The sequence below is a fragment of the Ochotona curzoniae genome, unplaced genomic scaffold (assembly GCF_017591425.1).
Source record: "Ochotona curzoniae isolate NIBS_2020 unplaced genomic scaffold, NIBS_Ocur_1.0 patch175, whole genome shotgun sequence".
Lineage (NCBI taxonomy): Eukaryota > Metazoa > Chordata > Mammalia > Lagomorpha > Ochotonidae > Ochotona > Ochotona curzoniae.
The window spans coordinates 636,415-740,397 of NW_024466723.1; the positions used below are offsets into that span (position 1 = coordinate 636,415).

At 51.8% G+C, this 103,983-nt stretch overlaps 8 protein-coding genes and 1 pseudogene across 14 annotated transcripts; 5 read left to right on the forward strand and 4 right to left on the reverse strand.

Annotated features, from left to right (window-relative positions):
* The first annotated feature begins 14,791 nt into the window (after window positions 1–14,791).
* LOC121166547 (glucose-6-phosphatase catalytic subunit 1) lies at window positions 14,792–23,310 on the forward strand. The gene is made up of 5 exons (XM_040995737.1): window positions 14,792–15,082; window positions 18,519–18,628; window positions 19,863–19,968; window positions 20,510–20,625; window positions 21,681–23,310. Exons 1-5 carry the CDS (start codon window positions 14,853–14,855, stop codon window positions 22,190–22,192), a joined length of 1,074 nt encoding a protein of 357 aa, XP_040851671.1. The 5' UTR covers window positions 14,792–14,852; the 3' UTR covers window positions 22,193–23,310.
* An 18,727-nt stretch (window positions 23,311–42,037) lies between these two features.
* LOC121166544 (alanyl-tRNA editing protein Aarsd1) lies at window positions 42,038–52,072 on the reverse strand. Its single transcript, XM_040995732.1, has 12 exons — window positions 52,004–52,072; window positions 51,770–51,901; window positions 49,660–49,819; window positions 47,388–47,445; window positions 46,855–47,011; window positions 46,641–46,757; window positions 46,289–46,419; window positions 45,912–45,978; window positions 45,662–45,753; window positions 44,879–44,933; window positions 43,259–43,353; window positions 42,038–42,472 (listed from the first exon to the last, which is right to left on the reverse strand). Exons 1-12 carry the CDS (start codon window positions 52,040–52,042, stop codon window positions 42,337–42,339), a joined length of 1,239 nt encoding a protein of 412 aa, XP_040851666.1. The 5' UTR covers window positions 52,043–52,072; the 3' UTR covers window positions 42,038–42,336.
* A 3,045-nt stretch (window positions 52,073–55,117) lies between these two features.
* LOC121166545 (putative protein PTGES3L) lies at window positions 55,118–61,275 on the reverse strand. 2 transcript variants are annotated; one of them, XM_040995733.1, is made up of 7 exons: window positions 60,933–61,275; window positions 60,524–60,637; window positions 60,357–60,423; window positions 60,152–60,250; window positions 57,718–57,807; window positions 55,996–56,049; window positions 55,118–55,533 (listed from the first exon to the last, which is right to left on the reverse strand). In XM_040995733.1, the coding sequence occupies exons 1-7, from the start codon at window positions 60,938–60,940 to the stop codon at window positions 55,498–55,500; spliced, it is 468 nt and encodes a 155-aa protein (XP_040851667.1). In that variant the 5' UTR covers window positions 60,941–61,275; the 3' UTR covers window positions 55,118–55,497. The 2 variants fall into 2 exon arrangements, with proteins under 2 accessions (XP_040851667.1, XP_040851668.1); XM_040995734.1 differs by lacking the exon at window positions 60,152–60,250.
* A 162-nt stretch (window positions 61,276–61,437) lies between these two features.
* On the forward strand, window positions 61,438–72,274 carry LOC121166593 (RUN domain-containing protein 1-like). 3 transcript variants are annotated; one of them, XM_040995816.1, is made up of 6 exons: window positions 61,438–61,935; window positions 64,308–64,313; window positions 65,726–65,884; window positions 66,992–67,190; window positions 68,564–68,683; window positions 69,047–72,273. In XM_040995816.1, the coding sequence occupies exons 1-6, from the start codon at window positions 61,438–61,440 to the stop codon at window positions 69,910–69,912; spliced, it is 1,848 nt and encodes a 615-aa protein (XP_040851750.1). In that variant the 3' UTR covers window positions 69,913–72,273. The 3 variants fall into 3 exon arrangements, with proteins under 3 accessions (XP_040851750.1, XP_040851747.1, XP_040851748.1); XM_040995813.1 differs by lacking the exon at window positions 64,308–64,313 and having other exon boundaries at window positions 68,564–68,687; window positions 69,027–72,274; XM_040995814.1 differs by lacking the exon at window positions 64,308–64,313.
* A 1,234-nt stretch (window positions 72,275–73,508) lies between these two features.
* Window positions 73,509–75,706, forward strand: LOC121166596 (60S ribosomal protein L27). The gene is made up of 5 exons (XM_040995823.1): window positions 73,509–73,596; window positions 73,838–73,920; window positions 74,485–74,654; window positions 75,258–75,368; window positions 75,447–75,706. Exons 2-5 carry the CDS (start codon window positions 73,840–73,842, stop codon window positions 75,493–75,495), a joined length of 411 nt encoding a protein of 136 aa, XP_040851757.1. The 5' UTR covers window positions 73,509–73,596; window positions 73,838–73,839; the 3' UTR covers window positions 75,496–75,706.
* A 2,240-nt stretch (window positions 75,707–77,946) lies between these two features.
* On the forward strand, window positions 77,947–85,413 carry LOC121166595 (interferon-induced 35 kDa protein-like). Of its 4 annotated transcripts, none has more exons than XM_040995819.1 (7): window positions 77,947–78,116; window positions 82,510–82,604; window positions 84,126–84,273; window positions 84,351–84,442; window positions 84,546–84,732; window positions 84,817–84,923; window positions 85,094–85,413. In XM_040995819.1, exons 1-7 carry the CDS (start codon window positions 78,014–78,016, stop codon window positions 85,283–85,285), a joined length of 924 nt encoding a protein of 307 aa, XP_040851753.1. In that variant the 5' UTR covers window positions 77,947–78,013; the 3' UTR covers window positions 85,286–85,413. The 4 variants fall into 4 exon arrangements, with proteins under 4 accessions (XP_040851753.1, XP_040851752.1, XP_040851755.1 ...); XM_040995818.1 differs by having other exon boundaries at window positions 77,948–78,116; window positions 84,351–84,457; XM_040995821.1 differs by having other exon boundaries at window positions 78,001–78,116; window positions 82,510–82,599; window positions 84,351–84,457.
* On the reverse strand, window positions 82,966–83,710 carry LOC121166554 (annotated as a pseudogene).
* Window positions 85,414–85,528: 115 nt separating the features above from the next.
* Window positions 85,529–93,790, reverse strand: LOC121166594 (synaptic vesicle membrane protein VAT-1 homolog). Its single transcript, XM_040995817.1, has 6 exons — window positions 93,324–93,790; window positions 88,857–89,064; window positions 87,996–88,166; window positions 87,820–87,909; window positions 87,151–87,392; window positions 85,529–86,995 (listed from the first exon to the last, which is right to left on the reverse strand). The coding sequence occupies exons 1-6, from the start codon at window positions 93,723–93,725 to the stop codon at window positions 86,912–86,914; spliced, it is 1,197 nt and encodes a 398-aa protein (XP_040851751.1). The 5' UTR covers window positions 93,726–93,790; the 3' UTR covers window positions 85,529–86,911.
* Window positions 93,791–95,043: 1,253 nt separating this feature from the next.
* On the forward strand, window positions 95,044–97,666 carry LOC121166563 (rho-related GTP-binding protein RhoN). The gene is made up of 5 exons (XM_040995755.1): window positions 95,044–95,145; window positions 95,626–95,713; window positions 96,387–96,496; window positions 97,065–97,199; window positions 97,418–97,666. Exons 1-5 carry the CDS (start codon window positions 95,044–95,046, stop codon window positions 97,664–97,666), a joined length of 684 nt encoding a protein of 227 aa, XP_040851689.1.
* The last annotated feature ends 6,317 nt before the right edge of the window (window positions 97,667–103,983 follow it).

The window sequence follows — 103,983 nt, forward strand, 5'->3', positions numbered from 1 at the left end:
GTCCCTGCACCCATGTGGGAGACCTGGGTTAAGCTCCTGGCTCCAGGTTTCAGCCTGGTACAGGCCTAGCCATTGCAGCCATGTGGAGAATAAGCCAGCAGATGGAAGATCTCTCCATCTTTCCCTATCTCCCTGTAACTGCCTTTAGAATACATAAATAAATCATTTAAATATAATAAAAACAAAAAGTTAGGCCAGCGCTTGGTGCAGTAGCCTATCAGTTAAGGCTCCCCTTGCCTTGCACCCGCCAGGATCCCATTGGACGCTGGTTCATATCCTGGCAGCCCTGGCTCCCATCCAGCTCTCTGCTTGTGTCCTGGGAAGGCAATCAAGGACAGCCCAAAGCCTTGGGACCCTGCACTGACATGGGAGACCCAGAGGAACCTCTAGGCTTCTGGTTTCAGATGAGCATAGCTCCAGCTGTTACTGCTGCTTGGGGAGTGAATCATCGGATGGAAGATCTTCCTCTCTGTAAATCTGACTTTCCAATAACAGTCAGTGCCCCCAGTGGCCTCTGACATCAGCCAATATTGTCAGTTTCTGTGTTCACTTTATTGCTGGGCATGTGAAATTGACATGTGACATGAAGAATGCATTGAAGTGGATCAAGCAGTGAACAAAGTGGAAGAACTTTCCTGGCTGCGACCTGAGTGGGAAGGCTCATGGTCCCATGAGTGCTCGGGGGGCCTGACCTTGGTGGGTGGTTGGCAGACAGGCAGGTCACGAGGGGGACCAGGCTGACTTGGGCCTTGGATGTCATAGGAACATCTGACATGATCTGTTAACACCGATGAGTCAAATCACGAGAAATGCACAGAAAGTTCTGCTGACTTCAGGGAAAAATCACCAAGTGTCCTCCCAGCACCTCTGTTTCCCAGCACGGTGTCAGTCTGTATGCGAGGGATGCCTTAGCCAAGTGAGGCGAGCTCAGTCCAAAGGCATGTCTGTAATACCCCAAATGGTCATTTTTTACTAAAAATTGAAACCCATCCCTCTAGGAGAATGGGATAATGTTATTTTTTTTATTCTCAAACTTACAAAAAAAGATTTATTGTTATTAGTGAATCAAATTTACAGAGAGAGGAGAGACAGAAAGTTCTTCTGTCTGCTGATTCATTCCCCAAGTGGCCACAATGGCCAGAGCTGTGCCAATCTGAAGCCAGAAGCCAGGAGTTTCTTCTGGGTCTCCCACACAGGTGCAGGGCCATCCTCTTGCCTTCCCAGGCCACAAGCAGGGAGCTGGATGGGAAGTGGAACAGCTGGGATATGAACCAACACCCATATGGTATCCTGGCACATACAAGGCTACCATGCCGGACCCATTATTCCTTTATTAGCTATTTATTTATTTGTTTATTTATATTTGAAAGGTAGAGTTACAGAAAAAGAGGGAGAGAGAGAGAGAGAGAGAGACAGAAAGATCTTCCATGTATTGGTTCACTCCCCAGATGGCTGCAACCGCAGAAGTTGGGCCAATCGAAAGGCAGGTGCAAAGAGCCAGGAGCCAAGTCTCTCACATGGCCGCAGGGACCCAAAGATTCCTCTGCTGCCTTCCCAAGTCATTAGCAAGGAACTGGAGCAGAAGTGAAGGTGCCCAGGGCCTAAACCAGCACCCATATGGAAGGCTGGAGTTGCAGGCAGAGGGTTAGCCTGGTAACACCACAGGGCTGGCTCGCAAAAAGTAATTTTTAAGAAAAGATTTGTTGATGTATTTGAAATACAGAGCTACACAGATAGAGGAATTCCAAGCCTGGAGCTAAATCTGGGTCTCCCACATGAGTGTCAAGCATTTTGATAATTTTTTCTTTAAGACTGTTTATTTTTATTGAAAGGCAGATTTACAGAGAAAAATCTTCTGTCTGCTGGTTCGCTCCCCAGTGGCTGCAATGGCTGGAGCTGAGCTGACACAAAACCAGAAGCCAGGAGCTTCTTCCAGGTCTCCCACGTAGTACAGGGTCCCAAGGCTTTGGGCCGTCCTCTACATAGCTTTCCCAGGTTGTTAGCAGGGAACTAGATGGGAAGTGGAGCAGCTGGGGTATGAACCAGTGCCCATATGGAACCCCAGCACATACAAGGAGAGAATTTAGCTACTGAGTCATTGGCCTGGCCCTTGGATCATGTTCTATTACTTTCATTAGCAGGAAGCTGGACAGGAAGTTGAGCAACCAGGACTCACACCAGTGCTCATATGGGATGCTAGCATTGCAAGCAGTGGCTTAATCCCCTGCATCATGATGCCAGCCCCCAAAAGATGAATTTTCATGGATAATAGACTGCATCCCAGCAGGCATTGTGGCACAAGCAGGTTAGATTGCTGTTTGGGATATGTGCATCCCTATCAGAGTGCCTGGGATTGAGCTTCCCATCTGGCTTCCTGCTGATGTGCGTGGGAGGCAGAAGATGACAGCTCCTATTGGTCTCTGGCACCCACGTGGGAAACCCGGGTGGAGTTCTGGACTCCTGGCTTTGGATTGGCCCCATCCAAGCTGCTGCAGGCATCTGGCGAGTGAATGAATGCTCTCTTCCTCTCTCTCTTCTCCATTCGAATAAACAAATACACCTTCTTTATTTTATTTTTATTATTATTATTATTATCATCATTTTATGATATAGTTCCATAGGCCCTGGGATTTCTCTTATCCCCTCCCCAGTTCCCTCCCCACTCACTGAGTTCTCCTATATCATTACTATAGTATAGTTCTTCATACAGTCATATGTCCATCATTGTGGGCATGGACAATGGCAGAGAGTCCAGCATCCTATTGTCAAGACATAGTAAGCAGTTTCATTGGGAGTCTATCTTTAGCCTGGAAGTAGAGATGTGTACTACATTGTATCCTCAGATCTGGACATGATATAGTCTCCATTACACAGTTACTATTCATCCTCTTAAATGAAAAGCCACAAAACAAAATTAACAACAGGAAGAAAAAGAAATTAACAACATCATGAAGTTAAATAACATGTTACTGAATGACTAATGGAAATGAAAATCAAGAACCCTCTTGAAGAAAATGATGCTACAGTATTATGATCTATGACTCAGTTAATAATTTAATGAGAAGAGAGTGTTTTGAAGAGATGAGACTAACAAAAATGTTCCACTGATCTTTGTTGGTAAGATGTGTCTCCTGTAGGTGGGTTTCCTTTGCCTTTGAAAATGAAATAAAATTCTTCCACAGTAAAGAAAAGTTAAAAGAATTTGCCTCTTCCAAACCTGCCCTATAAATGATACTTAAAGATGTTCTCTTGACAGAGAAGAGGAATAGCACCCACCAAAATGAAAAGCAAATGTAGAGAACATCCCAGCAAAATAACAGAGGACTAAATCAATTAACCCACTGCTAAAATTACAAGACCAAATTACCACCCATTCATATTAACCCTGAATGTAAATGGCTTAAACTCATCAATCAAATGTCAGATTAGTAGAATGGATCAAAAACAAAACAAAACAAAACAAATACATCTTAAAATCCAAAGAAAGATACTCTATCAGGTTAATAGTACACTAATCATTTGTAACTTACTATCAAGTGATAAAATGACCCATTGGACCTTGAACTGGACAGTAACCACACACTGCAGAGTAACAAGAACAAAAAGGGACTTGGGGCCATCTTAGCCCAACCTGTGGAACTCCATGGCCTTGAGGAGGTGCCTGTCCCTTCTGAGCCACACTTCCTCATCTGGAAAAAGGATTACATGCTTGAATCACTCCAAACCCTTTAAGTTACGGAAGGCTTGGCTGACACTGTAAGGTCCCACAGCTTCACCTGCTGTGATCCAAAGGAACCATCTGAAGACACTGAGATCCATACGGGGTCCCCACATTGACTGGCTTCTGAAAGTGCCAGCAAAGTCCCCTCTCGTCATCACATCTGTCTTAGTCAGATGGCAAGACAGAGAGATTCAGGGCTGTCTATGCAACACTGAGATCTTTGTTGATTTGTCTGTGACATCAGTTCTGGCATTTGTGCCCTGAGCATCATTCCAGAAAAGGCTAGGCAGATGCTTGGAGCCCACTACCCAGCTTACCACTAAAGTAAGAAAATCTCTCTGATGGCTCCTGGCTGTGGGAACCAACCTGGCTCCCCACCTGCCTTATTTCCCTTTTTGAAGGCTTCTTCATCTTCCCCCAGACCCTCTAATCCTGCTTCCTGGGTTCATCCAAACATGCACAGTTCATCCAAGGGTGGCACATGGCTACACTTCTCATTGCATGTCTTCCACACTCCTTGACGTTGCTGCTGTGAGCCAGAACACAATGGGGACTTGCCCTTCTTCGAGGACCTCAAGGAATGCCAATGTGTCCAGTCAGTTTCCCATGAGTGTAATGAAAGCCCTGGTGCCAGATAACCTTCTAAAGAGGCTGATATTTCTTGTAGTTCTGAAGGTTCAAGGCCATGGCACAGGTATCAGGTCGGCTCTGGCAGGTGGCAGAGACCTGTGAGAGAGGGAAAGATTCTGTCACCAGACAGAAAGGCAAAGAGGGATTCAGGAGTCAGGCTCCAGCTTTTGTAAAAATCCTCTCTCGTGAGCGCAAACTCGGAATCACTAAAGCTCCAGCAGTCTCTGCCAAGGCAGAGCTGCCAATGACCTGGGGCCAACACACAAGCCTTTAGGTGATGCGCTCCATCTGGACCACAGAGGTGATGTTTGTTTCCGTTCTCCCACTAAAGGAAGAAGTCAGGAGACTTGCAGACAGCTCGGGCTGGGTGTCAGCCACCTGTCAGTTCATTTAATCCTCATGGCAACCTTAGAGATGGATATTATCAATTCTGTTTTTTCTTTTTTTTTTTTACTCTTTCCATTTTTATTATATTTTTGACAATCTTTGCATAGTTATTTTCAATTCTGTTTTATAAATGAGGAAGCTAAAAACTCAGATTAGGTAACTTGCCCAAAATCACCTGGCTGGATGGGATTGAATTCAGATCTTTCTAGTATGATAACTCACCACTTCCTCTTGCTTTTTCACTGCAGGTGAAGAAGCACTTAGCACCTGATCCCTGGCAAGTGACATCCTAAAAGCACACGATGAACCAGAGCAGGTACGCAAACACACAATGAATGCCCAATGGACAAGGGCAGGTAAACGGACACACACTAGACAAGAATGGACCCGTGCCCTCTCACAGCTGCTCAGCTACATGGAAGCAATTTGTGCTCTTGGGGGAAAAAAAAAAACAAAACTTTTCATCTATGACTGCCTCAGCAGGCGAGATCTAAAGAAGTCCAAAGATTCTGAGTGAGGACTCCCCCTGGCTGCCCAGGTCAAGTTGAGAAAGGAGGCCAAAGGGCAGGTCTGCCACGCGGAGGCCAAGCCTTTCCCTTCCAGAGCAGACCTGCACCACCTGCCCAGGTGATCCGGCCAAAGTTGGCGCTGGAGGGTTTCTGGCAGGTGGACGTTGGCCGGGCAGCAGATCGGTTCCAGGCACAGCCTTGGGGGCAGGGTACAGAGCTGGGAGGTGGACCCATGAGGACAGAGCATGGGAGGGTTGTGGCACAGGCTGGGAACAGCACCCCCTGACAGTGCAGATCTGGTGTATGGATGGGAGGAATGCTGGGGAGGCCGAACGTTTCTGCTGAGGCAGCATCCCAGCATCTGACAGGGCGGCTTCTGAGGGCAGGTGATGGGGACCGGGTCCCGCAGAGGTGACCTTGGGCAAGTTATCCAGCCTCTCTGTCTCTCACCTTCCTCATTGATAAACCAATGTCCATAAAGTCAGCCTCAGCATCTGGACTGAAGTAAATGAGCTACTCCACTTCATTTTCTCAAACTAGTCCCTGTTATGCAGTAAATGCTCATCAAATGCTTGTTAGTCTCTAGATGTTAACTAACCAGTGTCTACTGGGTTTCTATGGAAGAAACTGCCCTAGGGGTATGCATTGGGTTCAGAAGTTAAGATGTTTGCTTGGGGGATGCCTGTATATCATCTTGCAGTGCCTGACTCAAGCCCTAGCTCTTCCACTTGTGATCCAATTTCCTGCTAATGTGCATCCTGGGAGCAAGCTGGTGATGCTGATTCAGGTCCTGGTTCCAGGCTCCTGGCTTCAGCCTGGCCCGGATCTAGCTGATATGGGTACTTGGGGATTGAACCAGTAGATTAAGATTCTCTCTCTCTCTGTTGCTCAATCATTCAAGTAAAAGTAAAAATAAATTTTAAAAAATACTAAGGGCCCTGTGTGGTGGCCTAATGGCTAAAGTCCTTGCCGTGAACGCTCCGAGATCCCATATGGGCACCGGTTCTAATCCTGGCAGCCCCGTTTCCCATCCAGCTCCCTGCTTGTGGCTTGGGGAAGCAGTTGAGGACGGCCCAAAGCCTTGGTACCAGACACACATGTGGGAGACCCGGAAGAGCTCGTGGCTTTGGATTGGCTCAGCACCGGCCGTTACAGTCACTTGGGGAGTGAATCATCGGACAGGGGATCTTCTTCTGTCTCTCCTCCTCTACATATGTACCTGATTTTGCAATAAAAACAAACTAATCTTTTTAAAAAATGTTAAAAGAAGGCCCAATAGCCTAGTGGCTAAAGTCCTCACCTTGCATGCGCCAGAATCCCATGTGGGCTCTTGTTCGTATCCTGGCTGCTCCACTTCCCATCCAGCTCTCTGCCTGTGACCTGGAAAAGCAGTCGAGGACAGCCCAAAGCCTTGGGACCCTGCACCTGCATGGGAGACTTAGAAGAAGCTCCTGGCTCCTGGCTTTGGATTGGCTCAGCTCTGGATTGTGGCCACTTAGTGAGTGAATCAACAGACAAAAGATCTTTCTCTCTGTCTCTCCTTCTCTCGGTAAATCTGACTTTCCAAATAAATAAATAAATAAATAAGTAAATCATTTTTTAAAAATGTTAAAAGAAACAATCGTACTTCTTTTATTCACAGTTTTGTGAGTTGGCGTCTAGGCTGAGTTCTGTGAGTTGGGTCTTCAGGTGGGTCCCTCATGTGGCTACAGGTATGGACAGATGAGCTAAAGATGGTCTCCCTCCCAGGCCTGGGGCTGCTGTCAAAAAGAGCACCTGCCGCCGCCATGTGCTTCTTGGAGGGTTCTTGTCACAGTCCAGAGGTGGCAAACCGAAGATGTTCCAGCCATAGCCCAGAGATTGCATCACAGTATCTCATGTCCCATCAGGCCAGGTAAGATACAAGAGGACACTCAGACTCAAGCATTGATGGCCGGACTTGGTTGGGAAGAGAGCCAGAGTCAAAGGCAAAGTCAGGAAGCTTAGCCACCAGAATGATCTCCCACACGGGGCAACAGATATGCAAGCAGGTTCTGTTCTGGGGGCCTTGCTGGTGCCCAGAGCTTGGGATAAAAGCCAAAAGAAGGGGCAAGAGAACAGCACTGCAGGGTTTATAAGTGATCAGCTGGTGGCCCAAGTTCAGAACCATTAAGTGGCTTGGAACCATCAGATTCAAAGGAGCCCTCACATTGAATGAGGGGTGTGAGCCAGTGAGTTGGAAAGGTTTTATTAGCTTGACCTTGAAATATGGTCAGAATCTGGACAGATGGAGTTTGGAAAAAGGATTTTGGCTGGAGCAACAAAGAAAACTCAGGGCATGTTTGAGAGACCCAACCCCATTTTGAATATCTGGGATGTGGGGACTGACCAAGGCATAAGACTAAGGATATAAGCAGGGGTTTGATTGTGTATGAACTTGAGTTTGAACTTCATTCTGTAGGCAATGGAGGAACCACTGAATAGTCCCTAGAAGGCAAGTTAAAGGACTGTGTCCTGTGTCGGCTCCTTTGCAAGTTCCTACAGAAGGGCTTGGCCTGGGGAGTGAGGAGAAGAGAAGGAAACCATTGGATAATGAAGGGTCTCATGGAGATAGAGCGAGGGACTGGTCAGCAACAAGAGTCAAAAATGCAGGGAAGGGCACAGGTGTCTAGCCCTGTGGTTAAAAAGCCAAGGAGGACTCCATATCCACCATTAGAGCACCAGGCTTTGAGTTCCGGCTCACCCCACCCACCACTCCAGCTTCCAATTTAAATAGCTTCTGGAAGGCAGCGCAGCAGACTCGAGCAGTTGAGTTTCTGCCACCCTCACGGGAGACCAGGGCTATGTGATACTCAACTTCCTCTGGCCCAGACCTAGTGAATGCACTGCAAGGGTTTGAGATAGTAACTAGCAGATGGGAGCTCGCTCTCTCCCTCCCTCCCTGTATCTGTCTCTCTTTCAAACACATAAATGAAAATACATAGAGGTCCCAATGGGTCACTACATACAGAGCATGACGAAGCTTCTAAGAGGACTCCAAGTTGTCAGGCTCAGAGCCTGTAAGACAGCAGGGGATGTTGGAGATTCAGTTCCCCAACAGGCAAGTGTGGGGGCAGAACAGGTCTGGCTATCCACCTGATGCCCCACTGGGGGCCAGTATCATATGACCATGGAAGGAGGAAGAAGAGTAGAGCGGACCTGAGTAACATCGGAGCCAACAGTTCAAGGTAGTTACTGCCACCGTGTCAGGTAGAGCCTGGTGGTTAGGGAGGAGAAGGCAGGACCAAAGGCCAGGCTGCAGATCTGACCTGACGAGGCCTTGGGGACCTCCGAGTGAGCGAGGAGGCTGAAGTGGCACAGGGTTTAGGAGCCAGCCACAGGCATCCTGCTGTCCCAGATCCAGGGCCAGAGTCATCCCCGGACTCACACAACCCTGGCGCTGCCCTCGCTTTCCACTTTGGACCTGCTAAGGTAAAAGCAAGCTTTGTAGCCTCAAGAATAAGGCAAGCAAGGAGGGAGAGGGAGAGCAGGCTGGATTCCCTCTGACCTGCTCTCCCTCTGGCAACCGGAGACTTGCGTCTAGAGGGACAGGCATTGGCTTGATGAATGGCCCACTACGGGAGCCCTGCTGTTTCTACAGCTCAGAACTGTTCCAAGCCTGTACACACACACACTCTTTCTCTCTCTCTCTCTCTCTGGCAAGACGCAACCTCACTAACCTCACTGTTTTGCTGACACTTATGCCCCTCCTTGCCTGCAGCACGGCCTTTGTTGGGGAGCTCTCCGAGTGGGTGGGGTGTGAGTGAAGTGACTCCAGGACTATCCATGTCCTAATTATCTCCTCCAACCCTGCTCCGGAAGCAGGGAAAAAAAAAAACCAAAAACTGGGTGTACAACAGGAGCATTTAGGGTGGGATGAAATGTCTCCAGCAATTGAAGGAAGGGTTCATTAAGGGACAACAAGGACAGGGCAGGGGGAGGGACAGCCAGGGACTGGAAGTGGCGGGAAGGGGCTGTTGGGATCTGGCCAGGAGCCAGGTTCCAATGGGAAGCTGCCACCAGTGATGGGCGGACGGGGAAGGGTTCTCGGATACACCCACTGCCTGGGTCTGGGCTTACAAGGTATCCACAGGTAAGAGGAAGATGGACTTAGAAAATTCTTCCCGGATATTTGTTTTCAGTCATGTGAAAGGACCCGTTTTGAAAATATTCCTGTTTTAAAAATAGGCCCAATGGTTATCTTTTCCTTCCGGTAGTCCTGAATCATTGACTTCTGTGAGATAACCAGCAGCCAGGCAGCCCCCTCGCTGACCTCCAGCTCGGCCAATGTCAAGGCTACACAGAGGGCAAGGGTCTCTGGATTTTGTAATAAGTCCTGGAGAGAGGATGGGGGATGGGGACCAGTGTCCTGGGCCGGGAGTGCAGGGAGCGAGTGTTCGAATGTTTGAGGCAGTCTTCCCAGGAAATGCACCTTGTGCCCCCATACCTGCTCAGCTCAGCTCCCAGACTCTCCCTCGCTGTGGCCCAGCTACCTGCCCCTCCTGCTTCTGCCGGTTTGCTTCTTTCAAAGAGTCATTGCTTTGAAACCAGGAGGGACCTCAGCTGCCCCCGGGGTCCAGGTCAGGACAAGGAGGGAAATGAGACCTTTTCAAACCACCGGACCACATTTTATTTTTGGGAAATCTTCCTGGCTACTACAGGGCAGTGTCCCACTGCCAAAGTTGTTTAATTCCTGCCAGGAAGGAGGCAAGCCTGCAGGGCTTTGGCCCGGCCCAGGGCTGCCTGGCGCCCCTTCTCCTCTTCTCTTCCCCCCCACCCAACCCCGTGCAACTAGGGACTGGTGGCGGGCTGCAGGGTGTCTGCTGACAGGCAGGGCAGCAGCTCTCAGGGAGGTGGCATGAGGAAGAGGGCAGACAGGGAGGAGAAGGGCAGGCTGGAGTCCCCCTAACGGTCCTGGTGTCTGGTGCTACGGGACCAGGCAGCCCCTGCAGTGGCGGGAGGAAGAGCGGGAGGGGGAGCAGTGCTGGGAGCTGTTTGCCACGGAAGCAAACGTCTCCGGGTGTATTTTTCCGCAGACAAAATGTCCAGCCCATCCTGAGAGCCACGCTTCCCCCACCTGGTCAACAGATGCCCAGTTCAAGGTCCTAAAACTGAACTTTCTCACCGCGCCAGAGATAAGTCAGCCATTTGCATGCTTTAGCAATAATTAAACCACCTCTCCCCACACCCGTTTTCCCCAGCACGCTTCTTCTAACAGACTAACGGGGTCGCTTATTCAGGAGATGACAGCCATGGAATGGGCCAGTTCCTACTGTCCACCACTACCCATCTCCCCAGTTGGTCACTTGGTAAAGGGGAAACACCTCAAAGAGGTAAAGACATCATCAATCAACCCAGCAAGCAAACCACACATCCTACAGGCATGTGTCCCTAAAGAGACTTTTTTGTTGTTCAGATAGGAAGCTGTGACTGTAAGGCAGATCTGTGCCCCTGCTAAATGTACATACAAAACTCATTCGACAGGTGACCACTGAGGAAAGTAGAAGTGACCTCTCTCCTAAAAGGACCGAGGCCCAGCCAAAACACAGAACTCAGCTGTAGCGAAAATCAGATTTTCTATTGGTAAGATGTGCAGTTGGGGATGACCCACAGAGTGTAGGCAGCTTCTCTTGCTTGCTTTCCTATTGGCAAAGGAACCAGCTGGACACAATGCGTCAGTTTTGTTCTAGGCCAGGAAGGCGCCAAGACACTGAAAGCAGCTATAGTGACTTTTTGTAGTTGTTGCTGTAAGTTTTATTTATTTATGTGAAAGGCAGAGTGACCAAGAGAGAAGGGGTGAGAGAGATCTCCCATCTGCTGGTTTACTACCCAGATGCATCCACATGCTGGGGTGAGGAGGCCAGATCTAAGCCAGGAGCCAAGAATTCCATCTGGGTCTCTCAAGTGGGTGGCAGGGGGCCCAAGTCCTCAAGCTGTCAGGGTGCTGGATGGAAAGAACAGCGGGAGCTTGTTGGTGCTCTGACGTGTGATGCCAAGTTCTCATGGCACAAGTTAACCCGCAGAGCCACAGTGCCCACGCAGCTGCGGTTATGTAGCAGCAGGTGGACATGCACTTCCTGGGGCCTCCTTCATGTGAGTCTTAACACAAGAAACCTGCAGGGTCAACACCATGGTGTGGCAGGCTAAACCTCTGCTGATGGTGTCAGCATTCCTTATGAGCGGCGGTTTATATCCCTCCAATCTGGCTCCCTGCTTATGGCCTGGGAAAGCAGTGCAGAGATGGATCAAGCCCTTGGATCCCTGTACCCACAGGGAGCCCCAGAAGAAGTTCCTGGTTCCTGGCTTTCCACAGGGCTAGCTCAAGCTATTGTGGCCATTTGGGGAGTAAACCAATGGATGGAAGATCTTTCTCTCTGTAGCTGCCTTGCCAATAAAAATAAGTAAAATAAAATAAATTTTAAAAAGAAGCCCACAGCTTCTGGGTGTGAAGGAAATGACCAAGAAGAGATCAAAGGCTCTTCCATGGGCTTCACTTGCCAGACCCCACGGTTCATTTCCAGAGCGTGAGCCTGCATCTGTCCACCTGAGACCAGCTTTCAACACAAGGACACTCCCCACAACCCCAGCTCAACAGTGGTGCCATCTGACTTCCCAGTACCAGCAGAGAACAATGATCATATAACTTGGAGTTCCTTGGCAAGCCAGGTGCCAACCTGCCCAGGAGATCAGCTGAATTAAACTGGAAACCTTCCCAAAGAAGAAGATGACAAGAGTTAGAGGAGTTGGTTGGGCTTATTTACTTCAGAAAAAGAGAGCGAAATCCCCTCCAATGAATCTTCCCAAATGCCTGCAATAGCGAGGGTGGACCATGCGGAAGCCAGGAGCAAGAACCTCCATCTGGGTCAGTGTGGGCAGAGGCTAGCATCAAGACCCAGAGCAAGGAACAGAATCTCAACACTCCCATGTAAGACTTGGGCATGTTTTCCATGGGGCTAACCACCTGCTCCCTGGAGACAGTTCTATAAATTAGCAAGCCCTCCAGTGACGCAAATGCTTCACCTGCAACCACCACCCTAGGTGCCACAAGATCTTAGAGGGCACACGCCATCTCTCATCAGTTGGCTTTTGGGGAGACACAGATCCTTTAGGGTCTCTCCTCTTTCTGCACATGATGAGAAGTTGCAGGAGGAGGCAGGAAGCAACTGGGGTCTAACAATCAGTCCTATTCCATAACCCACAGTTTCTCTGCTTGATGAGGCAGCCTGCCAGAGACACTTCCACCGGCCCTGTGTGTCCAGCCTGGGATATCAGCTCCACCACACGTCTCTTTCCACTCTGTCTACACCAGAGTCCTCCATGAGGCTCTCGGGAAGGTAAGTAGAGCACACGACAACAGGACCCTGCCCCAGGCTGAGGCCAAGCTCAGATAACCTGGGGCAGAGCTGCACAGCCAGTGTTTTATCAGAGGGATCTCCCTTGTTTGTCCTTGTCTCACCTTAGATCATGGTGCCCCCCAGGGGGCACCACAGAAGTTACACAATGCTTTCTAGGAAGATCTCCCATGTAGAGGGAAGGGGCAGCCTTGGGCAGGTCTGGCATTGCAGAACACACATATCTTAGCCCTCCCATACCACCAATCATAGGCAACCTCAGCAACCCAGCAGCCACTTCCAACACCTGCTGTCCAGACTGGGTGTGGCAGGAGAAGGCTGCTGGGGCCAACAGGGACAACATGGCCAAGGACAACTGGGGTCTCCTGAGCTAGAGGAAGGCCTCGTCTCAGGGAGGAGGGCTGAGGCTCATGTCTCCTGGCTAATGCTTTAATCATTTCCAGCATGGAATGCTAATAATCTTAACAACAGATTCAAGGGCTCTGGGTTTTCCCTTGTCCCCAAACTAACCCTTACATGTCACTATGAACTGACTGGCAGGAAGTGCAAGCCAAGTCTTAAAAGTTTTATTCTCCTCTCTCTGGCTCTTGTCCTTGAAAAATGTGCCTTTAGAGCCTCGTGCAGTAGCTCAATTAGCTAATCTTCATCTTACAAGTGCCAGAATCCCATATGGGCACAAGTTCAATTTCTGACTGTTCCACTTCCCATCCAGCTCCCTGCTTGTGGCCTGGGAAAACAGTTAAGGACGGCCCAAAGCCTTGGGACCCTGCACCCGTGTGGGAAACCCAGAGGAAGTTCCTGGCTTCTGGCTTTGAACTGGCTCAGTTCCAGCCATTGTGGCCATTTTGAGGAGTGAACCAGCAAACCGAAGCTATTTCTCTCTGTATCCCCACCTCTCTGTAAATCTGCCTTTTAAATACAAATTAATTATTAATTAATTAAAAATAAAATGTGTGTAACTTTCCCCCTCCTCACTACTGAATCCTAGGTAACTCAGTGCAAACTAAGGACATCAAAATTAGAACCAGGGAGAAGGGGTCACATATATTTGAAAGCTCAGGTAACACTAGCTCGTCTTCAAAAATAACTGAAATTTTCCAACAGTTTCTCCAAAGTTCCAAGTTGTTGCTTTGCTGGCATTCTTGTTTAAAACCACATGCATTCTCTCTCTCTCCTTCCTTCCCTCCCTCCCTCTTTTACAAAATATATTTATTTCTATTGGGAAGGCAGATATACAGAGAGAAGGGGGATATAGAGGGAAAGATCTGTCAACTGGTTCACTCCCCCAGGTAGCCAAAACAGCCAAAGTTGAGCTGATCTGAAGCCAGGAACCAGGAGTTTCTTCCAGGTCTCCATGCAGGTGCAGGGTTCCAAGGCTTTGGGGTTGTCCTCTGTTGCTGTTCCAGGCCACAAACAGGGAGCTAGAAGGGAAGTGGAGCAGCCGGGACATGAACTGGCACCCATATGGGATCCCAGCATATGCAAGGTGAAGATTTAGCCACTAGGTTATTGCACCAGGCCCATATACATCTCCTTAATACTACATGGACACCTGTTCTATTACTTAAACATACTTGATAAAGCCCCCAAAGTGCTCAACTTTCAGGCTACTTGATCCATTCACAAATGATTCTTTCTGGCCCTAAGAGATTCTGAACTACTGTTGGGGAAAGGGCTGTTCTAAGGAGCAAACCCCAGGCCCTCCATGCAGCTAAGAAAGGGCCAGCCAGGTGGACAACAGTTCCCAGGACAATCAGATTGACCCCATTTTAAGATGGGTGACTTCAAAGCTTCAGTATCTGCAGCATCATAACTTCGTGGTCCTCAATGAAGTACAACGTGATCACACACACTTCACAGGATTTAGACTGGCTTGTGCCTCTGACCCGGTTTCAGGGTCTCGGACGGCAGCCCTTGCACTGCAGAGCGGCGTGCCAAAGTTAATCATTGGCCGTGCTGTGTGCATGGCTGATCAGGCTGTTTTTGTGTGCCTGTTTTTCTATTTTACGTAAATCAGCCTGAACATGTTCACATCGACCTACTGGTGATGCACCTTTGATCAATACATTTTAGACAAAAGTACTTTTTGAGTCCAAAGGTCAGGGCTGGGTTGACTTGCCGGAGGAATACAGGGTGCATAAAACAGGGGCAAGGCGCCGACTGATAGCAGAGCAATCACCACCAAGCCCGGAGCACCTGCAAGGGCTGTTTCCTGGGGGTGCCGAGGGACGGGGGATGGAAGAGGGAATGGATGCTCTCCATGACTTTGGAATCCAGTCCACGCGCTACCTGCAGGTGAATTACCAGAACTCCCAGGACTGGTTCATCTTGGTGTCCGTTATTGCTGACCTCAGGAACGCCTTCTATGTGCTCTTCCCCATCTGGTTCCATCTGCGAGAAGCTGTGGGCATCAAACTCCTATGGGTGGCTGTGATCGGAGACTGGCTCAACCTTGTCTTTAAGTGGTAAGAACTTTACAGAGAGGTGAGGGGCAGGAGTGGGGCTGGACCCGTCCTTGCACCTGTGGCAGCTGTCCCTGGGTTCTACAGGAAGAGCCTCGAGTTTGGATCCTCTACAGATGGGGGGAGGACAGAGAAAATCCTACGAGTTGAAACTGCAAGAAAGCTGATTTTAAACAAATTGAAGGAATGGAAAGACAGGAGAATCATTAAAAGTCTTGAGTAATGAGTTTAAGCAAAAAAAGTCTAGTTTTATTACTTTGAAGTAGAGTAAGCATATACAGGTAGATGCATGAAAGAAGAAAGATAACATGTGAAAAAGGAATCAGGCGGCTCCAGAAGCTATTGTTTGGCTGGTGGAAGGGCCTCCAGAGAACTGGGCTCCAGCCCTCATCCTGCCACCTGCCAAGCATGTCCTTGGAAAGTCACATCAGCTCTCAGAATTTCCAGGTTTAAAAAAAAAATGATTTCTTTTACAGACACACGCACACACAGCTCCCAGGCACGGATTCACTCTCCAGATGTCTGCAGTGATCAGGACTGGGCTGAAGCTGGGAGCCAGCAGCTCTGTGCAGGTTTCCTACATGGGTGGCAAAAACTCAACTGCATGGGCCATCATCACTGCCTCTCAAGGGCCTGCATGAGCAGAAAGCTCGAGTCATGAATTGGACCCCAGGAATCAAACCACGGCTTCCCATAAGGGACACGGGTTTCTTAATTGCTAGGTTAGATACCCATCCCTGATATTCAGTTCTATCATCTGAAATCTTAAGGCTATTTCTGGAACCTGAATGAAAACCATAGTGAACACAGATGAAAGATTCTGTATATGCCAGCCCAAGTGCTAAGTGCTCTTCTGGGAATAACTCCCAAGCAGTTCACCGATGAAGAGACAAAGCACTGGTCTAAAGGACTCCCCAGCCCAACCTGCTTAGGAAGTGAATGGCAGAGCCAGGACTGAAGCCCAGGAGGGCCAGCTTCAAAGAACTGGATTGTATCCAGGCCTGATTAATATATCGACTTTGGGAAAAAGAAGAGAAGCCCTGGTCTTAATATTTGGGAATTTCCATCCCATAGATACTCCCATTATAACCATTTTCAAGTGGCTTGCCAACATCCCAAGTATTTAACAATACTCTCTTAAAAAAAAACGAATCATTTTACTTTATTTGAGAGGCAAAGAGAAAGAATGAGATAGAGAGCTCCCAGCTGCTGTTTCACTCCCCAAACGGCCACAATGGCCATGGCTAACACCGGAAACCATGAACCCAGCTCAGGCCTCCCATGTGAACAGCAGGAATCCAGCTTCTTCAGTGACCCACCATTACCTCTCAGGGTCTACGTTAGCCGGAGGCTGGGGTGGGAGCTGGAACTAGAGGTGGGTATCGAACCATGTACCCTGTCGTGGAAAGCAGACATCTTCATACTCCTGATCGTCAGCTCTTATTGGCCAGGGCTGGCTGACTTTGGCTTATGTCCAGTTTGGCCTCTGTGGCCTCATCTGGAAAAATGAAGGCATCAGCCACCCTCCAATCCTTCACTGTTTCTAGAACCATCTGAGTCTACCACAAGGATCCTGGTGCTCTCTTTTAGCCAAAAGGTTCTGACTTCATAAACGATAAAACTCTTTTAGAATAGCAAAAAGATTTCTTCTCTTGCCAAGCTCAGGGTTGATCGATGGAATTACTAAAACCTGCCGGCTCAGCAGCAGGGCAGTAGAAAACAGTGCTGGCTTGTGCCAGGCACGTGATCGCAGTGGGGGCCCTGGGGCAGACGGCAGTGAGGCGGCTGTCACTGCTGCCAGGGTGGAATCCTTGTTCCACCTTTGTGGTGCTGGTGTTGGGGTGGGGAGGGGCACTCTGACCTTCGGCACCTGCTTCCACAGTGGGAGCTGTTGGTCCTTTTCAAGGGAGAGTGGCCTGTCTGGGAAAGAGAGGGTACAGAGAGCATTCCTGGAGTTCTGTCCCCACAGGGAGCGATCCTGGGAATTGAGGTCCCATCCCCCAGGGAGGTTGATCCCTGGTGCGAGGGGGCAGATGTCAGGGGAGCCCATTGTGTTTGCAAGTCCAAGATGTACACTGAATGCATCCTGCCAAGACACTTTTTTTTTTTTAAATTACATAGCTGCTGTCATTGCTGTTATTTAGGATCTTGGGTTTATATATTTATATCTGAATAGATAATAGTTTCAGACAGTTCAAAATTCAAACGTTATAGACAAGGCTGTGCCGTGTGATTTCTCTCTCCTGCCCCTCCACAGCCACCTGTTGCCCCTTTCTGCAAGGAAACATGTAGGCATACTTCAAAAAGGCAGAAAGGGGCAGGCGTTGGGCAGCAGCGAAAGCAGTCCGTGAGATGCTCACAGCCCATGTCGGAAGCGCTGGTCCAAGTCCTGGCTCTTCTACCTCCACTTTCGTTTCTTGCTAATACGCGCCTTTGGAGGCAGCAGCTGACAGCTGTTATTTGGGTCCCAGGCATTCCCTCCCCTCCACCTGAGCCCCATCTTAAGTTCCAGACTCCTGACTTTGACTGACCCAAAATGGGGTATAAACCAGTAAGTGGACAATCTTTCTCTTCCTGTGTCTCTCTGCCTTTTAATTGAAGTGAAGCATAAATAAATAAACAGATTTCTGTTAAGTTCATGGAAACTGAAATTAAAAGCCAACTTTATTTTAGCGTCCACTTGGAACCCCCACATCCTATATCAAAGCACGTGGGCTCAGGGTCTGCCTCCAGTTCTGATGCAGCTTCCTGCTGAAGTACTGAGGAAGCAGCAGGTGATGGTGGCTCAAGTATTTGGGTCCCTAATACTCTAGCAGAGTCCCTGGCTCTGGACCTCTGTTTGGCCTAAGCCCTAGTTGTTGTGAAAAATTGGAGAGTGAACCAGCAGACGCAAGATCAATGTCTATCTTCTCATTCATTCTGCCTTTCAGAAAAACAAAAATAAACTCTTGAAAAGTCAGAAATCAGGGTCTGACAACCAGCATTCCACAGGGGACTAGCCAGTTCATGTCCCGGTTGCTCCACTTGTCATCAGCTATCTGCTTATGATCTGGGAAAGCAGTAGAAGATGACCCAAGGCCTTGGGACCCTGTACCCACATAGGATACCCTGAAGAAACTCCTGGCTCCTGGCTTCTGATGGGCTCAACTCTGGCCATTGCAGCTACTTTGGGAGTAAACCAGTGGATGGGAGGTCTTTCTGTCTCTCCTTCTCTCTGTAGATCTGACTTTCCAATAAAACAAATAAATCTTAAAAAAAAAAAACAAACACAGCTACTTCAATGTGGTATGTGGATGTCTTAAGCACAAGACCGAATGTTCTGATCCATGAGATTTCTGAGACACCTTCAGAGGTATTCTCAAGATAACAACCTCTTAAAGACTCAGACCTCGCATTAAAACCTTCAATCAGTGACGCCAACCCCGGTTCTCCTCCGCAGGATTCTGTTTGGCCAGCGGCCATACTGGTGGGTCCTGGACACCGACTACTACAGCAACACCTCGGTGCCGCTGATAAAGCAGTTCCCTGTCACCTGCGAGACTGGCCCAGGTGAGACTGCAGCCCCGGAGAGCCAGAAGCTGGGTGGGGCCTGGCTGACCGCGGGCACCTCATAGCAGCATCCATTGTGGAGGAAGTCGATTTTGCAGGGACATGGGCTTCCTTCGGTGTAACTCGACCAAGCCTTCCTGCAAATCAGCCTCGTGTTCCTAGAACCCTAATTGCTGATCCAGGGAGGCCCCTGCACCTCCTGCTCCCTCCATCCTGGCAAAGGGCTTAGAGGACTGTCCCATGGCCCTCTGTCCAAAGCAAGAAAACAGAAGAATCAGGGTCCTTGGCTGCCCTTTCCAGCAGCCTGGCCCAGGACATAAGGGTTTCCAAGTTGACCGTCTGATTCCCAAGCCTGCATTTTCTTAGTCACAGCCAGAGATTGAACTAAGTCAAATGATGGGTTTGATTTTTCTATTACCAGCACCATTACCACACACACATACACACAGAGCAACAAGAGAGCAGCCCTGAGCTATTCCCCCTGCAGACCCTCGTTCCCCTCAGTGCCCACCTTAGTCAGTGAACAAGACAGACCCAAAGGTCCTTGTCCATTGTGCAGCTCAGATTGAAATGCAAGGACATCTCAGTACACCAAAGTCCTGAGTTAGGCCTAGGGCTGCTCAGAGCTGAAATTGCATATGCAAAGAGCTTCACCTATAGTGTCCCTAGCCCCTTTGGTAAGCAACGGTGATGGCTCAAATGAGTGGGTCTGTGCCATTGTGCTCTTTCTTTCTCTAAAAAAGAAGAAGAGGAAGAAGAAAATGAATGAATGATAGAATAGACATAGGGGTGGAAGACTGGATACATGGTGCCTCTTGGCATTCTTCCAAGTGGAAATCTTGTTATAGGAAAAAAATGTGGGTTTTTTTTTAATTTTGACATGCACTGTTTTTGTTGTTGTTTTCTTTTGTTTTCATTTATTTATCTGAGAGGCAGAGAGAGAGAGAGAAGGTCCCATTTGTTGGTTTATTCCCCCAAATGCCTGTAACAGTCAGGACTAGCAAAGAGCTCTGAAGCCAACCCAAGCCTTCCACATGGTGACAAGGGCCCAAATATTTAAGCCAGGATGGTTGCCGGGGTGTGCGTAAGCAGGAAGCTGGAATCATCTGGAGCCAAGCCTTGGACCCAGGCACTGTGACGTGAGATGTGGACATCTTAACCACCAGACCAAACACTGGTCCCCAAGCGGAGATCTTCCTGTCTTGAATACATTCATCTCTTTTCTACTCCGCAGGGAGTCCCTCTGGCCATGCCATGGGTGCAGCAGGTGTGTACTACGTAATGGTCACATCCACCCTCTCCATCTTTCGGGGGAAGAAAAAGCTGACCTACAAGTTTCGGTAAGAACTCGCTCTGGGGTGTGGGTGAGCCATGGGGAGCCGACGGAGGTTCTCTCTGCAGCTAGCACACCACTTTCTCTACCTTGCATTGCAACCCAGCCCCTACCATGAGCTGGCCCTAATAAAAGCTGCGACCCTTCTGCTGAGGTGCTCATGAGACCTGGAATAGTTGTGCAACCTGTTGTTTCACAGACAGGGAGCTGAGGGCCTTGACGGGGCTTCTAAGGAGCAGACAGCCAGGGGGCCACAGGGCTTCAGAAACAGGAACTTCTGGAGGTGGGTACCTGTGTAGGTCACAGTAAACAAACACCTGAGCCCTTCCCACTGCAGAGTGGGTATGCAGCTGTTGTACGCATTCTCAGTTATCATTGGGAGGACTTGCTACCAGTCCCAGGCATCTCAAAGCTCTGGAGCAGGGACCCCAGTATGGATGGCATCCAAAGTTGTAAGACTCCACCATCCCTGTCCTGATTGTTCTGTTTTGGAAGCCCCCTCCACACCCACCCCCCGGGCTCCATGACAACGGGCTCTTCCGTTGCAGGTTGCTGAGCATCGTGCTGTGGCTGGCCTTCTGGGCTGTGCAGCTGAATGTCTGTCTGTCGCGGATCTACCTCGCTGCTCACTTTCCCCACCAGGTTGTGGCCGGAGTCTTGTCAGGTATCAGCTGTTCCAACTCTCCCTCTCCTTCCCCTCCAATCTGATTAGTTCCTAATCCGGACAAAGCTCCGGAATTCCAGCCATGCTGTGTGTGTTGTCACAGATGCAGGCTGTGGCCATTTCAGTGAAAGATTTGGAGAGATTCATTTCTACATGTGTGCCCCAGATCTGCTGATTAAATGTGGTCCAGAAAAACTGCAAGGCATCTAATCAAGTCACCCAATTGAAATTCTTGAATTTTTTTCCCGGTCTGGAATATATAGGCAGTTCCTGATTTAGTTCTCAGAGTATCTACCACATTTAGCAAGTTAAAACAGTGCCCTAAAGAAGGTCTTGGTTTAAATACATTCCCATTTGCAAGTCCAGCAGTTGATCTTAGAGAGTTGTGTGTCTCTGTGTTTTCTTAGAGGAAAGATTAAGGTGAAGTATAAGAAAAACATGTTGATCTTGTGGGGAGGCACTGGGAAGCAGGAGCTTAAGAGAAATGGTGGGCTCCCCATCCCTCCCCCAGGAAATGAAGAACGGTCAAAGAATACTGTTGAGAGCAAGGCAACCAAGGGTCTCCTGGCGACCAGGAGTAACACAGCAGTTAGCACCTCCTGCCACATCAAGTGAAAAACCTGGGGATATCTAGGGTGGAGACCATTCTCAACTGTGTGACAGAGGAGCTAGATTCACAGCTTCCTACTGGCACAGAGAGAACAGAGCCCGAAAGGTGACATTAGGGAAGTCAGCATAAGGAAGGAAGAACTTTCTAGAAGTCAAATCCATCCAGAGCTGTAAAGCGGCTAGTGGGAATGAGCTGTCTGCTCCTAAGGGTCTTCAAGCAGAGACAGCGGGTCCCCTGGCAGGAAGCCTGCATACAGTGGGACTCTCCTGTTCGGAAGTTTATGCTGGAGACACACCTGGGAACAAGCCAGGCTTCCTGGCAGTATGTGGTGATTTAGTTGGCACAGTGGCAGGCCAGCCTGCCCAGTGGCCCGTTGTTCCAGATCCAGGACAGGTAAGGCACAAAACAACCGCCCCTTCTCATGGTCACGCTTCCTCCCGCTCAGGCATCGCCGTGGCAGAAACGTTCCGCCACATCCAGAGCATCTACAATGCCAGCCTCAAGAAATATTTTCTCATCACCTGCTTCCTGTTCAGCTTCGCCGTCGGTTTTTACCTGCTGCTAAAGGGGCTGGGCGTGGACCTGCTATGGACCCTGGAGAAGGCCAAGCGCTGGTGTGAACGGCCCGAGTGGGTGCATATCGATACCACACCCTTCGCCAGCCTGCTCAAGAACCTGGGCACCCTCTTTGGCCTGGGGCTGGCTCTCAACTCACGCATGTACAGGGAGAGCTGCAAGGGCAAACTCAGCAAGCGGCTGCCCTTCCGCCTCAGCTGCATCGTGACCTCTCTCGTCCTGCTGCACCTGTTCGACTCTCTGAAGCCCCCTTCCCAAGTGGAGCTGATCTTCTATGCTCTGTCCTTCTGCAAGAGTGCCGTCGTGCCCTTGGCCTCCGTCAGCCTCATCCCCTACTGCCTCGCCCGGGCCCTGGGCCAGACACACAAGAAGTCTTTGTGAGAGGTGCAGAGTACATAAAGCCTGTGACTGTCGCAGCCTGAGGGGGCATCGAGGTCTTCTGCCAGCCCACCTGGAGGCCAGAGGGGTTCAAAGTTAGCTCCAGTGCCCTCCCTTCTTTTGCCATGCTGCTCATCTGGGGGATGAGGCTTTTGGCAAAGCTCATGAGGTTATCTGAGAATGCCTTGACAACCAGAAGTTGGGTCAGTCTGGATTTCTCCCCGAGACCTACTTCCTTATGGTTCTTCCGACAGAGACGCAGGACAGTAAGACGCTTCCAGGCGGGGATGCTCACACATCTTGGCTGGACATCCCGGCAGAGATTTTTCTACCCTTGCTCATCCTGATCAAGTCAAAGAGAGAGCAAATTTGATAGGAAAAGATAGCAGGATAGAAGAAGAGTTGTCAGGATCTTATATATTATGCAAATTATATGACAAACAATGTGGCTCAAACTGCCTCTAGTTTTTAGGGGAGGAAGTGTCTGGAAGGGCAGACCGACCTGAAAGGGGAGGAGTCGCTGGGGAGTGGGCTAACTCTGTCTCTGGCAATTTACTGCTCTAGACAAAACGCCACCATGTTGTCTTTAGATCCTGAGTGTCTCTGGTGACCTCAGTAATTGCGCTGGACCAGGTCAGGGAGGCACAGTCAGCTTTTCTCTTCCTCCCATCTTCCTCTCTGTCAGCCCAGCTATGCTGTCTCCCAGCGTGTCCCAGGGACTGCCCCGCTGCTCTGCTGCGTCCCCACACGCCCAGAAAGTGACCATGGTGCTTCTGTAGGCTTCAGTTACAAGCTCGGAACTCGGGCAAGATGGCAAGGAGGAAGGCGGGCTCCCTCTCTCCAGAAGGTCACTCCAATGTTACTTATGATTCCTGGAGGGTAGAATGACTCCTTTCTCCATCCCAAGACAACCAAGAGCACATCTGTAGAGGAAACGCTGAACTCTCCCTGGTCTGCTTTCCAATCTGAGCTGAGGCTACTTATTTAAAACGCCTTGTTTTTGCTACCAATTATACAGAATACCATGTATTGTCATCCACGTCAACCATCCTGCTTTGAACATCTTAGAAAAATATGTGTATGCAGTATTTTATTAAACAATGTTTTATTTAAACAATGAAGTCTGGCTGATGACTGTGTCCTAGGCGCATTGTGATCCACAGGGTCTAATTCTGGCCCAGCTCAATTTTCCAGCTCTTTCTTGGTTTCCCTAAACAAATAATTTGGTTTCTCTGTGCCTACGTCTTCCCTCTGGAAAAGGAAAATGGTCCATCCTGAGTCCAGCAGGAGTCCTAGAAGCAAGGTTTACGATCCACCCATAGGACACAGGTAGAGTCCATTAGCATAGCCAGTACTGCCCAGGACTGGCCATTACCTACCAGGCCACAGGTCAGCCGGAGGCGTTCTCTAGAATGATTGCCACTGGAGGACAGACAAGCAGCAAGGTCAGTGTGAAAGCAAGCTGTCGGGGCATGCAAGTGGTAGCGGCAGAATGAAGGTGGGCAGACGCTGGGACCACGAGCCTGGTGTCAGCAAGGTTCCTAGTTATAGTCTCCACAGGCCAGGTCACAGCGCCGAGGAAGGCTCGGGGAAATGGTACAGGTTGCAATGTGGGTCACAGCATCCTAAATCCAGGCTTCTCGCACTGAGGGCCTCGTGTGCGCACCATAACCCTGGATCACCCGAGGCTGAGCTCTGCTAATTCACTCCAGAACTCAGGAATGGATATATTTAGGGAAGGTTGAGGTCTCCTGCTGGGTCTGGGTGTTTTAGCAGTGGAGACTAAATCTCCCAGAAACTGCATGGGTCCCAGCCAGGGAGAAAGGAAATGATCTGATCTGTTTGAATTGGGCCCCACAGCTTAGACACAGCTCCATTCGTGATGATTCATTTATTCTCAAGGACCAAGTCCAAGTTCTCAGTAAGAGTCTGGCAGAAGGTAAACAGTGCTCCCATCATATTCAACCTGTGAAGTTGATAAGGACACATACTAACAGAGCTACTGCATGTTCGCCAAATGCCAGGCTCTGTCCCATGTGCTTTATTTCTACAATTCGCTCACTTGATTTGCCCAACGTCTCTGGGAGGTGCATACTATAACTCATCCTCATTAATATACATGAACAAGCACAGAGGGGCTAGGAGCTTGCCCAAAGTCACAGAGCCAGCTTCAGGATCCCGAGTTCATACCTGACCTTCCACCCCTCTTCTCAGTGCACTTCATTGATGCTACCCTTCAAACACCAGATACAGGAGTTTGAATTCAGACAAGGGAAGCTGTGATTCATTCTAGCTGAAGGCCGTTATAAGAGAGGGGGCCAGTTTTGTGGTGCAGCAAGTTAAAGCTACAGCTTATGTCCCCAGCATCCCTTCTCAGGGTGCTGGTTCAAGTTCCAGTTATTCTGCTTTCCAACTAGCTCCCCACTCACACTTCTGGGAAGGCAGTGGAAGATGGCCCAAGTGCTTGGGCCCTGCCATCCTGGGTGGAGTTCCTGCCTGGCATCCGGCTTCCCCAGCCCTGGCTATCATGCTTATTTGGGGAGTAAACTGGGAGATGGAAGATTTTTCTCTTTTCTCCCACTCTAACACTCTGCCTTTTCAAATAAGTAAATATTTTTTTTTAAAAAAAAAGTCCTCCCATGGAGTAGGGTTTGCTTCTAAATATGGAGACACCACAGTAAAATATATATATATATATATTTAGGAAAATATCACTGTGTTAGTTTAACAGTGTTTATAGCAACTTTGGCTTTAAAAAAAAAAAAATCCATGCAGGTGCAAGCCCAGTAAGACATTAGTCAAAATGCCCACTACTCACATCCAAGGCCTGGGTTCAAACTCCAGGCCCAGCGTGTGCTCCACCTTCCCTCTACCACAGACATGGGGGGCAGCAACGCTAGCGGGAGGAACTGGGTTGCTGCTTCTCCCCTGGGAAATCTGCATCGAGTTCCTGACCCTGTGGCTTAGAGATGGAAATTTGGGGAATGAACCAACAGATGGGTTTTCTAGGGTATCTCTCAAAATAAAAATGAATGAATAAATAAAAACACACAACGGTTTTGAATATCCTCAGAAAATTGCACAACGAGTACCATGAATCATGTTAAATAACATTTTGTGTCACCTCAGAAAGAAAACCACTACAAGTCACTCCCACTTCACTGCCCACTCATCCCGCCCTAGGCCACCGTTAGTCGGCCTGCTCTCACACAAGCTTACCTGTCCTGGACGTTTCATGTGGCTGGAAGTGCAGAACGCCTGGCCTTTCATGACTGGCTTTTTTGATTTCCCATAACGTTTGCAAAGCCTATGACATTGCAATATATACTGGGTCTTCACTTCTTTCTTTGGATCTGCCATATTTTGTTTATTCACTCATCAACTGATGGCTATTTGGGTTGCTTCCCCTTAGGGGTTATTATGAATAATTCTGTTGGGAACATTTGCTTACTAGTTTTTCCATGGATGTCTGCTTCCATGTCTCTTGGTATATCCCCAGGAGTAGAACTGCTGGAGCAAACAGCGACTATTTCACCCCTTCAGGAACTGCTGGACTGTTTTCCCAAAGGGTTGGCAAGGAAAGCTGCCACAGCACGTTGGTTTTGCCATGCCTTTTGTGTCACTGTGTATTCATATCCTGTATCATAACATTGCCTCCTCTTCGCTTTGCAAGTTTCAAAGCATGATTGATCAACGCGTTTTTACACCATGCAATGCCAGTGAGCTCCTCTCACTTGGGCTGATAATGATTTTTTTGTTCCCACCTGCGTTCTGAGAAGATGGGAAGACCCGAGTGGACAGTGGAAGTTCCAGCCCTCATGGCTGACTGGCTGCTTTTCAAACAACCCTGACAAAATGTGTTGACTTGCTTTCTGATCGCCACGGCTTCAGCTGCTGAATTATTAGTAGGCGTTGATTTTTCTCTGTAGTAACTGCTAAACCAGGACAGGTGCCTTGAGGGCCTGCATCTGCCAGCTGAAAGGGACACTGGTTCATATCCAGGAGCTCTTCAAGAGCCTCTGGGGAACAGAAAACCCTCCGGCCAAACTGTCTTATGGTGATTTTGTTGAGGAAAAAAAAAATTGACTGGAAATCATAGCTAACAAAAGTCCCTTCCAGTAGATAGCCAAGAACATAATTCCATTTACATGGGGAAGGGGGACCAGTAACAGAAAACCCAAAGTTCCAAATACATCTGGGGGGAAAGACAGAAGACCGTGTCTGGGGTGGGGCATTGACACAGAGGTTCGGAGGCTCGTTGGGATAGCCACAGCCCTTCCCACAGTGAATTATTCTTCCTAAAAATACATATATACTTCTAGGGCCTGGCACTGTAGCCTAGCAGCTAAAGTCCTTACCTTGTACATGCCAGCCTCCCATGTGGGCACCAGTTCTAATCCTGGTAGCTCCACTGCCCATCCAGTTCCCTGCTTGTGGCCTAGGAAAGCAGTCAAGGATGGCCCAAAACCTTGGGACCCTGCACCTACATGGGAGAGCCAGAAGACGTTCCTGGCTCCTGGCTTTGAACTAGTGCAGCATTGGCCATTGTGGCCGCTTGGGAAGTGAATCATCAGATGAAAGATCTTCCTCTTTGTCTTTCCTCCTCTCTGTATATCTGACTTTTCAATAAAAATAAATAAATCATATATGTGTATATATATATATATATGAAATGTAAACCTTTACTCCTTATGGTTCATTCTCTTCAAGAACGCTTTTAATTTCGTAGAGTCAGAAGCAAAGGCCAGAAGAGGTAGAACGGCTGATATAGGACAAAAGAACAGCTGTCCTCAGGTCCCCTGGCTCTTCACACAGCTCGGCCATTTCCCTGCCAGTCTCCTGGTTCTGTCTGGGACACTGTGTCAACACACGGCTGTTGCAACAGAGGGGAGAGACATCTGTAAACCTTCCAGCCAGCTTCTAGGAGCCAGGACTGGGGCCGGTTAGTGAAGTGAAAGTCATGGCTAGAATCTGTCGGGGAGGGCCTTCTAATTATATCACAAGCTGCTCCCTCCCTCGGCTTTCCAAAGTTTCCCCGGCACAGAAGTGTAACCAATGACAACAGGGAGCAGTCTGGTAATTGGATGGGATTTTTCAGCCTGCCTGTTTGTTCAGCATGAGCCAAGGTTTCCAGCCAGCACATTTTCAATACTTTCCTTTGTTCAGTCTTCCACTTTCTACTTTGGCTGTTTCTGGCCAGGCAGCAGTGATAACACAGCAGCTCAGCTCAGCGCCGACCTTGGCAAATGCGAGTATGCGTCCCATTCCTTCACTATCTGCTCTCTTTTCTCTCCAGAGACAAAAAAGACAGGGACACAGGGCAGAAAGGGTCTATCCTGATCTCCTCCTCCAATCCCAAGCCGCTGGCATTGATCCTGACTCAATCCACTCCTGTCAATCAGGGACTCGGTGAGCAGAATTTGCCCCAGTTGATGCAATCACCCACACGCCATACCCTGGTTGTCTTTGTCTTTTTTTTTTTTTTAAGATTTATGTATTTTTTTATTGCAAAGTCAGCTATGCAGAGAGGATGAGAGACAGGGAGGAAGATCTTGCATCCGATGATTCACTCCCCAAGCGACCTGCAACAGCTGGTGCTACGCTGATCCAGAGCCAGGAGCCAGGAGCCAGGAGCCAGGAACTTCCTCCAGGTCTCCCATGCAGGTGCAGGATCCCAAGGCTTTGGGCCGTTCTCAACTGCTTTCCCAGGCCACAAGCAGGGAGCTGGATGGAAAGTGGAGCTGCCAGGATTAGAACCAGCGCCCATATGGAATGCTGGCATGTGCAAGGTGAGGACTTTAGCTGCTAGGCCACCTCACCGAGCCCTACCCTGGTTGTCTAATCAGGATCACTGTCTTCCTTGGCCAAGATCTCCCTTGGGAGTCACATTGTCCCCATCAGTGACTGTGCAGGAACCCCAGCGGCATGCTCTGCACCTCCAAATTTAGGGAAAACTCCAACAACGTCTCCGAGTGTACCTTGGCTCAGAAAAAGTGTCAGGTGGGGTCCAGCTCCCCACAGGCACCAAGTGGAGTCAGGAAAAACTGACGTGGCAGCTGTCTGTGTCCCTCGGGCTTTGTCAGCAGGCTCGCTAGTTACACTGGTCTCCTGGCTTATCTACAGAACTATGCCCTTCTGCATTTCCAGCCAGAGCTCTCTACACAGCTACAAGATATACTTCTAGAAATTTCCAAAGAGCCAATAACCCCAAACACAACTGCATCAGACTGATGAGTTAATTTCTCCTCTAGTTGGTAGCTAAACTCAATCTATTTGAACATAAACACAAAATCTGAAGGCTTTATTTGTTTGTTTTTTCCACTCTGGGTTTTCCTCGGAAAATTCCACATTGTTGTTTGAGGGCTGGGAAACCTGGCAGCTGGATCACATTTATCCCATATCACAGCACCTGGGTTTGATTCCAGCTCCCTCTTAATGGTGACCCCAAGAGATGGCAGTGGCTCAAGTAAGTGGATTCTTGACATCCTCACAGGGGAATCTGAATTGAATTTCTGGCTCCTGGTTTCAGTTCTGGGCCTTGACACCAACCTGGTCATTGCAGGTAATTGGGTAACCAACCACCAATGGAAAGCAATCTCTCTCCCTCTGTCATCTATATCATCTAGCTAGCTATCGTCTCTAACTCTACCTCTCTTTCTCTTGGACTCTGCCTCAAATAAATTAAGAAAGAAACAGATTTCCTTTGAGTTCCAGATTTCTGTTGGGGATGCCTGCATTCAGTTCTCGGGGAGATGTGAGTGTGAGTAAGGGTAGAAAACACTGGGGACGTGTGGGGCGGGGCCTGGGAAGAGCCCGCAGGGAGGCCTGCCTGCCTTCTCTCTGGGACTGGGCCTGGTGGGGAGCTTTTAGAGCCCCGGTGAAGCAGTTCAGTGCTTCCTTCTCACACAATATCCAAGCACCACCATTTCCATGCCAAGTGGCTGAGAAACCAGTGGCTCCCCTGTGACATTTGCCTCCCAAGCCACATCAGGCCATGTCTGGAAGTACTTGGGTTTGTCGCACTGGAGGAGCTGCTTCTGGCCTCACGCTGCTGCTTACCACCAACCATGCCCAGTCCCCAGCCACAAAGAGGCATCCAGCCCCAAAAGTGCAGTGCTTCCACAGGAAGTCATGGAGAGGAGGAGCCTCCATCACAGATGACCCAAGATACTTTTCCTTTAGAGACTGTCTTTCAACTCAGTTTCAAACCCCCACGCAGTTCTGTCTGGGGTGGGAAACTTGTACCTCTAAATTCAAACCCAATGGCCAGCACTGTGGCTCAACAGGCCAATCCTCCACTCTGTGGTACCAACATATGAGCTCTGGTTCATATCCCAGCTGCTCCACTTCTGATCCAGTTCCCTGCTTAATGGCTTAGGGAAGCAGCAGAGGATGGCCCAAATCCTTGCGACTCTGAACCCACATAGGAGACTTGGAAGAGGAAAAGCTCCTGCTCCTGGCTAATGCAACCATGTGGAAAGTGAACCAGCAGACGAAAGATCTCTCTCTCTCTCTTTTCTCTGGGTAAATCTTCCTTTCCAATAAAAAATAAGTAAATCTTGGGAAAAAAAATTCAAACCCAAGGCTACATGGTAAACCAAGGTATGGGGGTGTTGTGGCCTGCAGGCTCCCACACACTGACTCACTCTTGGCTAGGTGAAGCTGAGCACAGATGTAGACTTCATTAAGCCCAGGATGAGATGTGTAGAGGGATGGGAGAGAGGGCCAACAACTGGGGTCAGAAGGGCTGGGGCTGGCAGGCAGCCGGCTATTGTAATTGAGTAGATAAACGACTTTCCCCGCAAGGCTCTGGATAGGCTTAACATTGTAACAAAGTCGCCAAGGAGAGGAATAAGTGAAACAAAACACATTCTTACATGAACAAACAAAGCAGTAGTTAAAACAAACCGTGCCTGGCTCAGGCGCTGACCCACGGCTGCTGAGCCAGGACCTGACTTCCTTGGAGAGGGCAGGGAAGGCCAAGTAGCTCCTTCTCTGCTGTGTCATTGTTACAAAATGGGATTTGATCCTACAGGTACTAACTTCTGCTTGAAATTTCCCTTGTTTCTGATGAAGAAGCTCCTAACTTGGTTGGCTTTTGTCATCCTAGTTAAAGTTGTGCACAAAAAAGAAAAATCCAGAACCATGTAGCCTTCCAATGATGTTGTCAAGGAAAAAAAAAAAAATTCAGGGGCCAGCGGCATCGTGGCATGGTTGGTTAAGCCACTGTCTGCAACACTAGCATCTCATTTGGATGTCAGTTCATTTCCCAGTTATTCCATTTCGGATGCATTTCTGATCCAGCTCCCTGATATTGTGCCTGGGAAAGCAGTGAAAGTTGGCCCAAATATGGGGGCCCATGCCACCCAGGCATGACCCAGATAAAGCTCCGTATCTGGAGACCCCGATAAAGCTCCTTGCTTTGGCCTGGCCCAACCCCCACCACTGCAGCCATTTGGGGAGCAAAACAGCAAATGGAAGAAATCCCTCTCTTTGTTAACTCTGCTTTTCAAATAAATATATCAATCTTACCATAAAATAGGTAAATAAAAATTCATTGGGGGAAGCGGTGAGGGGTGCCCAGCATTGTGACTTAAGGGGTTAAGCTGCCTGCTACAGTGGCAGTATCCCATGTGGACACTGGCTTCTCTGCTCTGCTTCTGATCCAGCTGCCTGTCACTGTGATTGGAAAAGCAGCAGAAGATGGTTCAAGTGCCTAAGCCCCTCCACACACATGGGAGACCCAGGTGGATCTCTGGTCTCAGCCAATGCAACAGTGGCAAAAATGGTGGAGGGAACCAGCTCCAGCAAGCACACTCCCTCTCCCGCCCCGCCCTCCTTTTTGACTCTCTGTCACCCTGCCTTTTAAATAAGCAAATACATCTTTAACCATACAACCACACCCATTCGCAGAGTCCTCCTGCCACAGGCGTTTATTTTACACATTCAGATAAACAGTTTAGACTCTAAGGACTCAGGCCTGGAGCAGACTGCGTGGGTCCCCCAGCTCACGAGCAGTGCTGCAGAGGAGGCTGCTGAGCCCAGTTCTGCCTGCTGTTCCTGGCTGCGAGATGCCCTTTCGGCCTTTTTCGCACATGGTGCTAACCCTGGTGACAGTGTTGTTGTTTTTGCTTGGGGTCATCTGAAATAATCGAATCTACATATTTCCTAAAGCCAGGAGAGGTTATGTTCTTGTCGCTGAAACCCATTTCCTGGCATTTCCTTATGTAATTATACCATCAGCTGCTGAGTCACTGCCCTTTTTCGGCATTTGGCTCCATTCCAGTTCCCCACGATTATAAATAGCAACACATGAACATCTTTTGCGCAAATTTCTTCTTCTTCTTCTTTTTTTTTTGTAGTTATTTCCTTAGGGTATATACCCAAAACTGGTACCACTGGGTCAAAGGCCCCAACTGTTCCTTGGGGCTTCTTACCACTGCCAGAACATTCTTGGGCAGATGGTAGCAGACTGGGAGATTTCAAATGTTTAACTAGATTTCCCACGCTGTAACGGAACCTTCCCCTTTAGGATTCCATAGCCTTCCATAGGTGGAGGGGACGGGGGAAGAGTCACAAAATGTCTAAAAATAAAACAAAAATGAAGAAGGAAAGCACAGCCAGATGTGAGCTCTTTCAGGCGAAGCTGACCCTGACGTAAGCTGCTGAGCCTGACCCGGTGTAAGGAGGGTGGGTGGGCAGGGAGGAGGGGTCTCAGAGGTACCAGCTGTCACCACGCCCTTGGAGTTCACGCCAACTGTCGTTGTTCTAAGAACTGTGCAAATGAACTCAGGCATCCAGGAGTTAAGTGTTCAGAAGTGCTGGCTGGCTTAGTTCCAACCATGCCTGAGGTCTGTCTAGCAGACGTTCTGTGGTAAGGGAGTGAATCTTCCCTGTTGAAAATGACTAAGTTAACAGAATTTAAGGTAGAGGTGGGAGTTGTGACTTGGAGTGTCAATTTCCCCAATCCTGGCACCTCTGCCCTGGATTTCCATCGGGCTCAACCATCTGGAGAACGAACAAGTTGATGCAAGATCTCTCCACTTTCTCTCTCTCTGGTTCTGTCAATAATGAGAGCACGCAAAGTATTGATGCGTCAAACATGAACAGTGAGTCTTAAAAACACGATGCTGAGTGAAAGATGCCAGCACGAGAGATCACGGGCAGTGTAAGTCCTCGTGTATGGAACGTCCAGACTTGGAAAATATGTCAGAACAGGTAGTAGTGGTTGTCTGGGGCTGGGGGCTTGGAGGAGCAGGGAATATGGGCTAAAGGGTTGCAGGGTTTCTTTCTGGTGACCAATGTATTAAGAAAATAAAATCGGTTGTGGTTAACTGTACAATTTGGTCAAGATGCAAAAAGAAATCAATTCTACATTTAAATCACATGATTATTTTCCCCCTTTAATGTCATTACATTTTAAATGAAAACAGACAGATATCTTTCCTCTGCTGGTTCACCTCCCAAACGCCCACACCAAGCAGGGGCTGAAGCCAAGAGCCCGGAACTCCACCTCTCTTGGGGATGGGCAGACAGCTAAGCGCCTCTGCTGCCTCGTGGGTGCGCCTTAGCAGGAAGCTGGATCAAAAACAGATAAACAGGATGGGGAACCAGGCACTCCCATGTGGGAAGCGAGCAGCCCAAGCAACACTCTTACCTCTGTGCCAGACATCAGATATGTGGCTTCTTTCCGAACCAACTTCTCACTCTCCCTCCTCATTACCACAAAAACAAACACCACCTTTTTGTGTGTTCCAGAAGTCTGCTTAACCTGGGCCTGGGCCATCTCAGCACTCTCCCTTCACTCCCTGGGCCACAGCCCAGGTCCTTGGGCTGTTCCACTTCAGCACAGAGCAGCTCTCCTCTGCGCCCTTGCACAGCCCCCCTTTCAAAGCACTCATCCTCTGCCCCTCAACCACCACTTAGTACACTCCATGTTTGATGTCACTTCCTCAAGGATGCCTCCTTACCTACCCACCCTCAGCCTCCGTCAAGTTCCCCTCCTGAGCTCACCACAGCTCCCCTTTTCGCCTCCTCTCCAGCCAGTCGTTGGAGCCACATCTGTCCCCTACCAGACTTTGAAGCACCGGAGAGCAGCCCATGCAGGCTTCACTCACCCTCGCACATGAGCCCAGTGACTCGCTTGGGTCTAAAACCCAACAATGGCTTGGCTAAGTTGTTGCTGAATTATAAATGCACAGTATACTGTTCACCCTGACTTGGAAAACCAGCTGACCAATTACAGATTCAAGGAGCTCAGAATTCTGCAAATGACTGAACAAAAAGATATTCTCGGGCTGCTACAACTCGAGATTCAGAAACTGGGGGGCGGCAGCAGTGAAGGAGCCCATGAGAACTCAGTCCTGACTCAGCCCTGACACTCTCCAGAGCAAGCCTTATGTTCCTCGAGTGGGGCCCCTCACCCTCCCGGTTGCTTAGCTAACAGTCCGTACATCGCCTGAGACACCCCAGTTTCCTACAAGCTGTGCGATGCAGCCACATGACCCCCTGGTGATGGTGCCACTCAGCATCATGCAATTCTACCCAGGCGATTATGAGCATCCTGAGTTACGGAGCGGTCTGTTCTCATCTTCATCCTTGCCACGTCATCGTACTTTGCACTCTCCCCTATTTACAGCAGTTTTATTTCTATGCCTTCAGAGGGTTACAGTAAGCTTAGCCATCTATAATTTCTCTGTTGAAATCTGACTAGATAACACCTGTAAGGGTTTGAGAGCCGGTGTCTCACACTAGAACCAAGTAACTCTACTTTTCAAGCAAATAAAAGAAATACTTAACACTAGAGATAATGAAAATAAAATGGCAAATATGTCAGGATATATTATTTTAGTAAAAAAGGAAGTGATAAATATAGGTTTTCCAAGAATGGCGGAGCCATATCCCACAGTCTTATGGCTGAGATGTACCCCACTGACCGTGGCTGCTCTGATGACTCAAAACCTGTGTGGGGGCTGCGCTGTGGCATGGCAGGTAAAGCCTCCCCACTACCATGCTGCTGGCACTCATACAGATGGCAGTTTGTGTCTCAACAGCTCCACTTCCAATCCAGCTCCCTGCTAATGTGTCTGGGAAAGCAGCAGAGGATCGCCCACTGTACCAAGTGGGAAACCTGGAAGAGGCTCCTGGCTTCAGCCTAGCCCAGTTCCAGCTGTTGCATCCTTTAGGGAAGTGAAGCAGCAGACAGATCTCTCTCACACACATACATACACACACACAATTTTCTAAATGAATGAATACTTAAAAATAAAAGCGTGTGTGTGTGCTGTATTGTTTCTCAATGTGACCTATACTGATTTCTGAGGTTTCCTCTCCCCTTTAAAATATTTGAAGATTCTTCATCTTTTAAGGATTTATTTATTTTTATTGGAAAGTCAGATATACAGAGGAGAGACAGAGAGGAAGTTCTTCCATCCAATGGTTCACTCCCCAAGCAACCCGCAACGGCTGGAGCTGTGCCAATCCAAAACCAGGAGCCAAGAACCTCCTCCAGGTCTCCCACACAGTTGCAGGGTCCCAAGGCTCTGGCCGTCCTCAACTGCTTTCCCAGGCTACAAGCAGGGAGCTGGATTGGAAGCGGAGCTGCCAGGATTAGAACAGGCGCCCATATGGGATCCCAGTGCATTCAAAGCGAGGACTTTAGCTGCTAGGCTATCATGCTGGGCCCCGCAGATTCTTCATCTTAAAAACCTTGGGGCTTAGACCTCCCTGCCCCGGCAGAATCAGACCCCAATGCTACCCAACATCAGCTCTGGTTCAGGGGCCCACACGACCCCTCCTTCCCTACACAGTCAGGCTGGAAGCCTGTCTCCCCTCTCCATAGGACATGTCAGGAGCTGCAGGTGCTGCAGGTGCTGCAGACCAGCTGGCCAGGTCAGGGTGGGCAGGTGTCTATGGGAGGAGGGGGCCACCAGGAAGTCCCCACCCGCGTGTCACGTTACAGCAGCTTTCTGCCAGTGCATGCTGAATGCATTGCATGTCAGCTTTCACACGCTCAACTCATTTTAATCACAGCGCTCATTTCCTTCTGGATGTTCGATTATCACTGTGGGTCAGTGGCTTCCTCCCCGCTCCCCACTCCCGTTCCTTGCCTGGAATCCTCGTCTCCCACGCCCATTCAGGACGTTCTTTGTTCCAAGACACAGAATCAGCTGGCCCTCCTCCCACCACCAAGAAGCCTTGGTTTCCTGCAGCAAACACAGGAGTGTGACAGCCAAACCCACTGTTAGGGCCGGCGTCAAGGAATCCATGGCCTGTGCAAGTCAGGAGTTTCCCAATGGAACTGCACTTAGGTTCATTTTTCCAGCACGAAATCATTTAATTCACCTTCTCTGCAATGCTTCTGCATGGAGAGTTGAGTTTCCTTCTCTGTTTCGGCCCTTATCTGCCATCCAACCTCCACGATGCCACCCCTCTGTGGACAGTGATGCCTGCTGGTCTGGGATGGCTGTCCTCCTGCTGTTCACAGCGGGAAACAATCTCCAACACACACACACTCACACATGCAACACCCAGGCATGCGCACACAGCACATACGAGTTCATACATGTACACAGTGACTCGTCATGCGTGCATACACACATACACTCACGCACACGCAGGCACACCCACACCAGAAGCCAGCGTGTCTTTCACGTGCACTGTTCCTGACAGCCTCCCAAGAGGCAAACATCCTTGAAAACAATGCCTCCCTCTGGAATCACACGGTAAATGACAGCCCCAAGAAATCTGTTTTTCGTTGTTGCTGAGTTTTTGTTGTTGTTGTTATTGCTATTTTTTGTTTTGAGTTGCCATTTGGGATCTTGAAAGCTCTTTATTGTTCTGGCAGTGTTTTTTATTTTATTGTTTTTTTTTAAAGTAGTTCGACTAGAAAATTATAACAGAAAGGACTTACCAAGAGGAATATTTCCCTCAGAATATGTCAACTGGGCCCGGCACTATAGCTTAGTGGTTGAAGTCCTCACCTTGCACACGCCAGGATCCCGTATGGGCGCTGGTTCTAATCCCAGCAGCCCCGCTTCCCATCCAGCTCCCTGCTTGTGACCTGGGAGGCAGTGGAGGATGGCCCAAGGCCTTGGGACCCTGCACCCGTGAGGGAGACCTGGAAGAGCTCCTGGCTCCTGGCTTCAGATCAGCTTAGCTCCAGCCGCTGTGGCCACTTGGGGAGTGAACCATTGGATGGAAGATCTTCCTCTCTGTCTCTCCTCTCTGTATCCGCCTTTCCAATAAAAAAAATGAATAAACCTTTTTTTTAAAAAAAAGAATACGTCAACTTCAGAAATGTATAAAGAGGAAAATAAAAATTCCTCCAATCTCATCATCTGAAAATTGCTACTGTTAATACTTCAAAATGTTTATTTGCTTATTTTCATTTTTATTTGGAAGGCAGACATACACAGAAAGACAGAGAGAAGTCTTCCATCTGCTGGTTCATTCCCCAAATGGCCACAATAGCCAGGGCTGGGACAGATTAAAGTTAAGGGGCCCAGAATTCAGCCCAGATCTCCCACCTTTTCTCCTGGGTGGCAGCAGCCCTAGGACTTGAACCAGCTTTCGCTGCTTTCCCAGGCTCACTAGCAAGGAGCATCTGAAATGGAATGCCAGCATTGTAGGCAGCACCACAATCATGGGTCCTCTGCTTTTCAATCTTCCATCAGGCCTGATGTGGTAGCATAGTGGCTAAAATCCTCACCTTCCACACCAAGGATCCCATATGGGCACCAGTTCTAATCCTAGCAGCCCCATTTTCCATCCACTTCCCGGCTTGCAGCCTGGGAAAGCAGTCGAGGACGGCCAAAAGCCTTGGGACCCTGTGCCTGCATGGAGGACCCGGAAGAAGCTTCAGACTTATATAAAAATATATATAAATATATATATATATTTTTTTTTTTTTTTTAATTTAAAACTTAAGAAAGAGTGAAGGGAGTGGGTGTCCATCCCAGCAGCTGCGATGCCTGCATCCCATGTGGGTGTGTCTGGGTTCATTTCCTGGCTCCCACTTCTGACTCAAGCCTTCTGCTGGTAAAAGCCTCAGGAGGCAGTTGAGAGGGCTCCAGGGGCTGATGTTCCTGCAACCCACGTGGGAGATCTGGAGTGAGTGCCCGGCGCTTGGCTTCAGATCTGACTGTCACAGACATGTGGGGGGAGGAGGGAGCTGATGGAAGGGCGTGCGCTCTCTCTCTCTCTCTCTGCCTCCCCAATGAAAACAAACAAGAACATAAGAAAAAAGAAACAGTGAGTAAGTTCAATGTTGTGTTCATCCCGGTCTGTAATGCACCTGTGAGCCCACCTGCCCACAAGTGACACCGAGTTTCACAGAACAAAAGCAAAGTGAACCAGCCACAAACATGCCAAGTGCCCTGCCGTTTTCTGTCCACAATGGAGACGGGAAGGAGACATGAAGAAGCTGAAAAACAACAACAACAAAAAGATCCAGAACTTCAGGAAAGGAAGCAAACTTAGAGGCAACAGTCAAACCTCAGCTTCCAAAACAGATACATGGCCAGCTGTTTCATAGCTGCTGGTCGAGTGAATGCAAAGGCGTTTCAGGGTGGGCAATAGAGGCAGCACCTTGCAGAACCTCTGTGAGAATGGGGTGGAGGGGGAGTCAGGGGAGGATAGCTAAACTACCCAGCACCAATCTCGTTGAGAAAGGATGGAAATGCCTGGAAGATAAAGGAGAAAGGCTTTCCTGCACACCACAGCATCCCTGGCTAACGTACGACCAAGCGCAGGTTTCAACAGGATCTGGAGGTCCCTGTGGCAGGCTGGCCCAGGGAGCCAGGGCTCTGCGGGCCGCAGCTCTGGGCAGGGACAGGGTCACAGCGCCCTCTGCTGCGGAGTTGCCAAGGATGGGGCTGGCGCCGACCTGGCTGCTCCCTGCTCTGCTTCCACATGCACAGCTCCAGCCTGCGGTGGGCTGGTGTTAGGTTGGCTTTGGGCTGCCATGCTAAAGCAAACAAAACCGGGCGGCTGGCTTTCTTCACCCAGTCAGTGGCTCCATCTTTCCCAAGCCGAGAGACTGGAAATACCCTGCTCATCCACACTGAGGTTTCCAGAATGGAAGAATGTTCTTTTTCTAGCATTTGTGAGACTCATTTCACACTGTCTCCATAGGGATCATGTCAAGAATAACAGGGCACCGCAGCACCCACGGGCATGGCAATGAGCGTGGGACACTGGACGGATGCCTCGGATTCCATAAGGACTACTAGCTCTTGCCTTGTCAGTTCTGGTGTTATAAACTGCATCTCCGCCCCAACACAGGTCAAGTTAGGAGCTGTGTTGCAAGCGTTATCTTGGAAGGTTTTTCCCCTCTCTGTATAGTTTCCTTGTTTATTTTTCCTTGCCCAAAGCACCTTCTAGCCTCAAGATCCTTAAATACCCAATCCTGTAGTCTCCCATTTAGTCCTGGGAGAGAAAAGCTAGTTTATAAAACAAAAACTATACTCCTGAGAGGTCACGCAGTGTGGTGATTAGGCCACTGGTTCAAACACACATCGTGGGCCTGGGGCTGGTGTCATGATACAGTAGGATAAGCCACTGCCTGTGACCACAACAGCCCATAGAGGCGCCCCTTTGCTTTCCTGCTGCTCCACGTCGATCCGGATCCCTGCTAATGAGCCTGGGAAAGCAACGGAAGATGGCTCAAGCGCTTGGGCCCCTCATCCATGTCGGACACCTAGAAGATGCTCCTGGCCCCTGGCTTCAGCCTGGCCCTGCCCTAGTTGCTGTAGCCATCTGGGGAGTGAGCCAGTGGATGGAAGATATCTCTCTCTCTTTTTCTCTGTCTCTGGAGCTCTGCCTTTCAAATACATAATAATTCAAATACATAATAAACCAATCTTGGAAAAAGATGTGCTGCTCATTATTTAATTAATACCAAGACACAGGTAAAAGAACAAACAGTAACAAAGTCAAACGTGCCCGCTGGCACGGTGTGCTCTCGGGATGGCCTCTCCCAGGGGGTTTGAGCCATCATGTGGATGGGCTGCCTCGCTGCTAATGTGTCTGGGAAAGCAGTGGAGGATGGTACAGGTGCTTGGGCTCCCACAGCCACAGGTGGAGTTCCCAAATGCTTGGCTTTAGCCTGGCCTACTGGCTGTTATAAGCATGTGGCAAACCAGAAGAATGAAGATTGTGTGTGCGTGTGAATGTGTGTGTGTGTGTGTGTGTGTGTGTGTGTGTGTGTGCAGGTGAGTGTGTGTATGCATCTCCAACCTTCAAATAGAAAAAAAAAATTTTTTTTTAATCAATTCTTTTAGTATTTGCCAATGCAATGAGTTGTTACTACCCATAGTCCCCAGGTTAGACTTCTGAAAACTTATTTCTTAAACAGAAATTCTGTGGCCTTTGACCAGCATCTACTCAGTGCCCTCCCTTGACCCTACCCAGCCTGAGTACTTGGCATCGAGGCTGATGTCTTACTAGGGAAATTTACCAGCAGGCTTTAGTCCCAGCCGCTTCTAGCAGTTTATGAAAAGTCCACGGGAGGTTGCCCCGGGAGCACCCTGGACGTGGCCCCAGGGCTTCTCACTGAGTCTTGTTTTTCCTCCCATCCGGAGCCTGGCTTGTGCCAGCACCGTCTGCCCTGGGCGTACACTTTTCCGGAACAAGCAGGGGGCTCTGCCATTTCTCCTTCCCCATGGCCCGCGGCCTGCGTTTCCTCTGTGGAGGGCGCTTTGCTCACAGTTGGGATCAATTCAGGAAGGCCTGAGGAGGCGCCAGGCTCGGGCTGGGTGAGACAGCTTTGCCCTGGGGTGCGCCAAGCTAGCAGCTCCCAGCAGCAGCAGGCGGAGGCCCCCGGAGCCTAACGAAACACCAGTGAAGGAGGAGAGCGGGCGTTCCAGCACTGCTTGGCAGAGGCCCAGCCTTCCTCGGGGGGACACGGGGCAGGTGGGGCTCTGGGACCTGCTGGCCCAAGGTCCCTCTGGAAATTCATTCTGCCTTCCTCCCCAGCTGCCTCCACCTTCACCTCTTTAAGCCACACACACCACCACCTCCAACCTTCTTCCTGTGTCTTTCATCCAAAGGCCTGACCCCGTGTCTCTGGGCCCACACCCCCGCCCCCAGTGACCCAGGTCAGCTCAGTGGGAGCCACAGTTTCTGTCTCCAGCAGTGTCAGGACACTTACACTTAGCTAACAGGCCTTTTCTTTTCTTTTTTTCAAGATGTATTTATTTTTATTGCAAAGTCGGATATACAGAGAGGAGAGACAGAGAGGAAGATCTTCTGTCTGATGATTCACTCCCCAAGTGAGCACAACGGTCAGTGCTGTGCCGATCCGGAGCCAGGAGCCAGAAACTTCCTCCAAGTCTCCCATGCGGGTAGAGTCCCAAGGCTTTGGGCCGTCTTAGGCTGCTTTCCCAGGCCACAAGCAGGCATCTGGATGGGAAGCAGGGCTGCCAGGATTAGAACCTGTACCCATATGGGATCCTGGCACACTCAAGGTGAGGATTTTAGCTGCTAGGCCACCGCACCGGGCCCTAACAGGACTTTTCTTGCAGGCCAAGTAGTGGCCTCTCATTATTTCCACGCTGTAAAGTGAGAGCTATGTCCCAGAACGTGCCCCCCATGTGAATGTGTGTGTATGTCCGTGCCCTTCTATTCCTCCGAAGAGTAACTCATTCTTTCTGATTTCTTGCAAGCTCATCAAATATAATCACCCTTCCCTGACCGTGTAAAACTTTCCCCTCCTCTCCCCTAGGACAGGCACAAATGACATCAAAGCTTCACTTTCCTTCGCTGCATCCAACCTCAAACCACTTCCCTGTAAGGTGCTTAAGTGATTCTCTAGTTTGCTAATTGCATTAATTCAAAAAGTTCCTTCTATCTCGGGATGCCATGTTCGTGTCCTTGCTTCTGGGTCAAGAGGCATATCTTGGGCCCGGCATGACGGCTCAATGGCTAAATCCTCACCTTACAAGTGCCGAGATCCCATACAGGCATTGGGTCATGTCTTGGATGCTCCACTTCCCATCCAGCTCCCTGCCTGTGGCCTGGGAAAGCAGTCGAGGACGGCCCAAAGCCTTGGGACCCTGCACCCGCGTGGGAGACCCAGAAGAAGTTCCTGGATCCTGGCTTCAGATCAGCATAGATCACTTGCGGAGTGAATCATCAGATGGAAGATCTTCCTCTCTGTCTCTCCTCCTCTCTGTATATCTGACTTTCCAATAAATAAATAAATCTTTGCAAGCAGAAGCCCAGAAAGGCAGACGTTCACGTGGATCCTGGATCCTTTCTTAGGATCTGAGAAGCATAGACAAGTCATTCTTGCTAGAGCTGCTCACTGAGCCCACAAAAGGAAGGGCCAAAGTGTACACTTCGTTGCCATGATGGCCCATCTAGATGGCAGCAGCTTCCTCGCCTTGAATGCACTGTATGAATCCTTCCCATCCAGCTCCCTGCTAAAGCAGTCGAGGACAGCCTAAAGCCTCCCTGCACTGAGACCATGAAGAAGATCAGCTCAGCTCCAACTCATCAAGACAGAAGATCTGTCTCTCCTCCTCTCTGTATATATCTGACTTTGCAATAAAAATAAATCTTTACAAAAACAAAAAACACTGCCAGAAGGACCAGAAAACCCACCCACAACAGTCAGTTTCTGGAGAGCAGGGGGGCAGTGCTAATCTTCTGCTGCCCCTACAGGTGCAGGAGCAAGGGGCTGGATCGGAGGCAGAGCACTCGGGTCTGAACTGGCCCTCCATAAGCAGAGCGCCCAGCCCACGTGGTGACTCACAATATGGGTGCACTGGACCACAACACCAGCCCCTCGACTGTGCATTCTCAAACTCCGTGATCCTCTGCGGCTCTGAAACATGGGTCTGGCCAAGTCCTGCTCGGTGGCTAGGGCCTGGTCTGAGCTCTCGCTCTCACAAAGCTCTCAGCCAGGCTTGGGTACGCCAGCCTGTTTCATCAGCACAATGGCCGCTCGTGGGTGTTCGGCAGAACGGGGTCACATTAGCAAACTGTTTATTCACCAGCGAATACTAATCACCTAGGTACACTGGACACTGCACAAACGGGCCGTGTTGTCACGAGCCTCAGCACAGCCATCTGGAGTGAAGCTGCTTCACTGTCCTGCAGACTGCCGCTGAGTCGGGGAGTGGGCACCCCGGCTCTCTGCGCGTTCACTCCTCCGCACTCTGCGCACTCACATAGTCCTGCAGGAGCGCCTGCGCCTCCGCCCGCCGGCTCATCTTCGTGGCCTTGCCCTGGAAGCGGCCCCGCTTCCCTGCTCCTTTGCCTTCCAGCACCTCGGCCACCCTGAAGAACAGAGTGAGGCAGCAGTTAGAGAAGGTGATCTTGGAGGGCGAAGCCCTACACACAAGACCCCCAGGCAGCGCTGGGTCTACCCCCTCCTTGGGACCCTTCGCACACCTCACACACAGGCACAGGGGCCATGCCTGCTAGAAGAGGAAACAATTGTCCACACACAGGGACCAGAGGACAGAGGGCCCCTGTGAAGCGGGCTGGGTGGAGAGGCCTGCCCTGAGGTGACCACTGCTAGTGCCGTGTGGGGGTTGCAGATGGGAGCATGGTCTGGGCCCCAGAACTTGCTTAATTTTTTTTTTTTTAAACTGGGTGTTCTTTTTGTTTTATGTAAAAACTGCCTAATTTTAAAACGGCAATTAGGTTTGCACATTTTTAAAACAGTGCACACAGACCAAGCCAGTCTACAGGAAACATGCAGCCACCTATGGGGAAGCTCTGCTGTGAATCCCCAGGATTTCCTTCCATGTTTTCCAAAGAGCTTGCATTCATTAGACTCAGGACTCTGCAAACACTCAATGTCAGGAACAGAGCCACATATCTCACTATCTAACTTAAGTAAGAAAATATACACAAGGATTGGCACTGTGATGCAACAGGTTAAGTCTCAATGTAGGCATCCCATATGGGCAACGGTTCGAGTCCCAGCCGCTCCTGCGCCTGGGATGTGAACATTGCGAATGACAGACATGATGCCCCGTCCACGGGTAAAGGGCTGCTTTAGCAGGTTAGTCCATCACATACTCACCCACCCATGTCAGGGAGTCCACCGAGGCTTACCTGGGCCCCAGGGTCTCCACGGCCTCAGCTGGCCCTGCCAGTAGGAAGAGCCCAGCACCTTTCTCATCACCAACAGTTAAGAACAGGAGCGTCCCCTGTGAGGTGAGACAAGGAGATGAGCCCGAGAGTTAAGGAAGTGGAGTCAGCCTTGTGAAACCCACTCAGGCTCAAGATACTTTGTCCAAGATGGTGTTGTGGTGAACTGAATTGAGCTGCTGCCAGGAGTACCAGCATCCCAGATGGCTGCCAATTCAAGTCCTGGATGCTCCACTTCTGATCCAGTTTCCCAACAACATGCCTAGGAGCTGTGTCAGCCTGCAGCGGCCCTTTACCCCACAACTGTTCTCTCCTCCTTCTAGCTCCTGAATAAGGTCAGCACCGACAGAGCGCCCCCTGCCGTGGATGACCTGGACATATGTCTTCTTGAATCTTGAGTTTCTTTTTTCTTTTTTTAATATATATTTATTTTTATTTCAAAGTCAGATATACATAGAGGAGGAGAAATAGAGAGGAAGATTTTTTTTTTAATTATTTTTTAGTTTTACAGCAAGATTTATTTAAAAAGCTGAGAAAGGAGACTCCCATCCTAGAGACAGGAGGGGGCTCTGAGATAGAAAGGACCTTTACCCTTTGCCAGAGTGGCAGGAGGAAAGTGGAAAAAGACCCTAGACTTCTCCCATAATGGCAGGAGTCAAAGTAAAAGTAGTCCTCTGCCATAGTGGAGAAAAGAGACCCCTATTAATGGAGAGGAAGATCTTCCATCTGATCACTCATTCCCCAAGTGACCACAACATCCGGAGCTGCGCCAATCCAAAGCCAGGAGCAGGGAGCTTCCTTCAGGTCTCCCACACTGATGCAGGGTCCCAAGGCCTAGGGCTGTCCTTGACTGCTTTCTCAGGGCTCAAGCAGGGAGCTGGATGGGAAGCAGGGCCGTCGGGACTAAAAACAGTGCCCATATGGGATCCCGGCATGCTCCAGGCGAGGACTTTAGCCGCTACGCCACAGCGCTGGGCCCTTGAGTTTCTTTTTAACTCTTAAAAATAACACACGAGAAGGCACCTATCCTGGTCCTGTAGAATAATGGGTAAAGCTAGCAGCTCATGTGGGCAGCAATTTGAATCCCAGATACCTCACTTCCAATCCAGCTCCCTGCTAAATGTGCCCGGAAAAGCAGCAGAAGATGCTCCAGGTGTCTGAGCCCCAGTACCCATGTGGGAGACCAGAAGTTCCTGACTCATGGTTTCAGTCCAGTCCAGCCCCAGCCATTGTGGCTATTTGAGGAGTGAACCAGCAGAAGGAAGATCTGTCTTTCTGTTTCTCCTTTCTGTAAATCTGACCTTCCAATAAAAATAAATAAATCCTTAAAAAAATGTTAAGTGAACATTTTCTTTCACATGTCACATGTCCAGGAAGATTAATAGCACAAACCTAGCTTAATACCGAAGACAGAACTTGGTTCACAGCTAACATCAAGAGAACACTATAGACTGGATTTCTTTGTCCCATTCTTTTCACTTGTTCATGTGGAAGGATTTCAGTTACACCAAGTCCCTAACTTCCACCTCCCCACATCTCTAACCCAGGCCAGGGGGCCGGGGTGGGGAACCAGGCGCCTCTTACCTCGGACCCAATCTCATTGGCAATGATGTTCATGAACTCAGAGTCAGCCTCCTTCCTACGACAAACGACATAGATGTGAGACCCGGGTAGGGGCAGGGCCATGAGCTGCTGGAAGCCTGGCTCCTCTGTGCCCTGCTGGCCTCTCCACATCCACCAAGTTCCAGACCCTTTGCAAAGAGAAGCAGAGGGCCCAGCTGGGGTCACCGAGACACCCTTGCAGCTGCAGCGGTTGGCCAACCGTCCCTGTGTTGGCTTTTATTCCCTTAAACAGAACACAGCAGCGCAAGTGGCAATCTAAGGGACAACACACAGACGGGAGGGAAGGGCTGATCAGACACAGGAATGGGGCAGAGCGGCCTGGCCAGCCTGAGTCCCACACTCCAGTGCTTGAGTTAGACTCCCAGCTCTGGCCACTGGTTCCAGTTTCCTGTCAATGTGGTCCCCGGGGAAGCGGCAGGAATTGTTCAAGGATCCAGCTTCCTGCCACCCACATGGGAGACCTGGATTGGGTTCACAGCTCCAGGCCCAGTAGCAGCCTTGGCAGGTATGTGAGGAGTGAACCAGCAGGTGGGAATTCTTACTCACTTGAATAGATCAAAAGAACACACAAAAATACTACCAGGGGTTCCAGTGGGGATGTTCACAGCAAACCGGGGAACACAGTCAGCTAACACAGGCTTTAGGTGTATGGCGAGCAACCCACCTCCCACTGTGCACGGCACCCAGGGGAGTCGCTGAGCCCAGGACAGCTCACCCACCTGGTCCCTGCTCGTCCTCTCTCACCTGTGTAGCACTACCACACCTCCCCAGTCGGGGCTGCTCCTGAGGCTGTGGGCAACATGCACAGCCAGGTCTCTGAGCAGGCTCAGGTTGTTCTGCAAGGGATGGAATACTTGGTAGACAGGTGGGAGGGTCATGAGAGGACCCCCCCCCCCCCGCCACTCTGCCTCCTCCTCCCCTAGCCTCCCCTCTGAGGAAGCTCGTGTCTGCTCGGGCGGTGAACGGAGCCTCGAGGGCCTGAGCCTCTCCTCACCTTCTGCAACAGCTTGGTGTTGTTCTGGAGCTTCTTCACCGCCTCCACGTGATCCTCGGCCCCGCACCTGTGACACAAAGGCTGCTGGAGACCTCTGCCACGCTACCCACTTCCTTCTGGTACTGGGGGCCCGAATCAGGATTGCTCTTGTGCCCAGGGCACTCTCCTCCAGATGGGGTGCTTAGGGCGCCTCTGGAGGAGACCCCTTGGTCAACTGGAGGAGAGGACACAAAGGGAAAAACCGACCACTTGTGTGGCCCCGAGGTGTCACCCAAAGTGCTTTGCCACTCCAGCCTGCGCCTCACCCCCAGAGGCAGACAAGAGGGCAAAGTCCCAGGAGCCCGGGCGTGAGGACCCAGGGGGCGACAGGGACATACTTGAGCAGAGCAGTCAGCGCTCGCTCAGTTCCGTGACTTCTCTCCATCCACTTCAGCACCCGGTTCCCAGCAAGGAACAGCAGGTTGGTTTTGTTCTTTTTCCCTTTCTCAGTGCCCAGAATCTTAATGACCTACAAAGGGGGAAACACAAACACACATACATACAAGCACGAGTACAGACTGGAGCGGTCCTGGAGCCCGAGGCAGGTGCAGGCTAGACCCCCACCCCGGATCCTGAAGCAGTGAGAAGAGACTTCAGAGAGGCCAGCTTGACGTCCCCTCTCTACTTCCAGCCCCTCTGCGTCCCCCTCCTCCCTCCCTAAGGGGCAGCCACCTGACGACCCTCACTAACCTGAAGGTCACTCAGATTGCTCACGTGGGTGCCACAGCACATGTTGGAATCCACGCCCTCGATGGTAACAACCCGAATGGGCCCGGCGTGATCATCTGGCAGGCCCCGGCCCCGCACCTGGAACCCAGGGGAGGCAGAAGGGCTGTGTGAGACCTGCTGAGACCTGGACACAGCCACCCCACGTGGGGGGACGGCTCCCGGGCTCAGCCCTCACCTGCTCCACCTCCGGATCATCCGGGCTCAGTTCGCGCACGCTCACAGGCAGCCGCCCTCTGATTTTTTCATTGACGCTGTGCTCGATGGCAGCTGCTTGCTCTGCACTCACAGAGGGGCTGTCCAGCTCAATCACACTCCGGAGTCGCCCTAGTTCCCTGCCGGAAGCGGAGCGGCCACAGGAAGCTGATTAGAACACCAGTACCAAAGCTCACAAGGAACGCATGTGTAAACGATCTTACCCAATCCTCACCAAAAAAAAAAAAAAAAAAACCCTGCGTAAGGTTAAAACCATCATTCCCATTTGAGAGATGGGTATTAAGGAACATGATCAAGGTCATGGAGTTAATGAGTAGGGTTCACCATCCCCCAGGAATCTGGGCTTCCAATTCTTCATTGAACAAAAGCAGGTATGTTTTCTCTTACACCCGTATCCCCCTTTTCCTCTCAGTTCCCTTGATGCAGTACTGGGCAGAGATCTGACAGCCAGGGATCCAGGCCCTACCATCAGCCTTAGTTAGGTCTCCCACTCACCATGAGGTTGTCTTTAGCCCAAACAGATGGTCAGCAACTGCCGTGATAAGATGCTGCCCTGAGCAGAGAAAGAGACAAGAGAGAAAGTAAGCAGGCCAGCTGCACACTCCCACAAGAACACGGTCCAAGAATCCCACCCGTGAACCATAATGGACAAACACCACAAGACCGCCGCCAGTGCCATGTCACGCATAAAGAAGCCGAGGGCTAGAGAGAGCAAAGAACTCGTCAAGGCAATATGACCTCTCGGGGTACAGCACTGGAATTTGAATTCTAATGTGCAGCATTCATTCACTCAACAAACTCAAAGGCGAAGACTTTAGCTGCTAGGCCACCGCGCCGGGGACCAAGTTTTTTGCTTCTTACAAGATTATGGTCCAGGGCCCGGCAGCGTGGCCTAGCAGCTAAAGTCCTTGTCTTGAATGCGCCTGGATCCCATATGGTCGCCAGTTCTAATCACGGCGGCCCTGCTTCCCATCCAGCTCCCTGCTCGTGGCCTGGGAAAGCAGTCGAGGACGGCCCAAAGCCCTGGGACCCTGCACCCGCGTGGGAGACTTCAGAGGAGGCTCCTGGCTTCAGATCAGCACAGCTCTGGCTGTTGCAGCCACTTGAGGAGTGAATCATCAGACAGAAGATCTTCCTCTCTATTTCTCCTCCTCTACATATATCTGACTTTACAATAAAAATAAATAAATCTTAAAAAAAAAAAAAAAGATTGTGGTCCTAGCACCCAGCCTGGCTAGGACCCAGAGAGCAAGGAAAGGGGCAATACGAGGCGGGAATGGTAGATGGACACTGGCCAGGCAGACCTGAAGCTCTTGACACAAGAGGACTCTGTGTGTGTGTGTGTGTGTGTCTGTCTGTCTGTCTGCCTGTCTGACTGTTTGTCTTGAGGGGTAGGAGACAGAGTTTGCAACTGCTGATTCACTCTCCAAATGCTGTTCTGGCTGCAGCCCCTTGTTGAATACTGCCAGGAATTCAATCCACGTCTCCCGCCTGGGTGGCAAGAACCTACTTACTTGAGCCATAACTGCTGCCTCTCAAGTCTTTGTTAACAGGAAGCTGGAGTCAGCAGCCAGAGCCAAGAACCGAACCCACAGACTCTGATGTGGGACACAGGTGTCTTAACTGGCAGCTGACCCCACCAGGCCCACCCCAGATTTTTATTATTACTGAAGACTGCTCTGGGGACACCCCTATATCAGAGTGCCTGGGTCCAGCTTCTGCTTCCAATTCCAGCTTCCCGTGGCCACAGCCCAGGAGACAGCGGGTAATGGCTCAGGTCCTTGGCTCCCCTAGACTAGGATCTAGGCTCCTGGCTTCTATCCAGTCAAGCCTGAGCTACTACACACATCTGAGTAAACCAGCGGCTAGAAGTTGCTTCTCTCTCGTTTTTGCCTTTGGGGAAAAAAAAACCAGAATTGTTCTAGCTGCTGCATGTCAGAAAAGTCTACAGAGGAGCCAGGCTTGCTGCAGGGTCACCAGCAAGGGGGCCATTTCAGAGGTCCTGGGGAAGAGCGAGAGTTGGGACCAGCAATGACGACAGTGATGGTGGAACACAATGTGGAGAAACCAATGTGTAAACCAACAGGACTGAGCGCCATCCCCAAAGGCCTTTGGAATGACATCTGAGACTTAAGCAACTGGACAGGCCTGACTGCTCTGTAGGCAACGTAGAGAATGCCAGCAGAAGGCCAGCTTGGAGGGGAAAACTTCTTCACTTTCTCTTTGAATTACTGATTTATTCATTTCCATGTTATCCAGAAGGCAGAGAGAGAAACAGATTTTCCACCTGCTGGTTCACTTCCCAAATGTAGCAAAGCAAGGGTTGGGTCAGGCCAAAGTCGGGAACCTGGAGCGCATAACAGGTTTCCCAGGTGGGTGACAAGGTCCCAGATCCTGGAGCCATCCTGTGCTGCCTCCCAGGACACGCATTAGCAGGAGCCATCTGAATTGGAAGCAGAAGAGCCATGAGCAAAGCAGGTGCTCTGTTAAGGGATGCAGGCATGTCAAGTGTCATCATAAACAGCATGTACATATTGTGTTTAAAAGCCTGGGAGAGATCCCGAACAGAGACATCAAATGGGAAACAGGGAATAGCTAAATCCAGCAGATATTCTTAACATTTGGTTAATTTGCCATACCCTGCCTAAATCTGGCCTGGTACTAGGCACATCTGTCTCTTCTAAAAGGAGACCCTAACCCATGTGTCTGCAGCATTGCCACACATGGCCACCACCCTTCCAGACAGCCGCCACGTCGCCCCCATTACCTGAATGCTGCTGCATGTGGTCAAACCTCCGCTCCCAGTCCACACAGACCTGGACCTGGCTCCCAGGAGTCAAGGCTGTCTGTGTGAAGTGGTCAGCCTGGGCCCCGCGGCGGGTCACTCTGAGCACAGGGATGCCATCGATGGTGCCACGGTCATCAGGCTGGAAGCGAGAAGACAATGTAACCCACCTAGCTGAGACAGGGCTCCTGCTGGGGAAGGCATGGGGTGACCCAGCATCTGACCCAACTATGAGAGAAGGAGGCATGAAAACAAGTGGCTTCACTTTGTCCACAAGTGGATTTTCTGTCCTCTCTACTCTGAACACCTACATGCTTTGTGCTCTAGAAGAAAAAGCAGAATTCAGAGACTGTAACCAAAGCAATGAGTTCAAGGAAACCCAAAGAGCCTTCATTCTTTATTCTTTTTTAAAGATTTTATTTTTGTTGGAAAGTCAGATATACAGAGAGGAGAAGAGAAACAGAGAGGATGATCTTCCAACTGCTGACCCATTCCCCAAGCAGCTGCAATGGCCAAAGCTACACCATTCCGGAGCCAGGAGCCAGGAGTCTCCTCTGAGTCTCCTACATGGATACAGGGTTCCAAGGTCCCAGGCCATCCTCGACTGCTTTCCAAGGCCACAAGCAGGGAGCTGGATGGGAAGTGGGGCTGCCAGGATTAGAACCGGCGCCCACATGGGATCCCAGCGCATGCAAGGTGAGGACCCCAGCCGCTAGGCTACCATGCTGGGCCCAGAGTCTTCATTCTTATGTTTAAGTCTTTATACAACTTTCCTCTCCATCCTCTGCATTGCTACTACCATTAGATTCACAACTACAGGACCCAGCGTGATGGCTCTATTAGTTAACCTCCCCATCAATTGTCGGGATCCCATACGGAGGCCGGTTTGTGTCCCGGTTGCTCCACTTCCCATCCAACTCCTTGCTTGTGGCCTGAGAAGACAGTTGAGGACGGCCCAAAGCCTTGAGATCCTGCAACCACATGGGAGACCTGAAAGAAGCTCCTGGCTCCCAGATTCTGACTGGCACAGCTCCAGCCCTTGTGGTCACTTGGGGAATGAATTAATGAACAGAAAATCTTCCTCTTTGTCTCTCCTCCTCTCTGTATAACTGATTTCGCAACAAAAATAAAATAAAATAGATCTTAAAAAAATAAACAAATAACACCAGCTGCTTACAAGAAACAGCGTTGGACCACAAAGACAGTATCAACCGGTCCCTCCTGAGACTAGAGCGTGTGCGGAAGAACAGAGCTGGACATGGGCATGGCAACACAGCCACGCCACGAAGGAATACACACTGAAGAAGCTCATGAGAGAGCTCACAGACTGGCGCAGTCAGGGAGGACTTCCCAGAAGCAGAGATGTTGAAGGAGACATCCTGCGGATCCCTGTGCTCACAGGTCCCATGTTGGGAAACAACAGCAGTGCTGAGAGGTAAGCTACTAGAACCTTCCCGCCATCAGGTAGGCGGGGCAGACTGTCTCGCGCTGCTTCAAGGCTCACCACAGTCCACACACCTCAACACGCCCCTCGAGGCCTTCGGCAGTGGCCCTACCGCTCTCCTGCGTGGTCTTTAGTCTTCCCTCGACCTGCGTGGTGGGCTCCATTCACACAGTGATGTTCACCTATCACAGCGCCCCTACCCCGGGGCTCCTGGACACCCTGGCCTCGCCTGTACCAGACAAGACTCACCAGGAATACCCGCCCTCCCCTTCCTCACTCCCGCCACCTGGCCGTGTGGGAGGGAACACCCTATACACTTCCAACAGCATCACCTCACAACTGGGAGGAGACACCCTCCTGAAATCACTGTACAAGGCCGCCAGGAGACAGAAGGAGCAGCGTGTCCCTCCCCTTCCCTGCACCTAGCTTTATTTCTATTTAACCACGACATGTGCGCACTGCCACTGTCTCCATCATCCTCTGTTCCTTACAGCCTAGGCTACCTGCAGCATCTAACTACGTGCTAATCAGCCATCCCGGTGAATGAATAACCAAGAGTCCAACGATCTTCCAGCTGGACAATGACTGCAAAGACAGCAGGGCCCGGAGCAGAAAGAACTTCCCGCCGGGAGAGGGTGACGCTGGTACCTGTCCGCCGCCCTCGGGGAAAAGCAGCGTGTCCTCCAGCACCACCTGGAAACCGCTCAGCACGTCCTTCTTGCCGGCGCCTCCTTCCACCTGCAGCTCCGCGGGGCTGCAGGAGACCACGGTGGTGGTGAACTGCACAGGGGACAGAGAGGACAGAGCGCGCTGGGACCCCAGCCCAGCCCCGACACGGCGCCCCAAACCGCCCGGTCAGGACCCTGCCCCAACAGCCCGCACCTCCCGGGCATAGCTGTCCCGCTGACACCGGAACGCCATCGCCGCCGTCTCCCGGGACCCAGGGATGGACACGTGCCGGAAAGCGGCCAGGGCTGGACGGAAAGCAAGATGAGACAAACTTCATGGAGGCTGCGCCTCTGCGCCAAGCAAACAACGGGGCGTGACTTGGCCAAATTTAGCTCAAAACGCCAAGTGCAGCCGTTCTGAGCTGTATAGCCAGGGCTTCAAGGCTGGAAAGAACGACGAAACAAACAAAATCCCTATCTGCGGCCAGAATTTGGCAAAACAGATAGTTCAGCTCCCACCCCCGCCCTTGGGTACTTGAAGAACACATTAAAAAAAAAAGACATGTTATTTCAGTGTGGCCATAAGAATACTTCATCAGGTAATGAGCATTTTTAAATTCTTGAGATGTTCTACATTTTTTTTCTGTACAGATTTCTAAAAGCTGGAGTATAATTTTACTTAGTCCATCTGAATTCCAATTAACCAAGCTTCAAACCTTGCAGTAGAGCAGCGCTGCCCACCATGGATGGTCCAGATAAAGCGGCTAACGGCAGTGCGCTCGGGGAAATGTCTCAAAAGACTAAATGGATGGAAATGGAAAATGAACTCACTGCTGTTTCAGGTCAACTGAGAAGCCGCCTTGAAGCCTCCAGATATTTCAGGATTTTATAACTTTTTGAATGTTAGGCAGGTGTGTGCCCCACATGTAGCCCATGTGTTATGTAACATGCGCTATGGGACCCCTGTTTGAATGTTTTATGCAATCACATTCCTATTCCTGCTGCAAAACAAATAAACCAAAACTACAGAGACTCACATTACAAGTCATTTTTCTGCCACATGAATTTTATTGTCTCTCTATATATTTTATTGTCTATATATACACATATAGATATGATTTTTTAAAATTTTTCAGGGCCCAGCACAGTAGCCTAGCCTTGCACATACTGGGATCCCATTTGGGTGCCAGTTTGTATCCTGGATGCTCCACTTTCCATCCAGCTCCTTGATTGTGGCTTGGGAAAGCAGTTGAGAACGGCCCAAAGCCTTGGGACCCTGCATCTGCAACTGCACCCAGAAGCTCCTGGCTCTGTATATCTTAACTGCTTGGGTCTCTGCCACCCACATGAGAGATCTGGCTGAGGTTTGTGGCTCCTGGCTTCAGCCTGACCCGGCCCCGACTGGTTACAACCATTTGGGGAGTGAATCAGCAGATATGAGCTCTCTCTCTCTCTATGTTACTCTGCCTTAAAAAAAAAAAAAATCAGTTTAATAATAAAATGTCAAACAGTGTATTAAAAACTAAATCCATGATGTGTGTTGAGTTGGAAAGATCTCCAGTATGTACGTATCACTTAGCAAAGGCGCGTTGGCATGGGAGTTCATCACGCAAACATCACAGAGCAAACTTACACAAAGTAAGGCAGTTGTGACGCCACCAGGCAGTATAACTTTACAAGATCACTGTGTTCAATGAAATCCATTGTTGACTGTTCATTATGAAACTCATGGCCATATCAAGTGAAGTAAAGCACAGAATGTAGAATTCCAACTACATGCACATTACATTTGCTTGTATATATTAATCTTGTATTATCTAGTATGTAAATTATTATTATCTAGTATGTAATTAATACTACATATTAATTTCCCTGTGTTTTATGCACATCTTATAACGATGTAAGTCATAGATACTATGGAATTTGTGTATATCATAGACAGGGTATTGTAATAATATACTACATATGTATCAGATAAAACTGTTAACAATTTTGCTTTAAATTTTATACTTTTCTGTAACTTTGTATCTCCTGTCTCTGGAACTCTGCCTTTCAAAGAAATCTTTAAAGAAAAAATTTATATTTCTATCACATTTTTCTTTTTTTTTTTAAAGATTTATTTTTTGTTTTTATTGCAAAGGCGGATATACAGAGAGGAGAGACAGAGAGGAAGATCTTCCGTCCGATGATTCACTCCCCAAGTGAGCACAACGGCCGATGCTATGCCGATCCAAAGCCAGGAGCCTCTTCCAGGTGTTCCACACGGGTGCAGGGTCCCAAGACTTTGGGCTGACCGGCACCCATATGGGATCCCGGTGAGTTCAAGGCGAGGACTTTAGCCACTAGGCCATGCCGCCGGGCCCGGGTTTTTTTTTTCAATTTTTTTAAAATAAGATTTATTTATTTATTTATTTGTTTATTTATTTTTATTACAAAGTCAGATATACAGAGAGGAGGAGAGATAGAGAGGAAGTGGAGCTGCTGGGATTAGAACCAGCAACCATATGGGATCCTGGTACATTCAAGGCGAGGCCCTTAGCCACTAGGCCACACTGCCAGGCCCCACATTTTTAAACTATGTCTATATACTGCTCACATGTTTCAAAATTCACTTTTTCTTTTTTTTTTTTTAAGGTTTTTTTAAACTGGAAATGCAAATTTTTGGAAAGGAGAAACAGACACAGCTGCTGGTTCCCTACCCAGGTAGCCGCAACAGCCAGAGCTGAACTGATCCAAAGTCAGGAACCAGGAGCTTCTTCTGGGTCCCCCACACGGGTGCAGAATCCCAAGGCTGTGAGCCGTTCTTTACTGCTTTCCCAGGCCACAAGCAGGGAGCAGAGAGCTGGGTGGGAAGTGGAGCAGCTGAGATACAAACCTGCACCTATATGGGATCCCAGTACATCAAGGCAAGTACTTTAACCACTAGGCTACGGTGCTAGGCCCCAAAACTTCACTTTTTCAACTTGCTGTGAGTTCCAGAGCAAAGCCTGCATTTTGTTTAAGTCACAGTCTTGTGTATTTATTAGGTGCTCAAGAAATGTAGACAAAGTAGCTATTATAGGAAGAATAGATACACATAGATATTAAAAAAAAAAAAAACCTAGAGATTTATGTGCCATGCAGGAAGCAGAGGTGACAGGTTTTAGGGATGACGGCATAGGCTCTGAGAAATCCAAGCACAGATGTGAGCAAGAGGAAGTCCTTTGGTCCGGCTCCAAGTCTGCCTCCACCATCATTCCTCCACAAACCCCGCGAGAGCAGAAGCTTTCAAAGGGCAAGAGTCTCGCTCCTGGGAAATAGAAATGTAAAACAGAGACACAGGACAGTTCCCAGGAGTTTATTATCATCCATTAGTTCCTCTGTCACTTACACACACATTCTACAGCCTTCTCATCTCCTTTTGTTCTTTGGCTTTCGCTCTGTCACACATCAAATAGCCAGATGATGGGGTGGCATCACCCCAGAGATTAAAAGTGGATCAGGAGAAAGCCAGATATCTCACCAGCCCACCCTTCCTCATTCTTCCATCCTACGTGGTGCTCAAGTCAAGTGTCATGGAAAACAGAAAAACTGGGGCAGGAACCCCTTAGTCGCAAGCTGCTAGGAAAGCTCTGAGATCCCAGGCAGCCTTGGGGCCAAGAGTTCACGACGTTGGCTTTCAGAGCAGCTGGGGAACAGCCAGGTCTCCTTCTGGCTCCAGTCAGGCAGCTAAGCACTCGGTGCATCGGCGCTGTCGGAATCATCCTGGGGGAACAGAAAGTCCAAATGAGCATCTGTGGGGAGGAAAGGCTCGTGCTCCAAGACGCGGCTCACGCCTACCTGCTCTCCAAGTTTCCTTTCATGATCTTCTAAATCGCACAACTTCGCAGGACACTAATGGGCTAGTGTTTTCATTTCAGATCATGGGTAAGTAGTTCTCAGAAAGCATATGTACTCCATCCCGTTTCATTTTGTTAGTTTTGATCAACGCTACTGTTGTCACCAGCCTGGAGACACTCAGCTGGGTCAGCCTCCTCCAGAGCAGACAGGCAGCAGGGGTGACAGAAGGAGTCAGGGGTCCCACAGGAGTTTTAGAACCTCCTGTGTCAAATTCACATGTAGTTGACACACACTGAGAACTACTGTGCCCTAAGGACCGGGATAGGTGCCTTCTAGTGTGTTATTTTTAAGAGTTAAAAAGAGTCAAGATTCAAGCAGAAAACTTACATCCAGGTCATCCATGGCAGGGGGCGCCCTCTTGGTGCTGACCTTATTCAGGAGCTGGAAGGAAGAGAACAGTCACAGGGGATAAGGGCCGGAGGGAAGGCCCGCTGCACACTGACAAAGCTCCCAGCTGTCTGTGCAAGCCACCCGAAGCAAGTGCAGGGGAGCAAATAAACCCCCACTCCTCCAAAGGAAATAGAAATACACACCCACAAGGACACCCTCGTCCCTTATAACACACCCACACAGGGCACCCTCGTCCCTTATACAGACTGGGGTCTACTGGTATTTTAGCAAGTTGATTTAACACTAGCTGAAATTCTAAAATCAAATAACACATGGCATGGTGCAATTCATTGGGAATTAATTATATGGATTTGGGGGGTTTTTTTTAGTTTTTAATTTGCATTTATTTAAAGTTCATTCATTTTATTTGATTTGGAAAGCAGAGCATTAAAGGAAGAGAAAGAAGTTTCGCCTACTGATTCACTCCCCAAATGTGCACAGCAGCTTGCAACAACCCAGGCTGAAGCCAGCAACCACGGACTCCATCTTAGTCCTCCATTTTAGGTGGCACTGACTCAAGCACTTGAACTTCTGAGTATCTGGGTCATTTGAGGACTCTGTCCCAGGGCACACATTTTCAGAAAACTGGATAAGAAACACAGTTATCTAACCCAGATACTCTGACATGGGATGGGGGTGGCTCAACAGTTGGCTTAGCCCACTACGCAATGCCCATTCTTGTTTTTATTTGAAAGGCAAAGAAACAAAGAGAGATTGAGAGAGAGGACTCTTATCTGCTGGTTCACTCCCTAAATACCCACAAGGGAGTGAGGTAGAGCAGGCCAAAGCTGGGACTCAGGAACCCACTCCAGGTTGCCCCTGTGTCAGGGACCCAGTCTTGGGAGCCATCACCCTGCCTCAAGGTGCACACTAGCAGAAAGCTGGAATCTGGCAGCAGACCCAGGATTCACACCCAGGCACTCCAACAGAGGATGCTGCGCCTCCACTGCCATACCAGATGCCACTGGAATGTGGATTTTTATATTGCCTGCTCTTAACTTCTCACCATGTTGCCTGACTCAGGCAAACAGAGAAATATAAAGAAAGAACAAGAATTGGGGGTGGATCAGTGGTGTAGTAGGCTATTCCTATACCCTGTGGCACCAGCGCTGATCCTGCTCCCTGATGGTGACCTAGGAGGCAGGGACCTGGATGGCCTAAGAACTTGGGACACTGGACCAGTGCAGAAGACACAGAAGAAGTTCCTGGCCCATGGCTTTGGATCGGCTCAGCTCTGGTTGTTGTGATCACTTGGGGAGTAAATCAGCAGATAGAAGACCTCTCTCTCTCTCTCCCTCAAATCTGCCTTTCAAATAAAAATTAGGAAATCCTTTAAAAAAAAAAAGAAGAAGAAGAAGAAAGGACAAGAACGACACAAAAGTGGGAAAGCTTTTGTCACACTTTTTCAGAACACAGGCTCTAGTCCATGAAGAGCAGGTCAATCTAGACACGTGGATTTCACTCGCAGTCCTTCCTCTCCTCCCTGTGAGGCACATACTACGCAAGATAGGGAGAGGGTCGCAGCAGAGACGAGTGGCCTGTCTGGGCGCCATGGGCTCCTCAGCCTGGCCCTGCTGAGAACTCGCTGGAGAAGCCAGTGCGCACAAACACAAGGACCCACCTGAGCAGCAAACAGCGTGAGCTCCCTCCCTCCCTCACCTCTGCGTAGTGCTCCACCTGAGCCAGCTCCACCTCCTCGTCCCCTTCCCAGTCTCTCCAGTTATCAAAGTCCACGGAAAGCCACACAGGCTGCAGGAAGAAACAGAGAGAGAGGGCCCGAGGCCAGGAGCAAGAGTGTGGGCAAGCGCACAGTGGTGGGCTCTGGGGGAACCTAGGGCCAAGGAGGACGTACCCTTTTCATCAACCCCTTTCATTATGATCCACCAAACTCACCCAGGAATTCACTAAGTGCCATGCACAGGGCCAGGCATGACAGGCTCTGGAAAAGCATGGACGTTCTGTCCTCCACGAGCTGACATCACACCATGTCTAAAGCTCTATGGGTGTCAAGTAAGCAAGACAAACATGCACCCTCCTTGGAAGCAGAGAGACAAGCCCTCTTGGGCCCATGTTCTGAAGTTTCCACATTTTTACAGATAAGAAGCTTTTTACCCACTCATTTAACATACACTAACAGACCAGACTCTGATTTTGGCAATTAGAATATAAAACTGTTTAACGCACTTTCCTAGCCACCAGGAAGCAAGCGGGGGAGGGAGGTGCAGATAAACCATATACTATAGTGTGCAAAGTGGGGTACCGAGGTCAACGAGAGGCTATCACGGGAACTCCATGAGGAGTTGGGGGAATCTCAGCTTTCCTACAGCATGAGGATACATGAGGATTCAGGGATGGTGGCCTTCTAGAAGGAAGCTTCAGTTTCAGCCAAGTTGGGCTGGACTGTGCAAGAAGCTGGCATCGGTTTATCGGTTTGCTGTGGCTGCAATGTGAAGTTTGAGGCAAACGACATGGAGCGAGCTTGTGTGTCAGGCACTAGTGCTTGGGCTTGACCTAAGGGATGAGGAGCCAAAAGCTCACATGCCTACGAGAGTCAGGGAAGTAACAAAAAGGATGAAAGAGGGGTGGAAGACATGCCCCCACTTAGGCATTCAGGAAACTTAGACCGTATGGCCAGATGCTCCCAAAAAATCCTGAACTCAAAATTCCAGATTCCTAGGCGAAATGTCAGTGACTAGTCAAAAATTATACATGTCAGCAAGCAATCAAAATGACTCTCAACACTGGGAAGATTGTTAAAACAAGTTTAAATTCAGTCAGCAGATGGCCATTTTTCAACCTTTAGGGAGAAACCCCTAAGGGCCTTTTTTTCTTAAAGAAACTTAAAAATTGTGACTAAAATCCTTGCCTTACACATGCGGGGATCCCAAATGGGCACTGGTTCTAATTCTAGCAATCCCACTTCCCATCTAGCTCCCTGCCTGTGGCCTGGGAAAACAGTCAAGACGGCCCAAAGCCTTGGGACCCTGCACCCGTGTGGGAGACCTGGAAGAAGCTCCTGGCTCCTAGCTTTGGATCAGCTCAGCTCTGGCCATTGCGGTCACTTGGGGAGTGAACCATCAGATAGAAGATCTTCCTCTCTGTATCTCCTTCTCTCTGTGCATCTGCCTTTCAAATACAAATAAATAAATCTTTCTTGTTGTTGTTGTTAAGATTTATTTTATTTCTATTGGAAAGTCAGATATACATAAAGTCAAAGAAAGGAGTCTGAAAACTCCATCTCCCACACAGGTGGCAAGGACCCAAGGATTTGGGTCATCATCTGCTGCCTTCCTAAGTGCATTAGGAAGAAGCTGGATTCGAAGCAGATTCCCTGGAACTCAAACCAACACTCCAATATGGTACAGGGACACCCTAAGCAGCAGCTTGATCCACTGTGCCACAATGCCAACCCTCACAGAAGGTCTTCAGTGGGAAAGTGTCAAAGTCAAATCTGTTTTAGACAAATCCCTGTTGGGGACAATGCAGAGGATGAAATGGGTAGGACCAACGATGGGAACAAACCTTTCAACAAAACCCCAGTAGGTGAGGTTTTAACTAAGAATTGAGTAATGACACTATTTAGGATGTCCTAGCAGATTAAGCCACTGCCTAGGATGCCTGCATCCCACGTGTGAGTGCTAATTCAAGTCCCAGCAACTCTGTGCTTCTGATCCAAATGCAAATAAATACATGGGTTCCTATTAAAGTAAAAAAAAAAAAAGATTAAAAAAAATCTCATTATCAGTTTTACAGAGACGAGAAACAGAAAGACCTTCCATCCATTGGTTTACTCCTCAATGGATGGAGTTGAGCTGATCCAAAGCCCTGGGAAGTAAGGCTTTGAGCCATCTTCTATTACTTTCCCAGGCTGGACGGGAAGTGGAGCAGCTAGGGCATGAACTGGCGGCCATATGGGATCCCGGTGCATGCAGGCAGAGGATTAGCTAATGAGACACTGTGCCGGGCCCCAAATTCATCTTTAAAATACATATCTAAAAGATCGGATGGGCCAAACCTGGGAAGTAACTGTTGGCTGGAGAAAAGGCAAGGGCAGTGCCAGACCTAACTGGGTACCTGAGAACACAGCACCCACCTTGATGTCCTCCTTGGTGAGCCGGGGCCAGGCCACCTTCTCCTTCCACTTCCTCACAAAGCAGGTAATGGAGCGGCTAGAGCGCTTGTCTTGGGAGTCCTGCGGGCAGACGGCCTCATTCCCAGCACTTGGAGCTGGAGAATGGATCTCCAGTCCTCCTGGGAAGCCTCCCGTCGCGCAGCCTGCAGGGTGTTTGCATCCTTACCTTGCAGTTCACCTTGGCATAGAACTCAATCTCGTTGTGCAGCTCCACCCCGTCGGCATTCTTACAGCTGAGGAGACAAGGGAGCTGAGGAGACGGGAGACAGAACACGGGCGCAGGACAAGCAGAGGCTTGGGGGAGGCTGGACCCTCCGCAGGGAAGGCCCTTACCTGAACACCAGGCGGTGGTCCTCGATCACCACCTGCACATCAGTGCTGTCCTCCACACAGAACTCCATGAACACATACTTGGGCCTGTCGTACCACAGGGTCCGGGCATGCTGCCTGAAGGAGTCAGGCGGGGCTTCATACAGGTGGGAAAGGGAAGACTGAGGGGAAGGGGAGTGGGTTGGGGACAGCACAGGGACACTTGATGTCTAGGTTTGGCCACGCTGCAGCTGAGGCAGAAAAGTGTGGAAGGAAGTAAGAGGATTTGGACCTGGTGAGGGTGAACCTGGTGGCAAAACGCGAGGTTAGAGGCTAGTTGAACATTCTGGTCTGCAAGCAGATCCGGGGCCTCAGGGAAGCTGGAGTATGCAGGCAACCCCCAGCGGGAAAAGGGCCATGTGGCCGTACTCACCGTGCCATGGCGGCTCCAGAGCCCGGGTGGCCTTTGGAGCCCCAGGCAGGGACTGCTATCTTTAGATCCCAGGGAGGCCCCTAGCAGCTGCATCTCCTTATATGGTCGGGGGGTGGGGGAGAAGCTTGAGAAAGGGGCACGTGGCTCCACAGATAGGGCATCTGCACTCCGAGGAGGCTCAGGTGAAGTTCATAATCCTTGCACCCCTGCCCCACCCCGGGGTCTCCAGGACTGCACAGAACAAAGCACCAAGGCAACGACTAGCATAGATTTTTCATACGGAGAATGCCTTGTGCCAGCCTCCCTTGATCCAGAGATTAGCACTCAGGGTTTCAGAGGCGCTCAATTAAAAAAAAAAACAGTGAGAGTCCTAATCAAATCTCGGCCGCGACCCGCCCTCAGGGGCGGCCGGACGCCGAGCCCCGCCCACCGCTGCTCCCGGCCCGCGCGCCGTTGCCATGGCAGCGAGGGGGCGCGGCTGACGTGCCGCGGAGTTTCCGGGAAGATGGCGGCGGCCGAAGCGGCTGCAGAACCGGCACCTGTGGTGGCGGTCATCGAGCCAAAGGCAAAGGACCAAGAGGAGGAGGAAGAGGAGTCGCTGCCGCCGTGCGAGGCGGTGCGCTGGGCCCCCGTGGGGGCGGTGGCAGAGACTGGGCCTGGAGCGGCTGCCTTCTCGGAAGAGGCGGCGGCCGAGGATCCTGGCGGAGCCCCGGGGTCCCCTCCGGACTCGCCGGGCCGGACGCTGAGGCGGCTGCGGGCGGAGCGGCGGCGGCTGGACTCGGCCCTGCTGGCGCTGTCCTCGCACTTCGCGCAGGTGCAGTTCCGCTTGCGCCAGGTGGTGCGCGGAGCCCCGGCGGAGCAGCAGCGCCTTCTGCGCGAGCTCGAAGACTTCGCCTTCCGCGGCTGCCCCCACGTCCTGGGTTACGAGGGGCTGGGAGACCCTGTCCTCGACGAGGGAGACGGGCCGCCGGGGGGCCGGCCACGACTGCGGGGCGAGGACCCGGTGAGCGGCTGGGGTTGGGATGCTGACGCGCACGGAGGTAGAAATAGTGAGAAGGTGAGGGACGGGGAGGCCCGGGGGGGACCTGAGCGTGTGGTGAGGGGCGTAGGGCTGAAAGCCAAGTGAGACTGAGGGATCGCTGCCTGTCCGCCGCACCCCTTTGTCCTCGCCACCTGAGGTCCTTCGCCCTGAACACTGATGGGGTACCCCCGCCCCGAGGACTGGGAGGATCACAGGTGCGCTCCTGGAGGGGAGAGTTTCGAGGCGGCTGGAGGGGCTGTTAGAGAACCCCAGTTCCCGATGGCACGATTTTCCTAGTGTTGATCGTCTTGTACCCCTCGCCCATCCTGGCGAATAACTGGGTGCTGCTGTATTCTAAGTGGAGGCCTCCAGATCCCCCACACTGAGAAGGGGTGAAGCCAGGTGCACCCCCACACCACGGGAAAGTTTTCTTCTAGGCTTGGGCGCGCTCTCCGCAAGTGCCCAAACGTGATTAGCAGCTCTTGGGAGGTGGTCAGACGGGCCGCCTCTCTCCCACATGTGGCTTTCTTCCCACCGAAGTGGGGTGTGTAGCCAAGATTGAGCACAGCAGATCCCGACTGGCTTACTTACCCATCCACCCTTCTCTGTGCGCCTACGGCTCCTGCAGAACAGCAGGCATTGCCGGGCTTGAGGACGGAAAGAAAAAGATCCCCGTAGCCGACCACAGCAGCGCTTCTCTGTGCGTGTGCACCCTTGGCCTTGTTCATTTGCACTTTGATAAAGAGTGTACCACATAGGGCTCACCTAAGGGCCTGGCAAGGCTACTGCTGCGGGAGCCAGGTGTCAAAATCCAATAAATACATCTGTAGAAGGCTAATTTTTTTTTTTAAGATGAAAATTTTGTGCAGTCCATGAATGTTATACTTTTCTAAATGTCCCTTGACAGAAAAAAGGTGTTTTCCCTGGAAAATAAAAGCAGTGCTTGTGTGTCTATGTTGATGTGTACACAGGTGGTACCAAAGCAGGAGACGTCTCTGAACTGAACGGTTTACTTATAAGTTCCAGAACTGTTAAACGTGTATTTTCTTTTATCTCGCTCAATACCGGAGATAATTCTCTTTATTTCCTGCCTTGCACCAGAGTTTGTTATTCTGAGCTCCTAAACTCTTACACTGTCTGCGGCAAGCGATGGAGTTCAGCAGACACAACCATGAACACAGAGCAGGGTTAAAGCTGGTTTCTTTCTTCCTTGGGAAGAAAGTTGGGATACAGTTTTAAAAAAAAAAAGGGAGGGGAGAGCGGATGTGCTGGGGGAGAGGGTAAGTTGTTGCAGAGTTAAGCCATCCATTGGGTGGGACCCCACATCCCACCCAGGGGGCACTGGTTAGGTGCCTGCTGCTGTTTCCAGCCCAGCTTCCTGGTAATGCAGACTAGGAGGAAAGACAGCACCAGTGCAGTGTCCCTGCCGCTCACATGGGAGGCCTGCGTGGCATTCCACACTCCTGCCGTCCGCACGTCACAGCCCCAGCTGCTGTGAGCATCTGGGTAGTGAACCTGTTCAATGAAAGATGTCTCTCTCGGTTTCTCCCCCTCTCTCTGTCACTCTGCCATTCCAAATTAAATAAATAAATAAATAGTTTTAAAAATGTTTAACCCTTAGGCTAACAATGTAGAAAAGACTATTTCTCCCACTGCTTTCTATAACTTTTTTTTTAGCTTTATTTTCTATTGGAAAGTCAGATTTACACATAGAGGAGACACAGAAAGATCTTTCATCTGCTGTTTCACTCTCCAAGTAGCCACAATGGCCAGAGCTGAGCTGATCTGAAGCCAGGAGCCAGGAGCTTCTTCCTGGTCTCTCACATGGGTGCAGGATCCCAAGGCTTTGGGCTGTCCTCTACTGCAGGGAGCTGGATGGGAAGTAGAGCAGCCAAGATAGGAGCCAGCAGCCTGTGGATGCCAGTACTTGCAGGCAGAGGATTAGCCAGTTGAGCCTTTGTGCTGGCCCCTAGTTCAGGGACCTCAGGCCCTAGAGTCCCTCTTTTGGATTGGTTGTTCTGTACCTCATTCAGGTCATTAACATGTAAAACAAGTGTCCTGAGAGCTGCCTCTCTATCAGGCACTTAGGGATCAAAGTCAAAAGCCAGACCCAATCCTACACAAACAGCGTAAAGAGGAGCAAGCGATCTATTCTGCCGGGAAAATTGGCTGGGGAGGGTTGGGGAGGGTCCCGGAGGGGGAAGGCCGGGCAGGGAGCATGAACATGCCTAGGAGGAAAGCCTTGCTTTTACATTGAGCAAAGCTGATATGAGGATTGCTTTTTCATAACTGCTTGGCCAAAAAGTTAATTTGTTGTTTTTTATTTGTTTTTCTCTCCCACCTTACTTCTGGAGGGGTTGGTAAGTACCGTTTTAAGATGAACTGTAATACCACGCAGCCTTCTAGTTTAAAATGCAGCTTTCCATCTGCCCAGGATTTGCTGCTGTTGACACTCAGGGAACACCAGCCTTCACAGCCTGGAAGGCCCAAACAATCTCCAGGCCTAAGCGCCCTGTGGCCAAGGAGAGAGAGAGTCTGGGAAACTTCCAGAATCACTGTCCCCTTGCCTCATGCACTGTTTGGCTTGGGGTTTATTTGTTTTGTTTTTATCACCACCCCAGGTTGCTGCATTTGATTCTCATTTTGGAAAAGCTTATGTTATTGGAGGATCTTTGAACCTTAAGAAAACTATGAGAACTGGGCCCGGCACGGTGGTGCAGTGGTTAAGGTCCTCGCCTTGCACGCCCGGGATCCCATATGGATGCCGGTTCTAATCCCAGCGGCCCTGCTTCCCATCCAGCTCCCTGCTTGTGGCCCAGGAAAGCAGTCGAGGACGGCCCAAAGCTTTGGGACCCTGCACCCGCGTGGGAGACCCGGAAGAGGCTCCTGGCTTCGGATCGGCATAGCATCAACCATTGCGCTCACTTGGGGAGTGAATCATCGGACGGAAGATCTTCCTCTCTGTCTCTCCTCCTCTCTGTATATCCGACTTTCCAATAAAAATAAAATAAATCTTAAAAAAAAAGAAAACAATGAGATAAAAAGCCTTTCTCTACACTCTTATCCGATTATTTGGCCAATTTGGGCTGCACAAAATATTCAGAAGTTTCGCTGTGGTAACTGGCTTCTATGCAGAGAGGCTTGTTTAATTCCTAGCAGACAGTGTTGGCCAAGCTGCCGCTACCTTTAGCTGACCTCTACAACAACAACAAAATGAGTAGTTTTAACACAAGTCTCGATTGTTTTTATATCCTTTTCTTTTTTGAGATTTATTTATTTTTATTGGAAAATCAGATATACAGAGAGGAGGAGAGACAGAAAGATCTTCCATCCGATGATTCACTCCCCAAGTGACCGCAACAGCTGGTGCTGTGCCGATCCGAAGCTAGGAGCCAGGAACCTCCTCCAGGTCTCCCATGCGGGTGCAGGGTCCCAAGGCTTTGGGCCATCCTCGACTGCTTTCCCAAGCCACAAGCAGGAAGTTAGATTAGAACCAGTGCCCATATGGGATCTGGGCGTGTGCAAGGCGAGGCCTTTACCACTACCCTATCGTGGCAGGCCCTATATCCTTTTTGTTAAAGACAACACATTTAATTGCCCTGGAAGAAGCCTCAATGCTTACTTTTGAACCTGTCTTAGAAATTGTGTGTTTCCTTTGACTTATTGGAAGTATTTGGTTTTACTGGTCATAACTGGTTTGAGAGAATTCCCGCCATGGGCACTGGGGTTTACTTTATCCTCTGAAATGGACTCTAGCATTTTCTCTTCCTAGAGTGAGCAGGAAAAGCAGGAGCGCCTGGAAACGCAGCGGGAGAAGCAGAGGGAGCTAATATTGCAGCTCAAGACCCAGCTGGATGACCTGGAAACCTTTGCCTACCAGGAGGGCAGTTACGACTCCCTGCCACAGTCCATGGTCCTGGAAAGACAGCGGGTGAGCTGACCTCAGAGGCTGTGCCACCGCCCGGCCCCAGCCTGGTCCTGCTGCTCTCCCTTCTCTCTTGGCCTTACTAAAAATCCCTGTGCCAGCCCGAAAGGAAATTTTCCCATTAGGTCTTTATTTGCACATGGAAAACACAACTTCCAGGGTTTTATTAAACAATGATTGAACTCTTTTTTGCTGGATATTATTAATAGAAGCAATAATACAACAACATTAATAATAACCAACATTTGTTCAATTTATTGAAGTAAGACTTAGGTGGACAGCATAACTTGGCCAGTGGAGATGCAGCCAGGCCTGCTCTAAGCGTGTGTCCATCCCTGGAATGTGGCCGTGCTTCTGACTGGGCTGTTTCAGATTGTTCCCAGGGTAGCCAGGCTGTCCTGTGCCTTTTCTGCAGTTGGCTAGAGTCAGGCAGTGAAGGATAAGAAGCAGCTGGTGTTGTGGCACCATAGGGTAAGCCACCATGGAATCCCATGTTGTGGTGCCTTGAGTTCTGGATGCTCCACTTCCTATCCAGCTTCCTGGGAAAACAACCACGCATGGCCCAGATACGTGAGTCTGTGCCCCGTGGGGGAGGTAAGGATTGAGTGCCTGGCCCCACCCCAGCTGTCCCAGCCATTTGAAGCATGAACCCGTGGTGGAGGACCTTCCTATGTCTCTGCCGTTTTGCCTTTCAATTAAATCACATTTAGAAAGGAAAAAAGAAAAAAAGGTATAGAAATGAAGAAAACTCAGTACATAACATGGGGTCTTCAAGGAGTTCAGGGAAAACTCTCATTTAACTTTTCATTTGATTTTCACAAACTTTCTGAAATATCCCTCTGCTCTCTTGGAGCCCCTTGGAGAAGGTAGACAGAGCTGCCTGTGTCATCAGCCTCTTTGAATTAGTCACACTGTTGTCCTGACTCAAAGGGCTCCTGGTCCTACAGCTCACAAGAGGCGCTCTCTCCATCACTGAACGCTCCCCTCGCTCAGCAGTGGCCTGCTTTCCTCGCCAGCTCGGGGAGGTCAGGACACAAGATGAAGAAGCATCTCCCGCCCGCCCCTCTCCCTGAACACTGCGAAACCTGTGCTCACTGCAGCTGATCCTGACAGGTGATCATCGATGAGCTGATAAAGAAACTCGACATGAACCTGAGCGAGGACCTCAGCTCACTGTCCACTGAAGAGCTCCGACAGCGTGTGGATGCGGCGGTGGCTCAGATCGTCAACCCGGCCCGCGTGAAGGAGCAGCTGGTGGAGCAGCTGAAGACACAGATCCGAGACCTGGAGATGTTCATCAGCTTCATCCAAGGTCAGAGCGGGAGCTGGACACGGGTGGGCGGCGTGCAGGGGACGCTGGTGATTCTGAGTACGGGTACCTAACGGTGGCAGTTTTGATGCCCTCTTGAGAGGTCTGATTCACACGGCAGAGTGCAAGGAGCTTGGGTTTTAGAACCAGAGAGGTAAAGTCCCAGCTCTGACACTTAACTGGCTTCATGTCCTTGATGGGGTTACTACCCTCTCTTTATCTTTAAAATGATTCATGCGTCATTGACTTAGCAAATATTTATCAAGCCAACTGCTATATGCCAGTCCCCATTTTACGTAATTAAGTAAGATAAGAATTTGTAAAATGCAGGCACCATTGAGTCTTGTTTGCTAGGCCTGCTGTTGTAGTACAGCACATTAGGCCTCCGTATGTCACACTGGCATTCCCTATCAGAGTGGCAGGTTTTGTTTTTTTTGTTTGTTTGTTTTTTAAGCACCAGGCCCTGGCTGTTCCACTTCTGATCTACTTCCCTGCTAACAGCCTAGAAAAGCAGGACAGCATGGTCCAGGTACACCCCACGGGAGATCTGAGTGGAGTTCCAGGGTCATGGCTTCCACTCAGTGCAACTTCAGCCATTGCGGCCATCTGGGGAGTGAGCCAGGGAATGGAAGCTTGCTCTCTGTCTCTCCCTCTCTCTGTCTCTCCCTCTCTCTGTCTCTCTCCCTCTGACTTGCAAATAAATCACATATATGCATAAGTGTATATCCTATAAAAAGTTGTTATCGTGCAGGCCCGGCGCGATGGCCTAGCAACTAAAGTCCTCTCCTTGGCATGCTGGGATCCCATATGGATGCCAGTTTATGTCCTGGTAGCCCCGCTTCCCATCTAGCTCTCAGCTTGTGGCCTGGTAAGGCAGTTGAGGACGGCCCAAAGCCTTGGGATCCTGCACCCACTTGGAAGACCTGGAGGAGGTTCCTGGCTCCTGGCTTTGGATTGGCACAGCTCCAGCTGTTGCGGTCACTTGGGGAGTGAATTATTGAATGGAGGATCTTCCTTTCTGTATATCTGATTTGCAATGAAAAATAGGTAAATCTTAAAAAAAAAAAAGTTGCCATTGGGCAAAACACGTAGCCTAGCAACTAAAGTCCTCACCTTGCACACACCAGCATTCCATATGGGTACCTGTTCAAACCCAGACAGCCCCGCTTCCCATCCAGCTCCCTGCTTGTGGTCTGGGAAAGCAGTCGAGGATGGCCCAAAGCCTTGTGGTCACTTGGGGAGTGAATCATTGGACGGGAGATTTTCCTCTCTGTCCTCCTGTCTGTGTATCTGACTTTCCAATAGAAATAAAATCTTTTTTTAAAAAGTTGCCATTATGGGGCTAAGCCAGTGTTCTTTGTAATTTCTGAATACAGATGAAGTGGGAAGCCCCTTGCAAACAGGCGGTGGACAGTGTGAGTGCAAGACCAGCGGGAAGCCAGGGAGTGGCTCCACTAGAGCAGGCAGCAGCAGACCACCTCTTGGAAACAGCAAGAGTAAGTACAGCTTCTAAGGCCATGTCAGGGCGAGAAGCAGCTTCGCAACTGCTTAGGGCTTCAGGGGAAGGAGGAATGGGAAGTGCTGAATGGGAATTCTTTGGGAAATAAGAAAAACAGTTTAAAGTTGATTGCCATAATGGTTGCACAGCTCTGAGTACGCTAAAAATCAATGAAATTGTAGGCCTTACATATGCAAACCATTTGGTATGTGGAGTGTATCTCAATGTAGTGATGAACCAAAACTGTCAGTGCAGCCACACTGTGGGTAGTTGCAGTCTTCATATGGCTGAGCCCAGACTGGGAAGGTGAGCAAATGCGATCCCAGCCTCTCCCTGACAAGCCGTTGTCTTTCCCAAACAGTGAAGGCAGAAGACATGAGGAGAGTTCGGGAGACCGGGCTGCACTTGATGCGGCGAGCACTGGCTGTGCTACAGATCTTCGCTGTTAGCCAGTTTGGTTGTGCCACCAGCCAGATCCCTCAACCCTTGTGGCAGAGGGGCCAGGCTGACCGAGACTACGCCCCCTTGCTGAAGAAGCTGGAAGTGTCCGTGGACAGAGTGAAGCAGCTGGCCTTGAGACATCAGCCCCACGACCACGTTATCACCTCTGCCAACCTCCAGGACCTCTCTCTGGGAGGCAGAGACGAGCTGACCACGGCCGTGCGGAAGGAGCTGACGGTAGCCGTGAGGGACCTGCTGGCCCACGGACTGTACGCCTCCTCCCCTGGGATGAGCCTCGTCATGGCCCCCATTGCGTGTTTGCTGCCATCCTTCTCCTCCGCGCCCGAGACCATGCACCCCTGGGAGCTCTTTGTGAAGTACTACCATGCTAAGAACGGCCGCGCCTATGTGGAGTCCCCAGCCCGGAAACTCTCGCAGTCCTTCGCCCTGCCGGTCTCGGGAAGCGCTGTCTTGACGCCCAAGCAGAGCCTCTTGACGGCCATCCATGTGGTGCTGACGGAGCACGACCCCTTCAAACGCAGCGCAGACTCGGAGTTGAAGGCTCTGGTGTGCATGGCCCTGAACGAGCAGCGCCTGGTGTCCTGGATGAATCTCATCTGCAAGTCAGGCTCGCTCATCGAGCCCCACTACCAGCCCTGGAGCTACATGGCCCACACGGGCTTCGAGAGCGCCCTCAACCTCCTCAGCCGCCTCAGCAGCCTCAAGTTCAGCCTCCCTGTAGATCTGGCCGTGCGCCAGCTCAAGAACATCAAAGATGCCTTTTAGGGAGGACGCCCTGGCTCTGGGCCTGCCCTTTGCTCAGTAAGGGTGGACGAGTCAGTCTTCCAGGGAGGGGCAGGGAGTCAGAGCAGGGGTTAAAGACATGCGTCCCTGCACCCCACTGCGGTGGCCCACTGAGTAAGTGCAAAGTCTTTTCCCACCAACTTAGCATCTGACAGAGATGTGCTGGAGCCCACGCCCCAGTGTGTGACCATGGTGTGCATGTGGGTGTCCGTGGCACTCACATGTTTTGAAGCCATTAAAGAAATGAGTCGTGGCCTACACCTGATGCCCCAGCTCGCCATGCCACATCTGATTTTTAGAAAACAACGTAGGTTCCTCTATTATCTTTATGATGATGAGTGACAACATAACTGAGTTTCTTATTGGAAGACATTCAGCTTGAGGCTCCTGCTAGTCAAGTTGGGAGCCATCTTCTTTCCATTGAAGCAGGCTTAAGAGTCCTGAGGCCTGAATTCATGCCCTTCGTGCACACTCATCCCCTTCTTTCTGGCCCCAAGCTCGGGGGGAGACGTGGATGTTCCTGGCTGCCTCTAAAATTAGGAATAAGAATATCTGAGGGCATTTCTAAGGGATTTTAATAGAAACCTCTTCCCTGGTAGAAATGGGAACTGAAGTCTTCCTGACAGGGTCGTTCTTCCCTCACAGCACAGGTGCCAGCCTTCGTACCAGCAGTGAGAGCTCTACATCGGCACCAAGCCTGGGGCACGCATACACTCCTCTGCGGTCCCAGTGAGTAAGTGTCCTTGGGATTCCTCCCTCAGCCCTCTGGGAGGACTCGTGTACACTAGGCCGTGCAGGAACACCTGCCCGCAGCAGCCAGATGCCCCTCAGTCCTAGAGGCTGGAGGGTCCAATCTCACACTTGGGAGTGGGTACCAGATCAGACCCCTGTGCAGATTGCTGGGCTGAGTATTTTGTTGACAAACTGGGTCTTTTTGAAGCCTCCATGTTTCAACCCTTCAGCTAATGGAGGTTCCTGCCCCAGGGCTGACAGGCATCCTCCCACGAACATTGCCAACTCAGCGAAGCTTACCTGGGTCCCCTTGCCAGCTGCACTTTGTTTCTGCCCTGTTGAGTGGCGCATTTTAACTTAAATTCTCTTCAGGAACGTTTAATTTATTTAAGCTGCATTATTGATACTTCATTAGAATTAATCTGCCTTCCCTGAGAGACATAACAGGTGTAAAATGTTATGTACCTGTGGTTGTTAATAAAATTCTGGTATTTTGCGTAGCTTCTTTGGGGAGCCCTGCACTGCTCTACATGTCTGCTGGCCTTCTTGGCCAGTCCGATCCAGATCCATTTGTCTTCAAGAACCAGCTGCTTCCTCTTTTCCCATGGAACAAGTCAGATCTGGTGGTGGAAGTGTTGGGTTTTTATTTTTTAATGTCAACAAGTTCACCAAAAATGCCCCTGTGGCGTCATCTTTACCCTTTCCTCAGCGTAAGTCTCATCCCTGTGCCACATGTTGCTTTTGAAATTGGCCATTGTTAAATCCCTTTGGGGCCAGTGTGTGGCATAGCGAATTAAGCCACCCCATGCAACACCAATGGGTTGCAATCAGTATCACAGTGCCAGTTTGAGTTCTAGCTGTTCCACTATGAATCCAGCTTGCTGCTAACTCACCTGGGAATGCAGCAAAAGATGCCCCAAGACCATGGTCCTGGATTTGAGCTAGCCCAGCCCTGGCTGTTGTCACCATTTAGGGAGTGAACCAGCATGTGGAGGACACCTCTGTGTAGTAATGGTATAGCCATATAGCATAGTCTTGACAGCACCTCAGTATTTTTCTAGTCCTCCCAAAATTGTTATACCTTTATGCTTGCATCATAGGAAACATTTTTTTTTTAATTTAGTTGAAATGTAGAGTGACAGATTTTCCATCTGCTAGTTCAGTCCTCAGAGTTCCACAACAGTAGCAGTGGGCCGCGTTGAAGCTACGAGCCAAGAGCTCCATTCAAGGCTGCCTCCCAGGCACATCAGTAGGAAAGTGGATGGGAAACCAGGGTAAGACCTGATCCAGTGCTGCACCACAACACCTGCCGCACAGGAGGCATTGCTCTCCATCTCATGAGCTGTAAGGTGGGACTGTCCTGCCGCCACATTTGTTTCAAAGACTGATCCACACGAGACATCTTGCATCCAGTCATGCACAACCCAAATGGCTGCAATAGCCAAGGCTGGTGCCTGGAGCCAGGAACCCCGTCCAGGTCTCCCACATGAGTGGCAGGTACTTCAACTATCATTATCTTAGATCAGCAGCAGAGCAACCAGGACTTGAAATGTCACCCCGCTATACAATGCTAGCATTGCAAAGTAGCAGCTTTAACTAGCAATGCCTTCCGCAAAAGATTTGCCTGGCAGGTGACCTTTCAAATCAAGAAAAAAACCTCCAGTTGGAGGTGCTTTTCAAAATAAGCATCCCAAACTAATTACCCTCACAAAAGCTCAAAGAGGAACTGGAGAGGAAGCTAAAGCCCAATCAGATGGGAAAGGAGAGAAAAGGGAGAGTTCAAGACCACAAGGCAAAACGCGTAGTATGTAGTTGATAATTTGAGAACAATCTTGATTATATGAATCTAGGATTTCATTCCCATTTAAAGTTGGAGCTGGCATGATGACATATCCGTCTAATCCTCTACCTGCAAGTGCCGGGATCCCATATGGGCGCCACTTCTAATTCGGTGGCCCTGCTTCCCATCCAGCTCCCTGGGGAGTGAATCAGCGGATGGAAGGTCTTCCTCTCTGTCTCTCCTCTCTGTATATCTGACTTTGCAATAAAAATAAATAAATCTTAAAAAAGAACAGGGAAATAGATAAAGTTGACACAGGGCCAACCTGATCATCACTCACCTCTGTCACACTTGTTTCTGTTGGTTACAATCAGTGACACCAGGAGCTGGGTTGTGGGGGTAAAACTGCCACCTGCAGTGCCAGCATTCCGTCTGGGTGCCAGTTCAAGTCCTGGCTGCTCCACTTCTTATCTAGCTCCTTGCTAATGACCTGCGGAAAGCCACAGAACAAGACCCAAGTCCTTTGGTTCCTGGAGGACACTCCTGGCTTCTGGCTTTGGTCTGGTCCAGTTCCGGCTGCTGTGGCCAGTTGCGGAGTAAATTATGGATGGAAGATTTTTCTCTCTCGCTCGCTCTGTCTCCATTACTTTGCCTTTTAAATAATTAAATTTTTTAAACAATAGTACCATTTTTTGGTCTTCCCCACTTACCTCATTTTTATCCTAGTTTGTTCCCTGCATCTTCCAAGACTAAAAAGGAATTTTCAGGAATTTTTAATTTGCTTCCTCTGTCTCCCTTTCAAATAAATAAAAGTAATTAAAAAAAAAAGAGGTAATTTCAGACCGCATCCTCCATCTAGCGCCCGAGAGCCGAAAATGCATATCCATCTACCTCCCGCCTCTTCCCCCTGGCCGCGTTGGCTTTTGTCTATTCCTGGAGCTGCTAATAAAGTTTGATTCAAATACGTGCGCCGCCAGGTCCTACTTTCCCCTCAGGAACTACTTCCGCCCGTAACGTAAACGCTCAGCGCCCACAGGCTGCGTGTCGCGAGCTGAGAGGCGGGACAGGAAGTGAGATCACCCGCCCCATGGGTGAAAGGTTGGCGGAAGTGCACTCCCTTCCTTCTTTGCTGTAGGCCCTAGTGGCTGCCGTCGGTAAGTTGAGGTTTGGCCTTGGTCTTGCAATCTGTCGCCATCCAGGATCCGGGGACGCTCCTTGCGGGGCTGCCGCGGTTCGTTGCGTCGGTGGGTCTCTGACGTCTTCGTATCGGATGTTGACTTTGCCGGGACGGCAATGCTGGGCCCTCGACGTGGGCTGGCCTGGGCAGGCGGGACTCGGCGCGGAGCTCCGGTGTTGCCCGATACCTGAGCGGCTCTTTCTCCCTCCTCTCTGCAGAAATGGGCAAGTTCATGAAACCCGGGAAGGTGGTGCTGGTCCTGGCCGGACGCTACTCGGGACGCAAAGCCGTGATCGTGAAGGTGGGAGCGGGGACGGAGGTGGTCCCGGGGGGCCGAGATGCCGGGGGTCGGCCCTGAGCTGTGGCCGGAGGTCCTCGGGGGACAGGGGTGGCCGAGGTGCCGGGGATCGGCGCTGAGCTGTGGCCGGGGTGGCCCCGGGGGTCGGCGCTGCAGCCGCTGAGCTGTGGCCGGGGGTCCTCGGGGTACAGGGGTGGCCGAAGTGCCGGGGATCGGCGCTGAGCTGTGGCCGGGGTCCTCGGGGGACAGGGGTGGCCCCGGGGGTCGGCGCTGCAGCCGCTGAGCTGTGGCCTGGGGTCCTCGGGGAACATGGGAGGCCGAGATGCCGGGGGTCGGCGCTGCAGCCCCCGACTGTCTGGGAGAGGGGAAGGTGCAGGGGACACCCGGTAGGTGTGTGGCCCGTGGTGTGTTCCGGCCTTTCCCCCGGAGGTTTTCCTGGGAATGTCGCCCAGGGGGAGCCGGCGCTGTGTGCTGCCCATCTGAGGTGTGGAGTGGGGGCCGGGAGTGTTGTGTCTCCCCGGCTGCCCTCACGTTCCTAACAAACCCCGTGCCGTGTGGCTTGTTCAGAACATCGACGATGGCACCTCGGACCGCCCCTACAGCCACGCGCTGGTGGCCGGCATCGACCGCTATCCCCGCAAAGTCACAGCCGCCATGGGCAAGAAGAAGATCGCCAAACGCTCCAAGATCAAGTCGTTCGTGAAGGTTTATAACTACAACCACCTCATGCCCACCAGGTGCGCAGGGCTGCCCAGCCAGGTCTTTGATTTCTCAATCCAGGGCCTAGAAGGGGACATGGGTTTGTAAAGTGGCTGTGGTCCCCAGTCCCCCCATCTTGTCCTTCCTTCCCTGACTTTACTGAGCAGCGCTGAGAATTCCTTGTGCTGGGAAGGGGTGGATGCTGTGGTACAGCGGGTGGAGTTCTTGCTCCTGCTTTTGTCCTGGGTGCTCCAGGAATGGGGTGGGTAGATTCTCCCAGTGCTGGGGTGTGGTGCCATAGAGAGAGGCAGCAGCAGGCTGCCTGGCTTTTGTGTTGGCAGATGAGTATAGAAAATGAGAATTTCCACAATTTGAGCCTAGCATGCTCAGGTTCACTCAGTGCTTTACAGCCGCAAGTCCAGGTGTCAGTGATGGTCAGAACTGGGCTGGGCCCAAACAGGGAGCCAGAAACTCCGTCCAGGTGCCCCACATGGTGGTAGCCCCCCACATGCAGCTTCAGCATGGTGTTAATGGCTGTGTCTGGGAGCTCTGTCCCAGTGGGCCAGGGCCTGAAGAGGCTGCTCCGGAGGGTCAGGGGAGTCCTGCCGCATGCAGACGGCCTGAGCCTGCCTCGTCTCCAGGTACTCCGTGGATATCCCCTTGGACAAAACTGTGGTGAACAAGGATGTCTTCAGAGACCCTGCTCTGAAACGCAAGGCCCGGCGGGAGGCCAAGATCAAGTTTGAGGAGAGGTGAGGAGCTTTGAGGGTGGGGCTGGGCAGTTTTGTCCTTCTGTTCCCTTCTTCACAGATATCCTCCTTCCCTTCCAGGTACAAGACTGGCAAAAACAAGTGGTTCTTCCAAAAGCTGCGGTTTTAGATATTGTTTCTTGTTCCGCTCATTAAAGACTTTAAAAAAAGAAGTTGTTTACCTGCTGCATGTTTTAGCCCATTGGGCATTCACAGGTGGTGGCTGAGAGTCAAGAGGGGAGTTAAAGACAAGCTTGTGAGGCTGTCTTTGGCCTGGTTATCTTTTCTTTTTATTTTTTTAAGATTATTCATTTTTATTGGAAACAAATTATATGCATACAAGAAGAGGAAGATCTTCCATCCAATGATTTACCAAGTGACTGTAACGACTGGAGCTGAGCTGCTTTGAGGCCAGGAGCCAGGAACCTCTCCCAGGTCTCCCACACAGGTGCACGGTCCCAAGGCTTTGGGCCGTCCTCGAATACTTTCCCAGGCCACAAGCAGGGAGCTGGATAGGAAGCAGGGCTGCCTGGATTAGAAGTGGCACCCACATGAGATTCCAGTGTGTTCAAGGCGAGGACTTCAGTTGCTAGGCCATTAGACTACCGTGCCACATCCCCTTTTAAAGATTTACTTATTTTTATTCAAAAGACATGGACTGGACACCGGTTCTAATCCTGGCAGCCCTGCTTCCCATCCAGCTCCCTCCCTGTGGCTCGGGAAGGACCGCCCAGGGCTTTGGGACCCTGCACCCATGTGGGATACCCGGAAGAGGTTCCTGGCTCCTGGCTTTGGATCAGCACAGCACTGGCCATTGCAGTCACTTGGGGAGTGAATCATCGGGTGGAAGATCTTCCTCTCTGTATATCCACCTTTCCAATAAAAATTAAAAATAAAATCTTCAAAAAAAAAAAAAAGAAATGGGCAGGAAGATTTTCTGTCTACTGTTTCATTCGCCAAATGGCTGCAGTGTCCAAAACTGATCTGGTTAGGAGTCAGGAGCTTCTAGCTCTCCCATGAGGGTACAGCATCCCCAAGCTTTGGGCCATTCTCTACTGCTTTCCCAAGCCACAGCGGAGAGCTGGATGCAAAGTGGAGCAACCAGGACATGAGCTGGTGCCCATGTGGGATCCTGAGTCATGCAAGTCAAAGAGTTAGCCACCAAGTTACCATGTCTAGCCTAAAGTTTTGTTTTTAAGAGGGAGAGGCAGAGCTTCACCTGCCGTTTTAATTCCTCAGAGCTGAGCTGGTCTGGAGCCAGGAGCTCCTTCTGGATCTCCCTAATGGTTGCAGAGACCCAAGGACTTTCGAGGCCAGAGGCAGCCAGTTAGCAAGTGGTGTAGCTGGGTCTAAACCTGAGCTCATGTGCGATGCCAGTGTCACAGGCAGGACAGGGGCTTAGTCTAGTACATCATGGTGCTGGCTGTGGCCTAGTTGCTTTTCAGGAGGCTGGCTGCCCTTTGTCATCTAAACTGTCAACTGACTTGTACTTGGTACATGTCGGAGGAACCAAAACTATTGCCCTTCCTCACCAGCAGTTACAGGGGTCTCAACCCAGCACACGTATGGGCACCAGTTTAGTCCCAGCTGCTTGCTCAAGTCCTTGGGACCATGCAGCAGATGAGAGATTCAGAAGAATCACATCAGGATCAGCTCGACTCTAGTTGGTGCAGCCATTTGGGGAGTAAAGCAACACATGGCAAATTTCTGGGTAATATTATGCTCTTAAATATTTTTTTAAAGGTTTATTTTTATTACAAAGTCAGATATATAGAGAGGAAGATCTTCGGTCCAATGATTCACTCCCCAAGTGACCGCTATGGCCAGTGCTGCGCCGATCCAAAGCCGGGAGGAAGCAACCTCTTCCGAGTCTCCCACACGGGTGCAGGATCCCAAAGCTTTGGGCCATCTTCAGCTGCTTTCCCAGGCCACAAGCAGGGAGCTGGATGGGAAGCGGGGCTGCCAGGATTAGAACCGGCACCCATATGGGATCCTGGTGCATTCAAGGCGAGGACTTTAGCTGCTAGGCCACAAAACTGGGTCATCGTCATTAGAACTGGGATGGAAAAGCAGGCTTGGTAAGCGAGCGAGTTCCTGGAACAAAAGTGTTAAGGAACAAATCCTGCTTTGTGTGCATTTCCCAGGCCAGGGTCACCAAAATGGGAACAGGTATTTTATCTCAAGTCCTAAGTTAAAATACTGTCCCAGAGATGGATGTCTGCTTTTCTGTTCTCTGGTGATGTGACCTTGAACAAAAGATTTTTTGAGGACTGGATATATGTAAAGTACCATGACAGGCTTTAAACTCCCAAATGATGGATATCCTTAGAGCTTCAAGAATTTGTGGTAGGCTGTGTCGGCCCTGGTGGTATGACCCAGCTGAATTGTCTCATGGACGTTTGTAAGTCCTCAGCCTCTGCAGGTCTCCAGGAAGATGGTGCAGATTGCACCCGGCAGCTTATACTGGTCCCCCCTTGCTGGGATCAGCCTTGCTGCCAGGAGCCATGTGGCCATTGCCTTTGAAGTCTGCTGGCAGGGCGGAGCCAGCATCAAGAGAGACTCCGCCTGGGGGCGGGCCATTGTGCTGAGGCTTTCCAGAAGCGAAAGTGGAAGTGGGGAGCCAGCCAGCACCTTCCAAAGTGTAATTAATGCCGCTTGGCTGGGGAGGACCCTTCACAGATCCTGTCTCTTCGTGGTCACCTCTGAAGCCTCAGACACATGGACCCCAGACCAGCATCTATGAACCTGACTGTGAGTGAGGGGCAAGGTGCTAGGGTAGCGAGAAGCCACAGGGGCTGTAGGCTGGGAAGATGCAGGAGTCTGGGGAGTCCTGCCTGTCCCTTCCCTATTGGACTGAGCTCCGGGAAGAGAGTGGTGTTAGGGTGCCCGGTGGGCCATAAGCACTCAGGAAACACGGGTAAGTGAATGGACCATGTCCTTTAGTTTCTCTGCCTTTTCCTCCCTCATAAGTAGGAAGGGACTTCAGATTTTTTCAAGATGTATTTAGGTTTTTTTAAAAAGATTTATTTTTTTTTTATTGCAAAGTCAGATATACAGAGAGAAAGATCTTTCATCCGATGATTCACTCCCCAAAGTGGCCGCAACGGCCAGAGCTGAGCCATTCTGAGGCCAGTTGGTCTCGAGACTCTTCTGGGTCTCCTACACGAGTGTAGGGTCCCAAGGCTTTGGGCCGTCCGCCTCTGCTTTCCCAGGCCACAAGCAGGGAGCTGGATGGGAAATGGAGCTAGCGGGATTATAACCATCACCCATATGACATCCCAGTGTTTTCAAGGTGAGGACTTTAGCCAATAGGCCACCGCGCCAGGCCCTGTATATATTTTTATTGAAAAAGAAATCTCCCGAAATTCCCGGCGCAATAGCATAGCAGTTAAGGTCCTCACCTTGAATGCGCTGGAATCCCATATGGGAACTGGTTCTAGTCCTGGCGGTCCTGCTTCCCATCCAGCTCTTTCCAAGGTGAAAGAGAAAAGAGAAAGATCTTCCATCTACTGCTTCACTCCCCCGATGATTGCAATGGCCAGAGCTGAGCTGATCTGAAGCCAGAGCTGCTTTTGGGTCTCCTATGAGTCTTCCCTGCGACTGGCCTTCCAGGGGCTCACCCAGTGCAGTGGCCTAGAGACAAGTCCTCAACCTTGTAACTGCCAGGATCCCATATGGGCACCAGTTCCCATCCAGCTCCCTACTTGTGGCTTGGGAAAGCAGTGGAGGACAGCTCAAAGCTTTGGGACCCTGCACCTGTATGGGAGACCTAGAGGAACTTCCTGGCTCCCGGCTTTGGATCGGCTCAGTTTCGGCTGTTGTGGTCACTTGGGGAGTGAATCAGCGGATGGAAGATCTTCCTCTCTATCTCTCCTCCTCTCTATATATCTGACTTTGCAATCAAAATTAAATCTTAAAAAAAAAAAAAACCCCAAAACTTGTCACATCATCAGGGACACCTCTCTTTGTCCTCCGTGTTTCTTTCACTCCTTCAGTGTCAGTCTGTCTGGTCTGATGACTTCTCTCTGCTGTCACAGGGTCCAGGCCACCTGGTGCCCATTCACTGATGCTGGGCTCCTGCCCTCTCTGCTCACCTGTGTATTCACACAACAGCCCACTGTTCTTGTTTAAGCATCAGGCTGGCCTTGGCATCCCCTCTGTTGTGTTTTCCAAGTTCATCCCCATCCCCTAACCCCTTGCTTATTCTGCTCTAGCCCGCGTGCTGCTCCTCAGAGCCACCCGACACTCCCCCTGCTCTGAGCTCTTGCACCAGCTGTTCCCTTGGCATAGAACTTTCCCCAGATGTCGGCCCAGCTGGCTCCTTCACCTCCATCTTCATCATCCTCACCTCCCTCGCCCTCCCGGCTTCCCTGTTCTGTTTCTGTAGCACTTAGCACTGGTGTATGGTGGGCTCACCTGCGCATTGCCTTAACCACCCAGCTTGTCTCAGGACAAGCCCCCTCGGGAGGGTTTGTCTTGGAATCCCCAGGGCCTAGAACAGGATAAATGCACTTGCTCAGTGCTCACTATCCAATTTTAAAGTTTTTGAGGATGTTTACTTAGTTGATCAGGGAGGGAAGGATCGAGGGTTAGGGAGAAGTGGGTGTGATCATTATTTTCAAATTTTCTATTTCTTCTTTATCTGGGTGAGGATAAGGGAGGAAACCATACTCGGCCTTCTACCTGCTCCGGTGCCCAGGGATGGGAACGCCCTCATGATAATGGCCCAGGTCCCCAGTGTGGCACATGGCGCTGAGGGTTCTGCCCAAGTGGTTTCACTAGTTCTGAAATGCTGTCAATCTTGCCCATCCAGGGATGAGGAATACCTTCCAATGTCCAGTGGTTCACATAGTCACCCTTAGAGTCCCCATTTGCCCAGATATTTGCTGTCACCGTTTGGATGGGGTAGTTGTCCAACAGTTCTCTTCTGCAGGCCCCCACTGGGCTACCTTACCCTCCACATGCATCTGGGCCAGCTCCACTGCTTCGTCTTTTCCACTGTGAAGGCCCAGCTCTGACACATGAACTCTACAGTCAGACCACTGATCCTGGATGTGACTCCAGACCCCTGTATGCCCCCACCTGTGCCATCGCCAGACCCCTGCGTGCCCACGCACCAAGCCCACATAAGCATGTTCCTAGGTGGTCAGTGAACTTGCCCTGGTGCCACTGGCACACTGGGCCACCCAATCAGGGCCCCCTAAAGCTGGGGCTTGTGGACTGGCACCCACTGCACAGGGAGGCATAAGGATCCAGGCAGGTGTCTCAGGCCCTACTGGAAGTCCCCACCCCCAGGGCTCACAGACCAGGCTCTCATTGCCCCATGGGCCCAAGGCCTGGGCCAGCTGACCTGGGTCTCACTGGACTGCCTGCTCCTGGGGCTCACGGACCAGACACTCACCACACAGCAAGCCCAAAGACCCAGGCCAGACAACCCAGGTCCTGCTGCACTTTCTATCTCCAGGGTTCACAGACCAGGCACCCACCCACTGGTGGGCCCAAGGACCCATAGCCAATTGTTTTGAGTTCTTGAATTTTTAATTTATGGGCTGGCATTGTGGTATAATAGGTTAAACTTCTACCTGCTGTGACACTAGCATCCCATTTGGGCACACGTTTGAATCCTGGCTGTTCTACTTCTTTTTTGTTGTTGTTGTTACTATTTTTTATTTTTGGAAAGAAGAAGGAAGGAGGAAGGAGAGAAGGAAGGAAAAAGGGAAAGAAGGAAGGAAGCACTGTTCCACTTCTGGTCCAGCTCCCTGGCACTGTGCCTGAGAAAGCACAGGAAAATGGCCCAACTCCTTGGGCCACCCACATGGGAGACCCAGAAGAGGCTCCAGACCCCAGCGTTGGGCTGGCCTGGTGCTGGCTGTTGTGGTCATTCGGGGAGTGGACTAGCTGAAGAAGAGAAGAGCTCTCATTTCCTCTCTGTTACTCTTTTAAATAAATACATAAATCTCTATGAAAGTTTTTTTTAAAGAGTTATTTTATTTTTTATTAGAAAGCCAGATATACAGGCAGGAGGAGAGACAGAGAAGAAGATCTTCCATCCGATGATTCACTCCCCAAGTGAGCACAACGGCTGGTGCTGCGCCGATCCAAAGCCAGGAGCCAGGAACTTCTTCCAGGTCTCCCACGTGGGTGCAGGGTCCCAAGGCTTTGGGCCATCATCGACTTCTTTCCCAGGCCACAAGCAGGGAGCTAGATGGGAAGTGGAGCTGGCAGGATTAGAACAGGCGCCTGTATGGGATCCCAACACGTTCAAGGCGAGGACTTTAGCTGCTAGCCACCATGCCAGGCCCTAAATCTGACTTTCTAATAAAAGAAAATAAATATTTAAAAATAAAAATATAAATTAATTAATTAATAAGGAAAGCTGAGATGTTGCCATGAGAATGAAGCTGTGATCCTGGCATGGTGACCTACTCTAAAGTCCTCGCCTTGCAAGTGCTGTCCTCCCATACAGGCGCCAGTTCTGGTCCCGGCGACCCTGTTTCCCATCTAGCTCCCTGCTTGTGGCCTGGAAAAGCAGTCGAGGACAACCTGAAGCTTTGGGACCCTGCACCCTCATGGGAGTCCCAGAAGAAGCTCCTGGCTTTGGCTTTGGATCAGCTCAGCTCCGACCTTTGTAGTTACTTGGAGAGTGAATCATTGGACACAAGATCTTTCTGACTTTTCTCCTCTCTGTATATCTGATTTTGCAATATAAATAAATAAATCTTAAAAAAGAAAAAAAGAATGGAGCTGTGTAATATGCATGAAGGACTCAGCGTGGTGTCTGGCCCAGTATGGCTAGCAGTGTGACAGCTGGCCTTCCTCAAGGTGGTGTCTTCCTCCAAACACCTGGCCCCCTGTAGAACCAAATCCTTTCCTTCTACCGCCCCCTGTCAGCACCAGCACCCTGTCACTGTTTCACTCCAGATTTGTCACAAGGAAGCAGCTGTGGCTCTGCCCTTTGGCTGAGCTGTGGCTAGCCATGCCCTGGGTACAGTGGGCCAAGATCCATCCAGACCTGAACAGAGGGGTGCAGCCACTTTGGGTTGAACGACAACTCCCGTTCTTGGGTCCAGAGTGCCCACTGCTCGCCTGGGCAGGTTCATTCCCCAGAGGCAGGTACATGAATGGCTGTTCCCTTCTTCTGTAGGTCCTCCACGCCCTGCAGGAGGAGCAGGCCAGGCTGAACATGAGACTGGAGGAGCTGAAAAGGAAGTGCAAGGACTTCCCCAAAGACAAGGTAAGGTGAGAAATGGAGTACGGTTTTGTAGGAATGAGCTGGAGATGAGGCCGGCACAATGGCATAGCAAGCCAAGCCTCTGCCTATGTCTCCAGTTTCTCAAATGGCCACTAAGTCAAGTCCCAACTGCACCTGGAGAACAGTGGAGGACAGCTCAAGGCCTTGCATATATGTGAGAGACCGAGAAAAAGTTCTTGGCTCCTGGCTTTGGATCGGCTCAGCTCCAATTGTTGTGGCCATGTGGAGAGTGAACTTTTTTGCTTAATTTATTTGCTTTTATTGGAAAGGCAGATTTACAGAGAGAAGGAGAGACATCTTTCTTTTTTGCGATAATTTTATTTTGTGTGGGGGAGGGGCGGTGGCGGCTCAGAACTTCTGCACCTGTTTCTTGGTGCCGGTGACCTTGTTGACTTTGAGCACGTTGAAGTCCTGGTCTTGCTGAGGGGCCAGCACTCGCCCACCATGACACGATGATGTCCCCAATCTGGACGTCCCTGAAGCAGGGCGACAGGTGCACCAACATGTTCTTAGGCACTTCTCAAAGCGGTTGTACTTCCGGATGTAGTGCAGATAGTCCTGGTGGATGACAGTGGTCCTTTGCATCTTCATCTTGGTCACCATGTCCGACAGGATCCTCCCCCAGATGGACATGTTTCCGGTGAAGGGGCATTTCTTATCAATGTAGGTGCCCTCAATAGCCTCCTTGAGTCTCTTGAAACCCAGTCCGATGTTCTTGTAGTAGTGTGGGAGCTTCTCCTGGAGAGACAGATGTTTTATCTGCTGGTTCACTCCCCAAGTGGCCACAATGGCTGGAGCTGAGCCGATCTGAAGCCAGGAGGCAGGAGTTTCTTCCCGTGTAGGTGCAGGGTCCCAAGGCTTTGGGATATCCTCTACTGCTTTCCCAGGCCACAAGCAGGGAGTTGGACTGGAAGTGGGCAACTGGGACACAAACCAGCACCTTTATGGGGTACCAGCACTTGCAAGGTTAGTATTTAGCCACTAGGCCATTGTACTGGGACAGGATGGAAGATCTGTCTCTTCTTTGCAAACCTGCCTTTCCAATTAAAATAAAGAAATCTTAAAAGAAAGAAACAACTTTGGGGACCTGCATTGCGGTACAATGGGTTAGAGTTGCTGCCTCCAGTGTCAGCATGCTGGATCCCAGTGTTGGTTTGAGTCCTGAGTACTCCATTTCTAATCCAGCTTCCTAATGAAGGCCTGGAAAGGCCTCAATCATGGGGACCATTTTAGGAAGTACACCAAAAGAGGAATTTCTCTCCATGCTCTCAAATGGATCAACTGATCCACCCCCACCCCAACAACAACAACAAAATTTTAAAGTTCCCAGTGTGCACCTGAGCTATATCCTACATCTGTGCGCAGCGTTGGCTCAGCTTTGCTTGCAGTACATCCATTCAACCCTGGCAGGTGGCGTCATTGAATAGGATTAGGGTGCCCTCCACCTGGGAGTGACCAGGAAATGTGCTTGCCCTTGGGGGTTCTCAGCTTTCCATCCTCCACTCCAGGGTCCGTTCCCAATGCCTGAAATCCCCCTGGTATTCCGAGGACACACTCAGCAGGACAAGAAGGTCTCCAAGCCTTTGATTTCCAACCTGCAGATCTGCTGTCCTCTGCCTGGAGGCTCTGCCCTGGTCACTTTCGATGATCCCAAAGGTGAGCTGGAGTGAAGGGGCCTCCGGTGGGGGAGCTGGGCAGCTTCCAGGCACTGACCTGTTCTCCTTGCTGCCCAGTGGCTGAGCAGGTGCTGCGACAGAAGAAGCATCAGATTGACATGGAGGAGTGTCAGCTGAAGGTGCAGGTCCAGCCTGTGGAGCTTCCCATGGTAACCTCCATCCAGGTGACGCAGCACAGGGGCCTGGGGCATGCAAGGGCTGTGAGGCTAGGACTGGGATCAAGGCCCTCTCTCCTCCCTTCTGCTGCTACAGGTGTGCAACCAGAAGAGCAGCTGCATGGTGCTGGTCAGCGGGTTTCCAACCGGGCTTAGGCTGAAGGAGGAGGAGCTGCTGGACAAGCTGGAGATCTTCTTTGGCAAGGCCAGGAACGGGGGTGGGGACGTGGAAACTCGCGAGCTGCTGCAAGGGAGCGCCATACTAGGATTCATGAAAGAGGAAGGTAAGGCAGCCCTGAGACTTCTGCCTGGAAAAGGAGGGCGCAAGGTGCATGAGGCTAAAGTCCACCCCTTCTCTCATTCCCCAGTGGCCCAGCGCCTCTGCCAGATCGGCCAGTTCAGAGTGCCCCTGGGCGGGAAGGAGGTCCCGCTAACAGTCTCTCCCTACATGAGCGGGAAGATCCAGGACATTAAGGTAAGCAGGAGAAGGGGAACTGGTCCAGGGAACCTGTTTCTCATTCCCAAATCATACCGACCCACCTACTGCCAGCTTTTCTGTGTTCTTCTGCATCCCCACCTGTTGCTGCCCGTTCCAGCCTCTGCTCCCATGAGCCTTTGCTATCTCCCCCACACCACCTCTTCCAGGTCACCTCCCAGCAAGTTCCTCGCTCGGTGCTGGTGCTCAACATTCCTGACGTCCTGGACGGCCCAGAGCTGCATGACCTCCTGGAAATCCACTTTCAGAAGCCCACTCGTGGGGGTGGGGAGGTGGAGGCCCTGGCCGTGGTGCCCACGGGACAGCGGGGCCTAGCGGTCTTCACCCTGGAGTCCAGCTAGGGGAGCTCTTCTCAGGACTCCCAACTCCAGCCCCTGGCTGAGGTTCCCAGGCTGCAAGCTTCACGTTGGCCAGCAGGGGGCAGCCATTGCAACAGACTGAATGCAGAACAGTAAAATGTGCCTGCACAGCTGGGCGGTGTTATTCCTCATTTCATTCAAAAAAAGGAAACTCGAATCAGGCAGACACCCCGACTTTGCAGGCTTCCCTTCCTCTCCACCCCAGGAAGCAGCATCCAGGAGCCTGGGTTTAGCTTTTTATTGACACAAACACAAAGGCAGCTGTGGTAATGGGGTGGGGTACACAAAAGCAGAAATGGCGCTTTCTGCGTTTGGGCCTCATGGAGACTATGCGGAGCCTGAGCCCTCCCTTCCTGCTCCCCAGCAATGGCTGGAACCATGACCCTCCCACATCCCAGCTCCCTCAATCTTGGCAGGTCCCCACTTGGATTCCTGCAGCCCAGGTCCTCTCCCAGTGCACCCACCCTCCCTTGCTGCATCTCAGCACCCACTGGAGCCAGGCTCGAGCTTCCCCGGGGAATGTGCTTGTAACTCCACTGTGGTCCCAGGACTGGCAGGGGCACACTGGACACTGGCTTTCGGGGCTTTGGCTGGGAAATGCTGCACTCATGTGCAAGACCGGGGAATCTCTGCCCACTCGTGATTGGAACAGCCAGCAGCCACAGTGAGGGCCACTGCTTCCACCCCGGCCCTCCCACCCACTGGCACATACACAGATTTTTGGCAGTGCTGTCGGACTGGAGTGGCAGAAAACCCCAGTTCCACCAGAACAAGGAAGGCACTGGGGGGGTTGGAGGGAGACTGTGTGGAGGAGGAGGAGGTCAGAGTCAGGGTCCCTCCCCACCACACACACATACACACACACACACCAACGCACAGGTTTCCTGCGGCTAAGGCACTGAGAACAAACACAGAGGCCTCAGTGAAAGGTGGGAGCGCTGGGAGTCCCCCCCAGGGCTGGGACCCGAGAGGGCGTCCGATGCCTGCCTGTGGTGTTGGAAGAGGCTGCCTTGGTGAGGAGTGACAGAAAACCGGCAGGTGGAAGGAGCCCAATTGTGCTTAAGAAGTTGCGGACAGAAGACAGGGCTGGGACTGGTGGGCGCTGGCTAGCCCCAGCTGCCGGGAGAGACAGGGACACGCTGGACTTGACAGAGATCGGCCCCATAACCTGAGCTGGCATTTCAATTCTTTGGGGGGAGGCAGTGGGGCGGGGGCGGGCAGGAAGATGAGGCAGGGGTGGAAACACACAGAACAGGATGGGGCGGGATTGGCTAACCTTGGCACCAAAGCAGCACAACAGACCCCGAGGGAGCAGGGAAAGGCAGGGAGCAGGAAGCCACCAGCTCCCCCTCTGGCCCTCCCTGTCCCTCTGAAGGGGCCCAGACATCCAAATGGTCACTTCCCAATCTCTGCCGAGAGCAGGAAGGGAAAGGGGGCAGCCTTGACCAATGAGAACGAACAGAGCGGAGGGGCAGTGGCCAGAGACCCTGGGGGAGCGGGTGGGGGGGGAGCGTGATGATGGACGAGGACTTGTGACAGTGTGGTGGTCAGCGGAAGGGGGCTGCACAGCCTCTCCTCTCTCGCTCTCGGGTCCCACGGGCCCTTGCCCTAGTTCTCCTTCTCCGGCCCTGGCACCAGGAGCACCTTGCCCACGTTCTTCTTCTCCTGCATCTGCTTCATGGCATCTACCACCTGCGGGGGGAGGGGCGAGTACTGTTATTAGTATCCACACCCTGCAAGAGGCCCTCCTCTCCACAGCCCTGGGGACCCCAGCCTGCAGCGGTCCTACCCAACACCTTCCCACCCCGACCCCGCTCCGCCCCCTCCAGCAAGGGCAGTGCACCCACCTTCTCGAAGGGCCATACTGAATCGATGCGGGGCTTGATGTGGCCCTGGTTGTAAAGAGCCAGGAGGCGGGCCACCACGCTGCTGACCAGCTCCACCTCGCCATCCAGGTAGCCCAGGTGGAAGCCGCACACAGCGCGGTTGGCCTGTAGCAGCTGCAGGGCCGTCACACTGAACTGGTTCCACCATGTGCGGGCCAGCGCCATCAGGTTCCGCTTGGGGCCCGTCAGCAGGTTGGCCATTCCTGAGGGACAGGATGACACAGCCTGTGAGTCCAAAGCACAGGCGCCTCCCTGCAGTTACTGAGGCCAGCACCGGCTTTCCTCTTACACTGGATATGTTTGGTGTGAAATGGGTTTGTTTTTTCAAAAATTAAAATGCAGTTTGCCTGGGAGGCCTAGGGAGGTAGGGCAGAAGGCAGGCAAATGGGCTGGTTTTATGTTCGAATATCCCCTAACCGGATGTACTGACCCATGTGACAAACAGAATCACAGTGGCTGGTGCCTGCGACCACACTTCCTGCCACTCTTTCCAACCCTGCCCCTACAGAGCACAGGTGGTACATGGAGCCCCAACATGCGAGGGCACTCCTCATCCTGGTGTTCTCCTCAGGGTGTTGCCCCCCACCCCGCCTCCCATCCCTCAGCCCTGTCTTCCTGCTCCCAACTCACCATAGGTGACCACCTTCCCCATGGGCTTCAGGAGGTTGTAGCCCTTGGCGGTATCTGACCCGCCCAGAGGGTCCATGACGATGTCCACTCCTGTCACACAGTGGGGGACCCAGGATCAGGATTAGGGCCCAGGGCTCTGAGTCCCCTCCTTCACCACACCTCAGCCCCTCACTCACCTTTGGGGGAGATCTTCTTGATCTCTTCCACGTAGTCGGTTGTGTGGTAGTCAATGGCATGCGTGACCCCATTCTCTTTCAGCACCTCGTGCTTGCTGGCCGAGGCTGTCCCAAACACTGTCACGTTCTCCACCGTGCGACACAGCTGCAGGGCTGCCATGCCCACGCCCCCTACCGCGAGACCGCTGCCGTGAGCAGGGGACGGACACACAGTCTCCTAGCAACCTCTCTCCACTCTGGCCTCCCAAGGACTCGGCTGGTCCAGCCCCTTTCCAGCACCCATACTCATGTGTCATGGCTGAGAAGGGACTGGCTGCAGAGGAAGAGGGGAGGGCAGAGGACACGCTGCCAAGGACAGAGCACCAGGCTGGACATGGCGCCCGTGTATCACCTCGGCAACCACTCTGCAGAGGCCTCCGCATAGACCAGGCAGCCTGGTGTTGCCATGACAACAGTCCACACAGGCTTCAGAGAAGGAGTCCAGAAAGAAATCTAGGTGGGGTGAGGAGGCAGGGTTGGGGGAGGGGACGCTGGCGGGGACTGAGGCATAACAAGTTGAGCCACCACTGGGTGACCCACATCCCATATCAGAATGCTCTCGTGCTTCCCATCCAGCTCCCTGCTATAACCCTGGGAAGCAGCCAATGGACCCAGCCTATGGTGGGCCCACCACCCAAGGAGACACAGAAATTCCTAGTTCCTGGCTTTGGTCTGGCCAAGCCCTGGCTGTTAACACCCACTCAGAGAGCGAACCAACAGTTTGGACATCTGTCTCTTTCTTTCTCTCCTTCTGCCTTCCAAACAATTAAACTAAAAAAAAGAGAGAGAGATGGCGGGAGGGGCTGGGAAGGGACGTGTCACCTGCTGCCATGTGTATCAAGACGCTGTGGCCAGGCCGCAGGTTGCCGAAGTCAAACAGGATCATGTAGGCTGTGATGTAATTGACCAGCAAGGCAGCAGCTTCCTCAAAGGTCATGGCCTCAGGCATCAGGAAGGTCTGGGCCGCGGGCACAGTTACCTCCTCTTGCCACATGCCTGACCGGTTTAGCACCATCACCCGGTCCCCTGTCTTGAAGCATGGAAGAAGGTTCAGTTATTCATTGGTCGGCCTGCAGCATACTACTCCCGTTAGTAGGAGAGCCTCTGGGAGAGCAGACAGGCAGCCATGGTGGGGCATGGTCGTCACGCCTTCCTTTACCCAGCAGCACACACGCCCAGGTCCATTCCCGGGACCTCCAGCAACAAAGCTCCAGGCTCCCCCTGTTCTACCCTTACCTCCCAGAGCTGACATTTTCCTATTATGTAAGACCCCTAACTGCAAGAAGCCTGTGGTTGGGGCATGTAGATTGTGAAAGAGACCCAACTGCTTGGGTTACAGAAATGGCACTGCTCTTCAAAAGGCCAGTGTGACTTTAGCAAATAAAAAAATGACTGAATCAGGCCAGGTGCAGTAACCTAGTAGCTGAAGTCCTCACATTGCAAGTGCACTGGGATCCCATATGGATGCAGGTTCTAATCCTGGCGGCCCTGCTTCCCATCCAGCTCCCTGTTTGTGGCCTGGGAAAGCAGTTGAGGACAGCCCAAAGCCATGGGACCCTGCACCCACATGAGAGATCTGGAAGAAGCTCTGGGCTCCTGGCTTTGGATCAGTGTAGCTCCGGCCATTGTGGTCACTTGGGGAGTGAATCATTGGACAGAAGATCTTCCTCTGTCTCTCCTCCTCTCTGTATATCTGACTTTCCAATAAAAATAAATCTTTAAAAATGACTGAATCTTCCTTTATCAAGATGGGTGATGTGCGGTGGTCAGTGGCTAAAGTCCTTGCCTTGAACATGCCAGGATCCTATATGGGCGCTGATTCTAATCCCAGTGGCCCTGCTTCCCATCCAGCTCCCTGATTGTGGCCTGGGAAAGCAGTCAAGGACGGGCCAAAACTTTGGGACCCTGCACCCGCGTGGGAGACCTGGAGGGAGTTCCTGGCTTCGGACTGGCAAAGCACCGGCCATTGCGGCTGCTTAGAGAGTGAATCATTGGACAGAAGATCTTCCTGTCTCTCCTCTTCTCTCCATATATCTGACTTTGCAATAAAAATAAATAAATATATCTTTAAAAAAAAAAAGATGGGTGTTGTGCCCTAGCAAGCTAAGCTGCCCCTTGGGACATGTATATCCCACAGAGGAGTGCTTGGTTCCAGTCCTGGCGACTCCACCCTTCCGATCCAGCTTCCTGCTAGTGTACCTGGGGAGCAGTGATGCCGGCCCAAGTTCTTACACAGAGAAGTTCTTGGCTCCTACATTGGCCTGGCCAAGTCCCAGCTATTGCAAGCATTTGGGCAGTGAACCAGCAGATGAAAGGTCTGTCTCTTCCTGTCTGCTTTTTAAATAAATAAACAAACCTTAAAAAAAAAACTTGTAAGGAGCTGACATGGTGGTGCGTTGATTAGGCTGCAGCTGGCTGCACTCTTAGGCCCATCAGAGTATCGGGTTCAGTACTAGCTGCTCTGTCTGATCCAGCCTTCTGCTAAGACATCCTGGGAACCAGCACGTGATGGAGCTCTAGGCTCCTGGCTTCACACTAGCCCAGCCCCAACTATTGCAAGCATTTGGGGGAATGAACCAATGAATGTGTAATATCTATGTCTGCGGATGTTGTCTTGTCTTTCAAGTAGATAAAAACATAAAATAACGAATGACATTAAGGTTTTGTTTGAGTGGTAGAGAAAGAGAGTAAATCCGCACTCCCCTGCGCTGGTTCATCTGGAAAGGCCGTGGGGGCTGGAGAGGGATCTGGGCCTCGATTCAGGCTTCCCATGTGGGTGGCAGGAACGCTGACTTGAGCCATCACTGTTGCCTCCCAGGGGCACGAACAGAAAGCTGCAGTCAGAAAGGAGAGGCAGGACCAGGCCTGGTGGCCTAGCGGCTGAAGTCCTCGCCTTGCACGCGCCAGGATCCCATATGGGCACCAGTTCTTGTCCTGCCTGTTCCACTTCCCATCCAGCTTTCTGCTTGTGGCCTGGGAAAGCAGTTGAGGATGGCCCAAAGCCTTGGGACCCTGCACCCACGTGGGAGACCCGGAAGAGGTTCCTGGTTCCTGGCTTTGGATCAGCTCAGCTCTGGCCATTGCAGCCAGATGGAAGATCTTTCTGTTTCTCCTTCTTACTGTAAATATGAACTTCCAATTAAAAAAATAATCTTAAGAAAATAAAGGGGGGGAGGCTCTCTGATGCGGACACAGGCACCTTAATAGGTGTACTACACACCTACCCTGTTTAATCTGAGTTTCAGTTTTCCTATCTGTAAATTGGGGCAATTAAGAGGATTACATGGGGGGCAGGAGGAACCCTCACTCACTGATTTTTCTCAATGTCTGCCGCCTACTGAACACTGGGCACTGGGGAACGTTAGCTAGCAACAACAGCAGCAAGAGCAAACATTAGGAAGGTGTCTGGTCCTGAGCTGAGGACCCAGAGCCCAAGGGGCTGGGTATGATCACTTCGGGAGAAGCAGCGTTTGGGCAAGCACCAAGTGGGGTTCAGAAGGCACTTTCACCCAGCGGCAGTACAGAAGAGGCCCAGGACGACAGCACCCCCACACCAGCAAAAGGCTTTGCCTCACTCCCAGGCACCTGCAGGAGGGAACAAGGGCAAAGGTGACCTTTCCCTCCAGGGAAGGCAGAGCAGGGAAAGAAAAGGTGCGAGCTGAGCTGCTCTGGGATAGTTGGGGTGGGTCTTGGTCCCAGCAAGGATGATGGGAATGTGTGGATTAACCAGACAGGATCCCTGGGGGAGAAGGGGAGCACCCCCACATCCCTCCTCCCTGAGGAGGACAGGGGAGGGCTGTGATCTTCCCCTGTGACTTCTGGCCTGGGATGAGCCCTGGGGCGCCGGGAATCCCCCACTGCAGGACTCTGGGTGCAGAGACAAACCTGGGGGCCTGGGAAGGGTTGTCAGTTGGGGTCCCAGGAAATCCCAGGGCTGGCCCAGACCAAGTCTCGCTTACCTTGCTTTACAATGAACCCCCTTGGCCCCTCAGAGGTCAGCACCAGGCCCCTACCCCCACCCCAGCCACCACCACCCCAGCGTCCAGATTCTGACATCAGATTCTGGCGCAGGACAGGATATCCTGTATTTATCAGGAGCTTAGGTGGGAGGCTTCCAATAGTAACAGACTACAAATACTTGCCCCTTCCCACTCCAGTTCCTGCAGCCCCTCCTCAGGAGGGCAACCTGGGGACTTGGGAGTCAGTGCAGGGGGCTATGAGGGCAGGGGGTGCGGCCAGAGTCAGGCAGAAGCGCTCGGAGGAGCAGCTGTTTGCAGACAGGGTAACTGCAACAGATCCAGGCAAAGTCCTACAACTGGCCAAATCCGAAAGGAAATCCTCTAAGGATACACAGTCATGAGTCGCCCTAGGTTGCTCCAAAAGTTGGTCACCCGGAACTCTCCCTGTCTGAGGTGAGATGAACCCAGATACAGCAGGGAAGAGAAGCGGACCTGCCGAGCTGGGCTAACCAGCTCACATTGCCACACCTTCCCAGCCCAGCCAGCCAGGGCACTGCGCGGGTTTCTGAGGCCAGGGGTCCGAGGCCAGAGGAAGGCAGAGGCGATGCCATTTGAAGGTCCAGGGGAAGCCCAGGGTCGTGGTCCAAGGGTTCAGTGACGGGCGGAGCAGACACTCAGTCACGGGACCCCAAGACAAAGATCCAGAACCCTGGGGCGTCTCCGCAGCCCCAAGCCCAGCCTGGCAGCGGGGCGGCCAGCTCGGCTCCATGATGGGCGTGGCTCGACTCCGGGGCTCCGCCAGGGGAGCGGCCGCCTCACACCCCCACACACCACGGGGCTGCATGTGACTGGGGCTCTGGCACTGCCACTGCGTCCCCGCCCATCCCGACCTCAGCGCGCCCCGGCTCCCTCGGGAAGTGTGTGCATGGGGGACGGGGAGACTTGGCTTCTCAGTAGGGTCACAGACACAGGGCTGTAGGGTGGGCAGGGGTGCAGGTGTATTATTTCATTACTGGGGGAGTGGTGGCAGGTTGCGGATGTAGCGGGGAGTTGGTGGAGAAGGTCAGCACGCATGCGCAGAGCGCCTTATTGTTCCCCCCACCACCGCTCCTGGGCGGCGGCCACGACCCAAGATGCTTGAGGAAGGGGCGCCACCTGCGCCCACCCTCCGCTCCCCCCAAGCACCCTGGCTCTCCAGCAGCCTGAAACGCCAAGGGTGGCCTTTTTTCCTGGGCCCATCCTCCAGGCTCGCGCTGCGCTCCTTCGGTGCTGCCACACCCCCGGCTCCCGCCCCGCCGCGCCCCCCACCCACGCACCCCGGTCGGCTCACCTTGCGGTCGGTGACTCCCTCGCCCACCGCCACCACGACGCCCGCGCCCTCCATGCCAGGCGTGAGGGGCGGCGGCGGCAGCCGGTCGTACAGCCCCTGCCGAGCCATGAGGTCGGCGAAGTTGAGCCCGCAGGCCCGGACGCGCAGAGTCAGCTGGCCGGGCCCGGGAGCCGGGGGCGCGGCCGGCCGGCTCTGCAGCTTCACCTTGTCGTAGCCGCCGAAGCCCGTGAGCACCAGGCAGCGCAGGGGCGGCGGAGCCGGTGCGGCGGCCGCTTCGGGGGCTCCGGACGGCGCGGGCTCGCTCGCCGCCTCGGCCTTCGGGGGCTGCGAGGACGCGGCGTCCCCGGCGCCGGCTTCGGCCACCTCGGCAGCCGCCTCGGCCACCTCTCTCTCGGCGGACATGGCTGGGAGTCCCGACGTGCGCGCACAGCTGGACCGACGGTGGCCAGCTGCGGAGGGCGGCGCCGCGGCTGCGGGCTGCGGGCGGGCGGGGCCTGGCGCGCCCGGTTAAAGGGCCACGCTCCGGGTCCTGCAGCACCGCCGCGCGTGGACGTCTTGCAGGTGGGACCTCACGTGATTTGAAGGGGGCAGTGTGATGTAGCTGCTCGGCAAGGAGCGGCTCCCTCCCCTCTCTGCGCAAACCGGAGGGAAAAAAAAAGAAACATTCGTCCCACCCACTTTCCTGCATACGTCGACCCTACCCATCCCAATCGGAGGCCCACAGGAGTGAGCATCCCTCTTAAGTATATAAACAATATTTAAAATTTAAAAATTAGTTTTAAAAGAAATTCCAGGTCTCCCACGCGGGTGTAGGTTCCCAAGGCTTTTGACCGTCCTCTGCTTTCCCTAGGCTACAAGCAGAGAGCTAGATGGGAAGTGGAGCAGCTGGGACACGAACTGGCGTTCACATGGGATGCTGGCGCCTGCAGGTGAAAGATTAGCTTGTTGAGGCATTGCGCCGACCCCAGGATGCGTTTTTAATGGGTCCGTGAGAGGTATGGCCCCAGTACTTGACCCCTGCAGCACGTGGGAAGCCCCGAGGAAGTTCTGGATTCCTTAGTCTCTGAATCAAGCCTGGAACCAGTGGCTCTGCGCCTGGGCTGCAACAGAACTGTCCCTCATTTCTGCCCCTTCTCGCCGTCTCCCCTACACATCCACCAGAGGACGCAGCTCTCCCAAAACTTTCCTCCCATACCAGGGCCGGGGCGGGCGGGGAGACTCGGTCCGTGCTACCGGCCAGCCGAGGACGGGACCCCGCCGCACGTTGTCATGGAGACCCCAAACCGCCCCCCGAGTGGAGGTCTTGGGGTCCCCGGACTCGCCTGTCACCAGGACCCCTGTTACGACGCCCCCCTGCGCCCAGGAATTGAATGGCTGCCTGGGCGCGCGTCCGCACCGGCACACCGTCCGCGCGGGGCCACACCGGAGGCCTGCGCCGGGCGCGGGTGCTCCTCGCCCCGCACCCCCGAGGAAGCCCTGCGCTGCCGGCCGTCACCCCGCGGCTCGCCCGCACCCCGGCCCCCCGAGCTCCGCCCCCGGTTGCGCGGGCGGGAGGCGGGGCCGGGGGCGCGGCCGCCGGGCTGGGGGCGGGGCTGGGGGCCGCGGCCCCGGGCGGGGGCTCGGCGCGGGCCCGCGAGATGCCGGTGTCGGCGGCCCGAGCGGCTGCAGCTGCAGCGGCGGCAGAAGCGGCGCGGGGGGCCGCCGGCGCGTAGCCGGGACCATGGAGGGGCAGAGCGGCCGCTGCAAGATCGTGGTGGTGGGGGACGCGGAGTGCGGCAAGACGGCGCTGCTGCAGGTGTTCGCCAAGGACGCGTACCCCGGGGTGAGGGACCGGCGTCTCGGGAGGAGAAGGGGGGGCATCGAGACTGCGGGAAGAGAGGAATGACAGGGCCCCGAGGACGAATGGAAACCGATGCTGTGGTAACCGGGGGCGGGAGAGAGGGACCCTGGTGAATGAGGGGGACAGGAGAGAGGGAGGCCCTGGGGGCTCTGGAAGGACTGCAGAGGATTGGGGTGGGTGGAATTGGAGAGCAGGGTGAGCTCCACGGGGGTTTGTGAGACCCGGGGGACCCGGGTGGGAGCGCCAGGGCTTGGAAGAGTGGGAGAACTAGGGGCCGAGGGGCCGGGAGGAGTCTGGGAACCTAGCACTGATGCGGTGGAGGCAGCTGCTCCCAGGGTCTCCCCTTTGCCCAAGCGCAGACCAACTTGTGTCCGGGGACTGAGCAGGCGTGGGAGTGGGGAGGGCATCGGTGTGGGCTGAGGACTGGAGTGCGATCTCATTTTGACCCATTCCTGCCTGCAGAGTTACGTCCCCACCGTGTTCGAGAACTACACGGCAAGCTTTGAGATCGACAAGCGCCGCATTGAGCTCAACATGTGGGATACTTCAGGTAGCCCAGCCCCTCGGGATCATCCGGGCTTCCAAGCCCACTCCGCCTTGACCCAGGCTTTGGCTAGCCCCACCCACCCACCCAATTCAAGGAGGAAAGAAAATTGAGTTTGAATTTGGGGAAGCTGAGGCAGAAATCCTGCCCCAGGGAGACATCCCTGGACTGGGTGCTGCCTCCCTGGGAAAGTTGGGAAGGAATAGCTTTTCCTTTGAAACTTATTTTATAGACGATATGGCTGCGTGTAGGGAGACATTTGAGTTTCTTGGTGGGATGCTGGGGGTGGGGGAGAGGTCTAGGCTGACCAGTGGGGTCCCTCCCTTTCCCCCTCCCCGCCCCTGCTCCTCTTCCTCCTCTCCACCCCTCCCCCTCTCTCCCAGCCAGGAAGTGCATTCCCTGGAGGGCTTTGGGAGATGCCAGTTAGAACATGCAAAGTACAAGTCCAAATTTTAGGAGACTATTTTTAAGACTTTGTGAGCTTCTTAAAAGGACTCCAACTCAGAACAGATTAGGAGCGATCACTTGTAGAGAACTTCTGTGGACCCTCCCTCCACTCTTGTCCTATTTTCCATCCTCTGTCCCCAGCACCGTTGGTTAGAACTTCTTGGGTCCCCCACCCCCTTCCCTGCTCCCTGTTCACCCAGGCCCTGTTCCTTCACTCCCTGTCTTCTCTCAGGCTCTTCTTACTATGACAATGTCCGGCCTCTGGCCTATCCCGACTCCGATGCTGTGCTCATCTGCTTTGACATCAGCCGACCGGAAACACTGGACAGTGTCCTCAAGAAGGTGGGAGAGTGGGGAAGCAGGCCGGCTAGACAGGGGCTCTGGCCACTTGGGCCTGCCTGATGGGAGTCAGGGAGATGGCTGAGGCGTAGCCATGAGCTGGACAGAGTGTGCATCCCTCCTGAGCCCCCTCCCCAGAACGTGGCTTGGAAGTCAGAGCTAGGGCAGCAGCCAGGGGAGATGGATATGTACCCCCATGTCCTTGGGTGTGGGAGCCCCACGTGGAGCTCAGTCAAGCCCTTGGTGGCCTCCTGTCTAGACCCCTATTTCCATGAGAAAAAGCTTATGGTGATTGAGCTCCAGTCAGCTAGGGCAGCCCCAGTTCCCAGGAGGGGCCAGGCGGGGTTACTCGTTCCATGGGAAAGGGCAGGTCCCAGGCTGGCAGGCCCTTGGTGGTCACTGAGGAAGGAGGCTTCCCAGGCTCCCACCGAGGCCTCTCCTCTCCCCTTCCTTCTCACTCCAAGCCACTCTCCACTCAAGCTTACATTTGTACCTCCTGCCTCAGGTGGGAGGGCCCGAGACCTGGGCCTTCCTGTGCCCCTCTGTAATTGTGTTTTCTTCCCCCAAATAGTGGCAGGGAGAGACTCAAGAATTTTGCCCCAACGCCAAGGTTGTGCTGGTTGGCTGTAAACTGGACATGCGGACCGACCTGGCTACGCTGAGGGAGCTGTCCAAGCAGAGGCTTATCCCCGTTACACATGAGCAGGTGGGACCCTTGACCTTGGCCCCAAGCCCAGCACAGACCGGCTCCACTCTGTCCCTGTCTTTGTCGGATTGGACAGAACCCTGGATGGCTCAACCCTCTACCTGGCCTCTAACACACTTTCTCCACCCTCCCTCAGCCTTGCCCTTCAGCCCGAACCCCTGAACTTCAGTACCCCTTGTTGAGTTGCACGTTGAATCTCTCATGTGCTTCTTTTCCAGGGCACGGTGCTGGCCAAGCAGGTGGGGGCCGTGTCCTATGTGGAGTGCTCCTCCCGGTCCTCGGAGCGCAGTGTCAGGGATGTCTTCCACGTGGCCACAGTGGCCTCCCTTGGCCGTGGCCACAGGCAGCTGCGCCGCACCGACTCACGCAGGGGACTGCAGCGATCCACACAGCTGTCAGGACGGCCAGACCGAGGGAATGAGGGCGAGATACACAAGGATCGAGCCAAGAGCTGCAACCTCATGTGAGGGGCTGCGAGGTTGGGGTCGGGGGAGTGCAGAGTGAGGAGAGGCTTGGGGCAAGGTATCCAAGGCTTCCCCGACTTTCTTGCCCGCCTCCTGAGCGCTGCTGACCCTGGCTGGGACGTAGTGAACTGCTGGGGTGATTTTCCTGAACTAGGGAACAATGGGCAAGGTGGGTAGAAAAATGCCCATGTTCACTCCATCTCCACTGAAGGGGCCAGAAGGGCAGACCTCTGGGACAGGAGCTGGGAGGGGGCAGACCAGGGTCAGGGCAACTAGCATGCAGCAGGGACCCGGACTAAGTGTTGTATTGGAAGGGAACCTTTCCTCCCCAGATCCCGGTCTGGCTTCGTTCCCTCAGGAATGTGTCTGTTCTGTGATGTTCTGTTCCTCTCCTCTGTCACCTCTGCAGCCCCTCTCATGCATCCTAACATCCTGGCCACATGCACTAAATTAAAAGCAAGGAGAAGCTCTTCCCATCCCACCAGTCCAAGCTCCCCCGCTGCCTTCCATCCATAGTTCCCAAATAAAGCCCTGTCCATGGAAAACGACTGTGGCTTTAGTTTTATTGCGTTTAAAAAAGAAAAACAAAAAACAAGAAGTCTACCAGTCTGTAGCAGCAGGAGGTAAAGCTATCTGTGCCCACAGCTGGAGCCAAGGAGCCGGGAGTTGGGATGGGAGAGCCCTTTGGGGAACCAGACGTGAGAGACCTGCAAGTGTCTCACCCCCGTTTACCCCCGTAAATGAGGGGGACAATCCTAAGGCTACTTGGGGGGTAGGTCTTAGAGTAGACAGGGACACTCAGCCCTGGGTTGGGGGGTGTCCCTGCCAGCTAGGAGGGTCCAGTTGGAGGGTCCAGGCTGCCCTGTTTCACCGTCGCTGCCCCTGGCTTGGAAGTTGCAGGTGCCTCCGGGCACAGAGGGCATCTAAGCCTTCATATCACAGAAGCCGGAGTTCCCCTATGGGCAGTGTCTCTCTGTGCTGAGCTCCTGGAGGCTTTGGGGGTGGCCTGAGCCATGTGTGCGGGGGGGATCACCCCCACCTCTGCTGCAGAGGGGCCGGCCGGAGTGCTGCTGGCCAGCAAGACAGTATAGGTCTGTTTTCTCGGGAGTCTGGTTTCAGACTGTCCTGTATTCCCTCCCTGGCTCTGGGCCCACTGGCCTCCTTTCGGTGACATTCTCCCCCAGGAACCGGCCCCAGTCCTATTGAGACAATACTACCCTGGCCCTCCCATGGATGGCCGTCTCACCCTCATCCACAGCCCAGCTTTCCCTCATTCATTCAGAGCAAACATGAGCCAAGCACCTACTGTATGCCACACACTGGCTGGACAGACCCAAGGCACCCACCGCTTGCTGTAGGACAAGGATGCAACAAAAGCTTCCCAGGACTGAGACCCTCTTAGATGCTTATACAGGTGGGGGCTGCAGGGTGGGAGTCATTGCCGGTAGCTGGGATGTTTCCTGTGAACTAGGCCCTGAGGACTGAGGCCAGACAGGGAAGGTAGGAAAGGCCCTGGGCAGAGGGCAGAGAATGTGTAGGCCTGTGGGGGTGAGGCTGAGCTGGTGTGATGGGGGCTTCCATGGCAAGGAGAGCAGTGAGCAAGGCTGGAAGGTGTGGAGGCTATGGCAGGGCCACTGGGAGGGGAGCCAGGACTTCAATTTGAGGATCCATGGGGTCAGCAGCAATGGAGTGCCATAAGGTCGATGTGGGCTAGCTGGTCATGTGGAGATGTGTATGGGGGAAGCGCTGGAGGATCTGGCTCCCAGGTATGTCATTTGAAATGATGCTCCTTTCCTAGCCCTAGGAAAGGAAATCTCCGCCCATCCCCTGGCTTGTCAGGTAAGGACTCTAGAGTAACATCCAGGGCACTAAGCATCTCGCCTCTGGACAGCTGACTTTAGGGGCAGGCTCTGTGGCTTCCTCCTCTGCCCCACTGTGAGGACCCATCCTGTATGCACTGGGGAGTGAAAAAGGCCAGGTTCCTAGGCCTTGCCAGGGACAGGGACCTACCTTAAAAATTGACTTGGGCTTTGGGACTGGTGTGGTTCTTTTTCACTGGGTTCCTTCTGGCACAAAGCAGGTTCAAGGCCACAGCCACTGGGAGTGCAGGGTGTTTGTACCCCACTCCTACCCCAACTTCCCTCTCCTGCCATTTGCGCTGAGGGAATGGAATACATGCTTCCATATCTGCCTAAAGCAAACATAATTAAGAAGATAAGTCAACTGGAGGATCTCCCCGCCAAAGTTGAATTCATTCCCAGTAGTGCCAGGAGCAGAGGGCCAAGTGACCAGGGAGGAGTCTGTGCCCCTCTGGACCCAGGAGCCCAGGGCTGGAGGATGGACCGGAGCTGTTTCTTGGTCCTTAGTGATGGAGAGGGGAAGACCCTACAGGCTGCAGGGAGGGGGACCTTGCTCCCACCTCCAGCCTAGATGCAGGAGTCAGACTCTGCTTCCTCCTCTGCAGCTGTTTCTCCCACAAATTAGATGCTCATTTGGGAAACAATGTGGCCTCGTTAATCACTTAATGAAATAAACAACTAATCATGCTGTGATGCTGCCAGAGTCTCTTAACCTCTATGATCAGCCTGCCCAGGAGGGGAGCCCCCTGAAACCCTGAAACACTTTTGCCACAGGTGTTCTCCTGTCCTCCCAGGACAGCCAGCCCTGGATAGTGCCTGAAGTTGGCAGACAAGTTCCAGAACACAAGGCCAGCCCTGATGCTCACTCCCTTGAGGAGCCTTAGACCAGGCCCAACAGCTGCCTTCTTTTGATTTATTTATTCAGTTGAAAGCAAGAGCCACATAGAGAGGGAGGATGAGACAAATCAACAGGTCATCCAGTCACTGGTTCACTCCCCAAATGGCAGCCAAGGCCGGAGCTGGGTCTATCTAAAGCCAGGAGCTTCAGCTGGCTCTCCCATGTGGTTAACAGGGAATCATGTACCCAGGCCATCCTCCAGTGCTTTTCTAGGTGCATTAGCAGGGGCTGGATCAGAAATGGAGCAGCTGAAACTCAAACCAGCACCCATGGCCACCACGCAGTGCTGATTCCTGAACTTCAGTTTTCATACTTAGTATGGTGGCCTAACGACTAAAGTCATCGCCTTGAACGCGCTGGGATTCCATATGGGCACTGATTCTAATCCTGGTAGCCCCACTTTCCATCCAGCTCCCTGCTTGTGACCTCGGAAAGCAGTCCAGGACAGTCCAAAGCCTTGGGACCCTGCACCCGTGTGGGAGACTTCGAGGAAGCTCCTGGCTTCTGGCTTCGGGTTGGTGCAGCACTGGCGATTGCAGTCACTTGGGGAGTAAATCATTGGACGGAAGATCTTCCTCTCTAAATAAATAAAATACAAAAAAAAAGGATCTTCTTCTCTATCTCTTCTTTCTGTATATCTGACTTTGCAATAAAAATAAAATAAATCTTAAAAAAAAAAGGGTGGGACTGATTACCTTGTGTATTACAGAGGAAGAGTCAAAGGAGAAAGAATGTTAGAAAAGTTGCTTGATTTTTTTTCAATTAAAAATTACTTATTTGAAAGTCAAAGAGAGCAAGAGAACCATTTATGGATGGGCTCACTTCCCAGATGGTGACAATGGTTGAATGAACCAGGCCAAAGCCACGAGCTAGGAACCTCAGCTGGGTCTCCCATGTGAACGTCAGGAGCCTAAATATTTGAATCATCTGCTGCTGCTTTTCCCAGACCATGAGCAGGGGACTGGATAGAACTAGAGCAGCCAGGCATGAGCTGGCATCCAAAGGGGATGCCTGGAATGGGTTCACCTACTACATCGTGACCACTGGACCCTTGGGAAGGGCCTGAGCTGACCTCAGCCTCCGTCCTCTAATCAAGATTTGCAGCGTTGAGTGCTTCTGAGCTGAAGCGATCAGGAAAGACATCTAGGAGAGGGTATCTGGGGCCAGGGTTTCAAAGCCAGAAGAAAGCCAGAAGGGGAGGGCATTGTGTCTTGCTCCCACACCTCCATGGGGGCCAGAGTGGGCGTTCATGATGCCTCTGAAGGCTCGGGGTACTTTGAGCCCCACTTTTCTAAACTCCCCTCATTGATTTTCTTAAAGCCTCTGGGTGAGGACCCTGTGTTGCCATAGTAACCCACCCCAGATACACTTAGCTCAGTCCTGCTGGCTGGGGATGGGAAAGGGCAGGGAGCGGAGGAGTCATGTCCCTCTGTCCTTCAGTCCTGCTCTTCATTCTCCATTCTCCACTCTTCCCCAGCAGTGGGCTCACTGATTTGTTGTAAGAGTTCTACCCAGGGTGGCTCCTCTCCTTCCAGCTGGCTTCCTAGGTGGTTGCTCTCCTGCAAGTGAGGGGCAGTGTACGGGAAGGATTTAGGCCTGCAGGGGTGGGGTGATTGCCAGGGCCACTACCCCCACAACCCAGCAGCTGGAGAGACCAGAGAGGCCCATATATGTAAGTGCCCCTCCCCCTGAAAATGCCTCTGCTGTTGACTCCTAAATAACAGATGTCTGTCTGCATATTAATGAGATTGGACGAATAATTGGTGAGTTTTTCATTCAGTGTCAGAATGAACCCGGAGGCCTTATGTTCAGGCGTAGACACACGCTCACACATTCACCCTCTCCCTGGCCCGCCCTTCCCCCAGCACACAATGCAACAGACGCTGGCAGGCTTGACCCACAAAAGGGAGGGGGCAGATGGGAACTGGGATGGGGTGTTGGCAGGAGGGAGACCCCTGTAGTCTGGGCTGGTTATGTCTTGGTCACTGCCTTCCCACCCACCCCCACTCTTAGCTGGCATGGGCAAAAGCTTGCATTGGTTTTACCACCCTGTGGGGTCAGTGGGTGCTGGGGGCTCTGGGGGAAGATGGTCCTCTGCTTCATTTGAGCCCCATAATTCATGAGCCCCTTACCTTGTGCTCCACTCTGTGTCAGGGCATGTGGTTAGGAAGAATGGAAGTTTTGAGTTTATTTATTTAGGAAGTTTTGGATTTAGCTGCGTGCTCTTGTCCAAGTTACTCTGCCTCTCTGAGCCTCACCTTCCCAGGCTGCAAGAACACGTGGTTTGCAAGACGGAGAGGGGCCTGGCATTCCTCCGGTGCCTGAGTACCTGGTATGCAGTAGGCCCCAAACAGTAGGAACCTGTTTGTTCCCTCCCCACCTATCTGGCCAGATGCACCATCATTCGGGCAGGGGTTAATTAGAAATCTCATAGATTGTCCTAACTTCCTAGAAACTGTGAGGAGCAGACAAAGAGAGAGATCAGATGGGCAGGCACAGGGAGAAAGTGATGGAAACCGTGGCTGACACAGACCTATGGGACAGGAAACAGGAAAGGGAAACCATGCTATAGGGAGGTGAGAAATAATATAATACAATATTACAAGGATTGTAATTACAAGGATTGTACAAGGCCCAGTTCTGCCATGAATTTGGCGTTTGACCCTAGGAAGCTCTTGTCCTCTCAGCCAAATGGGGGCGGGGGACGGTCTACTCTTTAAGGTCCCTTCTCTTTGTATGAGGACAAGCGTGCCAGTGGCCCCAGAGAGCTCTGGGGAGGGAAAGCGGCTGCCCACCCCCCCAGCACTATCGGCCATCACTCACTTGTGCTCTGTCTCCTCGCTCCCTGGGTAAATAGATCTGCTGCGCCAGCACACAACTGTCCATTGTGTCCTAATGAGGGACGAGCAGGGAAAACCAATCACTTAGGATGCAAATGAGCCGACGGCTGCAGCCTCCTCAAAGTCACTGAGTGCCTCTCTTCTGCCTGGGACAGGGTGACGCCCCGCTGGGACCCTGCCCTGGTTGGGCCTTTTCTCTGAGCCTTAGTTCCCATCTGGTCCTGCAGGAGAAGGAGGGGGAGGCTCAGACTTGGCCTTGGCGTTCTGAGTCATGCCTAGCTCTTCTCCCTGCCCTGGCTGTATTTGGTGGTTGTGTTTTTAGAAAGTGGTGAAATTCGTGTCACATGTGATCACCCATTTAAATAAATTATCTGTTTTTGTAGAGCCAGAGAGGAAAGTTCTCATCTTTTGGCTCACTCTACAAATGCCCCGTGGCTGGCAGGAACCCAGTGACAGGAAAGAGGAGCTATCACCTGGCATCATGGTACATTCTCAATGTGGTCCAACCAACACTTGTTGGGATGTAATGCCCCTTTGCCCATTGAGTACCCCACAGCATTCAGGGAGGGGGCAGGGAAGCGGCTGAGGTCCCAGCGACCTGAAGGAATGACAGAGCTGGTGTCGGGGTGGAGAGGAGAAGGACCCAGAGCTGGGCTGCGTGAAGAGGCTCAGCTTCACGGTTGATGCTGGAAGGCTTGACTTTGGGTGGGAGGAAGATGCTGC

Bases quoted from the DNA above. Each gene is read 5' to 3' on its own strand.
- LOC121166547 (XM_040995737.1), top strand. From the start codon at position 14,853: ATGGAAGAGGGAATGGATGCTCTCCATGACTTTGGAATCCAGTCCACG. The intron at 15,083-18,518 runs GTAAGAACTTTA...TCTCCTCCGCAG, and splicing joins CTCAACCTTGTCTTTAAGTG to GATTCTGTTTGGCCAGCGGC. The intron at 19,969-20,509 runs GTAAGAACTCGC...CTTCCGTTGCAG, and splicing joins AAGCTGACCTACAAGTTTCG to GTTGCTGAGCATCGTGCTGT.
- LOC121166544 (XM_040995732.1), bottom strand. From the start codon at position 52,042: ATGGCGTTCCGGTGTCAGCGGGACAGCTATGCCCGGGAG. The intron at 49,820-51,769 runs GTACCAGCGTCA...TCTCGCTTCCAG, and splicing joins TCCCCGAGGGCGGCGGACAG to CCTGATGACCGTGGCACCAT. The intron at 47,012-47,387 runs GTGAGTGGGAGA...CGCTTCCGGCAG, and splicing joins GGGCTAAAGACAACCTCATG to GGAACTAGGGCGACTCCGGA.
- LOC121166545 (XM_040995733.1), bottom strand. The intron at 57,808-60,151 runs GTGGGTGCTGTG...TTCTTCCTGCAG, and splicing joins TCACCAAGGAGGACATCAAG to CCTGTGTGGCTTTCCGTGGA. The intron at 55,534-55,995 runs GTAAGTTTTCTG...CTGTTCCCCCAG, and splicing joins CTGCCATGGATGACCTGGAT to GATGATTCCGACAGCGCCGA.
- LOC121166593 (XM_040995813.1), top strand. From the start codon at position 61,438: ATGGCGGCGGCCGAAGCGGCTGCAGAACCGGCACCTGTGGTGGCGGTC. The intron at 67,191-68,563 runs GTCAGAGCGGGA...TTCTGAATACAG, and splicing joins GTTCATCAGCTTCATCCAAG to ATGAAGTGGGAAGCCCCTTG. The intron at 68,688-69,026 runs GTACAGCTTCTA...CTCCCTGACAAG, and splicing joins CTTGGAAACAGCAAGAGTAA to CCGTTGTCTTTCCCAAACAG.
- LOC121166596 (XM_040995823.1), top strand. From the start codon at position 73,840: ATGGGCAAGTTCATGAAACCCGGGAAGGTGGTGCTGGTCCTGGCCGGA. The intron at 73,921-74,484 runs GTGGGAGCGGGG...TGGCTTGTTCAG, and splicing joins GCAAAGCCGTGATCGTGAAG to AACATCGACGATGGCACCTC. The intron at 75,369-75,446 runs GTGAGGAGCTTT...CTTCCCTTCCAG, and splicing joins AAGATCAAGTTTGAGGAGAG to GTACAAGACTGGCAAAAACA.
- LOC121166595 (XM_040995818.1), top strand. From the start codon at position 78,014: ATGCCGCTTGGCTGGGGAGGACCCTTCACAGATCCTGTCTCTTCGTGG. The intron at 82,605-84,125 runs GTGAGAAATGGA...CCTCCACTCCAG, and splicing joins TTCCCCAAAGACAAGGTAAG to GGTCCGTTCCCAATGCCTGA. The intron at 84,274-84,350 runs GTGAGCTGGAGT...CTTGCTGCCCAG, and splicing joins CACTTTCGATGATCCCAAAG to TGGCTGAGCAGGTGCTGCGA.
- LOC121166594 (XM_040995817.1), bottom strand. From the start codon at position 93,725: ATGTCCGCCGAGAGAGAGGTGGCCGAGGCGGCTGCCGAGGTGGCCGAA. The intron at 88,167-88,856 runs GTGACACGTCCC...GTCTCGCGGTAG, and splicing joins CTTGATACACATGGCAGCAG to GGGGCGTGGGCATGGCAGCC. The intron at 86,996-87,150 runs GTGGGTGCACTG...CTCCCCCCGCAG, and splicing joins CAGTATGGCCCTTCGAGAAG to GTGGTAGATGCCATGAAGCA.
- LOC121166563 (XM_040995755.1), top strand. From the start codon at position 95,044: ATGGAGGGGCAGAGCGGCCGCTGCAAGATCGTGGTGGTGGGGGACGCG. The intron at 95,714-96,386 runs GTAGCCCAGCCC...GTCTTCTCTCAG, and splicing joins CAACATGTGGGATACTTCAG to GCTCTTCTTACTATGACAAT. The intron at 96,497-97,064 runs GTGGGAGAGTGG...TCCCCCAAATAG, and splicing joins TGGACAGTGTCCTCAAGAAG to TGGCAGGGAGAGACTCAAGA.